A 144179-nucleotide genomic window follows, 5' to 3' on the forward strand; every position below is an offset into this window, starting at 1 on the left:
TATTTTGACTTTTATTTTTGCAAAAAAAATATTAAATTACATTTTTATATTTTTATTTTAAATTTATGTTTCATCAAATGTCTCAAAACCCGACTGTACAAACTTGATTTTTTTATTATTATTATTTTTTTATTTCAGTGTCCTTTTATAAAACATTTTTTCATTTGAATTAACAATATAATAATTAAATGACATTAGCATAATATAAATTCTAAACATAATGTAACAGTAGGCCTATTCATGTTTCCATCCAGTTGTTTTTATGCATAAATTCAAAATGTGCATTAAAACAAAATAGTATTAAGTAGAAAAAATCAATGGCTGATTCTTATAAGGGACGTCCAATACGTATACATCCAATACATATTATGCACACCTCACATCAAACCATTTTACTGCAGCATTTTGGAGATACGGGACATTATGACAATTTAAAGGGCTATAAAGACCACATTTCTGATAAGTCTTTTTTTTAAAGGAACATCAAATACTATATGCTCACTTCATATCAAACCATTTTACTGCAGCATTTTCCCATACATTATTACACTTTAACCTGTTAACCAGACCCCCCATTATGTGACTCACAGCTGAAAGTGCCCTTTTAAAATTGCAACAGTTCCTTACTTATGTTTGTTACACAGATAATTTTGGTGTCTTTGGAAAGAAGACTTTGGACTTTGGATTTTTTATTTTTTTATTTAATATAAAAATACATGAAATCAGTCCTGGAGCAATCTAAAAAAATTAATGGGTTGAAAGTCACATGTCTCTTGAGTCTCTATTTCAAATCTGAAGAAGATATCATGAAAAATGAGACTCCTGCAACCATTTTGTCCCCCCCCCCTCAAATATAACAAATATTTACTAACTGTATTGAAGGGTTTTACCAACTATTTTAGTTATTAAACATACCACTGCATTTTTTTTTCAATTATAAAACAATAGATAGAAACTTAGGCATCATGTAAGTGATTTATTTGAGCACTAGAAAAATACAATAAGAATAATTTGAGTAAGAAAAATAAATAAATAAAATAAAAAACTTTGTGTGCCAATTACAGTACATACTGAATGCAGCATTTACAATGATTTCTGCTCATATAGTAAATTATCACATGCTGATTTGCTGACGGCCAGTTATAGAGATGGTAATCATAGAGATGTGCCATAAAGTCAATAATCACACTCTATTGATTATGATAGTTGTGATTACACAGTAATAATGAGGTGATTTACTCAAACAGATGTTAAGCATGCAGATACAGTCACATTCAACATAAAACACACTCTCATATATGTGAAAGCTTTTGAAAAATAAAACAAATAAAGAAAAAGGCGAACGCTAAGTTCCGTCCTCCATCAGATGACAGGTGGGTCAGAGAATGCTTCACCAGAATTAACAATAAACAATCTTCAGCCTAACTTTCACTTTTTTTTCTTTTTTTTGTGGATCGTCTCATTCTGTTTGTGACACTGCACGCTACAAAACCATGCCGTTTTTTACTACCAAGACGCAGTTTCTGAGTGTGAGTTATTCCATAACAGACACAAATATTTATGTCCCCAAAGAACTGAAACATAAACAAATTAATTATCATTCATATTACAACATTATTGCTTCATTGAACTAAACATTCTCAATGAGATGTTGTTCAATGGACCCTTACCCTTCTTACTAAACCGGGATTTACAGCTGTGGATGTGTTTATGACTTAATGTGTACTGCTTAAGAGGTGTATAAGTCAATTCAAGTCAAGTCAAGTCACCTTTATTTATATAGCGCTTTAAACAAAATACATTGCGTCAAAGCAACTGAACAACATTCATTAGGAAAACAGTGTGTCAATAATGCAAATTACAGTTAAAGGCAGTTCATCATTGAATTCAGTGATGTCATCTCTGTTCAGTTAAATAGTGTATGTGCATTTATTTGCAATCAAGTCAACGATATCGCTGTAGATGAAGTGACCCCAACTAAGCAAGCCAGAGGCGACAGCGGCAAGGAACCGAAACTCCATCGGTGACAGAATGGAGAAAAAAACCTTGGGAGAAACCAGGCTCAGTTGGGGTCAGTTCTCCTCTGACCAGGCGAAACCAGTAGTTCAATTCCAGGCTGCAGCAAAGTCAGATTGTGCAGAAAAATCATCTGTCTACAAGTCAAGTCAAGTATTTGTTTATTGTTTGGATTTTGGATTACACTTGTAAATAAACTGCAATTGGGTTCATTTATGCTCGCCTCAGTGGACTACCCTTTACAGAGCCTCATCACGCCTCAGCTGAACGCCCATGGGCTGTACACTGCGCTCCAGTGATCTCTCCAGTCCATGAGTCTGCTCCTGAGGCCGCTCCTAACCATGAACTCACTCCAGTGGCCCCAGAGACAGCTGCGTCCACTGCAGACTCTCTAGTCTCTAGTCTGCCGCCCACCTTTGAATTCTCTGCCTGTCCTTTCATGGCCATGGAGGCAGTTCATGAAGTTATCGTCTGTCCCACTATAGCCAAGAAGGCCATTCATGAACTCACTGCTTGTCCTGTCATGGCCACCAAGGCTGCTCATGAACTCACTTTTTTTAAAAAACCCTTCGATTGGGAGTCCAACCCTCTAACCATTAGGCCACGACTTCCCCACTTCACTTCACTTCACTTCACTTCACTTCACTTCACTCACTTCACTTCACTTCACTTCACTTCACTTCATTTTTGTTAGTTTTCATTTTGATATGTCTTTTTAAAATTATTTTTACATTTTTTTAAATAACTTTTACATTTACATTTTTTTTAAAAGTTTATTTAGTTTTAGTAATTTTTATATTCAAAATTAAACTAAAATGATAAATTAGTTGCCAATTAGCAATTGGCAATTAGTTTAAATAAGGTTATGCTTTTTATATTTAATTTAATTTACTTTTTAAGTAATTAGTTTTAGTTATTAGTTTTTAATTGCAGTTTTAGTTTTAGGTCAATTTGACTACCCTGGTCATTTTACAATATTTCTATTTTATTCTACTGTTTTAGATTTTTTATATATATATAAATCAGTTGTATCCATTTGTATTAAGTTTGATATTTAGTTACTTTAGTAACTCAAGTTAAATTAAATAAAAATAAAAATGTTGCCATGGCAACTAGTTGAAATAAAATAAGTTAAAGCTGTTTTTAATAATTTTATTTTAAGTTAATGATAATAACCCTAGTTAATTGGCAATGATTCTATACTATAATGTCAATAACACTGGTCAATTGGCAAAATCTCATCCATAACTGTAACCACAGTTAATTCATTATAAATTAAGTGTTACATTATGCATTTTAAATTATGAATAATTATAATGCATTATAACTTATAATAACCCTCTATAATGCATTATACATAAAGGCTTTAAGGTAAAGTGTTAATGAAACTCTCATATAAATCTGGACATTGTGAAAACAATTACATTTATTTAGTAAAAAAGTATGAACATGTTTAAATATGTCTAGCTGTGGAACAAGCAATGAAATTTAAACAAATTGGATTTACTGATGATACATAGATAAAGCTGTTTACTACTGTATGTGTTTAGTACTATTGCAGAAATCTGACCTGTTGCATTTATGCATGACTGAGTTTATTTGTTTATGTTAAAGCTGTATAATCCAAATGGATGGAAATACTTATTTGCATAAACAGAAATGAGAATTGGAGGAGAGACAATTTGATATATTTCCAAAAAAAAAAAAACATGCTTCATTTTGTTTATGTATGCTATGATTGCATTTTTCTTTTGACATTTCTTTTGTACTGAATTATGACCTGGACTTCTTGATATTCACTCACATCGTGTGCATAAAACAGTAATCAAACTTCAAAGGTGAAGCCACCTACAGCATAAGCTCAGCTCTCCATGTGTGATCAGGATCCTGAACCTCCTCTAGAGCCTCGAGGACCTGCGTGAGAGAAGAAACCAGGAGCCGTCTTTGTCCAGGCCTCAGGAACCGTCTGACAGACTGCAGATACAGCAGCGAGGCGTTGAACACCAGGAAATGATATCTAATGAAGAAAGAACGAGACAGAGGAGAAGCAGAAAGAGACAGGAATTATATAAGTCAGATTAATTATTTAAAATATCTCTGTTGGGAAGATCAGAATCCGATTTCTCACTACATCTCAATTTATACTGCGAGCAACTTTAGATCTCAAAGCGTGTGAATGAGTAATGAGTGCATGATCCTTTCAAAGAGCCACAGGAAGCCTCCATGTCCATGAGATATAAAGCAGTTACTGCAGGACTGAGGACTCTATTCTGGAGTCACTAATTTATCCACCAGAGAACGGCGTGTTTTAGCAGCGAGTATCTGAACTGTATTCCCTCTGAAAAGCCTCTACAGAAGCAGTAAAGCAGGGACTACACATCCATCATCCAACAATTACAAGTTTACAGTAGATATAACATCATACATCCGAGCCCTGCGTGCTAGACATCCCTTGATAGTGTGTTACTTTCCTAGTGTTAATATTTCAAAGTTAACTCCACGAGGAGTTGCTTAGTGTTTATGACCGATGATCTGGCATCCTGCTTAAATATATAAAACCTCGACACTCGTGTTAAAGCCTCAAACTATTCAATTTCTTTCTGAGAGGCTGTTACAAGGTGTTACAGAGGGTGTAAAAGGTGTATATGTATATAGGAGAAGGAAAACTGCGTTTAAGAAAAAAATATTTCACAATTTTTTTTATTTTTTAGATTTTGTTGTTTCTAAAAGAAGTCTCTTCTGCTCACCAAGGCTGCATTTAATGAATCAAAAAATAGTGTAAATTTTTTTAAATATTATTAGTCTAAAACAGCTGCTTTCTGTGTGAATCTCTGTTAAAGTGTTAAAGATGTGCAGCTGTATTTTCAGCATCATTCCTCCAGTCTCACATGATCTTCAGAAATCAGAATAATATTGTGACGAGTGGGGCAGGGCCGAGAGATGTGGGAACGAGGAGTGAGGCCAGGTGTAGTGATTGGAGATGAGCTACACCTGCGACCCACCACCGGTCTTGAGTCCCACGTAGGAGATGGAAGGATATAAAACTGGAGCGACGACCGTGAAGGACGAGAGAGGACCAGGCCTGGGCTTTTAGTTGTGTTTTGGTTTTTATTTGAGCGCACCAGTCATCCGTGAGGGGCTGGTGCGCTGTTTTGTGTTTATTTTGTGATTATTAAAGCTTCAATTGATTGTGCGCCGGTTCCCGCCTCCTTCTTCCGGATGAATATGGAGTTTATATCATTACAAATATGATGATTTACTGCTCAAGAAACATTTCTGATTATTATCAATGTTGAACACAGTTGTGCTGCACAATATTTTTGTGGAAACTGTGAAACATTACCAAATTAAAATAATATTTTACAAAAGAAAGCAAACAAAATATACCCTTATTCAACAAGGATTGCATTCAATTGATCAAAGGTAAAGGTAAAAACATTTATAATGTTAAATAAGATTTCTATTTCAAATGCTGCTCTTTTGAACTTTTTATTAATCAAAAAATCCGGAAACATAAATTGTATCACGGTTTCCATAAAATACGTGTGTAAAAAAATCATTGTTATACTTCACAATAGTTTCTCCTTCTTCTCAGAGTCCTGTCATCTCCTCTAGAGTTTCAGACGAGATCGAAGTAATGTCTCAAAAAAAGTCTGCTCAGATTCGTCAAAGATGCAATCATCAAAAGACAGAGATCGCAAGCATTTCTTATAAATGCCGAGAACTTCAGTTATACTAACCTAAGCTATGAAAGAGTAACTCTTTCTCGATGAAGCGGGTCACTTCAGACTTCTTTTAATCAGGACAGGAGATAAGAGAGAAGAATCCGTTTCTATCATCTGTTCTCTGTTCTTTAGTTTACTCTACCTGGACTTGTCTTTGGCAATCTCAATGGCCTTCAGATAGTACATCACAGCCTTATTCAAGTCCTCCTGGAAATAAAACAACAACACAAATAGGAACACAATTAAAGATGTGAGGGACACATTTATTCAGCATTGAAGTATTTTGTGATTGTATCGAGAATGACTCAAGTGCATCAACCTCAGAACTCACAATATGTCTGTCTTTGAAAAGTTTATAAGTTATCGTTAAATATTAATTCCCTATGGAGAAAATGAATGGAATTTAACTTGGGAACCCAACTGTTGGAGTAAGTGTTTGTTTACTGTCTCCAGTGAAAAGAGTCTCTGTGAGATCCTGTGTTTCCAGAGTTTCCTCTCTTTATAAAGAACATGTTATATGTTCTCAGACTGACATGTTTAGAGTTCAGAGGTCAAAGACTGATGTTCTTTAATGAGTCCAGCAGACGGTTTGGACTTACCACTGTGTTTATGGAGCGTGAGGAGATGAGCTGACCCTGGCACAGATACGCTCGACACAGGAACTGATTGACTGGAGGTTTCCCTTCCAAGTACATCATCAAACAGTCCTGTGTGATCTCCCAACAGCCAAGCTGACAACACAACACACAAGAGACAACACACAACACAACACAACACACAACAGACGAAGAGTGTGTCAGACGTCCTGCATGCTGATCACAACCAGGTTTAGTATATTTAAATAAAACTAAAATCATTACAAATATGTTTGCTTGTAATAAAAAAAACATTAACGGAATAAGATAAAATAAAAAATAAAAATCTTATTTTACCTTAATTTAGTTTAACTTGCATTAAAATAAATAAAAATTAAATAAAAATTAATAAAAACTACATGTACTGTCTTTTTCGAACTATAAGTTGCCCCTAAGTATATGTCGCATCAGTCCAAAAATACGTCATGACGAGGAAAAAAAACGTATACAGGTCCTTCTCAAAAAATTTGCATATTGTGATAAAAGTTCATTATTTTCCATAATGTAATGATAAAAATTTAACTTTCATATATTTTAGATTCATTGCACACCAACTGAAATATTTCAGGTCTTTTATTGTTTTAATACTGATGATTTTGGCATACAGCTCCTGAAAACCCAAAATTCCTCAAAATTCCACTGTGAGCAGGTGTCAGGTCGTGCTGAAAAACGAAATCTTCATCTCCATAAAGCTTTTCAGCAGATGGAAGCATGAAGTGTTCCAAAATCCCCTGATAGCTAGCTGCATTGACCCTGCCCTTGATAAAACACAGTGGACCTACACCAGCAGCTGACATGGCACCCCAGACCATCACTGACTGTGGGTATTTGACACTGGACTTCAGGCATTTTGGCATTTCTTTCTCCCCCAGTCTTCCTCCAGACTCTGGCACCTTGATTTCCGAATGACATGCAAAATTTGCTTTCATCCGAAAAAAGTACTTTGGACCACTGAGCAACAGTCCAGTGCTGCTTCTCTGTAGCCCATTTCCTGCACACGCCTGTGCACGGTGGCTCTGGATGTTTCTAGTCCAGACTCAGTCCACTGCTTCCGCAGGTCCCCCAAGGTCTGGAATCGGTCCTTCTCCACAATCTTCCTCAGGGTCCGGTCACCTCTTCTCGTTGTGCAGCGTTATTTGCCACACTTTTTCCTTCCCACAGACTTCCCACTGAGGTGCCTTGATACAGCACTCTGGGAACAGCCTATTCGTTCAGAAATTTCTTTCTGTGTCTTACCCTCTCGCTTGAGGGTGTTAATGATGGCCTTCTGGACAGCAGTCAGGTCGGCAGTCTTACCCATAATTGCGGTTTTAAGTAATGAACCAGGCTGGGAGTTTTTAAAAGCCTCAGGAATCTTTTGCAGGTGTTTAGAGTTAATTAGTTGATTCAGATGATTAGGTTAATAGCTTGTTTAGAGAACCTTTTCATGATATGCTAATTTTTTGAGATAGGAATTTTGGGTTTTCGTGAGCTGTATGCCAAAATCATCAGTATTAAAACAATAAAAGACCTGAAATATTTCAGTTGGTGTGCAATGAATCTAAAATATATGAAAGTTAAATTTGTATCATTACATTATGGAAAATAATGAACTTTTATCACAATATACTAATTTTTTGACAAGGACCTGTATATGCCCTTTAACTAAAAAGCTATTACAAAAACACCGCGTACTGAGCTATAGCAAAAAACGAAGAAAGTTTGCACTTTCCCCACGGTCCCTAACTGAAGGCTCTGCTGAGAGCGTTCTCTCCCAGCTTTCTGCACATTGCGACGGCTTGCACGGGGCCGTGCTTATTGTATCGAGGGAAAATATAGAAAAAGAAGGATGTGAAACATGATCAGCTTTGCCCTTTTGGCGGTCACACTGCTTAGATTTTTTAGGGCAATTCGTTTTGGAGTTATCGGCGTCACGAATGTGTCAAGAATATCGTGTTTTTCTCTACCCTATATCACAATTTTAAAGAGCCACACAGATGGGAAATAAAAAATTACCTGTATTACACAACATTTCACTGATGACTGCTTTTCTAATCTCGGTGAGTACAAGGCTGGATTTTCAAAGCTTTTGGCCATAAAAGAGGGTTCATTACCAACTTTATTTAGACCAACAAGCATCTCCGAATTACAACGCGAAGTATGATTATGAAGTTATGTGTTTGTTTTCTCCCGAGCGCTTATCAGTATGTGTGCTGTCTGCAGCCTTTGTCTGCGCTGATCTTCATTTACAAACACGTCATTAAAATGAAGTGTAACAAGTGCTGCTAACAGATATTCTGTGATAAAGTAATCCATATGAAAACAACGCGATGTCCGTTTTTCACATCTCCCTTTGTTACATCCAGAGCCATGGCTCTGGTTATATCTAATGTGACCACGCCCCCGCGCTGAACGCGCTAATCAGATCCAAACTGAAGCACGCGGCTTGAATACGCAAACACAGAAGAAAAAGCAGCGAGACTGTTCAAGTTTTTTATTTTACTGTTTGCTTCGCGATGAGAGGAATAAGACATAATTCACCTCAAAAAGATGCTAACGCATTGTTTACCATGAAGTTGTGTGCGGAACAACCAATCAAAACTATGTTAGTTGACCAATCAGAACGCAGTATGCTACCGAAAGGTGGGGTTTAAGGAAACTGAATCTTTTGAACAGCTTCGTGCGAACCGTTTGGGGATCTCTGAGAATTGAGGTAATTTTAAAATGATATTTTGACAAAATGACAATGTTTTTAACCTTGGATGGATTTAAGCCTATTGTACAGGACTTATAAACAGTGATAGGAAGCTTAGAATTTTCATCTTACTGGCTCTTTAAGGCATTATTTTAACTAAATATGATATATAGTCAGATTAAAACTAACTACCAAGATATAAAGGTGCAAAACAGCATCTATGCTTATCTTTCTTTTTTTCTTCTTGTTTTTTTTTCAAATGTTTAATATTTAAAATAATAATAATAATGTTTTTAAATAATAAAATAAATAAAAATGCAACTTGTCTTCCTCAGTTCATCATCCATCTCTGGAATTTTTTTTACTAATAATCAGTCTTAATCTCAAATTTCCCTTGATGCTTGGTATCTTATTAACCGAAGCCTAATGAGATGCAGATATACAGGGTTTGTCTCATTAAATGAGTTTCAAAGACTTTGATTAACTGTGAGATTTACACTAGTGCATCCGAGGTGAAAGATAGACTGAGCTCTAAACATCTCTTGATTTATTAATTTGCAATACATGTTCTAACAGCAATCTGAATTTAGTCAATTACAGTGAGCTGTTTTGTTCCCAGCTGGTTGTACATTGGTTTGCAAATTCATGACAATGTTTTACATTAAGCTACCCATAAAGGTTAAAAACTTTTTTCTCCCCAAAGCTTTTTTTAAACATTTGCTGCATGGATAAAAATTACATTTAAAATATCTGCTGTACACATCATCAGTCAAAATTGTGTTGAGAGAAAAAAAAAAAATAATGTGCGAATCCTTTAAATTTTACGGTATTCAGAACAGAGTAAAACACAAAGCAGAAAATATAAGCAGCTATAAAATTATTTGTTATAAACAACATATAAACATTTAGAAATAAATGAAAAGTATTTAAAGAGAAATATATCAACATCTCATTCTGCATGAATACAAATGTTCCCCATGAGATCCGTGTGCAATCACTTGATTTTTCCTTATTACAGTGAAAATGAGTTTTGGTCATACAGATAATAATAAGACATTAATATAAACTGTAAAGGGTTCACTTTCAATGGGTCACATAAACATATTCATTCCAATTTAATTTAAATCTAATGTAACATTCTAATTTTGTCAACAGTCAATCATTGGTTAATGATTGTTAGGAGTCGGTCAGGAAAATGAACCGAAATGAACATCTCTAAATTCTTGTGTCCCCATCACACAGTCTGTGTTGATTGTGTGTCTGTGACGTCTCTGAAGCGGCTCCTTATTCACCATCAGCTGATCCTGAGGAAACTGAACTGACGTCTAAACACTGAGAGTCCTACAATAAAACACACAGACAGACACATATGAGTCTGAGACATTACTGCTGTCACATCACATCAGCAGATCCAGTTCAGAAAACACACAGTATATTCATATTACAGCCAGAGATTAATAACAGTAAATGATCAACAACTACTATCACCTAGAGACACTGTAAGACTTCAAAATGTTCATATATTAAAAATAAGTCACATCACAGAATTAAAAACAATTTAAAGTACAGAGATTAAAGTGGAGCTCAACTATTATCTTATATTCTCCAATCACACACACAGGAGTCTGTTACTCAATTTATAAACTTTATCTAAACAAACACTCACAATAGAGTAATGTCTCCAGTTTATAACGTGGATCCTTCTTCAGATCAGAGAGTAACTTCCTACTAAAATATCTTAGTTTATTCCCAGACAGATCCAGTTCTCTCAGGTGTGAGGGGTTTGATCTCAGAGCTGAAGTCAGAGCAAAAAAACCTTCATCTGTGACACCACAATCACTCAACCTGTAGAGAACAATGACACAGTGTTAATTTTAGTTGAAGTGTGTGTAGTTTGTTATTGACTCTGGTCTCAGAGCAGGAGAGGAGATATAATGACAAGCATTGTCACATACTGCTGCTGACAGAATGAGATTTCTGCATGTTGATGCTCAATGCTGCTGTTTGAAACTGTCATGTGCTTCAGGACTGAACAGACACACAGAGCTGAATGTGAGATATTGTTTCATAGTGATATAAGCACAGATCTGTCTGGAGAAACAGTCACTTGCTCCTCTAATAAACACCTACAGATGGACATCTGCCCAGACGAAATACTGCTTTCCCAGGAACATGATTTCAACCGAGGAGCACTTTAAATCGCTCCATGTCATGATCCGGCCCTGTGTTCAGCTGTGTTTAATTGGGGTTGGAGCTAAACTCTGCAGGACTGTGTCCCTCCAGGACCGAGTTTACCTCTCCCTGATATAAGAGGAACATGAACCTGCTGATAGAGCAGCAAATAAATATATAAAATAAAAAATACTGCTTGTGGTTTTACATGTCTTGAGGCTCTTTTATCAATGATAATGCTGAACACTGAAGTGATTATAACTTTCATTCAGTCATTGATCACTGTAATACTGAGTTAAAACTAAACACATTCAGACTCTTGTCTGTTCAACTCTAAACCTCTGAGATATTCATCCTGCAGTAAGTCACAGAGACTCTGGATTACTATTTTACACGTTATCTGAAAGTTCATTATTGATCAAACTAGCATAAGCAAAGCATGTGATGTAATGGAAATGAATGAAATTAACTTAATCAGAGTCAATTCTGCTGAAATATAGTGTGTTTGCTGAACATTGCTGATTTTATTCTTAAAACTGAAATTAAAGGGTGTTTTACTGACATATGACTATCAGAGAGATCTTACCACATTTTCTCCAGTTTACACTGAGGATCCTGTAGTACATCAGAAAGCAGCTTCACTGAATCTCTTAGTTTATTGTGAGACAGATCCAGTTCTCTCAGGTGTGAGGGGTTTGATCTCAGAGCTGAAGTCAGAGCAGAACAACCTTCATCTGTGACGCCACAATCACTCAACCTGTAGAGAACAATGACACACTCTTCACTCTCTCAGATCAGATCAGTTTAGCTGTGAATCAATTTTTAATTGAGGTCAGACACAAAACATGATCATATGACATCTAAATTTAACATGCAGTATTTAAAGACCCCTGTGTTGGGAATATTTTAACATTATTAACATTGTTTACAGTACTGAAGCAACAATTTTGATACTCATGCTGCCATTTTCTGCCGGATCAGGTATCGTAAATAAACTGTTGCACAACTATAATACACTACACACTTCACACCTTCACTTTCACAAAAACAAAAAAAAAGAAATAAAATAAAAAAAGAAAGAAAAGGGGGGAGGGGGGGGGGGCTGGCCTAGTGGTTAAAGATTTTGTCTCCTAAACCTAAGGTTGTGAGTTCGAGTCTTGGCCGGGCAATACTAAACTGAGATGCCTGCCCACTGCTCTGTGTGTGTGTGTGCGCGCGCGCACACTTTGGATGGTTTAAATGCAGAGCATGAATTCTGAGTATGGATCATGACTGTATGTCACTTCACTACACCTCAGTATCTCTTCCCTTTGTTCTCTGATCTGTTTAATGTGAAGTACTGTGTACATCAACTGCTTCAAGTGCATCATTCTGTAAGTGCTTTGTGATGCAATGTATTTGTTTGGTCCTATCCATCATATGTTGTTGAATATACGTATAATGCACTATACATTTAAAATAAATGTCTTTTCATTTTATAGCATGTTTATATATAAATATTTTGTTTTTTATGAATGGATTCTATAATAATACAAATAGCAACGTGCAACATTTTACCAGTTTCAGTGCTAAACTTTTATTTGTTCCAACTAAATAATGACTTTTCACTATATATTTATTTTTATAAAATTATTGTGCACTGAATTCTTTAACAAAATTAGCTGCTGAATTATCCACTAACCTAGTTTATGTTTTTTTTTATTTTATTTTATGTTTTTTATTAAATTTTTCTTTATAATTAATAATGCTGCGTTCCAGGCAGGTTTTTCAGCTGCAAGTCACGATTTAAAACCACTAATGACTTTGTACCGTTCAAGTCACGCCAAACTTCCTGAGCGCAAGGAATTGTAGCTAGATTATTATTTATTTTATTATATAATTTTAGTGCGATGTTACATTGTCCTAAAATAGTTTTTTCAACGTGTACCACTTGCATAAACACTGCATCCGTAGGCAATATTATTCATAGGGGCTGCCATTGGTGTTTCACGTGCTGTGATGTCAGAACTCGGAGTACATCGATCTAGTACGAGTTCACGAGTGGGAAGTCACGGGTTTGAATGCCGTTCCAGTGCACTTTCACAGGTTTAAGGTTGGAAAAACATGGGTTACTGGTTGCCTGCAATGCGGCATTAGTCTGTGAGACGAGTGGGAACGGAGGGAGCCGCAGGAGTAATTGGAAAGTGGTGAGTGGCGCAGGTGTCTCTCATTTCCAATGACTCCACCAGCCTCGCTCCATTCCCACGGCTCTCAGCCCTGCCCCACTAGTTACAGTCTGTATTTAGTTGATTGTGAAAGAGTGATTATCAGTTCCACACACAGAGATATATGAACTCTATATATGGATTTAAAAAACTGCACTGGTGTGAGATCAGGATCTGTATCAGATAATACTGAACCCCGGTGTCAGAATCAGTGTTGGAGACAAAAAAGACAGATTGGAGCATCTCTAATTCATTGTGCAGTGAATGAAGTTGACAGAAATTCATACAGACAGTTTCTGTTCGTGAGAACTTGAAACCGTTCTATGTTATTAAGTTGGCTTGAGAAAGCCAACTTACTGAAATCCTATTTAAACTTATTAGTGGTGCTTGCCGGAGGCAAAGCATCACTATTATTATCTCACATACTTATTATTATCTCACATACTTATTATTCTTCTAGATCCGTACAAATTTCGGCGCGTAACTTGTCCCGCAGTTTTTGTCACAGACCAACAAAACAGGCGTCAAATCGTGCGGCCTAATCGGGAATGGTGTGCTATGACTTTTATAAGCGATAAGCGAAAAAACAGGCGAAAAATCCCATAGACAATGCATTGTGGCCAACTTTGACGGATCGTAGCTCCGAGAGAGAATTTCACAGAAACACGTGAATCACTACATTTGGAGAGGCTATCAGGCTGTGGTTGTATAAGTTGGTATAAGTTGTACCCCTGGGGCGCAAGAGCCCCCCAAATTTGCCCCTAATACAAAGTATAGGGAGGGCTTTTCCAACGATGACAAATTACATAGGGATTTTGTATTAAATATAACTCTGGATCACAATATCATAGATACATGGGGTTGGGCTCATTTTAATCAGACAACCAATCAGACTCTCAGGATCGTTATGAGGCTATCAAGCAACGCCCTAGCAACCATATAGAGCACCCTAACAACAAATTCCATAGACTTCCATTGAAAAAGACCAAATTAATATCTTTGGATAGAAGTGTTATAGAAACATGAGGGTGGGCTCCTTTGACTCGGGCAGCAAACGACCAATCACAAATCACCTTCAAGACTTCCTAGCCACGCCCTAGCAATTATTTAGAGCACCCTAGCAACCCAAAGCATAGAGGGATATCTTAACACCTGAAAGACATAGAAGCATGGGGGTTGGTTTATATTAGCTTTGGATTATCATCATTGGCAGCTGCCAGGCCACTCCCTAGCAACCAAACAGAGTACCCTAGTGTAACGCATATGCAGGTCATCGATTCATCGGTTAAATTCAGGCATATAACATGAAACCTTTTTCCACTAAATGCCTGGCCTGGCGCCAGCCTGGCCGGACTTAAATTATTTACGATACCCGGGCGAGCCTCAAAGGAAACATGAAACCCCCAACCACATTCCAATACATACACAAAAAGAAACCTTTCTTAGAAGTTCCTTACCTTCATCATTTTATTAATAATATGTATTTTGAATGTTTGTGTATTGCATAAAAAATGGTTAATCCTGTGTAAATGGTTATAATTTTACTAGCTTATAAGTTGGAAATGTTTCTCCTCATTTTAACTTTCTCAAATAGAGTCATGTTTTCTGTAACCCCACTCCTGACCAGGTCGTAAAACTTTATGATCCCACTGGCAAACAGAACAGGAATGTAAAAAGAATGGTAAAATGTACTCAGACGTAGTCTAAAAGTATATAGTATTGTTTTTGTTGGTGCATTGAGATGTTTCCCATATAAATTGGGACTATCTGCAATTTATTAGCGTGTGTTAATCTTTAAATGTGTGTAATTCTGCATTTGAATGTAACTTCATGTTTTGATCATATATATATATATATATATATATATATATATTATTTTTGGTATCTGTTTAATCGTCATGCTTTGACAGACCCATTTATCTAAAGCAAAGTAATGAAAAATGTATTAATCTGGAATTACGAACTTGCTAGAATATCCCTGCAGAAATCTGATAAGCCCCAAAGTTAGTAGGGTGGGTGTTTCCACAGAGACAAAGGAACTTTTCCCCGCTTCAGATCGCGGACGTTCATTGGTTGTTCACGCGAACAGAGGCGTGAACCATCTCAAGGTTCACCATCTCTGTGTGATTTGTAGCTTGATGTATTATTAGTCAATTATTAAAAACCCATATATTCATGATTGCCTCATTTGCCTCCACCCCGCTCACATCACGAGTCACTGAGATGTCTGATCTAGCTACAAGCTTTAAATTTAGGAACTAAATTTATCATAATGATAGGATAATGTTTTCATGGCCAGAGAATATTTTTCCTTGAATTATAAGAAGTGATAACTTTATTGAAAATTGATAGGTTAATCTTACGGCCGTTTGCTGGACAAACCACTGTTTGATTTGCAGTAATTTACAGTAAGAGATATCACAATAATTGATATGAAGAATGGAATATTGACATATTAATGAGTAAATTACAGTGCCCTGTAATGAGTTATTGGTATAGACAATTGAGCTATTTTTCATCTTCAATAAAATTTAGTGTAACTGTCATATGAGATATATATTAATCATATTCCTGATTAATTATTCAAATACCCTATATATCATTTGAGTTAATTATTATGTACAACCCATTGTTGTTACACTAGCAACCATTTTTCAAGATCTATATCTCTGCATCAGAACATCCTAGAGACATGGGGGTTGGTTTATATTTACAAGCAGCCTTTGGAGTATCATCATTGGCAGCTGCCAAGCCACTCCCTACCAACCAAATGGAGTAGCCTAGCAACCATTTTGCAAGATCTATATCTCCGCATCAGTACATCGTAGAGGCATGGGGGTTGGTTTATATTGCCGAGCAGCCTATTGAGTATCATCATTGGCAGCTGCCAGGCCACTCCATAGCAACCAAATAGAGTAGCCTAGCAACCAATTAGTAAGTCTTATTTCTTTTTAACAGTAAATCGTATCGACATGGCGGTTGGCTCTTTTGACTCATGCTAGTAAACGGGGAATCCAGCATGCTAGTCATGCTAGCAGTTAATAGCTACATGCTAATAGTGATTAGCTAAGTGTTCAATTGGGCTAAGAACTCTATAATAACTACATAGTTACCATCTGTGACAACTACCAACCACCAAGTAACATCATAACAACCACCCCAGTTACCATAGCAACTGCCTAGCAACCACCTAGCAACCACCCAGAACACCCTATCAACACATTAGCAACCACCAAAATTAACCTAGCAACTGCCTAGCAACCGCCTAGCAACCACCCAGGTTACCCTAGCAACCACATAGCAACACCCTAGCAACCGCCCCAATTACCCTAGCAACCACCCTGGGTACCTTAGCAACGGCCCTAGCAACCATCATGGGGACCCTAGCAACCGCCCTAGCAACCACCCCGTGTACCCTAGCAACCACACAGCAACACCCTAGCAACCACCCCAATTAGCCTAGCAACCACCCTGGGAACCTTAGCAACGTCCCTAGCAACCATCATGGGGACCCTAGCAACCGCCCTAGCAACCACCCCGGGTACCCTAGCAACCGCACAGCAACACCCTAGCAACCACCTCGATTACCCTAGCAACCACCCTTGGTACCTTAGCAACGGCCCTAGCAACCATCATGGGGACCATAGCAACCTCCCTAGCAACCATCCCATGTACCCTAGCAACCACCCCGGATACCCTAGCAACCACATAGCAACACCCTAGCAACCACACTGGGTACCCTAGCGACTGCCCTAGCAACCATCATGGGGACCCTAGCAACCGCCCTAGCAACCACCCCAGGTACCCTAGCAACCACATAGCAACACCCTAGCAACCGCCCTTATTACCCTAGCAACAACCCTGGGTACCTCAGCAACGGCCCTAGCAACCATCATGGGGACCCTAGCAACCGCCCTAGCAACCACATAGCAAAACCCTATCAACCACCCCAATTACCCTAGCAACCAGCCTGGGTACCTTAGCAACGGCCCTAGCAACCATCATGGGGACCCTAGCAACTGCCCTAGCAACCACCCCAGGTTCCCTAGCAACCACATAGCAATACCCTAGCAACCACCCTGATTACCCTAGCAACCACCCTGGGTAACCTAGCAATGGCCCTATCAACCATCATGGGGACCCTAGCAACCACCCTAGCAACCACCCAGAAAACCCTAGCAATGGCCCTAGCAACTGTCCTGAGTACCATAGCAACCTCATTGCAACGCCCTAGCAACAGAGGGGCGAGTTTTTCCACTGCAAGCACCACTCACATTTTCTTCAGGAAATGTACATTCTAGTTATGTTGGCTTGGCAACAAGCCAACATACTGTTATGCTATTTAAACTTATTATGTTGGCTTGGCTATTTTCTTTATTATTATTCTTCTGAGAAAAATTCTAAACGCTACTCCTCCTAGGGCTTTAAAGCTACAAGCCCCAAACTCGGCAGACACCTGCGGGATAGAGTGGTGGTGTATGCTATATCTTTTAAGAGTGATCAGACTTAAAGTTTTTTTTATACATTTTTAAATGTAAAAATTCATTACCCATAGACTTACATTGTCTGAGAAAAATTGCGCCCCTACAGTTGCAATGAGATTTAGGGGAGGAGTCGGGTTTCGTTTCACTTTTAAACCGGTTAAAAATACAAATAATACAATTTCCTTCAAACTGACAAGCTAAACCAACATATCTGATTAGTACAGGGGTTAGGGCTCATTAATAATTTATTTCTTGGCAGAGAGCAGTCAGAAAGACGAGAGAAGAATCGCTGCTGCTCAGCTCAAGCACGGTCTCAACGGAGCTCACAACGAGCGAATTAATTCTTATTTAAGACCTTTTATAACGGCGATTGCACGCAATCCACACGTTAGAACACACCAAGAGCTAAATTCAGATGTTTCTGAACTGTTTAAAGTAATAACATGATATATTCGCGGCAGCCAAATGTCCGCGAGCTCGCGATGTATTTCTCTGAACACTTGAAGTCCACATGACAGCCGCGTTTCGGGGCGAGATCGGACAAATAAATAGGCTACACATTTCATTCACACTGACAAGCTAAACCAACATATGTTATTATTACCGGGTCAGATCTCATTTATAAATAATGTCTCTGGCCAAAGAACAGAGAGAAAGACGAGAGAGAAATGAGCGCTTCATCAGCATTTTTTAAGCGCTTCCAAAAATAATATCACAGCGAATTGCACTAATCCACCCATTAGAACACAACAAGAGCAGAATTCAGGTGTTTTTGAACTGTTTATGTGTGCAAAATGAAATATAATTTGACAGAGTGATACAGCTTATGAATACTGGAAGGAAAAAAAGTCACGACAGCCTTTTAACTCTGGAGTCGATTAACGCATATACGCGTTTTGAGTCATTTTCTCCTGATAACCCCGAAATTTACTTAAATTACACTTTCAGTTTTAATCATACAGATAAGAGCAATACATCAATCGAATCTGTAAAGGGTCTATTTTTTTTGGATACAAACATAATAACAACAAAACTTTGTGCACTTATAAAATAAAGATAACAAACAAGGTGCAGCCTTGGTCTGCGCTGATCTTCATTTACAAACACGTCATTAAAATGAACTGTAACTCCATGAATACTCAACGAAGAGACATGAGAGATATATCTATAGAAAGCTTGACATGTTTACTTTCAAACTAAACAAGTGCTCCCGAACAAATATTCTGTGATAAAGTAATCCATATCAAAACAACGCAATGTCCTTTTTTCACGTCTAATGTGTATGGAAGGCCAAGAGGGTCAAATACACGTGAATTTTAACGTGTCTCTGTAAAGGGTCTACTTTTCTTGGATACAAACATAATAACAACAAAACTTTGGGCACTTATAAAATAAAGATAACAAACAAGGTGTGCTGTCTGCAGCCTTGGTCTGCGCTGATCTTCATTTACAAACACGTCATTAAAATGAACTGTAACTCCATGAATACTCAACGAAGAGACATGAGAGATATATCTATAGAAAGCTTGACATGTCTACTTTCAAACTAAACAAGTGCTCCGGAACAAATATTCTGTGATAAAGTAATCCATATCAAAACAACGCGATGTCCTTTTTTCACGTCTAATGTGTATGGAAGGCCAAGAGGGTCAAATACACGTGAATTTTAACGCGTCAACAACACGTTAAATACGTGTATTTCATGCGTAGAAAACACGTATTTAATATTATTTATTTATCGGCGCTGCACAACATGGTAAAGTAATTTATATATTTTTTAAAAGCTTCTTAAAATACTATATTACTCCAATATTATATCCAATATTGTTTAACGCGTTAAATACGTGTTGTTTACACGTGGAAAATCAGCGGGTATTTAACGTGTATTTCACGTTGAAATACACGTGAAATACACGTGAAGTACACGTGAAGTACACGTTAAAAATCAGTTTGAAGAGGTCAATGTCATTGGCTGCTGAGGACTTGGGTCAAACCACTTCTGTGAGCTTAGAGGGGTGTACCATTCATAAGCAGGCAACCACCATTTAACATGCTATAGATCAGCTTATTCAGCCTTATTATTTAGTCTTTTCTCTTTTCTGTTTAGTATAGCCTATAGAAATAATATATTTAAGTTTCAGTTTTATGAAATATTTATTTTATAATAAATATGAATTAAAATTTTGTGGTGATAGTATAAAGTTTATAAAAGTTACAGTATTTTGTAATGAAACAGGACTTTTTGTTTAGCTCTTAACTCGCCGAAGTATACTATACATTGTGTCCTTTCTTTAATTTTTCAGTAATGTGTGATAACTTAAAATATGTTGTCAGTACTATTAAAATAAGATTAAATTTAATGGTATTTAGGAGATTATGGTTTTTGCATGACTTATTTCGCATTCTGCTAGACAACCCTGCCGTAGCTGTTATCATAGCCTAGGCTTTTTATTAAAAAAAGAAAACAGCAAGGGACTATGGAAAAAGACAGTTGCAGGTGTATTTTTTTATGGTACTATTATTTTTATTTTTTTGCAGCGGGGCAACTCAAGAATGTTGGGCACACAAGTACTGTGGCTCTTTTGCCCCATGGCCAAGATGGCCAAGCCAACATCAAAGTTAGTTTTAATTAATTTTTAAATGTAAAAATTCATTACCCATAGACTCACATTGTCTGAGAAAAATTGCGCCCCTACAGTTGCAATGAGATTTAGGGGAGGAGTCGGGTTTCGTTTCACTTTTAAAACGGTTAGAAATACAAGTAAATAATACAATTTCCTTCAAACTGACAAGCTAAACCAACATATCTGATTAGAACAGGGGTTAGGGCTCATTAATAATTTTTTTCTGGGCAGAGAGCAGTCAGAAAGACGAGAGAAGAATCACGGCTGATCAGCTCAGTCATTGTCTACACGGAGCTCACAACGAGCGAATTTATTCTTATTTAAGACCTTTAAAAATGGCGATTGCACGCAATCCACACGTTAGAACACACCAAGGGCTAAATTCAGATGTTTCTGAACTGTTTAAATTAATAACATGATATATTCGCGGCAGCCAAATGTCCGCGAGCTCGCGATGTATTTCTCTGAACACTTGAAGTCCACATGACAGCCACGTTTCGGGGCGAGATCGGACAAATAAATAGGCTACACATTTCATTCACACTGACAAGCTAAACCAACATATGTTATTATTACCGGGTCAGATCAAATTTATAAATTATGTCTCTGGCCAAAGAACAGAGAGAAAGACGAGAGAGAAAGGAGCGCTTCATCAGCATTTTTTAAGCGCTTCCAAAAATAATATCACAGCGAATTGCACTAATCCACCCATTAGAACACAACAAGAGCAGAATCCAGGTGTTTTTGAACTGTTTATGTGTGCAAAATGAAATATAATTTAACAGCGTGATACAGCTTATGAATACTGGAAGGAAAAAAAGTCACGACAGCCTTTTAACTCTGGAGTCGATTAACGCATATACGCGTTTTGAGTCATTTTCTCCTGATAACCCCGAAAATTACTTAAATTACACTTTCAGTTTTAATCGTACAGATAAGAGCAATACATCAATTGAATATGTAAAGGGTCTACTTTTTTTGGATACAAACATAATAACAACAAAACTTTGTGCACTTATAAAATAAAGATAACAAACAAGGTGTGCTGTCTGCAGCCTTGGTCTGCACTGATCTTCATTTACAAACACGTCATTAAAATGAACTGTAACTCCATGAATACTCAACGAAGAGACATGAGAGATATATCTATAGAAAGCTTGACATGTCTACTTTTAAACCAAACAAGTGCTGCTGAACAAATATTCTGTGATAAAGTAATCCATATCAAAACAACGTGATGTCCTTTTTTCACGTCTCCCTTCATTATATCTAATGTGTATGGAAGGCCAAGAGGGCCAAGAGGGCCTTTTCCAAGAGTGAATTTTAACGTGTCAACAACACGTTAAATACGTGTATTTCATTAAATACGTGACAACACGTATTTAATATTATTTATTTATCGGCGCTGCACAACATGGTAAAGTCGTTTATATATATATTTTAAGAGCTTCTTAAAATACTATATTACTCCGATATTATATCCAATATTATTTAACGCGTTAAATACGTGTTGTTTACACGTGAAAAATCAGCGCATATTTAACGTGTATTTCACGTGTTAAATACACGTGAAATACACGTGAAGTACACGTTAAAAATCAGTTTGAAGAGGTCAATGTCATTGGCTGCTGAGGACTTGGGTCAAACCACTTCTGTGAGCTTAGAGGGGTGTACCATTCATAGACAAGCAACCACCATTTAACATGCTATAGATCAGCTTATTCAGCCTTATTATTTAGTCTTTTTTCTTTTCTGTTTTGTATAGCCTATATACATAATATATTTAAGTTTCAGTTTTATGAAATATTTATTTTAATATAAATATTAATTAAAATTTTGTGGTGATAGTATAAAGTTTATAAAAGTTATAGTATTTTGTAATGAAACAGGACTTTTTGTTTAGCTCTTGACTCGCCGAAGCATACTATATATAGTGTCCCTTCTTTAATTTTTCAGTAATGTGTGATAACTTAAAATATGTTGTCAGTACTATTAAAATAAGATTAAAATGAATGGTATTTAGGAGATTATGGTTTTTGCATGACTTACTTCGCATTCAGCTAGACAACCCTGTCGTAGCTGTTATCATAGCCTAGGCTTTTTATTAAAAAAGAAAACAGCAAGGGACCATGGAAAAAGACTGTTGCATGTGTATTTTTTTATGGTATTTTTTTTTGCAGCGGGACAACTCAAGAATGTTGGGCACACAAGTACTGTGGCTCTTTTGCCCCATGGCCAAGATGGCCAAGCCAACATCTCTCTGACTATTTCTATCTATCTATCTATCTATCATAGATCATAAATCATGGTAAACTATGGTAAATCGTGGTAAATCGTGATAAACTATGATAAATCATGCTATAATCAGTAAATCATACTTGAACATGGTAAATGGTGGTATACTATAGTAAATCATGGTAAATCGTGGTAAATAATGGTAAACTATGGTAAATCATGCTAGAACCATAGTAAATCATACTTGAACATGGTAAATCATGGTATACTATAGTAAATAATGGTAAACTATGGTAAATCATGGTAAATCATGGTAAACTATGGTAAATCATGGTAAATCATGGTAAACTATGGTAAATCGCGGTAAATCATGGTAAACTATGCTAAATCATGCTAGAATCAGTAAATCATACTTGAACATGGTAAATCATGGTATACTATAGTAAATCATGGTAAACTATGGTAAATCATGGTAAACTATGGTAAATCATGGTAAATCATGGTAAACTATGATAAATCATACTACAATCAGTAAATCATACTTGAACATGGTAAATCGTGGTATACTATAGTAAATCATGGTAAACTACGGTAAATCGTGGTAAATCATGGTAAACTATGCTTAATCATGCTAGAATCAGTAAATCATACTTGAACATGGTAAATCATGGTATACTATAGTAAATCATGGTAAACTATGGTAAATCATGGTAAATCATGGTAAACTATGGTAAATCATGGTAAACTATGATAAATCATACTAGAATCAGTAAATCATACTTGAACATGGTAAATCGTGGTATACTATAGTAAATCATGGTAAACTACGGTAAATCGTGGTAAATCATGGTAAACTATGATAAATCATGCTAGAATCAGTAAATCATACTTGAACATGGTAAATTGTGGTATATTATAGTAAATCATGGTAAACTATGGTAAATAATGGTAAACTATGTTAAATCATGCTAGAATCAGTAAATCATACTTGAACATGGTAAATCGTGGTATATTATAGTAAATCATGGTAAACTATGGTAAATAATGGTAAACTATGTTAAATCATGCTAGAATCAGTAAATCATACTTGAACGTGGTAAATCATGGTATACTATAGTTAATCATGGTAAACTATGGTAAATCGTGGTAAATAATGGTAAACTATGGTAAATCATGGTAAACTATGGTAAATCGTGGTAAACTAGGGTAAATCATGCTAGAAACATGCTAATCATGCTAAAATCATGCTAGCAACATGCTAGTCGAATGCTAGTCATGCTAGAAACATCCTAGCAATTATGGTAAATCATGGTAAACTATGATAAATCATACTAGAATCAGTAAATCATACTTGAACATGGTAAATCGTGGTATACTATAGTAAATCATGGTAAACTACGGTAAATCGTGGTAAATCATGGTAAACTATGCTTAATCATGCTAGAATCAGTAAATCATACTTGAACATGGTAAATCATGGTATACTATAGTAAATCGTGGTAAACTATGGTAAATCATGGTAAATCATGGTAAACTATGGTAAATCATGGTAAACTATGGTAAATCATGGTAAACTATGATAAATCATACTAGAATCAGTAAATCATACTTGAACATGGTAAATCGTGGTATACTATAGTAAATCATGGTAAACTATGGTAAATCGTGGTAAATCATGGTAAACTATGATAAATCATGCTAGAATCAGTAAATCATACTTGAACATGGTAAATCGTGGTATATTATAGTAAATCATGGTAAACTATGGTAAATAATGGTAAACTATGTTAAATCATGCTAGAATCAGTAAATCATACTTGAACGTGGTAAATCATGGTATACTATAGTTAATCATGGTAAACTATGGTAAATTGTGGTAAATAATGGTAAACTATGGTAAATCATGGTAAACTATGGTAAATCGTGGTAAACTAGGGTAAATCATGCTAGAAACATGCTAATCATGCTAAAATCATGCTAGCAACATGCTAGTCGAATGCTAGTCATGCTAGAAACATCCTAGCAACATGCTAATCATGTTAGCAACATGCTAGTCGCATGCTAGTCATGCTAGAAACATGCTAATCATGCTAGAAACATGCTAGCGAAATGCTAACAATATGTTAATCATGCTAGAAAAATGCTAGCAACATGCTAATCATGGTAAAATCATGCTAGCAAAATGCTAGTCCCATGCTAATCATGTTAGAAACATGCTAACAACATGCTAATCATGATAGCAACATGCTAGTCGCATGCTAGTCATGCTAGCAACATGCTAATCATGCCCGAAACATGTTAGCGACATGCTAGCAATATGTTAATCATGCTAGAAATATGCTAGGAACAATGCTAATCATGGTAAAATCATGCTAGCAACATGCTAGTTGCATGTTATTTATGCTAGAAAAATGCTAGCGACATGCTAGCAACATGGTAATCACGTTAGCAACATGCTAGCAACATGCAAGTTGTATGCTAATCATGCTAGAAACATGTTAACAACATGCTAGCAACATGTTAATCATGCTAGAAACATGGTAACAACATGCTAGCAACATGGTAATCATGCTAGAAACATGCAAGCAACATGCTAATCATGCTAGAAACATGCTAGTCACATGTTAATCATGCTAGAAACATGATAGCATCATGCTAATCATGCTAAAATAACGCTAGCAACCTGTAAGTCGCATGCTAGAAACATGCTAGCAACATGCTAATCATGTTAAAATCATGCTGGCAACATGCTAGTCGCATGCTAGTAATGCTAACAACATGCTAATCATGCTAGCAACATGCTAGTCGCATGCTAGTCATGCTAGAAACATGCTAGCGACATGGTAGCAACATGTTAATCATGCTATAAACATGCTAACGACATGCTAATCATGCTAGAAAAATGCTAGCAGCATGTTAGAAACATGCTAGCAACATTCTAATCATGCTATGCTAATCATGCTAGAAACATGCTAGTGACATGCTAATCATGCTAGAAACATGCTATCTAAATTGCTAGTCGCATGCTAATCATGCTAGAAACATGCTAGCAACATGCTAGCAAAATGCTAGTCATGTTAGAAAAATGCGAACAAAATGCTAATCATGCTAATCATGCTAGAAACATGCTAGCAACATGCTAATCATGCTAGAGACATGCTAATCATGCTAAAATCATGCTAGCAACATGCTAGTCGAATGCTAATCATGCTAGAAACATGTTATCAAACGTGCTAGTCCAATGCTAATCATGCTAGAAATATACTAGCAACATGTTAGTCATGATAACAATATGCTAGCAACATGCTATTAACATGCTAATCATGCTAGAAACATGCTAGTCATGCTAGAAAAATGCTAGCAAAATGCTAGCAGCATGTTAATCATGATAGAACCATGCTAGAAACATGGTAGCGACATGCTAGTAATGCTAACAACATGCTATTCGCATGCTAATCATGCTAGAAACATGCTAGCAAAATGCTAGTCATGCTAGAAACATGGTAACGACATGCTAGTCATGCTAACAACATGCTAGTAACTTGTTAATCATGCTAGAAATGTTAGTCGCATGCATTCTTTCTGTCAAACTAATCTATCTATCATTTTTTCTTTTGAACTAATCTATCATTCTTTCTAACTAATCTATCTGTCATTCTTTCTAACTAATATATCTTTCTTTCTTTCAACTAATCTATCAATCTAACTAATCAAAAACTTTAAACTATAAACTTCTAACTTCTTTAAAACTTCTTCAAACTTTCTGGTCAGGCTTTCTCAAGCCAACTTAAAGTTTGTCTCATCAAACTTTTTTTTCTAGTTCTTCTTCTTATTATTATTTTTCTGACCGCAAATTTTTGGACACTAACTCCTCCTAGACCGTTCAAGCTACATACTCCAAACTCGGGTCAGACCTTCATACTGTTCTGACTTGGTGTGCTATATCTTTTCAGACTGGTTTGAGTTACGGTTTTCTTAAAAATTTATATTAAAAATCATAAAAATCCCATAGACTTTCATTGACAGGATGTTCAGATGACCCAAGCTCCAAATCCCATTAGACTCAATCAAGCTTTGATGCTAATCAATTTAAACTCATTCAAACTCATCTAATCTATCTATCTATCTATCTATCTATCTATCTATCTATCTATCTATCTATCTATCTTTCTGTCGTTCTGTCTGTCTATCCTAATAATATGTTAATCATGCTAAAATAATGCTAGCAACATGCTAGTCGCATGCTAGTCATGCTAGAAACATGCTAACAACATGCTAATCATGCTAGAAACATGCTAGCAACATGCTAGTCGCATGCTAGTCATGTTAGAAACATGCTAATCATGCTAGAAAAAATGCTAACAACATGCTAATCATACTAAAATCATGCTAGCAACATACTAGTCGCATGCTAGTTATGCTAGAAACATGTTAACATGTTAATCATGCTAAAATCATGCTAGCAACATGCTAATTAAACTAGCAACTTGGTAGTCGCATGCTAGTCATGCTAGATCATGCTAATCATGGTAAAAACATTCTAGCAACATGCTAGTCGCATGCTAGTCATGGTAGAAACATGCTAGAAAGATGCTAATCATGCTAGCAACATGCTAGTTGCATGCTAGTCATGCTAGAAAAATGCTAACAACATGTTAATCATGCTAACAACATGCTAATCAAACTAGCAACCTGTTAGTCGCTTGCTAGTCATCCTAGAACCATGCTAGCAACATGCTAATCATGCCAGAAACAATGCTAGCGACATGCTAGCAATATGCTAATCATGCTAGAAACATGCTAGCAACATGCTAATCATGGTAAAATCATGCTAGCAACATGCTAGTCACATGCTAGTCATGCTAATAACATTGCTAGAACATGATAATCATGCTAGAAACATGATAGCAACACGCTAATCATGCTAAAATCATGTTAGCAAAATGTTAACAACATGCTAATCATGCTAAAATCATGCTAGCAACTTGCAAGTCGCATGCTAGTCATGCTAGAAACAAGCTAGCAACATTCTAGCAACATGCTAATCATGCTAAAATCATACTAGCAACATGCTAGTCGCATGCTAATCATGCTAGAAACATGCTAACAACATGCTAATCATGCTTAAATCATGCTAGCAACATGCTTATCATTCTAGCAACATGCTAGTCGCATGCTAGTCATGCTAGAAACATGCTTACAACATGCTAGCAACATGCTAATCATGCTAGCGACATGGCTAGTCACTTGTTAATTATGCTAGCAACATGCTATATACCTTGCTAATCATGGTAAGTACATGCTAGTCACTTGCTAATCAAGCTAGCATAATGCTAGCAACTTTGCTAATCATGCTAATGACATGGTCACATAGTCAATTGTCACTTGCTTGTAATGCTAGCAATATGTTAATCACTGTTTTTTTAAACTTCTTAAACTTTTAAATCTTTTTAAACTTTTCAAAATTTTCACATTTTCAAACTTTTCAAACTTTCTGGTCAGGCTTTCTCAAGCCAACTTAAAGTTTGTCTTCACAAGCTTTTTTATCTAGTTAAGATTGTATTTTGTTTATCTTCAGTTGGATTTTTCACTCAATGGTATTCATGTAATTGTTTCTGTAAACAAATGCAGATATCCTTTAATGTACATATAAACTACAGTGAACATCAGAACCAATGACTTTTGAAATGCTGTTTATTTTAATACTAAAAAGCGGATGTTAAACACTTCATATTAACTTCATGAACATTCTTCATGTGAGAGTCATATGTGATCTTACCCCAGTTTCTCCAGTTTACAGTGAGGATCCTGTAGTACATCAGAAAGCAGCTTCACTGTATCTCTTAGTTTATTCCCAGACAGATCCAGTTCTCTCAGGTGTGAGGGGTTTGATCTCAGAGCTGAAGTCAGAGCAGCACAACCTTTATCTGTGACACCACAATTATACAACCTGTAGAGAACAATGACACAGTGTTAATTGTAGTTAAAGTGTGTGTAGTTTGTTATTGACTCTGGTCTCAGAGCAGGAGAGGAGATATAATGACAAGCATTGTCACATACTGCTGCTGACAGAATGAGATTTCTGCATGTTGATGCTCAATGCTGCTGTTTGAAACTGTCATGTGCTTCAGGACTGAACAGACACACAGAGCTGAATGTGAGATATTGTTTCATAGAGATATAACGATCGATCTGTCTGGATAAATTTGCTTCACAGGAGCCATGTGTAACCATTACATCTCATTTATTAACTCTTGTGATCAAACACAGAATTGTGTCATGTTTGGTCTCATCTGGCAGATTAAAACTGAATAGAAATGTGTTGAACTCAATAGAGATTCTCAAGGTCCAAAGTAAGAACTATTGCCTACACAAGATCATGTTAATTAACTTTTCATCTGACTCATCACCTGTTTACCTCCAGATTTATTGTCTTTGGAGTTTATTTTCTACTTTGATGAACTTTCTTTTCTTAAATAAGGCTTTTGTCTGGAAATAAGACAGTAATGGACAAGGGATGTGATCGGTCCCTGGGGATCACAGAGTTTAGCTTCAACCCTGATTAAACTCACCTGCTGTAACTTTCTAGAGATCCTGAAGACACTGATTATTGTGTTCAGAAAGACTGGATTAACACACAGGTGAACAGGACACTAGAGCAGAGGGAGACCCAGACGAAACACTGCTCTCCCCGGAACATGATTTCAACCGAGGAGGACTTTAAATCGGTCCGCGTCATGATCCGGCCCTGTGTTCAGCTGTGTTTAATTGGGGTTGGAGCTAAATCTGCAGGTGTGTCCCTCTAGGACTGTGTTTACCTCTCCCTGATATAAGAGGAACATGAACCTGCTGATAGAGCAGCAAATAAATATATAAAATAAAAATACTGTGTGTGGTTTTACAGGTCTTGAGGGTCTTTTATCAATGATAATGCTGAACACTGAAGTGATTATAACTTTCATTCAGTCATTGATTACTGTAATACTGAGTTAAAACTAAACACATTCAGACTCTTGTCTGTTCAACTCTAAACCTCTGAGATATTCATCCTACAGTAAGTCACAGAGACTCTGGATTACTCTTTTACATGTTATCTGAAAGTTCATTACAGTGTTAATTTCGTTGACGAAGACTATGACGAAAAATATTCGTCAACTAACCTTTTTCACGGACGAAAACTAAATAAAAACTAAATAAAAAGTCAGATATGATGACGAAAAACGTGTCGAAATATAACTGACACTTTAGTCAACGAATAAAAATGAGACGAAAATATATGGGCGGGACGAATGGAGAAGAGATCCAATCAGAGCGAATCTTTGAGGGTAGGTTGATCTATGCAGAAGCAGCCGAGCCTTTTAAAAAGCCGCGGCAAATGCAAGCGCAACAGCTAAACAAAGCAGCAGCAGTTACACAGAAAAGAGAACAAAGATGAGTTTGCAGAAATTCGCACAGTTTCGAGGACGTTTTCATAACAGTTAAGTTGTTTACACAGGGAACTAAACTGTGACCTTTTGAAATGCCATTGCGACCCAAATTTTTATGGGGTCGTAAATGTATCACTAATTATTTTTGTACCTACTTATGTGTAATGCTATGTTTTAATATGAGCATTTATTAAAACAGAAATGTGTATTTTAAGAATACGTTTTATAACGTGCTCCGAGCATTCAACACATCAAGTTGGCTTCAGCCCCGCGATGCGGGAAAGTTGAACTGAGCAGCTGGTTACTCGCGCAACACTGAACCGAGCTCTTAAAATCGCATTTTAAATAAACATAAGAAAAAGAGCGAAAAGTGAAAGAGCTCAATTCAACAGCGCGGTGTTCTGGTGTTCAGGGAGCAAGCAGAGACGCGTCTCAAAGTCTTCTTGCTTTTGTACCGACAACAAATACATACTAAATATGTCGAAATACCCGTCTTGGAAAGTGTGTTCGAAAAAGTCTGCAGTTATGTCTTCAGTGAAAGTAAAGAGTTGGGAAGAAATCGGATGCATATCTTTATAATGGATGCATTTGTCTCTTAAAGTGACCGCGCCTAATTTACTAGCTCTGCTGTCAGTGTCTTTAATGTATGAAAATGAAAGTAAATCACTCACTACTCTTGATTGAATTACTTTGTAGTTTTAACAAGAATTTATCCAAAGTCAATCCAAAAATCAGATAGAATAGATTATATTGTTTTACTAGTGACAAAAAAATACAAAAAAAACACAAAAAATTATTAGGGACCTAGCATGTTTTGCTTAAGTGTTTCTTTCTTTAATTGCTAATGCAACCTTTTCACACCACAGACTGAACCAAATTAAGCATTGCATCAGACATTATCAAGATGAATTTGTTGTTCTGACACAGTTTAACCCCGAGTTATTGTCATATTTTATTACCAATTTCTAAACTACAGCAAATAAACTGTGATATTGTAAGAAACGTTGAAGGGGTCTGAATACATTTTGGTTTGATTGTGTATTTTATTTTACAGTGAAGACTATGCAGTGCTATTTTAAATGAACAAAAACAAACTTAAAAAAATGTAAACTTTGTGTAAATAGCACAAATAAAGAAATAGAATGAACATACAATACAAATATAATATAGGTGGTTGTCTATTTCAATACTACTGTACTTCATCTTGAAAGAATGTCATATGCATTGCATATCATTCAGGACGAATGCATATCTTTTTCAGAGAGCATGTATATTTTTCAATGAGAACAGGCCTTATGTTTATTTTATAAATACCATTCCATAACAGACTGATGGAAACATTTAGTCAAGTCAACTAAGTTGACTTTGTTCTACTAAAAAAACTAGACTAGACTAAGACTAAAACTCTTATGATATTTAGTCGACTAAAACTAGACTAAGACTAAAACATTTCAGATGACTAAAATGTGACTAAAACTAAATGGTGTGTTATTCAAAAGACTAAGACTAAGACTAAATCCGAATTTGCTGTCAAAATTAACACTGGTTCATTATTGATTAAACTATCATAAGCAAAGCATGTGATGTAATGGAAATGAATGAAATTAACTTAATCAGAGTCAATTCTGCTGAAATATAGTGTGTTTGCTGAACATTGCTGATTTTATTCTTAAAACTGAAATTAAAGGGTGTTTTACTGACATGTGACTATCAGAGAGATCTTACCCCAGTATCTCCAGTTTACAGCGAGGATCCTGTAGTACATCAGAAAGCAGCTTCACTGAATCTCTTAGTTTATTGTGAGACAGATCCAGTTCTCTCAGGTGTGAGGGGTTTGATCTCAGAGCTGAAGCCAGAGCAGCACAACCTTCATCTGTGACACCACACTTACTCAACCTGTAGAGAACAATGACACACTCTTCACTCTCTCAGATCAGATCAGTTTAGCTGGGAATCCATTATTAATTGACGTCAGATACAAGACATGATCATAAAAATCTACATCTAACATGCAGTATTTAAAGACCCCTGTGTTAGAAATCTTTTAACAGGGCCTGTCCAAATCCGATATTGTTCATATACTATTCTGTGTTACTGTTAATCTGCACAATAAAGTTTTCATGCACTATATTCCAAGTGTTCTGAAGACATATGATAGCTTAATGTGAGATACAGTTTAATATAAGTCCTTAATTTTCACACAAACTCTTTTCTCCGCTGCGGCTGTCAGTCATCATTCATCATTCAAACCCTGATCACATTCAGTTACTACAGTCAGCTCGGTAAAACCCTCTCAAAGATCATTCAGTGTTCCCATTATTAGACTTGATTGTAGATAAATGTCTATGGTTTTGCATAAAATAACTTTATCTTGCTGGAGTTTATTGTTTTTTCTAAATCATGTTACTTGATACCGGATGTCTGTTAGAACAGAACATGGGAGAAGAAAATACTATAAATAGTTTGTAAGGTGCACAGTAATTGAAATTTAAATCTGTTAAAAGAAAATCAATTGTTGCTCAGATATAATACACTTCACATCAATATCTCTTTCCTTTGTGCTCTGATCTGTTTAATGTGAAGTGCTGCGTACATCGACTGCTTCAAGTGCATCATTCTGTAAGTGCTTTGTGCTGCAATGTATTTGTTCTGTCCTATCCATCATATGTTGTTGAATATACGTATAATGCGATAAAATGTCTTTACATTTTATGGTATGTGTTTATATATAAATATTTAGTTTTTCATAAATGGATTTTATATCAACACAAAAAGCAACGTGCAACATTTTACCAGATTTAGTGCTACACTTTTATTTGTTTTCCACTAAATAATGTTTTTTCACTATATATTTAGATTTATACAATTATTGTGCATTGATTTTTTAATAACATTAGCTGCTGAATTATCCACTAACCTAGTTTATCTTTTTTTCTCATTTATTTTTTTTATTTTATTTTTCTTTATAATGAATTATTAAAAATTCTACATGGATTTAAAAGAATAAAAACTGCACTGGTGTCAGATCAGGATCTGTATCAGATAATACTGAACCCCGGTGTCAGAATCAGTGTTGGAGACAAAAAAGACAGATTGAAGCATCTCTAGTTCATTGTGCAGTGAATGAAGTTGACAGAAATGCATACAGACAGTTTCTGTTCGTGACAACTTGAAACCGTTCTGTGTTATTAAGATTACATTTTGTTTATCTTCAGTTGGATTTTTCACTTGATGGTATTCATGTAATTGTTTCTGTAACAAATGCAGACATACTCTACTGTACATATAAACTACAGTGAACATCAGAACCAATGACTTTTACAATGCTTTAATACTAAAAACTGAGGCTGAACCCTTAATTTTTTACTTTAAATGTGTTTCATATGAGAGTCATATATGATCTTACCACAGTTTCTCCAGTTTACAGCATGGATCCTGTAGTACATCAGAAAGCAGCTTCACTGAGTCTCTTAGTTTATTCAGAGACAGATCTAGTTGTCTCAGGTGTGAGGGGTTTGATCTCAGAGCTGAAGTCAGAGCAGAACAACCTTCATCTGTGATGCAACAACCACTCAACCTGTAGAGAACAATGACACACTCTTCACTCTCTCAGATCAGATCAGATTAGCTGTGAATACATTATTAAAGATAAAGGACAAACTTAGAGCTCAAATCAATATGCTGTGCTGTGACATATTATCAGGTGTGTCATGGAAAATGATCACAAACTTAATAGCCTAACTCCATTACATATTTTAAATAAGTGCTATTAATCATCATCATTATGTCTGTTTGAGGGTTTTACAAATATGTAACCAATGAAAAGCATTCGAAAGAGCTTGTGACTAAACCTCATAACTCCATTCAGAATAAAGTGTTGTGAAACACAGTTTGAAGACAGACGTCTACTTCTTCACAATGCAACATTAATCAAGAACTGATGTTTGAATAAGTTCAGCGTTTCCTTTACTCAAGAAAAACGGTCTATAAAGACTAATGTATTTGTGTTTAAAGAGCAGAGAAGAGTCTTAGCATTTGTCGTCTAGTTGTAGCCAATACACTTTTGTAAGTTTTAAATATCCTGTGCATAGCACTTAATCTTTTAAAAAATGAGACTTTGGCCAAACTTAAACAACAGGAAAACCTGAGTGTCCATATAGTTACAATAAACTTTATAACCTGTAAATAGATGAAAATGTAATGCAATTAATTCACTGCCTTAGATTAACTGCTCATTCTAATGACAGACGATTACCTCCGACATTCACTCCTCAAAAACACTGCTGACACCATTTGAGCATGATTTATTCATTTATTTATTTTTTGAAAATGTTAAGTGCAAGTATCTGATTGTTTAATTATTGGGGGGAAACCTTTTTTTAGTGCTTAGTGGTGTGCACTGGGATTTTTTATTTATCAAATCTGTCACGGCCAAAAAAAAAAAAAAAAAACGCTGGAAAACACTGCACCACATAACATGTGCAAGTCATATACAGTATGATCTTACCCCAGTATCTCCAGTTTACAGTGAGGATCCTGTAGTACATCAGAAAGCAGCTTCACTGAATCTCTTAGTTTATTCAGAGACAGATCCAGTTCTCTCAGGTGTGAGGGGTTTGATCTCAGAGCTGAAGTCAGAGCAGAACAACCTTCATCTGTGACACCACAATCTCTCAACCTGTAGAGAACAATGACACTCTTCACTCTCTCAGATCAGATCAGTTTAGCTGGGAATCCATTATTAATTGACGTCAGAGACATGATCATAAAAAAATCTACATCTAACATGCAGTATTTAAAGACCCCTGTGTTAGAAATCTTTTAACAGGGCCTGTCCAAATCCAATATTGTTCATATATTCTGTGTTACTGTTAATCTGCACAATAAAGTTTTCATGCACTATATTCCAAGTGTTCTGAAGACATATGATAGCTTAATGTGAGGTACAGTTGAATATAAGTCCTTAATTTTCACACAAACTCTTTTCTCCGCTGCGGCTGTCAGTCATCATTCATCATTCAAACCCTGATCACATTCAGTTACTACAGTCAGCTCGGTAAAACTCTCTCAAAGATCATCCAGTGTTCCCATTATTAGACTTGATTGTAGATAAATGTCTATGGTTTTGCATAAAATAACTTTATCTTGCTGGAGTTTATTGTTGTTTCTAAATCATGTTACTTGATACCGGATGTCTGTTAGAACAAAACATGTGAGAAGAAAAGACTATAAATGTTTTTAAGCTGCACACTAACTGAAATTTAAATCTGTTAAAAGAAAATCAACTGTTGCACAGATATAATACACTTCAAATCAGTATCTCTTTCCTTTGTGATTTGAACTTTTTAATGTGAAGTGCTGTGTACATCGACTGCTTCAAGTGCATCATTCTGTGGTGGTGGTGTTGGCGCAGTGGATAAGACACATGCCTTTGGTGTGAGAGACCCGGGTTCGAATCCACTGTGAAACACCAATGCGATGTGAGCAAGATACTCAACCCCTAGTTGCTCCAGAGGAGTGCGACCTCTGACATGTGTAGCAATTGTAAGTCACTTAATGTAAGCAGGGGCATGTCTAGAACATTTTCAGTGGGGGGGGGCATGCTGGGTCACTGTCACTGTCACGAAATAAACTGATACAAAATATGAAAATCACCATGACTGTTTATTGTTTGATAGCGCCCAGCGTATTTTACTTTTATTGTGTTTTATTAAACCTTGACTGAACATTCTATTGAAATCAACCACGACCAACGCGGTTGATTTCTCGTTGATTGACGGGGTAAAAACATTGATCTGAGAAAACCATACAAACATATTAACCATACATAAAGGTTACCTTCCAGCTCTTTGTTTGGTGTCTTGTGATGTGTCGTTCTTGAACGAACAAATATTTAATGTGACTAGGGAAGAAGAGTATAGAGTCGTCTCTATTACGGCGACATCACTTTGAATGTTTTTTTTTTTTTTTTACAGTGGATTCTAATCTTCAAAAATTACCTTGTTGTATGATTTATGTCTTTTGAGTTCACCCTTCAGATTAGACTATAGAACTGTAGTGTTACTTGTTTAGAATTTAAAATGTTATTTGCTTTTAATTTATGTCATTAAGTCCTTTTCGAGCAAGCATCTTATACATATATTAGACCAATATGTCAAGTCTGCCTAGGAAAAGCAATCATTATACCAGCAAACTCAAAATTGGATTAAAAATTAAACTAGGCTATAAATACTTGGATTATTATATTATATAGCCTAGTGTTTATTTACTGATAGACAGTCAAAGACAAATTAATCAATATTTTATTTAAAACAAGGTTTTATTTATAAAATAATAGCAAACCACAGATCCTCAAGAAACAGTAAAAGAAATGTCAGAAATAGCGCATGGATCACGTGATTAAGGAATGATTTGAACCCGAAGACTTGTCAGACAAGAGGTGAGTTAATCACAGACTGAATACCCAGGTAAAGAATTAATTAATCTTTTCTGTATCTTATCGCATTTTAGTTTTGTATTGTTTGTAGTGTGATCAATTTTTGCGTAAGTACTAGATGTGTTGGGGAAGTAACACGTAACATTTTAATTACATTTAGCTAAAATGAACGAAATGACTCGAAAAAGGATAATAAGGTATAATGATCCGAACTTCCCATCACTAGTCTCGACTTCCCACACTTGATAAAGTAAAAGTCCAAGTCCGCGACGAGCGTTGAATCGCGAACTTCAGTAGAGTCTATAAAATGATTGGCCATAAAATGAACCAATCACAAGACATCTTATAGGGGGGCACCACGTAGACCCGCCCCTCTCTGTAAGTGCTTTGTGCTGCAATGTATTTATTCTGTCTTATGTTGTTGAATATACGTATAATGCGCTAAAATGTCTTTACGTTTTATAGTATGTGTTTATATATAAATATATTGTTTTTCATAAATGGATTTTATAACAACACAAAAAGCAACGTGCAACATTTTACCAGATTTAGTGCTACACTTTTATTTGTTTTCCACTAAATAATGTTTTTTCACTATATATTTAGATTTATAAAATTATTGTGCACTTTGAATAACATTAGCTGCTGAATTATCCACTAACCTAGTTTATCTTTTTTTTCTTATTTATTTTTTTATTTTAATTGAGCATCTCGTTAGTTCAGTCAGGCCACGTTAGTCACGCTTGCATCAGCAGACAGTCAGCTGTTCCTGACGTGTACCAATCCAGTCTTGACACCTATCACCTGCGGTCTATTTAAATTCCCATTCTTCAGCGTTTCTTCCATCGCATCGGTTCAGAACATGTGAAATCCGCGTCTAAGATAAGTGAATGTTCTTTTAATCCATATCGCGGTGTATGTTGCCTTGCGGTAACATGGTTTTGCATTGGTAGCAGGAACGAATATTAAGCATATTTGCAGCAGCATTTATACATCTGTGTTCATACACCTGGAGCAATAAGCAGCTAGAGCATGCAATTGCTCTGAATTATGTGTCCAGCTACAACGGATTCAAATACAGTATTATGAGTGGTGGTTTCAGACATTACAGTGCCACACTCACACTGACTCTTATTCTGCCTGAAAGAATGAAAAGATCAAGCTGAAGGTGGAGCGATTCAACCAATCAGATCAAAGCAGCATTTCAGCTCCGCCCACAAGTGCGAATGAAATATTGAAGCCATAAACCGAAATGATCAAAACGTACACGGACCAACTGTCTTGTCCATGTTCTCTCACTTGAATCCTCTTGAGTCTTGAGTCTCTTGACCTTCTGCAAGCCACGCCTTGTTCACGCAGTGAACGGAATGCATTTTTTATGTGCACATTGAATTTCGCTACAATCATTGCGGGATACTGAATGAAAATGCAATTGTTAGTGTCTTGGCTGAGTGTTAATGCAATTAAGAAAAATAGCATTTGAATGATAATTTTGCCACAGTTTTTGCTTGAACATGTTACACATATCTAATAATTTCTGTAATACATTTTCATTTTAATTTTGCAACTTATAAAGCGTTAAAATTAGTATTCATTTTACATATGAAAACTAGTGTATGAAATGGCAAATGAAAATTATGTAATTTAATTTTCATTTTCATTTTGAACCAAACGTTGCACAAATGTATTGGAAAATGTAAATGTAAATACAGAAATGCATTGCCATTTTACATATTGCATTGTCATTTTGCATATTACATTCCAAATTGAATATTGCTACCCATATGCTTCCATACTATCGTACCATACCAGTGGTGTAGTCGGGGCAATACGCAAGTATACCCACTTGTTTTGTTGCTTCGCAAAGTCTGTAATTTACCATCATGAATCGTTTCCTTTAATGATGTGCCCTACAGTTGTGAAACTGGTGATTATTTGTTGTAATTGGTGCATTATCAGTTCTGTCATTTCACATTTCCCCGCCCATCATCTACTGAGTGCGCGTGTCTGCTGCAGCTAGAGAACTCTGCTCAAATGCCATCGGGAGCACATCAGTGAGTTGAGCTGAGAGCTGATCGCCAAAGCGAGGGAAACCTCTCCCACATTAGGCACCGTTTCTAAATTACACCAAACTGCAAAAAAAAAGTGTGAAGCGGCGCTACACACTGCATCCGCCAGCTGCACGCAAGAGCAGAGTCTCCCGCACTGCGTTTGCGCAACAATGTAAAGTGATAAACCCAGTGTCCGAACTGAGGGGGGCTGGGGGGGTGCGGGACCCCCCATAAGGCCCCAAAAAATTACCTTGGGGGGGTCCCCTGGTTTTTCATTAAAACTAAAATAGAAACAATATTTTACATAGCCTTATCTATTGTTTATCAAAGTATTGTGCTGCCGCTCCCATAAAAAGCTACTTCAAATTAGATGTGCATCTGAAAATACGCTCAAATGTGCCACACGCTGTTTTCTGAAGGAATTTACAGACTGCGGGCGCGATGTCGCTGTGTGATTGGCTGACAGAGTGATCGTTCCTCATTATTTTACCTCACAATGACGGAAAGATAATATTTATTTGTTTTATGATTGTTTGGTACACCTCATTTACTTATACTGAATAAGTGTTTATCTTACAATCGGACAGTCACTTATTTTAATCTTGGTCTGTCAATAGTTGTTTTTTTTATCTTATGATGCTAGCTCACTATCGGATTGTTAGTTGTAAATTAGCCATCTAACGTAATTCTGAGAAAAAAAGATAGGATTGCACCCATTCTCAATTAAACAAATCATTTTAAATCTAGTAACCTTAAGGCCGCGTGTCCACCAAAGCGTTTTTCCCTACAGCTAGCGTATTTTTTCAGATGCTCTCAATGGGAGCGCCACGTTTTTTAAAATGCCAGGAGTGTGCCGAACGCTGAGCGTTTGGGAGCGTTTTTTCTCTCACGCCGAGAGTTGAAGAATGTTCAACTTTAAATAAAACACTGCGCTCATCACTGTCACTTTCTAGTCAGCTGACCAATCACAGTGCAGGAGCGGCGGGCCAAATTCCACACCGAACAACTGTCACAACTGTCATTTTGTTACAACGACGTGTCAACAAGTGCAACAACGAGAAAAATGGAATAGAAATTAATATTGCTGGTTTCTGAGCATCTAGATCATTTAAATCAGAAACAAATTATCTACCAAATCAAATACAATTAACAGTTTAGCGGTTGTTCTGTATCATAGCAACCAAAGCATCTCAACTGAAAAAACGCAGCTCTCAAGCGTTCACAGGTGGGCTTTTTCAGCTGGCTAAAAACGCTTTGGTGGACACAGGGCCTAACTGCTCAAAAACAGTGTCAATTTAATTAAGGACATTATTACTGGTGAACATGTTCTTCATGTGAAGGCTTTTTTGTGTCAACGATGACAAAGCAGGGTTGCTAGCTCTCACAAATTGTGCATGAGACACACATGCATTGATTATTACGCCGAAGACAAACATGCAGATCAACCATTTTTGTTATGAATTGTATCCTATTTTCCGTTATTATGTATCAAGGCTTGAAAACGAAAAAAAAAATTCAATCGGTTCACTCCGAGCAGAATCAATATTTTAACGTTTCTGTTATGCGTTCCTCTGATATTATTACCGTTCCGAAACCGGTTCGGGTGGAAGGAAAAACCGGTTAATAACGTTATTTTTTCAAAAAAAATAAATATTTGCCTATAATTTGCCTAATAATAATAATAATAATACAATAATAATAAAGTATAGTGTTTTCTTTACTCAAAAGGAAAAAAATAGAGATCTAACGCTTATTCACAGCCAATACAGCATCATCTTCTCTAGATTTTGGCCAAATGTAAGATACTTAAAAAAAAAAAAAAATCTATCAACACTTTAAAGACATCAAACTATTTTTAAGATATTTAAAAATGTTTGCTGCATTGTAAAAAAAAAAAAAAATACACTTGCGTAAGATTGCATTTTGAGAGTGAAAAAAAAAAAAAAAACTTAAGTCACGACTCACATCGCATTTTATTAGCCTTATTACTTCCGAAATAATGAAGGCTAAAATGCCTGTAACTAGTCTAAACTAAAATGTTTAAAACATTATAAAAACAGTTATTAGTTTATCTCCAAAGCAAATCCTCTAAAGTTATAGGCTATAAAAACGTCAATCCAAAAACAAATTAAAGGTATAGCTGATGCCTACAGCTCTCATTCGGCAAGAATCCAAATGTTTCCATGTTCCCGACATATCTGGATGCTAAAATGTTATTTATTTTTATAGCGTTTGTACTTTCAGTTATTATTATTTAAAATAATCTTGTCGGTTAACGGTTGTTGGTTAGGAAAAATAACGAAATTAACATCCCTAGTCAGTAATGTCACAGTGCAAAGAATATAGAATAATAGTTATTGTATAATAAGTAACGCTGTATTTGCGTCCAAAAGTCAGACTCCAAATTTTATTCTTAGAATTACTTTGAGGTTAATACAGCAAATAAAAAAATTTTCAGCTTACGGTAAATTTGAGAAGCTCCGCTAGGCTATTTTCCCCTCACTCCACAACAAATCATTTCAATTAACAGTATTTAGAAAAGAACAGGAATTAAAAATATAAGAAGCAATAGCATATTAACGACAAACCAAAACTAATTAATTTACGCCAAAACGAAACTCAAACCAACGTTGGGCATCATTCAACACAAAATCAGAATCAGAAGAATCAGAATGAGCTTTATTGCCAGGTATGTTTACACATACGATGAGTTTGTTTTCGTGACAGAAGCTCTGCAGTACAACAGAATGACAGCGACAGAACATAAAACACATAATAAAAGAATAAAAAATACAAATAAGTAGATAGTGAATGACAATATACAAATTGACAATTGTAGGCAGGTATATTACAAAATGCAGTTATGTATGTACATGTATATTATGTGCAAAATTTAAGTGTATCCTAAGTATGTGTGTTAGATAAATAAGTGTATGTGTATATAAATATAAAGTGTAGTGTGTTCGCAGTTATTATCAGCTGTTCATAAGATGGATTGCCTGAGGGAAGAAACTGGTCCTGTGTCTGGTCGTTCTAGTGCTCAGTGCTCTGTAGCGTCGACCAGATGGCAACAGTTCAAAGAGGGAGTGTGCTGGATGTGAGGGGTCCAGAGTGATTTTACCAGCCCTTTTTCTCACTCTGGACAAGTACAGTTCTTGAATAGAAGAGAGGGTTGTACCGATGATTCTCTCAGCAGTCCGGACCACCCTCTGTAGTCTTCTGAGGTCAGATTTAGAAGCTGAGCTGAACCAGACAGTTACTGAAGTGCAGAGGATGGATTCAATGATGGTGGAGTAGAACTGTTTCAGCAGCTCCTGTGGCAGGTTAAACTTCCTCAGCTGGCGAAGGAAGTACAACCTCTGCTGGGCCTTTTTCACAATGGAGTCAATGTGAATGTCCCACTTCAGGTCCTGAGAGATAGTGGTGCCCAGGAACCTGAATGACTCCACTGCAGTCACAGTGCTGTTCATGATGGTGAGTGGGGGGAGTGCAGGGGGGTTTCTCCTGAAGTCCACGATCATCTCCACTCTTTTGAGTGTGTTCAGCTCCAGGTTGTTGAGAGTGCACCAGACAGCCAGCTCTTTAACTTCCTGTCTGTAAGCAGACTCGTCATCGTCCTGAATGAGGCCGATGAGTGTGGTGTCGTCTGCAAACTTCAGGAGCTTGACAGAGGGGTCCTTAGATGCGCAATCATTAGTGTACAGGGAGAAGAGCAGTGGGGAGAGAACACAGCCCTGGGGAGCTCCGGTGCTGATTGTACGGGTGCTGGATGTGTATTTTCCCAACCTCACTAGCTGCTGCCTGTCTGTCAGGAAGCTGTTGATCCACTGACAGATGGAGGTCGGCACGGAGAGCTGATTTAGTTTGGGCAGGAGGAGGTTTGGGATGATCGTGTTAAAGGCCGAGCTGAAGTCCACAAACAGGATCCTCACATAAGTCCCCGGTCTGTCCAGGTGTTGCAGAACATAATGCATCGTCCACAGACCTGTTTGCTCTTCAGGCAAACTGAAGAGTATCCAGCAAGGGCCCTGTGATGTCCTTCAGGTGGGCCAGCACCAGTTTTTCAAATGACTTCATGACTACAGACGTTAGAGCCACAGGCCTGTAGTCATTTAGTCCTGTAATTTTGGGTTTCTTAGGGATGGGGATGATGGTGGAGCGTCTGAAGCATGAAGGGACTTCGCACAGCTCCAGCGATCTGTTGAAGATCTGTGTGAAGATGGGGGCCAGCTGGTCAGCACAGTATTTCAGACAGGCTGGTGTAACACAATCTGGGCCTGGTGCTTTTTTCCTTTTCTGCTTCCGGAAGACCTGGCACACCGCATCCTCGCTGATCTGAATTGCAGGTGTGGTGGAGAGGGGGGATGCAGGAGGTGTGAATGGTGAGAGTGCTTGATTGGAGAGGTGTTCAGGATGGTTTGCAGGAGCTGTTAATGGTGTGAACGGTTGTTTGGAGAGGCATTCAGGGCTGGTTGCAGGAGTTGTGAATAGTGTGAATGGTTGTGTGGGGAGGCGTTCAGGGCAGGTGATGGGTGTTCTTTCAAACCTGCAGTAAAACTCGTTCGGATCGTCTACAAGTCGTTGATTCTCCACAGTGCTGGGGGGTGGTGTCTTGTAGTTGGTAATCTCTTTCAGACTTTTCCACACTGATGCGGAGTCGTTGGAAGTGAACTGAGTCCTTATTTTTTCAGAATAATTCCTCTTTGCCACTTTGATCTCCTTTTCCAGTGTGTATTTAGCCTGTTTATACAAGACATTGTCCCCCTTCACGTAAGCATCTTTTTGGCATGACGGAGCTGTCTGAGTTTTGCAGAGAACCACGGTTTGTCATTGTTGTAATTTAGTTGAGTCTTTGTAGGAGGAATACACATATCCACACAGAAACTGATATATGATGTTACGGTCTCTGTGAGTTCATCCAGATCGGTGGCAGCAGCTTCAAAAACACTCCAATCAGTGAGGTCAAAACAAGATTGTAAATCCTGCTCTGCTTCATTAGTCCATCTTTTTACAGTCCTTGATACAGGTTTAGCTGATTTTAGTTTCTGCCTGTAGGACGGTATAAGATGAACCAGAAGGTGATCAGAACGTACCAAAGCCGCTCGTGGAACAGAGTGATATGTATCCTTTATTGTGGTGTAACAGTGATCCAATATATTACTGTCTTTGGTGGGACATGTAACATGCTTGGGATTGGCTTTATTAAAGTCCTCGAGAATTATTAAAACAGAGTCCGGGTGTTGTTGTTCTGTGTCTGTGATCTGATCAGCGAGTTTCTGTAAAGCCAGGCTTACTTGCGCTTGTGGAGGAATGTAAACACTCACCAGAATGATCGGGTGAAACTCCTGCGGCGAATAGAATGGCTTGCAGTTAATGAAGAGTGTTTCGAGATTTGAGCAGCACGTCTTCTTTAACACAGTTACATCTGTACACCACCGTTCATTAATGTAAAAGCATGTCCCGCCGCCACGCGATTTCCCCGTTGATTCTGCTTCGCGATCCGCTCTAAACGGCTGAAAGTCCGGCAGGTGGAGCGCGCTGTCCGTTATGGTGTCATTCAGCCAGGTTTCCGTGAAACACAGAGCAGCAGAGTGTGTGAAATCCTTATTTGTCCGAGAAAGCAGAAGGAGTTCGTCCGTTTTGTTAGGTAGAGAGCGGAGATTTGCCAGGTGGATGCTAGGCAACGGCGTTCGAAATCCGCGCTTCCTGAGTCTGACGAGCGCTCCCGCTCGCTTCCCCCGTCTGCGCGTCCTGAAGCGTTTGATCAGCGCCGCTGATCCTCCGATAACAACGTTCACTAAGACGTCTGAATAATTGAAATCCGGAAAAACATCTTGTGGTGCGTTCTGCCAAATGTTCAGCAGTTCATCCCTGGTGAAACTGATGGCAGGAATATAACTAAAGACAGGACAAACTAACAAAAACACAAAAACATATGCAGAGCACGTCATGGAGGCAGCCATCCTGTATCGGCTTATACTTTTTTAGAGAGAAAAAAAGATTATTTCATTCAGAAATAGACATATATAAATATATATATACACATGCTTAGCGTATATTAACCACACAGCAAACCTTTTTAAATATTTTGATAATTTACTGAAAATAAATAAATGACTTTTTAAACCGTTTAACTGATTATTAACCTGTCAAAATTAGCTGATACAGTTTGCTGCATTCATGCACTCAGAAACCGGTGACTGTGAACGAATCAGCAGAGCTTTTACAAGCTTTTGTCATCGTTAAATCTTTCTCGGACGTTTCAAAATGTTGAAATTGGGTTGCGCATCTATCTGTGCATGATGATGTCCAATGCCATCGACGAGCAGATCTTCTCAGAGTTGGGAATAATCAGAAGACAGCCGCGGTCCTCAGTTGGGCAGGAAAGGTTAAGCATGCTGGCGCTTGAGTGTCGAATGCACATGCACCAATGCTGAGAAAAAAATAGGCCATTTTTGTGCTGCGTCATCAGGCGTAATTTGGTCTTAATCCGGCCCTGAAGGTGGTGCATTACCATTGCGATTTACCTATGATGAGTTCACAGCTGAGCGGACATTTCACTCGTTGGCTTCAGCACATTTGCATATGCCGTACTGCTGGAATTCGTGAATTGGTTGACAGCAAATTTTTAATATTAAATGGAACTATAAAATAACGTTATTAACCGGTTAATGGCCATTTCAATTTTTCGATTCTGTTCGGAACTATAAAATTTGATTTCGTTTCTGTTTCTGGTCCTGTCAAAATTTTGTTCGTTTCCGGTTTTCGTTTTCGTTCCCCGAACCGGTTCAGAGCCCTGTTATGTATAGCCTAATAAAATTAGTGTTGTATTTAAGGTTAAATGGAGAAATAGGTTTTAAATTAAATGCAAAGAGGCAAATTAAAGTCATTTTGTGGCCATAAAATAATATTTTCCATTTGCAATGCCATTGTTTACCCACTCTAGTAAATATACATGTATCTAACGTTAGTCTAGTTGCTAAAAAGAGTATTGCAGGTCATAACTGCTTATTTATTAAGTTTTGCATTTGAATAAATATTTAGACATGATCAACACTAGATTTTCAAATTATACATTTTAAAAAGATACTCGTATAAGCACACACAAGTGAATATTAATTCATGCAAGAAAATACTGAATTTAACCCAAGAAAACTAAGTACAGTAGGCCTATTCATGTGAACTGATAGTGAATCAAGAGACTGAATAAATTGATTAATGGTCATCATCATCGTAATCGTATCAAATTCTTTCTATTTTTTCCCTCTTGTAAGAAACACTATTGTGACAAAACATATATTTAATGTAGTCTCTCATTCACCACTATAGAAGTTTACCCATCTATGACAACTTACGTAACTACATTCAAGATAAATTCATTTTTTTAATGAAATAAAATGCATACATGTGCACTGTCCAAAGTATATGGATTTTTATTTAATTGTACATATAGTAAATGCTCAGCTGCAAAAACATGTTCTCAAACATCTCAAAGTAAATGAAATTCACAAGTGGGCTAAAGTAAAGGAAATTATATTATTATATGAAATAAATAAATACAAATACAGTACAGACCAAAAGTTTGGACACACCTTCTCATTCAAAGAGTTTTCTTTATTTTCATGACTTCATCACTTTCCCAACAGCTTTGACACAATTCGAACACTGGATAAACCGCTTCATTCAGTCAGATGTGACGCAGAATTATTGATATTGTCATGTCGTGTGACACATGAGAACATTGAAGGTTCTGTAGTGATGCTGACTGAAAAACATCCAAAATGTTAACTGCATGAAAAGGTAAACTGGAAAACGCCAAAATAGGCATATCATTTCAGCAAGGGGAAATAGCCGTAGCCAAGACCTTCTGTAATGCAGCTCTTAAATGAATTGTATTCTGAAAAAAAAAAATATGATAAATGAATAATAATAATAATAACTAGAATTAAAAGTTAGTGAACTAACTTTGATGTTGGCTTGGCCATCTTGGCCATGGAGCAAAAGAGCCACAGTACTTGTGTGCCCAACATTGAGTTGCCCCGCTGCAAAATAAATACAAATAATAATGCCATAAAAAATACACCTGCAACAGTCTTTTTCCATGCTCCCTTGCTGTTTTCTTTTTTTAATAAAAAGCCTGGGCTATGATAACAGCTATGACAGGGTTGTCTAGCTGGATGTGAAATAAGTCATGCCTATTTTTCTTGTGTATGTATTTCACAGTCCTGCCACCGTTGCGTTGTGGGCAACGACACACAAGATAACTGAAACAATGCATTTTAAATCAAGGAGATCATAAGGGGTCCAAGCACAATGGTTTGTATAGATGATGCAATTACACACTGTTTAAAATTGTTTAATTTGTACTGTTTGTTCATTCTATTTATTTATTTGTGCTATTTACATAATGTTTACATTTTTTTAAGTTTGTTTTTGTTAATTTAAAATAGCACTGCATAGTCTTCACTGTAAGATAAAATACACAATCAAACCAAAATGTATTCAGACACCTTCAACATTTCTCACATGATCACAGTTTATTTGCTGTAGTTTAGAAACTGGTAATAAAATGTGACAATAACTCAGAACAAATTCATCTTGATAATTTCAGATAACTTTGATAAAAAGATATGTAATGGAATCAACCAAAACTTCAGACAGCTGTCAATATGACAATATTTACACAACTATCAATACTTTGTTGAACAGTTACCAAGCAAGCAATGCTTAATTTGGTTCAGTCTGTGGTGTGAAAAGGTTGCATTAGCAATTAAAGAAAGAAACATTTAAGCAAAACATGGGCAGGTCCTTAATTATTATTTTTTAAAATCAATTTCACTGGTAGCCTTCAGTATGAAGAATTTGTGGGTATAATATTTCACAGATCACTATTTTGCCATACTCACTTACATAAATGAACTAGTGGCCTGCACCCACTAGTAAAACAATTCTATCTGATTTTTGGATTGACTTTGGATAAATTCTTGTACTACAAGGTAATTCAGTCAAGAGCAGTGAGTGATTTACTTTAATTTTCATACATTAAAGACACTGACAGCAGTGCTAGTAAATTAGGCCCGGTCCCTTTAAGAGACAAACGCATCCATTATGATGATACACATCCGATTTTTTTTTGCTACTCTTTACTTTCACTTAAGACATAACCACATACTTATTCGAACACACTTTCCAACATGGGTATTTCGACATATTTTGTATGTATTTGTTGTCGGTACAAAAGCAAGAAGACTTTGAGACGCGTCTCTGCTTGCTCCCTGAACACCAGAACACCGCACTGCTGAATTGAGCTCTTTCGCTTTTCGCTCTTTTTTCTGTTTATTTAAACTGCGATTTGAAACACTCATTTTCATGTGTATAATATATTCTTCTAATTGTTTTGTGCCGTTTCGCTGCAGTGTTTTAATGTGAAAGGCTGTAAATGTGTACTTCAAGTCTTCAGAGAAATACATCGCGAGCTCACTGTGACGTTCAGCATGATGATTCAGTTAGAAACCAGCTAAGACCAGCGTGACAGTGGCCAAAACTACTTTAAAACCATATAATATATTATTCTAATTGTTTTGTGCAGTTTCGCTGCCGTGTTTTAATGTGAAAGGCTGTAATGTGGACTTCAAGTGTTCAGAGAAATACATCGCGAGCTCGCTGTGACATTCAGCCTGACAGAGAAAATCTCACAAGCACATATAAACACTCATTTTCATGTGTATAATATATTCTTCTAATTGTTTTGTGCCGTTTCGCTGCAGTGTTTTAATGTGAAAGGCTGTAAATTCTCTGTGGACTTCAAGTGTTCAGAGAAATACATCGCCAGCTCGCGAGCAGTTGGCTGCCGCGAATATATCATGTTATTACTTTAAACAGTTCAGAAACATCTCAGTTAAGCTCTTGGTGTGTTCTAACGTGTGGATTGCGTGCAATCGCGTTTTTAAAAGGTCTTAAATAAGAATGAATTAGCTTGTTGTGAACTCTGTGTAGACAGCCTGAGCTGAGCAGCAGCGATTCTTCTCTCATCTGACTGCTCTCCTCCCCTAAATCTCATTGCAACTGTAGGGGCGCAATTTTTCTCAGACAATGTAAGTCTATGGGTAATGAATTTTTACATTTAAAAAAAAAAAAAAAAAAAACTTTAAGTCTGATCACTCTGAAAAGATATAGCACACACCACCCCTCTATCCCGCAGGTGTCTGCCGAGTTTGGGGCTTGTGGCTTTAAAGCCCTAGGAGGATTAGCGTTCAGAATTTTTTTCCCAGAAGAATAATAATAAAGAAAATAAAAATAAGTTTAAATAGCATAACAGTATGTTGGCTTGTTGCCAAGCCAACATAATAATAAAATAATTCTGTACTTAAATTGAAAAATACAAGATTTCTCACCCAGTTTCGTTAAACAATGAATCATGAGGGGGCGGCTTATGAACGCAGTGCAAATTTAGGTCAAATGTTTTCATTGAGCTATTCACTATCATGGTGTTTTTTCTAAGCTGAAAAGCAGTAAATTGCGCTGCACTTATTACACCAGCTTTCTGCTCTGGTCCTGAGATTCCAGATTCCATTCTAATGTGTGTCATTGTATAATATTGTATAATTATTGTGAATTTTATCTTCTTCGTCCACTATTTCCCAATCTCTACTGTAATGTCAGTGTCTACTAATCACTGAATGCACATCATTGCTGACATCAGATTCCCATTCCCACCCCTCTCAACAGATTACCATTTCGGTTTGGGCAATTTTATTCAGACTGAGGTGTTTTATATGGAGCATTTTCATTCAGACTGGACGTCATCCTAAGTTTCCGAAGGGTGTATGCTTCCCCTGCTGGACTACCACCCTTCATTATGCAACTTACAGCATTAATGCATATTACATGCTCCTCATGCCGCAGCAAGGGGTTGTGGGTATCACACATTTGCGAAAAGGGGGGCTACAATGGTGATTCATGGATTCAGAGTCGTTCAGTGTTAAAGAGATAGATTTTCGTGTTAAACATGGTCAATTTGGATGAACGGAGAATTTCTGTGCCGAAAATCGTACTTTTGGGTGGTACAAGTTTCAGTAGTTTTTTCAATCATGGATCTAATGACGTAGATGATGGTGGGACTCCTTCTGAGCATTTCTCTCGAGAATGCACGCCTGCGCACATGTCAACCAGAGGAGAGCGAGACCTCGCCCATAAACACACTTCATCAGGAAATCGTTGGCAGCGCTGCATAGGATTTGTTCGAGAATGTCTCCAAATGAGCATGTTTTGGATGTGAGGGGAAAGTTTACCACCATGTTCAGCTTCTCAAAGAACCTAGCATTACACGAACCGTGGATGCAGTTTGCTTTTCCGGGGCAGCAATGGAGTGTAGCGAGTGTGTTTGTGTTCTCGTCATTTCAGTGATGTATGTTTTAGAAACAAGACCAGGTTGATGCTGGATTTGCACATTGTTTGCTATTAAAACATGATAAAAGACCCCATTCAGGTAAGTACAACTGCATCAGATTTCTGAATTTTGTCAGAAATCGGCACATAAGTGAATATGTTAATGGAAACAACACAAAACATCAGTATTATAGCTCCGCCCACAGCATGCCTCCAGGAGCTTGGTTTTTCCAGAGAGAATCGGAAGCTGTATTTTTGTTTTGCAGGTATGACCAGTCTTGGGACGTTTGGAGATAGGAATTCGGTACTGCTCTGTGGGTACTCGGGACTGGCATGAGATTTAAGCATTTTAAGGAACCTGCTTGTTGCACATCCTCAATTGCTTAACTTGGGGTGACACTTCCCCCTTTGTGATTTTTACAGCATGGTAGATACATAAAATTGGATAATATACAGCTGTCGTCGTATTACGCTGCTGCTGCTGTTGCTAGGGGTGTATATAGTATCAAGCAACATTCTCATTGGTGGCCATTCAAATTGCATCAGTTGTGTTGGGGAGTTTTGGCATATGGTTGTTTTGGGCGTTTGTCTTGCTGCTCTCCCCGCTCTGTCCACGCATGGCTGCATGGACCGGCCTGTGGATTGTTGCCCAGAACATAACCATACCGCCAACACTAACTGTATGCAATATAATTGTCATAAATATACTTGACGGAAGTGGTCCTGATTGAAATTGAGCATTGCGTTAGTTCAGTCAGGCCATGTTAGTCACGCTTGCATCAGCCGACAATCAGCTGTTCCTGACGTGTACCAATCCAGTCTTGACACCTATCACCTGCGGTCTATTTAAATTCCCATTCTTCAGCGTCTCTCCCATTACATCGCTGCTTGCAATTAACTCCCTCCTCCAATCCCAACTCCACCAACTGAACCTGTAATCTGATCTAACTTGTTCTTTCTTTACAGTCTCTTCATTGGAAGCAGTCTCTATCACATTTGTTTACAACTCATGTAATTAGGGCCCGAGCACCGATGGTGTGAGGACCCTATTGTATCTGCTCTGTTTCTTATTAGGGACCAAGCACCGATGGTTCAAGGACCCTCTTGGAATTGCTCTGTTTATTATTATTATTATTATTATTATTAGGGCCCGAGCACCGATGGTGCGAGGACCCTCTTGGAATTGCTCCGTTTATTAGGGCCCGAGCACCGAGGTGCGAGGACCCTCTTGCATCTGCTTTGTTTATTAGGGCCCGAGCACCGATGGTGTGAGGACCCTCTTGGAATTGCTCCGTTTATTAAGGCCCGAGCACCGAGGTGCGAGGACCCTCTTGTATCTGCTTTGTTTATTAGGGCCCGAGCACCGATGGTGCGAGGACCCTCTTGGAATTGCTCCGTTTATTAGGGCCCATGCACCGATGGTGTGAGGACCCTATTGTATCTGCTCTTTTTTTATTCTTCTTCTTCCGCTTCTCCAAAATGAATCGCATTTTTGAGGGCTTAAACATGCTCAAAAAGTCATGAAACTTTGCACACGCGTCAAACCTGGTGAAAATTTTCGTCTGATATAGGATTCAGAAGAGGGTGTGGCAAATTGGCTCGACAGCTATACTAAGAAAATCAACAGCCTTCCGGCTATGTTTCACGTACATGCACGAATATTGGCACACATATGTAACACACCAATACCTACAAAAAAGACTCTTGGAGCAAAATTCTAAACCCAATAGGAAGTCAGTTATTTTTTATATTATGAGCAAACTTTGTGTAATTTTGGTCATTTCCATGCGTTGTATTTTAACGAACACCTCCTAGACATTTCTTCAAATCAACACCAAATTTGGTATGCCTAATCTAAAGGCCTTTGCGATGGTAAATTGCGAAGATCTTGAGTTTTCGTTGAAGGGCGTGTCCGTGGCGGCATGGCGAATTTTGATGATTCGCCATGAAAAATGAAGTTGCTATAACTCAGACATACAATGTCCAATCTGCCCCAAACTTCACATGTTTGATGAGACTCCGAACCTGAACAGATTGACATGCCCATATTCAGTTATAGTCATAGCTCCACCTATTGGCAACAGGAAGTGACATATTTTAAGCTGTGACGGACCACTCCTTGAAATTTTTTGACATCAATGCCTTTTTTATGGTCAGTCTAATCTAAAGGCCCGTGCAATGTTAAATTATGAAGATCTTGGGTTTTCTTGAAAAGGCGTGTCCATGGCGCCGTGACAAAGTTCAAAGTCTCGCCATGGGAATAAAACTTGTTGTAACTCAGGCATTAAATGTCCGATCTTGCCAAAAGGCGTGTCCATGGTGCCGGGACAAAGTTCAAAGTCTCGCCATGGGAATAAAACTTGTTGTAACTCAGGCATTAAATGTCCGATCTTGCCAATAGTCTATCGGGTGTGGCAAAATGGCTCTATAGCGCCACCTATACAGATTCAACGGAGTGCGCCTCGAGCTATGTTCCACGTACATGCTCAAAAATTGGTACACACATGTAACACACCAATACGTACAAAAAAGTATCTTGGTACGAAATCCGAATCCCAACAGGAAATCGGTTATTTTGTATTTTCCCTGCAAAATTGGTGTTGTATTTGTCATTTCCATGAGTTGTATTTTAACAAACTCCTCCTAGAGACTTATTCAGATCAACACCAAATTTGGTATGCCTAATCTAAAGGCGTTTGCGATGTTAAATTGCAAAGATTTTGAGTTTTCGTTGAAGGGCGTGTCAGTGGCGGCCTGGCGAATTTCGATGATTCGCCATGAAAAATGAAGTTGCTATAACTCAGACATACAATATCCAATCTGCCCCAAACTTCACGTTTGATGAGACTCCGAACCTGAACAGATTGACATGCCCATGTTCAGTTATAGTCATCGCGCCACCTATTGGCAACAGGAAGTGACATATTTTACACTGCGACGAACTACTCCTAGAAATGTTATGACATCAATGACTTTTTTTTTGGTCAGTCTAATCTAAAGGCCTGTGCGATTTTAAGTTGTGAAGATCTTGAGTTTTCGTTAAAAGGCGTGTCCAAAGGGGTTTGTCTTGCTGCTCTCCCCGCTTGGTCCAAGCATGGCTGCATGGACAGGCGTGTGGAGTGTTGCCCAGAACATAACCTTACCGCCAAAAAGCTGAGGCTGAACCCTTCATATTTACTTTAAATGTGTGTCATGTGTGAGTCATACATGATCTTACCACAGTTTCTTCAGTTTACAGTGAGGATCCTGTTGTACATCAGAAAGCAGCTTCACTGAATCTCTTAGTTTATTCACAGACAAATACAGTTCTCTCAGGTGTGAGGGGTTTGATCTCAGAGCTGAAGTCAGAGCAGAACAACCTTCATCTGTGACACCACAATCCCACAACCTGTAGAGAACAATGACACGGTCTTCACTCTCTCAGATCAGATCGGATCAGTTTATCTGTGAATCAATTATTAAAGATAAAGGACAAACTTAGAGCTCAAATCAATATGCTGTGCTGTGACAGATTATCAGGTGTGTCATGGAAAATTATCACAAACTGAATAGCCTACCTCGATTACATTTCATTATTAATATTTTAAATATGTGCTATTGGTCATTGTTATGTTTGTGAGGGTTTTACAAAAATGTAACCAATGAAAAACATTCGAAAGAGCTTGTGACTAAACCTAATAACGCCAATGGATCCTCAAATTATCAGTCAAACCTCATAACTCCATTCAGAATAAAGTGCTGTGATGCACAGTTTGAAGACGGACGTCTACTTCTTCACAATGCAACATTAATCAAGAACTGATGTTTGAATAAGTTCAGCGTTTCCTTTACTCAAGAAAAGCGGTCTATAAAGACTAATGTATTTGTGTGTTTAAAGAGCAGAGAAGAGTCATTTTGCATTTGTCGTCTAGTTGTAGCCAATATACTTTTGTATGTTTTAAATATCCTGTGCATAGCACTTCATCTTTTAAATAATGAGAAAACCTGAGTCTCCGTAAAGCTACAATAAACTTTATAACCTGTAAATAGATGAAAATGTAATGCAATTAATTCACTGCCTTAGATTAACTGCTCATTCTAATGACGGACAAAACACAATTATTTTTTTTTTTTTAAATTTTAAGTGCAAGTGTCTGATTGTTTAATTATTGGGGGGGGGGGGGCCTTTTGTTTAGTGCTTAGCGGTGTGCAATGGGATTTTTTACTTATCAAATCTGTGTCACGGCAAAAAAAAAAAAAAAAAAACGGCTGGAAAACACTGCACCACATAACATGTGCGAGTTATATAGAGTATGATCTTACCACAGTATCTCCAGTTTACAGTGAGGATCCTCCAGTACAGCAGAGAGCAGCTTCATACTAGAACTTCTTAGTTTATTCCCAGACAGATCCAGTTCTCTCAGGTGTGAAGGGTTTGATCTCAGAGCTGAAGCCAGAGCAGCACAACCTTCATCTGTGACACCACAATCTCTCAACCTGTAGAGAGATTAAAATTATACATGTGAAACACTATCACACAGCTATAAAAAAAAAAAAAATTATAATAAAAAAAACAATCAAACAACTTGCTGCAATGAACAACTTGCAAATCCAATAAAATTAAATGGATTTAAACATGAGAAAAACAAACAAACAAAAAAACATGCATATTCATGTTTCATGGGCAAATTGACACAACATTTTTAAAGAGAGCATTAAAACAACATGTATCTATTAATTGTGAAAAAAAAATAATTGTATATAATTGTATTGCAATTGCATAAAAATGAAATTATTTTTAATTTTAACTTGTAACTGGTTTAACATTTTTTAAAATAATCCACATGCTGGACTGTAAACTGACAGATAGTTCTTGTGTTTTAATATAAGTTTGAGTCTAGAACTTGTCATTCCAGATAGCCTTCTGAAACATTTAAAAACTGAAAAAATATAAATAACAAACATGTATAATTAATAACTTCTTGTAGATGTCAAATGGTGTCTTCATAAGTGTGTGTTCAAGTAAGCTGCTGTTTTGCTCCAGTAACTGATTCATCAGATTTGAGGAGATTTGAGCTGCTGTATATAAGAGCTTCTTCTGCACTTGTTTGGTTGATTTCTTGATTTCTGCTTCGTCTTTTATGCCAGATGAGAAATATTTAAAACCTGATTTATTTATTTAAATGCCTGAAGAAATCTTGTACAGAGTCTCTGTATTGAAAACATCAAAATGCAGATCACTAAAATAATAGCTACATCACTGAAGATTTATGAGCTTTTAACCCTGATTTTCTTCATGTTTTAACAGTGAAGTTATTGTTCTCAGTGATACTTACTGAACTGATCTGGATTCTTTAATCACAGGCAGCAACTTCTGAAGAACTTTCATATTTTCAGGATTATTCTTTTCTTTAACAAATTTATCAAGACAAAATTCATTCAGTTCCTCTTCTGATGTCAACAACACAAAAACTAAAGCTGACCACTGAGATGAAGAGAGATTGGCTTCTTTTATTCCTCCAGATTTCAGATACTGTTGTATTTCCTCCACTAGTGAACGATCACCCAGTTCATTCAGACAGTGGAACAGATTGATGGATTTCTCTGGAGACTCAATGGTCCTGATCTTATTCTTGATGTACTCAACTGTTTCCTCATTGCTTTCAGAGCTGCTGCTTTTCAGCTTCATTATTCGTTGAAGGAGAATCTGATGAGACTCCACTGACAAACCTAGAAGGAACCGCAGGAAAAGATCCAGATGTCCATTTTTACTGTGTAGAGTCTCTTTCACAGCTCTCTGATGCAGCTCAGATAATGAAACATGTTCTGATGAACTGAGTTTAAACTGTTTCTTCACTTTAGACAGTAAACTCTGTTTGGTGAACTTGTCAATCACATTTCTGTTGTGGTTTGTCCAGGAGAGGTGCACATATAGAGCTGCTAGATGTTCCTGAATGCTCAGATGAACAAAGCAGAAGACTTTCCCCTGATACAAGCCCAGCTCCTCTCTGAAGATCTGAGTGCACAATCCTGAGTACACTGATGCTTCTGTCACATCAATACCACACTCTCTCAGGTCTTCCTCATAGAAGATCAGGTTTCCTTTCACAAGATGCTCAAAAGCCACTTTCCCCAGTTTGAGGATCATGTCTTCATCTGTCACCTTCTTCTCATAGTCCTTCTCATGTTTGATGTTGGTCTGAAGGATCAGGAAGTGTGTGTGCATCTGAGTGAGAGTCTTGGGAATCTCTCCACTCTCTGCTCGACTCAACATCTTCTCCAGAACAGCGGCTGAGATCCAGCAGAAGACTGGGATGTGGCACATGATGTAGAGGCTCCTTGAGGACTTCAGGTGTGAGATGATCCTGTCAGCCAGACTCTGATCACTGATTCTCTTCCTGAAGTATTCCTCCTTCTGTGGCTCAGTAAAGCCTCGTACCTCTGTCACTCGATGGACACACTCAGACGGGATGAGATCAGCTGCTGCTGGTCTGGAGGTGATCCAGATGAGAGCAGAGGGAAGCAGATTCCCCACAATGAGGTTCATCAGCAGCTCGTCCACTGAGGCTGATTCAGATATATTACACAGTTTCACTTCACTCTTAAAGTCCAGAGACAGACGACACTCATCCAGACCATCAAAGATGAACAACACTTTATATTCATCACTGGATATTTCCATTTCTTTAGTTTCAGGGAAAAACACATGAAGAAGATCTGAAAGACTGAGTGTTTTGTCCTTCATCAGATTGATTTCTCTGAAAGGAAGTGGAAATATGAGCTGGACGTCCTGATTCTCTTTCCCTTCAGCCCAGTCCAGGATCAACTTCTGCACAGAGACTGTTTTTCCAATGCCAGCGACTCCCTTTGTCAGCACAGTTCTGATGGCTTTGTCTTGTCCAGGTAAAGGTGAAAAGATGTCACTGCATTTGATGGCTGTGTCCTCTGTTGCTGGTCTCCTGGATTGTGTCTCAATCTGTCTCACCTCATGTTCATTACTGATCTCTCCACTCTCACTCTCTGTGATGTAGAGCTCTGTGTAGATCTCATTCAGGAGTGTTGAGTTTCTCTGTGTCGCTGTTCCCTCATACAGACGCTCAAACTTCTGCTGCAGATTTGATCTGAACGTCTTGAGGACTTCTTGCCTGGAAAATTAAAATACCCCATTACATGAGCTACAGAGATAAATGAACAGAGTAAAATGCATTTTTTTGTTTTCTGTGTTATGAAACACTGAATATATTATTGGGTTTATGAAATGTGTCAGTTATTAATGACGTATTTGAGTAATGTGTGATGATGCACTGCATTAAACATCTCCCAGTTTACCTCACACCAGGATACGTGTTGTGTTGTGGTTGATTCATCAAAAAATTCTGCAGGATTGAACTTGAATCAAGAATCAAACACTCTGTCATTGGTGACATTTTTTACATTACCTTATTATATGTGACATAATTAAAAAATTAACCTGCTCAAGATCACCATATAACCAATTTATCACCAATAAATGTAAATAAACAATTCTACTCTGTGCTCTTTATCTGCTTGTTGTCTTTGGATTTACTCCATTTCCAAGCCAGACTTCTGCTCATATTAATTTATTATAGTGCTGTATAATTATGACAGTTTAATTTAACATTTCATACTATAATCATATATTTTACAAAATGTAATACTTGAGGTTAAACCTTGTGTTACTGCTGTTAAAATTAAGTGGACAAGGCGAAGAATCATCACTCCTCAGAGACACACAGCTGGGCTCTGCTTCTGATCTCTTCTGATGAACTGAACTATAACAGAAGAGTGTGTGAGCAAATGATAAAATATCAGATGAAAGCATTAAAAATAATCACATGATGAAACAAAAACAATTATTTCTATTATGTCTTCTAATTAAATATTGTACCTGAGGTTTTGTGGATGATGTATAGACTCGTCAGTGTTCATAAAATTAACTGGTTGATGCAAAGAATCAGCACTCTTCATAGACACACAGCTGGGCTCTGCTTCTGATCTCTTCTGATCAACTGAACTATAACAGAGAATCCTTTGGATTACTGTATTAATAATAACTTTTGGTTTAAAAAAAAAATATATATATATATATTTTCAGCAATACTCTGTTAATACAGAAACCATCTAAAGTTATTTCAAGTGTTGGGGGTTAGGCATTACAAGTAACGTGAGTTACGTCATTAGATTACGTTTTTCAAGTAACTAGTCAAGTAACACATTACTTTTTGATTTAGAAAATATCAGAGTTACTTCTTCAAAAAAATAATGCCAGTTACTTTGTTTCCCATTTATTGACAGACAAGTCTCCTAAAAAAACAGCTTTATTTATTCACAAAAATGAATGCAATTCAAGAATATGATGCAAACCTGCAATAATTAAATGTTAAATAACTCAAATGTATCTAATCCCATTTTATTAACTATTGTCTTTGCTGCTGATCTTTGACGATACAGTTCAACCATACCAATAAGCTAAAATGACTTTATATAAATTAAAAATTGTTCTTTATATAAACTAGGGTGACCATATGAGCCATCTTCCAAGGACGCGTCCTTGCCAGGATTTCTATATTGCCTAAAACATCCAAAGTTGTTTGACCAATAACATGCAGGTATGTTAAATAAATCAACCAATCGTGGCGTGTGAGAAGGTGAGATCTACAGAGAACGATCAAAGCAATGCAAATACACGTACATGTAAAGTGTTTGTTCGTTCATTCAACTTGAAGCGTCGCTTCGCACCGATCATTGTATGACACCAAAGTGCCAAGAGAGAGATTTGAATGCATAAGGAGCCGTCTGCTCTGCTCTCTATAGCTCTTATGAATGTCATACAATGATCGGTCTGCACAGCACAAACAGCCAAAATCTGGCTATTTTAAACCACATGAAAATCCTGGCAAGGACGTGTCCTGGGAAAATGAGTTCAGGACGTGTCAGTAAGTAAACATGTCGCATGCAATGGACGCATTATTACTCAAATAATTGTTGAATTTTGTGGAGAAAAGTTGTTCCCATCAAAGTGACTTGAACACACCTGAGGGTAATTATGACTTCTCAACTCGTAAGTATGAATGTCCCCGGAGGACTTGAACACAGCACACCACAAACACACCATCTAGTTCTCAGATGAGCATGAAGAACCGGTTTAGCTGGATCAGGTGTGTTTAATTATAGTAAGAGCGAAACTCTGCAGGGTGTCATACTCCAGGAACTGTGTTTGACAACTATGTAACCCATTTCAGAAAATCAGTTTAATGTTTTTTTTTTTCTTCACTTTTCACATTTTTTTCTTTTTTTACTTCAAACTCTTAAATTGTGATTTGCTGTCAATCATTTAACCATTATTCATTTAGTTAGCAATAGTTTATTTAGTTTTATTTCAAAAAGACATTGATTAATTTTCAGGCATGTTTATATACACACACGTATACATATGCATATGTATCTATGAAATAAGCTACTCAGCAAAAACACATATGCAATCTTGTGTATAAAAATGTACAAAATATGTATAGTTAGCATCTGTTTTTGTTTAGCATTCAATTTCTTACATCAGCTTTTTATTGCTAATATATGCGACTCATTTCAATTCTGTAATTATTGAGAGAAAACAAAAACATACAAAATTATAAATGCATAATGAAGAAAACTCAAGCTGGTTCAGTCCAGTACATGTTCATCTTGAACAGGTTTATCAGCAAAGTTCTGATCATGCCAATACTTTATAGGCTTTGGAAACTTCTGTACCAAATATGATACTGTAGGCTAATATATTCATAAACAGACATTATTGTTAAACACAATTTTACAACTGTTTTAAAAACGTAGCTAAAATGTCATAACACATTGTCAAACAAACTTTCTGTTTTCAATCAGTTTATATCCGCAAAGGAGCGACGTGGATTACAAATATTAAATAAGTATTTTTAAACATAAATAAATAAAAATCACAATTTTTAAAATTGAAATCAAAATAGCAGTAAGTGAATTTTCTGTTTTGTCTTTGTGTCTTTTAATAAATAATTTATTTAAGGTCTTGCAGTTTATATGGTTAATATGTATTGAAAGTACCTGCATCCTGGAGAGAAATCCTGATGTCGGGGTGTTTGTGTGTGATTCATGATGAAGAGTGAGATCTCCAGCACTTACTCTGTCTCTGTGTGGAAATGACAAACTAATAATTCAGCTGAACGGATCCTGAGAGTCCAGAAACAGTGCTCACTCAAACACACAATCTTAGTCTTATCTGTACACAAATGTTAAAATCAACCACAGACAACATGAAACAGCAACCAAACCACTTAATTCGATTAAAATAAAAGACATCAATCACATATAAGAGAACACACGTCCTTCAGGAGAAAATGAACAGAAGTTACCTGCAGCGTCGAGTCACCTGCGCGTCAGTGACGTCACACGCATTCTCCACTGCGCGCCACACTGAACCTGGAACCCAGTATTATAATTTTCTGCACTGTTTTGCTGTACACATTAACCTCTGCTTGTTGTTGGGAAAGCAAGATTTTGGTAAATCAAAGGCATTTTTAGGCTGCTCTGCCTCTAAAAAAGTGTTGTTCACTAGAGCGCAAATTCCCGCAAATATGGCAATTTTGTATTTTCGATATAGGCCTATTAGGAATGAAAGAGCGTGTGAATATATTCTACAATATTATTTGCAAACAGCTACTTTCTGGCAAGCCTACTTTCCAACTAGAATATAGAATTATAGAGGAATATCACTAGAATATCGCACTGTTAATTCTCCATCATCAGTTAGCTACCTGTTTTTGATAGCAGTCTTTCCTCTGAAAGCATTTGTAAAACTGCATTTTTCCATTTTATAAATATATCTAAATTACAACCTATGCTCTCAATGTTAAATGCAGAAATATTAATGAATGCATTAATGACTTTAAGGTTAGATTACTATAATGCTTTATTGGGTGGTTTCTCTGAACACTTAATAAATAATCTCCAGTTCAGGTTTCTGAAGAAAGAAGAGGACCGGGATGAAAAAATGTCTTAAAAATATATGATTTCTTTTCTATCACCTGTTAAAAAAATGACAATAATCATAACACAACTTAAAACTTTACTTGCTACATTATTTAGTTTAACTTCTGTCAATGTTGATATGTGAGTGTGTTTGTGTGTGTGTGTTTTAAAACACCACATTTGAATATTTTAATATTTGCTACTTTTTTCTCAATTATTTATCTGCTCTCTATTTTTACTGTCACTTAAGTATCACGCTTGCTCAGAGACATGTGCCCCCTCAGATTTTTGAGCCATGTGGATTTTGAATGCAGCTTCCAAAAGACAAATTTTTTTTTTTGCAGAATTATATTTTTAATATTTGATACAATCACACTGTGTGATTAGAACATGTATTAGAACCAGGGCCGGCCCTGACCAATTTGCTGCCCTAGGCAAGATTTTACCTGGCGCCCCATGCATCACAGCCCATTTCACCCTGTCATTGTGTTCATGATTTAGCATATATATATATATATATATATATATATATATATATATATATATATATATATATACACACACACACACACACACACACACAATCACACACACACATTACAGCAGAACTGTTTCCAACACTCATAATAAATCATCATATTAGAATGATTTCTAAAGGATCATGTGATAGACTGGATGTCACATGTGACACTGAAGAATGGAGTAATGATGCTGAAAATTCAGCTTTGCATCACAGAAATAAATGATAATTTAAAGTATAATAAATTGAAAACAAATTATTTTAAATTGTAATAATATATCACAATATTAATTTTTTTCTGTATTTTTGATCAAATAAATGCAGGCTTGATGAGCAGAAGAAACTTCTTTCAAAAACATTAAAAATAGTAATGTTTCCAAACTTTTGGCCTGTACTGTATCCCCCCAAAACTGCACAACTGTAGAGTAAAACATTAATAAAAAAGTGATAATAAAAAATGTGTCTTAAAACTGACATGATTGTACAAAATCACAGTCTGGGGACTCAGAACAACTGCTAACATTAAGTTTAAGGTAAAAATAACTGCCATGAAATTATAGTATCTTACTCCTATGCAATAAATTGTTCTTTCACTACATCTCTTTACCTCTGTCTTTATCCTCTTCTCTTCTTTTTGGCACTGTATTTATCGCAGACTATGCTCATTTATAATGTGTCATGTAAATTTGGCCTTCCGTCACAATCAGGAAACTTTCACCGTGTCTAGAACTGGCGCGAGCTGCCAGGCCCGTTTCTACGAGCTGTGTGTTAACAAAAGCAGTGCTGTCTACATTGGATGCGGCTTCGGGCACGCTACACAACAAATTACCAACAACTGATCGTGCGCGCGCTCTGTTTCTGACGCACCTCAAGCACTCGATGGGCGGGGGAAGATTGAAGAGCCGGACTTTTTTTTTTTTTTTTTTGCTTTATTTGGTAGTATTTCGAATTAATGGTTTTTAAATAGTAGCCTATTATTTAAAAAATATATATGTAAAAAAAAAAAAAAAAAAATCACTCGTTCACTCATTCTGCCGCCCCTATGGATGAGTGGCCCCCTTATCATTTGCCTATACCGCCTATGCCGCGGGCCGGCCCTGATTAAAACATTAGAACAGCATCAGCTGCTACATTCACATTTGCTTGTGCTTTGGCTGGTGATTGTAACCAATCGATTCTGTTGAGCTTATGAATGCAATGACCAATCAGAGGCATTCAGATGAGTCATCGCTGAATTCTGCTCTCTAACGAGGCTCTCATCAGGAAAAACAAAGTGCAGATGTCTGTACGATGTAAGTACGATATTCATTTTACAGTGTAAACAGCTTCAGTGATTAAAGAGTATATCTGGAAAGTATTCACAGGGCTTCACTTTTTCATATTTTTTTATGTTACAGCCTTAATCCAAAATGAATTAAATTAATTATGTTCCTCAAAATTCAAAAGACAAAACCCTATAACGCCAACATGAAAGAAGTTTGTTTGAAATCTTTGCAAATTTATTCAAAATAAAAAATTAAGAAATAAAATCACATGTACATAAGTATTCATAAGTATTGCTCAATACTTTGTTGAAGCACCTTTTGCACCGATTACAGCCTCAAGCCTTTTTGAGCTCGGGACACCTATTTTTGGTCAGTTTCTCCCATTCTTCTTTGCAGTACCTCTCAAGCTCCATCAGGTTCACACAGCACAGCCACTTTCAGATTTCTCATGAGATGTTCAATCGGGTTCAAGTCTGGGCTCTCGTTGGGTCACTCAAGGACATTCACAGAGTTGCCCTGTAGCCACTCCTTTGTTATCTTAGCTGTGTTCTTAGGGTCGTCATCCTGTTGGAAGATGAACCATCGCCCCAGTCTGAGGTCCTTAGTGCTCTGGAGCAGGTTTTCACCAAGGATGTCTCTGTACATTACTACATTCATCTTTCCCTCAATCCTGACTAGTCTCCCGGTTCCTGCCGCTGAAAAACACTTGATTAGCAGTGCCTGGTTTCCTCCAATTCAATTCAATTCAATTCAAGTTCATTTGTATAGCGCTTTTTACAATACAAATCATTACAAAGCAGCTTTACAGAAAATTAAGTTTCTACAATATTTAGTAGTAGATTATAAATGGTGACTGTCAGTTTGTGCTACTGTAGCTGCTGCATTTTGGACTACCTGTAGATACTTTATTGAAGATGCAGGACATATGACAGGATTTTTCAGAAAAATTTATACAAGATGTAGTCAGCCAGACGATGAACATTATTAACAGCAATTATTATATGATGCAGTCACACTTGTAGCAATATTTGTTAGTTCTGTTTGTTGATTCTGGGTTAGAATCATCTGGGGTCCTCTGAGGGTCAGCATCATCTCTTCTCAGGTGTTCTGGATCCAGACTGGAGCTTGTGTAAATCCTAGTTCATCCCGTGGAAAAAAAAACAGAAAAACAAATAGAGACATCATTAGTGAAGCTGCTGTTCCAACAAAGTAAAATTAATTAGTTTAACCCAAGCTAAAGAATAAGAATGCACATTTGATCAGATGCAACTACACTCACAAATAAAAGATACATTATTCGTATGCTTGGTGAAAGAGATGTGTTTTTAATCTAGATTTAAACAGAGAGAGTGTGTCTGAACCCCGAACATTATCAGGAAGGCTATTCCAGAGTTTGGGAGCCAAATGTGAGAAAGCTCTACCTCCTTTAGTGGACTTTGCTATCCTAGGAACTACCAAAAGTTCAGCGTTTTGTGACCTTAGGGTGTGTGATGGGTTGTAGCGTGGTAGAAGGCTAGTTAGGTACGCAGGAGCTAAACCATTTAGGGCCTTATAGGTAAGTAATGATCATTTGTAACTGATACAGAACTTAATAGGTAGCCAGTGCAGAGACTGTAAAATTGGGGTAATATGATCATATTTTCTTGACCTGGTAAGGACTCTAGCTGCTGCATTTTGGACGACCTGTAGCTTGTTTATTGAAGAAGCAGGACAACCACCTAGAAGTGCATTACAATAGTCCAGTCTAGAGGTCATGAACGCATTAACTAGCTTTTCTGCATCAGGAACAGGTAACATGTTTTGTAGCTTGGCAATGTTTCTAAGATGGAAGAATGCAGTTTTTGTAACATGGGAAATATGATTTTCAAACGACAAGTTGCTGTCTAATATAACACCCAGATTTTTGACTGTAGAGGAAGTAACAGTGCATCCGTCTAGTTGCAAATTGTAATCTACAAGATTATGTGTACTGTTTTTTGGTCCAATAATTAATATCTCTGTCTTATCCAAATTTAATAGGAGAAAATTATTGGTCATCCAATATTTTACATTTTTAACACACTCTGTTAGCTTAGATAATTTAGAAGTTTCATCTGGTCTCGTTGAGATATATAGTTGAGAATCATCGGCATAATAGTGGAAACTAATCCCTGTCACGCTGTCTAGTCTCTGTTTCCCTGGGTGTCCACTAGTGGGCTCACTTCCCCTTAGGCACTTCACCGTAGGCACTAGAATTCCACTAGTCTTGTCCCTTCATCACAGTAATTGCACTCCTGTTAATTGCACCAGGTGCTTTCACTTAATTGTCATTAGCCTCCCTATATTTTCCATTCCTTTCCTGTTGTCTGTATGGAGCCCTTTCCTTACGTGATCCTGTCTTCTCGTCCTCCGAGACTCCTCATATTCTGAGTTCCCATTCCATTCCCTTCCTGTTCCTTTCTTGTTTGTTTGTTTTTTGGACTGCATTCTGGTTATGACCCTGGCTTGTTTTCACGATGATTTGGATTACCCTAAAATAAACCTACCTGCATTTGGATCTCTCTCTCCCTGTGTCTTACTGGGTCGCGATCGTCACAATCCCATATATTCTAATGATATTACCAAGGGGCAACATGTATATTGAAAATAGAAGGGGACCTAGGACGGATCCTTGTGGCATATTTAATTGGTAATAAATGAGATGACTCCCCATTTAAATAAACAAAATGGTAGAGATCGGGCAGGTAGGATCTAAACCATCTTAAAGCCTGGCCTTAAATACCTGTATAGTTTTGTAATCTATCTATGAGTATGTCATGATCTATGGTGTCGAATGCAGCACTAAGATCAAGTAAAACTAGCAATGAGATCATTTGTAATTTTAACAAGTGCAGTTTCTGTGCTATGGTGGGGCCTGAAACCTGAAATTCTTCATACAGATCATTTTTGTGCAGGAAGGAGCTCAGTTGAGCAGACACAACTTTTTCAAAAAAATTTGACATAAATGGAATATTTGAAATAGTCCTATAATTTGCCAGTTCACTAGGATCTAGATTTGGTTTCTTAATAAGAGGCTTAATAACCACCAGCTTAAAGGAACACTCCAACTTTTTGGGACTTTAGCTTATTCACAGTATCCCCCAGAGTTAGATAAGTCCATACATACCTTTTTCATTTCTGTTCGTTCTGTAAGTGTTATTTGACGCACCCACCGCTAGCCTAGCTTAGCACAAAGACTGGATGTAAATGGATAATGCTAGCATAGTAATCCCAATAAGTGACAAAATAATGCAAACATTTTCCTATTTACATGTTGTGATCTGTATAGTCATGGCGTGTACAAATAACAAGGCTATATGAGACAGAGACCATTTTTAATCGTATAAATACTGGGAACTATATTCTCACTAGGCGTAGGAGCACAGCTAACGTTACTTGGGCAGAGTGGCTACTTGGGCGGAGTGATTAGTGCAGCACCCGAGACGCGCCGTGGTGAGGAGCAGAGAGTTCGCTCAGAGTTGGAGTAATAGAGTCAGCAATTATTAGATAGTAAATTTATAGTTTACAATCATGGGTGTTCGCTGTATTGTAAAGAGCTGTGACAATAAACAGGGGAGACCAGGTAATACTATGATGTTTCATAGAATTCCAACCAAAAATGCTGACCTGATGAATCGATGGCTACTTGTTCCAAACACACCTGTAAACACCATCACGAAGTATTTTGTTTGTTCTGAACATTTTACTGTAGACGACTATTTTGAAAAATGCAAGTTGCCACACGGACCATGAAACGTGTGCTTAAGGATACAGCCATCACATTGATAATAAAGACTGGACAAATTGGATCACCTGTTGCTGTGGTAAGTGTTCCGTTATGCTTTGAGATGACTAACATTAGCCATACTGTAACAGTGTCATGCTAATGTAATATATCCTTAGTAGTGACACTATTACGTGAATAGGGGCTCCGTGTATCCCCTTTATTGTTATTATTATTATGTCAGTTGATGTGTGCATATTTTGTGTATTGACACACTGTATGCAATGGCTATACTACAATTTCATTGAACTATGAATGATCATTATAACAAAATCACTTACTTGGTGGACAGCTGACCATTAGGTTCACTCGGCATGGGGTGTTTCTTCCAGTTGATCTTGTCACAATGGGAAAAAATACGACAACTGCCGGGTGTATTAGGGCAGATAAATATTCCGTGGTAGTGACGCAAATATTTTGATTGTCATCAAGCCTCTACATTGATAGCAATACCCGGTCCAATTCATTACAACAAAGGCACTCGGTTTCTGTCTGCATAGGTTGGCATGTTCCACATTTACACCACCAGTCCGTGCTCGCTCTGATTCTCCCTTTGACATCAATCTGTTCGGCATCTTGTCTTACAGCTTCCAAAGTTTGTAACTCCTCGTCTGTGTATTCTGGCTCAAAAGTATATGGTTCTGGATCTTGGTTTGATACACAGTAAAATTCCTCTGAGTCTGACAATTCCTCAAAGTCAGCCATGATCACGAGTCACGTCTAGCTAGTTAATCACGTTAGTTTTGTTTACGGAACCATCAACAGGGCGTCTCGTGTGCTGCGCTAATCACTCCGCCCAAGTAGCCACTCTGCCCAAGTAACGTTAGCTTTGCTCCTATGCCTAGTGAGAATATAGTTCCCAGTATTTATACGATTAAAAATGGTCTCTGTCTCATATAGCCTTGTTATTTGTACACGCTATGCCTATATAGATCACAAGATGTAAATAGGAAAATGTTTGCATTATTTTGTAACTTATTGGGATTACTATGCTACCATTATCCATTTACATCCAGTCTTTGTGCTAAGCTAGGCTAGCGGTGGGTGCGTCAAATAACACTTACAGAACGGACAGAAATGAAAAAGGTATGTATGGACTTATCTAACTCTGGGGGATACTGAGGTGCTAGTGAGGCCAGCAGGGGGTGCTCACCCTGTGGTCTGTGTGGGTCCTAGCGCCCCAGTGTAGTGATGGGGACACTATACTGTCAACAAGCACTGTCCTTCGGATGAGACGTTAAACCAAGGTCCTGACTCTCTGTGGTCATTAAAAATCCCAGGATGTCTTTCGGAAAGAGTAGAGGTGTGACCTCGGCATCCTGGCTAAATTCGCCCATTGGCCTCTGACCATCATGGCCTTCTAACAATCCCCATGTCTACTGATCGGCTTCATCACTCTGTCTCCTCTCCACCAGTAAGCTGGTGTGTGGTGGGCGTTCTGGCGCAATATGGCTGCCGTCGCATCATCCAGGTGGATGCTGCACACTGGTGGTGGATGAGGAGATACCCCTGTCTATGTAAAGCGCTTTGAGTGTCTAGAAAAAGCGCTATATAAAATGTAAAGAATTACTGTGAATAAGCTAAAGTCCCAAAAAGTCGGAGTGCTCCTTTAAGCTTTTTTGGGACATGACCTAAAGATAACGATGAGTTAATAAAATTAAGAAGCGGTTCTTCGGCTACAGGTAACAACTCTTTCAGTAATTTAGTGGGTACAGGATCTAATAAACATGTTGTTGGTTTAGATACAGTGATAAGTTTATTTAGCTCTTCCTGTCCTATAGTAGTAAAGCACTGCAGTTTATCTTTGGCGTGATGGATGAAACTGAAGTGTTAGACGGTGTAGAATCTACATTCGCTATTTTATTTCTAATGTTATCTATTTTATCAATGAAGAGATTCATAAAGTCATTACTATTAAATGTTGGTGGAATATTTGAATCAGGTGGGGTCTGGTTATTTGTTAATTTAGCCACTGTGTTAAATAAAAACCTTGGATTGTTTTGGTTATTTTCAATGAGTTTGTGTATATGCTCTGCCCTAGCAGTTTTTAGAGCCTGTCTATAGCTGGACATACTGTTTTTCCACGCAATTCTAAAAACATCCAAGTCAGTTTTTCTCCATTTGCGTTCAAGACTACGAGTTACTTTCTTGAGAGAGTGAGTATTACTCTTATACCATGGCACAGTAAGTTTTTCTCTAACCTTTTTCAATTTGATGGGAGAAACAGCTTCTAAAGTATTAAAGAAAACAGTGCATATGTTGCCAGCATCTAATTCATGTGTATTTTTGGGTACAAATATCAGTTGAGATAGATCAGGCAGATTATTTGCGAATCTATCTTTGGTGGCTTGAACAATAGTTCTGCCCAGACTGTAACGCTGAGACATATAATTAATCAGTTATAAGCAGCATGCACGATACAAGGAAAAGGTATGTAATATCATCACTTTGAGGTACGATATCTATAGTAGTAAGATCGATTCCATGTGATATAATTAAATCTAGTGTATGATTAAAATGATGAGTGGGCCCAATGAAATTTAGCTTGACACCAAAAGAGTTTATTAGGTCAGTAAACACAAGTCCTAATGCATCATTTGTATTATCAACGTGAATATTAAAATCTCCCATGATTAGCGCTTTATCAACTGTAACCAGAAGGTCTGAGAGGAAATCTGCAAATTCTTTTAGGAATTCTGTATACGGCCCTGGTGGTCAATACACAGTAGCCAGAGCAAGAGATACATTAGATTTATTTTGCATATCTGACAGTGTAATATTAAGCAGAAGTATTTCAAAAGAGTTAAACCTGTATCCTGTTTTCTGAGTAACATTGAGAATATCACTATATATTGTTGCGACACCTCCTCCATGACCAGTCTGATGGGGCTCATGCAGTATAACAGTAATACAGTAATTTAATCACAATAAGATTTTTTCTAGATCCTACATTAAATTTATATTTTGACCTCACTCTTCGGGGAACAGACACAGTCTTAATAGATTGGACAGCGGAAGTACTTCTATCGTTTGAGCATATAGAACAAAAGTCATCATAATAGTTATTTGAGAATTGGCTTAGTAGTCATATGGAGCAAAGTGTCCTGGAGATGTTGTCCGAGAGCAGCTCTGCTCCAACTCTGCTGGGGTGTAGGCCATCAGCGCAAAAAAAATCCTAGGACGCTCCAAGAAAAGATTCCAATTATTAACAAATAGCAGTTTCTGTTCTTTACACCATGATAACAACCATTCATTTAAAGCAACAAGTCTACTGAACCTTTCTTGTCCTCATCGATACGTCTGCCACAGCGTGGTCTCGTTAACCCCGGCACGAAGCACGACCACTCTGAGCTCTCGTCAGCCTTCAGGATCGCGGGTATCTGCGCAGAAACATTGAGAACACGAACACCAGGGAAACAATGAGTGTGCACGTTACCTTCGGCTAACGTAGCATGGACATGTCGGACTATGGAGTCTCCAATGATCACAGCGTCGCGTCCCATCTCGCGGAGGGGAGCGAAGCGGTTCCGGATGGAGATCTCGAAGGCAGGAGGGGGAGAAGTCATCGCCCGGGGCCTGGCTCGCGTCCTCCGCTGTGGATGCACCCAGGGTCCGTGGTGTCCCGGCACCGGAGTGGGGACATCTGGGAAGATTGCGTCCTGGGTGCAACGGGCCTGTGCAGAGAAACACACGGAGTAGACATGGTGGGACTGTTAGCAGCACGCTGTATACTTACCCCGGACTTGTGAGCATCAGCCCGGGAGGTTTCCAGTGCTGCTCTCCGAGGGGCTCTGATTGTTTTTGTTGTAGAATACGATAGAGGATATATTCACACTTTATAGAAACGGAAATTATGATACGTCATCTAGTTAATGTTGTCATGATTATTTTTTATGAATTAAAATGTTTCAAAACACCCCCCCCCTGTTTTTTTTACAAATCACACCCTGATTGTAACTATATTGATAATAATTATGTAGAACTATTCACTATGAAGTACGCTGGTGATGTACCGGAGAGAAAACAGATTTCACAGTAAATTATCTACTTCTAGCAGTCAGAAAAAAAAGTGATTTAAAGCTTGTTGTTTTGTAGCAAGTCAGTTAGCAGCAGCTAATAAAATCTTATGTCAAATAGGCTATTATAATTTTGTAATTCATAATTATTGATTGTATTATTTTTAATTTTAAGCAAAAACGGTCTGTACTGATTTGGCAGTAAAGTAAATGTAAAGTAAATTGCTTTTTCAGACTGGGGGGTGTTTTACCTCAACTGTGGGGTAACAGCTTTTTTGTTAAAAATCTAATAACATGAAAACTGGAAAAATTTTCATATTTTGTTTAGAATTTTCTGAACACATTCAACTTTGTTTCACATAAAAAAAAAAAATTACACAGTCCTTGAAGGAAGTGTTTTTCCGGGCTCTGCCCTATATCACCATCTAAGGCATTATTTTAACTAAATATGATATATAGACAGATTAAAACTAACTACCAATATATAAAGGTGCAAAACAGCATGCTTATCTTTCTTTTTTCCCCTTTTTTTTCAAATGTTTAATATTGAAAATAATAATAATAATAATGTTTTTAAATAATAAAATAAATAAAAATGCAAGTTGTCTTCCTCAGTTCATCATCCATCTCTGGAAAAAAATGTTTTAATCACAGTCTTAGTCTCACATTTCCCTTGATGTTTGGTATCTTATTAACCGAAGCCTAATGAGATGCAGATATTATAGACCGGGTTTGTCTCATTAAATGAGTTTCGAAGACTTTGATTAACTGTGAGATTTAAGGTAGTGCATCTGTGCATCCCAGCTGGTTGTACATTGGTTTGCAAATTCATGACAATGTTTTACATTAAGCTACCCATAAAGGTTAAAAACTTTTTTTTCTCCCCAAAGTTTTTTTTTTTAAACATTTGCTGCATGGATAAAAAATACATTTAAAATATCTGCTGTACACATATCAGTCAAAATTGTGTTGAGGGAAAAAAAAATCATTTGCGAATCCTTTAAATTTTACGGTATTCAGAACAAAGGAAAATACAAAGCAGAAAATATAAGCAGCTATAAAATTATTTGTTATAAACAACATAAAAAGTATTTAAAGAGAAATATATCAACATCTAATTCTGCACGAATACAAATGTTCCCCATGAGATCCGTGTGCAATCACTTGATTTTTTGTTTTCCTTATTACAGTGAAAATGAGTTTTGGTCATACAGATAAGAATAAGACATTAATAGAAACTGTTAAGGGTCCACTTTCAGTGGGTCACAAACATATTAATTCCAATCTTATTTAAATCTAATTTCACATTATAATTTTGTCAACAGTCAATAATTAGATAACGAGCGTAGGGAGTCGGTCAGGAAAATGAACATCTCTAAATTCTTGTGTCCCCATCACACAGTCTGTGTTGATTGTGTGTCTGTGACGTCTCTGAAGCGGCTCCTTATTCACCATCAGCTGATCCTGAGGAAACTGAACTGACGTCTAAACACTGAGAGTCCTACAATAAAACACACAGACAGACACATATGAGCCTGAGACATTACTGCTGTCACATCACATCAGCAGATCCAGCTCAGAAAACACACAGTATATTCATATTACAGCCAGAGATTAATAACAGTAAATGATCAACAACTACTATCACCTAGAGACACTGTAAGACATTAAAATATTTATATATTCAAAATAAGTCACATCACAGAAAATAAACAAAACTTAAATAAACAAACACTCACAATAGAGTAATGTCTGCAGTTTATAATGTGGATCCATCTTCAGATCAGAGAGTAACTTCTTACTAGAATCTCTTAGTTTATTCCCAGACAGATACAGTTCTCTCAGGTGTGAGGGGTTTGATCTCAGAGCTGAAGTCAGAGCAGAACAACCTTCATCTGTGACACCACAATCACTCAACCTGTAGAGAACAATGACACAATGTTAATTGTAGTTGAAGTGTGTGTAGTTTGTTATTGACTCTGGTCTCAGAGCAGGAGAGGAGATATAATGACAAGCATTGTCACATACTGCTGCTGACAGAATGAGATTTCTGCATGTTGATGCTCAATGCTGCTGTTTGAAACTGTCATGTGCTTCAGGACTGAACAGACACACAGAGCTGAATGTGAGATATTGTTTCATAGTGATATAAGCACAGATCTGTCTGGAGAAACAGTCACTTGCTCCTCTAATAAACACCTACAGAAGGACATCTGTCCAGACGAAATACTGCTCTCCCCAGAACATGATTTCAACCGAGGAGCACTTTAAATCGCTCCGTGTCATGATCCGGCCCTGTGTTCAGCTGTGTTTAATTGGGGTTGGAGCTAAACTCTGCAGGTGTGTCCCTCCAGGACCGAGTTTACCTCTCCCTGATATAAGAGGAACATGAACCTGCTGATAGAGCAGCAAATAAATATATAAAATAAAAATACTGCTTGTGGTTTTACAGGTCTTGAGGGTCTTTTATCAATGATAATGCTGAACACTGAAGTGATTATAACTTTCATTCAGTCATTGATCACTGTAATACTGAGTTAAAACTAAACACATTCAGACTCTTGTCTGTTCAACTCTAAACCTCTGAGATATTCATCCTGCAGTAAGTCACAGAGACTCTGGATTACTCTTTTACATGTTATCTGAAAGTTTATTATTGATCAAACTATCATAAGCAAAGCATGTGATGTAATGGAAATGAATGAAATTAACTTCAGTTACTGTGTTAATTAACCCTCAGAGTCAATTCTGCTGAAATATAGTGTGTTTACCGAACATTGCTGATTTTATTCTTAAAACTGATATTAAAGGGTATTTTACTGACATGTGACTATCAGAGAGATCTTACCTCAGTTTCTCCAGTTTACAGCGAGGATCCTGTAGTACATCAGAAAGCAGCTTCACTGAATCTCTTAGTTTATTCCATGACAGATCCAGTTCTCTCAGGTGTGAGGGGTTTGATCTCAGAGCTGATGTCAGAGCAGCACAACCTTCATCTGTGACGTCACAATCACTCAACCTGTAGAGAACAATGACACACTCTTCAGTCTCTCAGATCAGATCAGTTTAGATGTGAATCCATTATTAAAGATAAAGGACAAACTTAGGCCCCGTCCACAAGGAGACGCGTTTATGTGAATACGCACAAATTTTTTATCGGATAGGTGTTTCATCCACACGGACCCGGCGTTTTCATCAGGTGAAACCGCTATTTTTTGAAACCGGGTCCCAGAGTGGATACATTTGAAAACGCCGTCTTTGCGTTTTCGTCTGGACGGCTAATCCGTATATTTTCTGAAACGATGACGTCATCAGCCACGTCTCCCCTCTACGTCACGTAACAGCAACAAAAACAGGAACAAACACTGAACAATTGTCTTTTTATTAACTAACATTAACATTGATTAATAAATGTATTGTTCCATGTTCGTTTGTGTACCACGCGCAAGGTTTATGAGCATAGTCCAAGTCTTCTTCTCTGTTTTTAGTGTATCTCTGTGGCAGAAGTACAGCGCCACATACTGGTTTGTCATGTATACTACATCATTATGCGGTTTCGTGTGGACGCGGATATTTCTTGAGACGAGGAAAAAAAGATCGGATTGGGGTAAGCTCCGTCTCCGTGTGGACGAGGCCTTAGAGCTCAAATCAATATGCTGTGACAGATTATCAGGTGTGTCATGGAAAATTATCACAAACTTAATAGCCCACCTCCATTACATTTCATTATTATTATTTTAAATACATGCTATTGGTCATCATCATTATGTCTGTTTGAGGGTTTTACAAATATGTAACCAATGAAAAGCATTCAAAAGAGCTTGTGTCTAAACCTCATAACTCCATTCAGAATAAAGTGCTGTGACGCACAGTTTGAAGACGGACGTCTACTTCTTCACAATGCAACATTAATCAAGAACTGATGTTTGAATAAGTACAGTGTTTCCTTTACTCAAGAAACACTGTCTATAAAGACAAATGTATTTGTGTTTAAAGAGCAGAGAAGAGTCTTATTTGTCATTTAGTTGTAGCCAATACACTTTTGTACATTTTAAATATCCTGTGGATAGCGCTTCATCATTTATATTGTGAGATTTTGGCCAAATTTAAACAACAGGAAAACCTGAGTGTCCATATAGCTACAATAAACTTTATAACCTGTAAATAGATGAAAATGTAATGCAATTAATTCACTGCCTTAGATTAACTGCTCATTCTAATGACGGACAAAACACACGACTACCTCCGACATTCACTCCTCAAAAACACTGTTAACACCATCTGAGTATGTTTTTTTTTTTTTTTGAAAATGTTAAGTGCAAGTGTCTGATTGTTTAATTATTGGGGGAAAACCTTTTTTTTAGTGCTTAGTGGTGTGGCATGGGATTTTTTACTTATCAAATCTGAAAAAAAAATGTCTGGAAAACACTGCACCACATAACATGTGCGAGTCATATACATTATGATCTTACCACAGTTTCTCCAGTTTACAGCGAGGATCCTGTAGTACATCAGAAAGCAGCTTCACTGAATCTCTTAGATTATTCTCAGACAGATTCAGTTCTCTCAGGTGTGAGGGGTTTGATCTCAGAGCTGAAGTCAGAGCAGAACAACCTTCATCTGTGACACCACAATCTCTCAACCTGTAGAGAACAATGACACACTCTTCAGTCTCTCAGATCAGATCAGTTTAGCTGTGAATCCATTATTAATTGACGTCAGAGACATGATCATAAAGCATCTACATCTTACGTGCAGTATTTAAAGACCCCTGTGTTAGAAATCTTTTAACAGGGCCTGTCCAAATCCAATATTGTTCATATATTCTGTGTTACTGTTAATCAGCACAATAACGTTTTCCTGCACTATATTCCAAGTGTTCTGAAGACATATGATAGTTTAATGTGAGGTAGAGTTGAATATAAGTCCTTAATTTTCACACAAACTCTTTTCTCCGCTGCGGCTGTCAGTCATCATTCATCATTCAAACCCTGATCACATTCAGTTACTACAGTCAGCTCGGTAAAACTCTCTCAAAGATCATTCAGTGTTCCCATTATTAGACTGGATTGTAGATAAATGTCTATGGTTTTGCATAAAATAACTTTATCTTGCTGGAGTTTATTGCTGTTTCTAAATCATGTAACTTGATACCGGATGTCTGTTAGAACAGAACATGGGAGAAGAAAAGACTATAAAATGTTTTAAAGGTGCACAGTAACTGAAATTAAAATCTGTTAAAAGAAAATCAACTGTTGCACAGATATACTGTATTTTCCGGACTATAAGTCGCACTTTTTTCATAGTTTGGCTGGTCCTGCGACTTACAGTCAGGTGCAACTTATTTATCAAAATTAATTTGACATGAACCAAGAGAAATGAACTAAGACAAATGAATGAACGTGAAAACATTACCGTCTACAGCGGCGAGATGGCGCTCTATGTTGCTCAGTTCTCCTGTAGTCTACACTGAACACATAGAGCGCCTCTCGCGGCTGGAGACGGTAATGTTTTCTCTTGGTTCTAAATAAATGCGACATATATTCCAGTGCGACTTATATATGTTTTTTTCCTCATCATGACGTATTTTTGGACTGATGCGACTTATACTCAGGTGTGACTTATAGTCCGAAAAATACGGTAATACACTACACCTCAGTATCTCTTCTCTTTGTTCTCTGATCTGTTTAATGTGAAGTGCTGCGTACATCGACTGCTTCAAGTGCATCATTCTTTAAGTGCTTTGTGCTGCAATGTATTTGTTCTGTCCTTTCCATCATATGTAGTTGTCTTTACGTATAATGTGCTAAAATGTCTTTACATTTTATAGTATGTGTTTATATATACTGTTTTTCATAAATTGATTTTATAACAACACAAAAAGCAACGTGCAACATTTTACCAGATTTAGTGCTACACTTTTATTTGTTTTCCACTAAATAATGTTTTTTCACTATATATTTAGATTTATAAAATTATGGTGCACTGATTTTTTAAATAACATTAGCTGCTGCATTTTTTTTTATTTATAATGAATTAGTCTGTATTTAGTTGATTGTGAAAGAGTGATTATCAGCTCCACACACAGAGAAATACAATTCTACATGGATTTAAAAGAATAAAAACTGCACAGGTATGAGATCAGGATCTGTATCAGATAATACTGAACCCCGGTGTCAGAATCAGTGTTGGAGACAAAAAAGACAGATTGGAGCATCTCAAGTTCATTGTGCAGTGAATGAAGTTGACAAATGCATACAGACCGTTTCTGTTCATGAGAACTTGAAACCGTTCGGTGTTATTAAGATTACATTTTGTTTATCTTCAGTTGGATTTTTCACTTGATGGTATTCATGTAATTGTTTCTGTAACAAATGCAGATATCCTCTACTGTACATATAAACTACAGTGAACATCACAACCAATGACTTTCGCAATGCTGTTTATTTTATTACTAAAAAGCTGAGGCTGAACATTTCATTTTTACTTTAAATGTGCTTCATGTGAGAGTTATACATGATCTTACCACAGTATCTCCAGTTTACAGCGAGGATCCTGTAGTACATCAGAAAGCAGCTTCACTGAATCTCTTAGTTTATTCTCAGACAGATTCAGTTCTCTCAGGTGTGAGGGGTTTGATCTCAGAGCTGAAGTCAGAGCAGCACAACCTTCATCTGTGACACCACAATAACTCAACCTGTAGAGAACAATGACACACTCTTCACTCTCTCAGATCAGATCAGTTTAGCTGTGAATCCATTATTAAAGATAAAGGACAAACTTAGAGCTCAAATCAATATGCCGTGACAGATTATCAGGTGTGTCATGGAAAATTATCACAAACTTAATAGCCTACCTCCATTACATTTCATTATTATTATTTTAAATAAATGCTATTAGTCATCATCATTATGTCTGTTTGAGGGTTTTACAAATATGTAACCAATGAAAAGCATTCGAAAGAGCTTGTGACTAAACCTCATAACTCCATTCAGAATAAAGTGCTGTGACGTACGGTTTGAAGACGGACGGCTACTTCTTCACAATGCAACATTAATCAAGAACTGATGTTTGAATAAGTACGGAGTTTCCTTTACTCAAGAAACACTGTCTGTAAAGACTAATGTATTTGTGTTTAAAGAGCAGAGAAGAGTCTTAGCATTTGTCGTCTAGTTGTAGCCAATACACTTTTGTACATTTTAAATATCCTGTGGTTCACGAGTTCACATCTATGTATATTAATACCGTAAGTTTATGCGTATTTGGCGTGCTGTCCGGGTGGAGGGCTCAGAGCTCGGGATGTGGCCCGAACCCAGAGTACTCCCCCCGGTTGTGGTAAGAGTAGATGGAACTATAAGTGAGGAGAAATGGGGTGGAGGAGGGATGCTGAAAACTGTCAATGAACAGAGATAGGTTCTGCTGTTATTTATACCTTGTCATGAGTTGATTACTGATTGGTCTCCACTTGTGTTAATCAGGTTAATGAACTGCGACTGTTCCTCCCGAACTTTGTTATAAAACAGCATTTCACGAGTTCACATCTACGTATATTAATACCGTAAGTTTATGCGTATTTGGCGTGCTGTCCGGGTGGAGGGCTCCGAGCTCGGGATGTGGCCCGAACCCAGAGTACTCCCCCCAAAAACAAGAGAGCAAAAGGACAGCCGCCAGACTACGAACCCCCCAAAACGCAGAGATTTGGCGGGCTGACGTTTTTAGAAGTATGGTCGTTTGACCAGGAGATCTCGCATTGCCTCTGGCAGAAGTAGAGGAGCAGGCAGGTCCTGTTGGTTAATAGTTGAGGAAGAAGCATTTACGATGTCGGGAAGACGGGCTCCACCGTCTGCCTGAGAGGTGTAATGATATATTGACTAGATGCGTAATGTATCCGCTGGGAGGCTGAGGCTCGCTGGACAGATAGAGGAAACAAATTATATTCCTGCATCCGCTGGAAGACTGGCTCGCTGGATGAAGAACAGAAAGAGATGGATGCATACTGCGTCCACTGGGAGACTGAGGCTCACTGGACGGGTAGAGGAATGAATAGGTATTTACTGCGTCCGCTGGGACACTAGTGCTCGTTGGACAGACAGAGGAAACCAATAGATATTACTGCGTCCGCTGGGAGACTGAGGCTCGCTGGACAGATATGGGAGACGAATTATGTCCCTACGTCCGCTGGAAGACTGGGCTTGCTGGACGAAGAACAGGAAGAGATGGATGCATACTGCGTCCGCTGAGAGACTAGTGCTCGCTGGACAGGCAGAGGAAAAAATATGTATTTACGGTGTCCCCTTGGAGACTGAGGCCCAATGGACAGGTAGAAGGAATTAGATAATTACTGCATCCGCTGAGAGACTAGCGCTCGCTGGACAAACAGTGGAAAAATAGATGTTATTGAGTCCGCTGTGAGACTAGTGCTCGCGGACTGATAGAGGAGACAAAAAGGTATTTTCTGTGTCCGCTGGGAGGCTGAGGCTCGCTGGACAGACAGAGGAAAGAAAAATAATAATGAAAAATAGATATTTACTGGGTCCGCTGGGAGACTGAGGCTCGCTGGACGGACAGTGGAATGAATAAATATTTACTGCGTCCGCTGAGAGACTGGTGCTCGCTGGACGGACAGTGGAAACGAATAAATATTTACTGCGTCCGCTGAGAGACTCATGCTCGCTGGACGGACAGTAGAAACGGATGAATATTTACTGCGTCCGCTGAGAGACTAGTGCTCGCTGGACGGACAGTGGAAACGGATAAATATTTACTGCGTCCTCTGAGAGACTGGTGCTCGCTGGACGGACAGTGGAAACGGATAAATATACTAGTGCTCGCTGGACGGACAGTGGAACGGATAAATATTTACTGCGTCCGCTGAGAGACTAGTGCTCGCTGGATGGACTTACTGCGTCCGCTGAGAGACTGGTGCTCGCTGGACGGGCAGTGGAAACGGATAAATATTTACTGCGTCCGCTGAGAGACTGGTGCTCGCTGGACGGACAGTGGAAACAAATAAATATTTACTGCGTCCGTTAAGAGACTCGTGCTCGCTGGACGGACAGTGGAAACGGATAAATATTTACTGCGTCCGCTGAGAGGCTGGTGCTCGCTGGACGGGCAGTGGAAACGAATAAATATTTACTGCGTCCGCTGAGAGACTCGTTCTCGCTGGACGGACAGTGGAAACGGATAAATATTTACTGCGTCCGCTGAGAGACTCGTGCTCGCTGGACGGACAGTGGAAACAAATAAATATTTACTGCGTCCGCTGAGAGACTGGTGCTCGCTGGACGGACAGTGGAAACAAATAAATATTTACTGCGTCCGCTGAGAGACTGGTGCTCGCTGGACGGACAGTGGAAACGGATAAATATTTACTGCGTCCTCTGAGAGACTGGTGCTCGCTGGACGGACAGTGGAAACAAATAAATATTTACTGCGTCCGCTGAGAGACTGGTGCTCGCTGGACGGACAGTGGAAACAAATAAATATTTACTGCGTCCGCTGAGAGACTGGTGCTCGCTGGACGGACAGTGGAAACAAATAAATATTTACTGCGTCCGTTGAGAGACTCGTGCTCGCTGGACGGACAGTGGAAACGGATAAATATTTACTGCGTCCGCTGAGAGACTGGTGCTCGCTGGACGGGCAGTGGAAACAAATAAATATTTACTGCGTCCGTTGAGAGACTGGTGCTCGCTGGACGGGCAGTGGAAACAAATAAATATTTACTGCGTCCGCTGAGAGACTGGTGCTCGCTGGACGGACAGTGGAAACAAATAAATATTTACTGCGTCCGTTGAGAGACTGGTGCTCGCTGGACGGGCAGTGGAAACAAATAAATATTTACTGCGTCCGCTGAGAGACTGGTGCTCGCTGGACGGACTGCGTCCGCTGAGAGACTGGTGCTCGCTGGACGGACTGCGTCCGCTGAGAGACTGGTGCTCGCTGGACGGGCAGTGGAAACGGATAAATATTTACTGCTTCCGCTGAGAGACTCGTGCTCGCTGGACGGGCAGTGGAAACAAATAAATATTTACTGCGTCCGCTGAGAGACTTTTAAATTAAAAATTTTTATTATGTTTGAAAATGGCGTATTGTGCAGAGGCTAAAGCGACTGGGAATGTGGGGCATCAAAGCTGATCATAAACCCTTGTTGAAATTCACGTCGCTTATTGTGAAAACTGAACAGCTTATTTCAGTGAAATGGCTTAACATGATGACTTTTTTTTTTTTTTATATATATATCTGGGGGAGGTACAGAAAAGGCTCCTGCGGGAGCAGACACTGCTGCGGCAGTGAGGAGATACGAAAGGGGCTCCTGCGGGAGCAGACACTGCTGCGGCAGTGAGGAGATACGAAAGGGGCTCCTGCGGGAGCAGACACTGCTGCGCCAGTGAGGAGATACGAAAGGGGCTCCTGCGGGAGCAGGCACTGCTGCGCCAGTGAGGAGATACGGAAAAGGCTCCTGCAGGAGCAGGCACTGCTGCGGCAATGGGGAGATATGGAAAAGGCTCCTGTGAAAGCAGCTCTGCATTTAACCCATCCAAGTGCACACACGGCAGTGAACGCACACCCGGAGCAGTGGGCAACCATTTATGCTGCGGTGCCCAGGGTGCAGCTGGGGGTTCGGTGCCCTGCTCAAGGACACCTCAGTCATGGCATGGCCGGGCCGTGACTCGAACCCACAACCCTAGGGTTAGGAGTCCACTCTCTAACCACTGGGCCATGAGTTCCCCCTCCTTGACTGTGGGAAGAGTAGGCAGGTTAGTAACATTTTCAACCTTTGTTCATTTTCAACCAATGTGGAGGAAGTTTTTTACAGTATAAAATAAGAGGCAAAAAATTATTTTACTATTGTAAATATGAGTTTATGACAGCATTTATAATTAAACCACGGTAGCCATAAATTTACCGTTGTCTGAGATGTCGTGAAATGTTCTTTAGCATCATGACCATAGAATATAGTTATGGTTCTGCAAGGTTTAGCATGGTTTCCAGAGATCTGGAGCTGATTCTGGGTAGCTCGGTGGTTTGTGACTGTTGTCTCGTGGCGCGCTGTCTTTTAAGGGGCCGTTCACCCATCACGTCTTTTTTTTTTTTTTTTTTTTTTTTTTCTTCTCAGGCGCGTCCGCACCGCATCGAGTTGAAAACATCTCAACTTTTCAGGATGCCGCAGCGCAAGAATATCAGACCTGAACCAGGAAGTTGGTCACCAGATCACAGGGTAACCAGTTAAATTGCATGGAGACACCGGAGAGCGCCTAGATGTTCCTCTGAGGTGCTCGCTCATCGCAGTTGTGCTGCCGTGGTACACCATATCGGTTTTGCAAAGGGAACAAAGAGACGTTTTATTTGTCCTCTGTTTAAAGTATTCTCATACTTTTAATAACAGTGGTCTCGGTTTGTGATAGAATGCAACTTCTTCATTCACTGTATGCCATTATGCGAGATGTAAACAGTGTGACGCGTCCACGCATTGCACGCACGTCGACGTATTTTTTTATTTTTTTTTTTTTCTTCTCGACGTAAGCGATGATGTCGACGCGTCGTTGCAGCACTAATTAGTGGTGGAAATTATGATTCTTTCTAGAGATTCGTTCATTTTCGGTTCATTCAACAAAATGATTAGTTCAGAGATAATTTCTTCATTTTACACAGAATATGCCAGCAGGTGGCAAAAGAGTGTATTATGTGTTATTACGTCAACGAACGCATTCACTTGTTACAAAAACTGATCTGGCTTTATTAAAATGTGTGTATAATCGCGTTCAATATATGAAGTCTAATTGAGTTGTTCAGATGAACAAAGCACAGGGTTTCTTGCCTAATTAGCATTTTAATTGTTTGGTCAGACAGTTTGTATATTATATATTCACATCCATAAATCGGGGATTAACCTTTCTTTTACGGTCTATGGATTAAACGTGGAGTTGCTAAATATCAAAACGAGCGTATGTGCACAGTACTGTACCTATAACTGCGCTTTGCATTTTCGAGATTGACATGCTAAGCTAGCAGATTAACCCAGTTTACTCTAATTCATTTTGTTCGCGAACAAGATAAGCTATGTGCCAGTTCATTTAATTCACAAACGACATGTATCCGTTCATTCAGTTCGTTCACGAATGACAAGTGTGCCAGTTCAGTCATTTCACTCACGAACGATAAGATCTCTAGATCTAGTTCAGACTCATATGAAACTCGTTCATTGAAGGGCGTATTCGTTACTACATTCAACAAATCACATACTCTGTCACATCTCATACTCGAAGGCTATCGGCTCGATGTTGAGTAATTCTTTGACAGGATGAAACGGTTGTTCTTTACTGAACGAGAAATATGAGTCCGTGGATAACATGAACGATTTGTTCGCCTAAAAGATTCGTTCACCTAAAAGATTCGTTCAAAAAGAACGATTCGTTTACGAACGACACATCACTAGCACTAATGGATACATCTGGAACACTGGTTTCACGTTGTAGTATAGACTGTGGAAACAGAGGCTTCTGAAAACTATGGGAATCATTATGCAATGAAAATCATTATGTCTGTAAAACATACCAACAGACATGATTATGGCAATAACGTTAATTGCAGTTATGTGCTATTCACTTACAAGCAGTTCTAACGATATTTACTTGCATGCTTTCATATTACGGTCCTAGAAAAACTCAGAATTTACTCACACTGCTGTCCTGCGGCAAAACAAGGGTATAATGATCACGCCAGTAGATGGTGAAATATGTCCCCAAGAAAATTGGTCCTGCCAGAATAATTGCATGAAACTTGTCTGTAAAACCTCAGTGAGGTTTAAACATGCACGGTAAGGCAGATGATATCTTTGGACATTTCAGTGTGGATGATGACTACCTCATGGCCTGATTTAACAAACTTTAAGCCTCCTTTCCACAGCACGCGACATTTGTACACGATTGTCGCATTTCTCCCTCTCGCGGCAGGCGTGCTTAACTTTCAAACTGGTCGTGCAGTAGCCCTAACTGTTACCTTGACATGTTCACCATGGTAAAGTTAATAATTTGAATGAATATAATGTATAATGTATGAATACATCGTCACAAATCAGATTACCCCCTAAATAAAAACAGTAGGTTTTATGGGGCTAATCACGTAAATAATGGTTTAATAATTATTTCTGCCATAATTATTATGAACCACCATTTTACATAAATGATGTTGAAGAATAATGTCAAGGTTAACAAAATGTAGGTAATTCTGACCTCGCACCGAAAGATCACATCCGGTCGGGCGTTTGCACACGGCCTGGTCGCAGAAGTTTAAATATTTGAACGCATCCGAGGCTCAATTTGGATCTGAATTTCCACATACATATGTGATCGGAACTCCACGCGGCTCTCGCACTACTTCTGGCCGCAAACCTGTATTTACCGTCTTCATCTGAAAATGTATTGATTTATGACGCAGGAGGCGGCCTCAAACTTCGCCTCGGCCGGAAAAAGCCGCGGTTAAAGGCTGAGCCGCTGCGGGAAGTGAAAGAGGCTTGCTGCAGTAAGAACTGAGGAGCGGGCTGGTTGAATGCCTGCTGGTGCTGCGATTCCAGCGCTCAAAGAGAGCCCGGTCTTGATCGGATCAATTGTGGTGTCAAGCGAGGCGAGCTTGGACTTTGCACGGTCTATTGGCCACGACGTGTGGCTTGGCACGAAGAGCAGCTGTCGCGATGACGTTTGATGGTGCTCAACGGCCGTGTTTAATGATCATGGTCAGCAAAGTAGCATATCTGAAAAATCACCGGTATGGATCTCCTTGTTGGAAGGAAGATTTCGTCTGTGATAAGATGACAGACAGCGCGAACCGGGATGCTGAAAACTGTCAATGAACAGAGATAGGTTCTGCTGTTATTTATACCTTGTCATGAGTTGATTACTGATTGGTCTCCACTTGTGTTAATCAGGTTAATGAACTGCGACTGTTCCTCCCGAACTTTGTTATAAAACAACATATAGTGGTTCATCATTTATATCATGAGATTTTGGCCAAATTTAAACAACAGGAAAACCTGAGTGTCAACATAGCTACAACCTGTAAATAGATTAAAATGTAATGCAATTAATTCACTGCCTTAGATTAACTGCTCATTCTAATGACGGACAAAACACACGACTACCTCCGACATTCACTCCTCAAAAACACTGCTAACACCATGAAACATTTTTGAAAATGTTAAGCACAAGTGTCTGATTGTTTAATTATTGGGGGGAAAACCTTTTTTTTGTGCTTAGTGATGTGCCATGGGATTTTTTTACTTAGCAAATCTGTGTCACGGCAAAAAAAAAAAAAAAAAAAAAAAAACGGCTGGAACAAACACTGCACTACATAACATGTGCGAGTTATATACAGTATGATCTTACCCGAGTGTCTCCAGTTTACAGCGAGGATCCTGTAGTACATCAGAAAGCAGCTTCACTGAATCTCTTAGTTTATTCTCAGACAGATCCAGTTGTCTCAGGTGTGAGGGGTTTGATCTCAGAGCTGAAGTCAGAGCAGAACAACCTTCATCTGTGACGTCACAATAACTCAACCTGTAGAGAACAATGACACAGTATTAATTGTATTGGAAGTGTGTGCAGTTTGTTATTGACTCTGGTCTCAGAGCAGGAGAGGAGATATAATGACAAGCATTGTCACATACTGCTGCTGACAGAATGAGATTTCTGCATGTTGATGCTCAATGAAACACCATTAAACAGCTATCAAAAAAAAAAAAAAAACATCAAACAACTTGCAATTCCAATACAATTAAATCGATTCAAACCATGAAAAAAAAAACAAAAAAAAAAACATGCACATGCATTTTATTGGCATACAAGTTTCATGGGCAAATTGGCACAACATTTTTAAAGACAGCATTAAAACAACATTTATCTATTAATTGCGTAAAAATGAAATTATTTTAATTCAACTTCTAACTGGTTTAACATGTTTAAAATAATCCAGATGCTGGACTGTGAACTGACAGATAGTTCTTGTGTTTTAATATAAGTTTGAGTCTAGATCTTGTCATTCCAGATGCCCTTCTGTAACATTTAAAAACTGAAAAAATATAAAAACAAACATGTATAATTAATAACTTCTTGTAGATATCAAATGCTGTCTTCATAAGTGTGTGTTCAAGTAAGCTGCTGTTTTGCTCCAGTAACGGATTCATCAGATTTGAGGAGATTTGAGCTGCTGTATATATGAGCTGCTTCTCCACTTGTTTGGTTGATTTCTTGATTTCTGCTTCGTCTTTTATGCAAGATGAGAAATATTTAAATTCCTTCATGTTAAATTTTACATTTTTAATTTGATAACCAGCATTATTTACGTGACTTTGTTTGAATGCATGAAAAAATCTTTTACAATGTCTCTGTACTGAAAATACATCAAAATGCCGACCACTAAAATAATAGTTAGATCACTGAAGATTAATGAGCTTTTAACTCTGATTTTCTTCATGTTTTAACAGTGAAGAGATTGTTCTCAGTGATACTTACTGAACTGATCTGGATTCTTTAATCACAGGCAGCAACTTCTGAAGAACTTTCATATTTTCAGGATTATTCTTTCCTTTAACAAATTTATCAAGACGAAACTCATTCAGTTCCTCTTCTGATGTCAACAACACAAAAACTAAAGCGGACCACTGAGATGAAGAGAGTTTGGTTTCCTTTATTCCTCCAGATTTCAGATACTGTTGTATTTCCTCCACTAGTGAACGATCACCCAGTTCATTCAGACAGTGGAACAGATTGATGGATTTCTCTGGAGACTCAATGGTCCTGATCTTATTCTTGATGTACTCAACTGTTTCCTCATTGCTTTCAGAGCTGCTGCTTTTCAGCTTCATTATTCGTTGAAGGAGAATCTGATGAGACTCCACTGACAAACCCAGAAGGAACCGCAGGAAAAGATCCAGATGTCCATTTTTACTCTGTAGAGCCTCTTTCACAGCTCTCTGATGCAGCTCAGATAATGAAACATCTTCTGATGAACTGAGTTTAAACTGTTTCTTCACTTTAGACAGTAAACTCTGTTTGGTGAACTGGTCAAACACATTTCTGTTGTGGTTTGTCCAGGAGAGGTGCACATATAGAGCAGCTAGATGTTCCTGAATGCTCAGATGAACAAAGCAGAAGACTTTCCCCTGATACAAGCCCAGCTCCTCTCTGAAGATCTGAGTGCACAATCCTGAGTACACTGATGCTTCTCTCACATCAATGCCACACTCTCTCAGGTCTTCCTCATAGAAGATCAGGTTTCCTTTCATGAGCTCCTCAAAAGCCACTTTCCCCAGTTTGAGGATCATGTCTTCATCTGTCACCTTCTTCTCATAGTCCTTCTCATGTTTGATGTTGGTCTGAAGGATCAGGAAGTGTGTGTACATCTGAGTGAGAGTCTTGGGAATCTCTCCTCTCTTTCCTCGACTCAACATCTTCTCCAGAACAGCGGCTGAGATCCAGCAGAACACTGGGATGTGGCACATGATGTAGAGGCTCCTTGATGACTTCAGGTGTGAGATGATCCTGTCGGCCAGACTCTGATCACTGATTCTCTTCCTGAAGTATTCCTCCTTCTGTGGCTGATTGAAGCCTCGTACCTCTGTCACTCGATGGACACACTCAGACGGGATGAGATCAGCTGCTGCTGGTCTGGAGGTGATCCAGATGAGAGCAGAGGGAAGCAGATTCCCCACAATGAGGTTCATCAGCAGCTCGTCCACTGAGGCTGATTCAGATATATTACACAGTTTCACTTCACTCTTAAAGTCCAGAGACAGACGACACTCATCCAGACCATCAAAGATGAACAACACTTTATATTCATCACTGGATATTTCCATTTCTTTAGTTTCAGGGAAAAACACATGAAGAAGATCTGAAAGACTGAGTGTTTTGTCCTTCATCAGATTGATTTCTCTGAAAGGAAGTGGAAATATGAGCTGGACGTCCTGATTCTCTTTCCCTTCAGCCCAATCCAGGATGAACTTCTGCACAGAGACTGTTTTTCCAATGCCAGCGACTCCCTTTGTCAGCACAGTTCTGATGGCTTTGTCTTGTCCAGGTAAAGGTGTAAAGATGTCACTACATTTGATGGCTGTGTCCTCGGTTGCTGGTCTCCTGGATTGTGTCTCAATCTGTCTCACCTCATGTTCATTACTGATCTCTCCACTCTCACTCTCTGTGATGTAGAGCTCTGTGTAGATCTCATTCAGGAGTGTTGAGTTTCTCTGTGTCGCTGTTCCCTCATACAGACGCTCAAACTTCTGCTTCAGATTTGATCTGAATGTGTTGAGGACCCCATGGCTGGAAAATTAAAATACCACATTATTACATGACTTACAGAGATAAATGTACAGAGCAAAATGTATTTTTTTTGTTTTGTTTTCTGTGTTATGAGACACTGAACATATCATAGGGTTCATGAAATGTGCCAGTTATTAATGATGTATTTCAGTAATGTGTGATGATGCACTGTATTAAATAAATCCCCCAGTTTACCTCACACCAGGATACGTGTTGTGTTGTGGTTGATTCATAGACTGGTCATATTTCTTACAGAAGGGTTTTGTTTCTGATCTGTGTTGCAGGATTGACCTTGAATCAAGAATCAAACACTCTGACATTAGTGACATTTTTTACATTACCTTAAAAGATGTGACTTAATTAAAAATTAACCTGCTCATGATCACCATCTAATCAATTTATCACCAATAAATGTAAATAAACAATTCTACTCTGTGCTCTTTATCTGCTCGTTGTCTTTGGATTTACTGCATTTCCAAGCCAGACTTCTGCTCAAATGAATTTATTATAGTGCTGTATAATTTTGACAGTTTAATTAAACATTTCATACTATAATCACATTTTACAAAATGTAATAATTGAGGTTAAACCTTGTGTCATTGTGGCTAAAATGAATTGGACGATCCAAAGAAGCATCACTCCTCAGAGACACACAGCTGGGCTCTGCTTCTGATCTCTTCTGAGGAACTGAACTATAACAGAGAGTGTGAGCAAATGATAAAATATCAGATGGAGTAATCAAATGATAATACAAAGAAACAAATATTTATATTATGTCTAATAAAGAAATATTGTACCTGAAACTTTGAGGAAGACATCTAGACTCATCAGTCTTCATAAAATGAATTGGGCGATGCAAAGAAGCATCACTCCTCAGAGACACACAGCTGGGCTCTGCTTCTGATCTCTTCTGATGAACTGAACTATAACAGAGAATCTTTTGAATTACTGTATTAATATTAACTTTTGATTTTTAAAATACACACACACACACACACTCACACATGCACAACACACACACACACACACACGTATACAAATTATGAGTAAAAAGGAATGGAATAATTTACATATCTCATAAACTTATTTTTATCCACAATAGAATGAAGATAACATGTCAAATGTTGAATTTGAGACATTTTAAAATTTCATGCCAAATATTCGCTCATTTTAGATTTCTTGAGAGCTACACATTCTAAAAAAGTTGGGACAGGTAGCAATAAGAGACTGGAAAAGTTTAATGTACATATAAGGAACAGCTGGAGGACCAATTTGCAACTTATTATGTCATTTGGGAACATGATTGGGTATAAAAAGAGCCTCTCAAAGTGGAAGTGTCTCTCAGAAGTCAAGATGAGCAGAGGATCACCAATTCCCCCAATGCTGTGGCGAAAAATAGTGGAGAAAGAGTTTCTCAGAGAAAAATTGCAAAGAGTTTGAAATTATCATCATCTACAGTGCATACTATCATCCAAAGATTCAGAAATTTTGAAACAATCTCTGTGTGTAAGGTAGAGTCCTGCATGGGTCCATTTTTGGAGACCTTGCACCTCTCTCAACATCACAACAGTGTCATTAATGTGATAATAAAACAGGCTAAAGTGCGCTTTGTTTTGTGACATTCAAGTAGCCTAACAACGGCACCTAAATAGGCTATGAAAGTTGATGTATTATCTCACATATTTGCAGCAGACTTCCATGTTTTAAAAATGTGTAAGCTTATTATATTTATGTTAATATGAATTAAATGTTTACATTTTTCATAATCTGTCAGTATATGTTTGTATCTCAGGGAATACATTGCCCCTTTAGGGGTATAAATCAAGATATTGTTTACATACAGCAGGGGTGTCAAACTCATTTAAGGTTGAGGGCCGGATCGGAGAAAATGTCCCCTTGTGTGGGCCAAATTACCTTTTTGTTCAACTGTAGTTTACTTAATTACATTAATATTAACCATACAGACTACAATATAATTTACAAAAATGTGTGTGTGTGTGTGTATGTATATATATATATACACACACACACACACACACATATAGGAAACCTTTTTTTGAAGATGATGCCAGGTTATTTTAGGGGTGTGCAATATTGACACAAAATGACATTGATATATATATTGCAGAGTGTGTTTTTGAGATGGTTTAAGCCTGACATGGATAAATAAATATGACACTTAAAGCAGCAAATCTCTGTCTTTATGAGTGATCTACTGTCTCATTCAAAATGGCTGATTCATTCAGAAACTAGATAAAAAAGTTTCTCAAGACAAACTTTAAGTTTGCTTGAGAAAGTCGTTTGTTGTTAACATGTTTCTAGCATGATTAGCATGCGACTAGCATGGTGTTAGCATTTTTCTAGCATGATTAGCATGTTGTTAGCATTTTTCTAGCATGATTAGCATGTTGATAACATGTCCCTAGCATGTTTCTAGCATGATTAACATGTTTCTAGCATAATTACCATACGACAAGCATGTTGCTAGCATGTTTCTAACATGATTAGCATGTTGCTAACATGCTTCTAGCATTATTAACATGCGACTAACATGTAGCTAGCATGTTTCTAGCATGATTAACATGTTTCTAGCATAATTACCATACGACAAGCATGTTGTTAGCATTTTTCTAGCATTGTTAGCATGTTGCTAGCATGTTGTTAACATGTTTCTAACATGATTAGCATGCGAGTACTATGTTGCTAGCATGTTTCTAGCATGATTAGTATGTTGCTAGCATGTTTCTAGCATGATTAGCATTCGACTAGCATATTGCTAGCATGTTTCTAGCATGATTAACATTTTGCTAGCATGTTTCTAGCATTACTAGCATGCGACTAGCATGTTGCTAGCATGATTTTACCATGATTAGCATGTTGCTAGCATGTTTCTAGCATGATTAGCATTTTGCTAGCATGTTTCTAGCATGATTAGCATGTTGCTAGCATGTTGCTAGCATTTTTCTAACTTGATTAACATGTTGCTAGCATGTTTCTAACATGATTAGCATTTTTCTAGCATGTCGCTAAAATGTCTCTAGCATGATTAACATGTTGCTGGCATGTTTCTAGCACGATTAGCATGTTGCTAGCATGTTTCTAACATTACTAGCATGTGACTAGCATGTTGCTAGCATGATTTTAGTATGATTAGCATGTTGCTAACATGTTTCTAGCATTACTAGCATGCGACTAGCATGTTGCTAGCATGATTTTAGTATTATTAGCATGTTGGTAGCATGTTTCTAGCATGATTAGCATTTTGCTAGCATTATTTTAGCATGATTGGCATGTTGTTAGGATAGATAGATAGATAGATAGATAGATAGATAGATAGATAGATAGATAGATAGATAGATAGATAGATAGATAGATAAGATGAGTTTGAATGAGTTTAAATTGATTAGCATCAAAGCTTGATTGAGTCTAATGGGATTTGGAGCTTGGGTCATCTGAACATCTTGTCAATGAAAGTCTATGGGTTTATTTACGATTTTTAATATTCATTTTTATGAAAATCATCAAGTCCAATCAGTTAGAAAAGATATTGCACACCTGGCGGGTATAGGCTGAAGAGCTGGGCTGAGTTTGGAGTCTGTAGAGTTAAAGCTCTAGGAGGAGTAGCAGTTGCAAAATTTTGGGTCAGAAGAAGAAGAAGAAGAAGAAGAAGAAGTTTAAATAGGATTTCGGTAAATTGGCTTTCTCAAGCCAACTTAATTAAGTTAGTGATTGTCTTTATGAATGGGCCACTGAATCATAGATTCAAATGCTTTGTTCAAAAATGAAGATTAATTCAGTAATAAAATACTCAGTGCTGCACGGAGACACACAATTGGTCTTACTTTGGCCTAGTTAAAAACGTTTCCTCGAAGAAACAGAGATAGACAGCATTGAGACTAATGTAACGCACTTAATACTAGCATCTTTTTATTTGAGCTATTGTATAAAAGCGATCGCGCTGACATTCGAGTAAGTGAATTTTCTGATGTCTTTGTGTCTTTTAATAAATGATTTCTTTAAGGTCTTGCCGTTTTTATTGTTAATATTTGTTGAAAGTACCTGCATCCTGGAGAGAAATCCTGATCTTGTGGTGTTTGTGTGTGATTCATGATGAAGAGTGAGATCTCCAGCACTTACTCTGTCTCTGTGTGGAAATGACAAACTAATCATTCAGCTGAACGGATCCTGAGAGTCCAGAAACAGCGGTCACTCAAACACACAATCTTAGTCTTATCTGAACACAAATGTTAAAATCAACCACAGACAACACGAAACAGCAACCAAACCACTTCATTCGCTTAAAAATAAAGATATCAAACACATATCAGAGAATACACGTCCTTCAGGAGAAAATGAAAGCAGAAGTTACCTGCAGCGTCGAGTCACCTGCGCGTCAGTGACGTCACACGCATTCTCCACTGCGCGCCACACTGAACCTGGATCCCAGGATTGTAATTTTCTGCACTGTTTTGCTGTACACATTACACTCTGATTGTTGTTGGGAAATCAAAATTTAGGTAAAATAGGAATTTTTAGGCTGCTCTGCCTCTAAAAAGTGTTGTTCACTAGAGCGCAAATTCCCGCAAATATGGCAATTTTGTATTACAAATATGGTATCATTTACACGATTGATGTAATTCCGAATCCTAACTGAATGTGATGAGACAAGAAACCTGCATTTTCGATATAGGCCTATTAGGAATAAAAGAGCGTGTGAATATATTCTACAATATTATTTGCAAACAGTTACTTTCTGGCAAGCCTTTGCAACTAGAATATAGAATTATAGAGGTATATCACTAGAATATCGCACTGTTAATTCTCCATCATCATCAGTTAGCTACCTGTGTTTGATAGCAGTCTTTCCTCTGAAAGCATTTGTAAAACTGCATTTTTCCATTTTATAAATATATCTAAATTACAACCTATGCTCTCAATGTTAAATGCAGAAATGTTAATGAATGCATTAATGACTTTAAGGTTAGATTACTATAATGCTTTATTAGGTGGTTTCTCTGAACGCTTAATAAACAAACTCCATTTCAGGTTTCTGAAGAGGACCGGGCTGAAAAATTTCTTAAAAATATATACACCTCTTCTGTTGTCGTCAGGCACCATCTTATTCAGTGTAAGGTGTTGAACAGATTGCCTTAATCAACTATTACTATTACTACTATTCCCCCAGAGACAGATTAGATTTTAGATTTTACTTTTTGTCATTGCACATGTAAGGTACAAGGCAATGAAATGCAGTTAGCATCTAACCAGAAGTGCAATAAGCAGTAAGTACAGGATATACAGTGTCTACAATATGTTACAAATGTTAAGTGTATATACACTCTAAGCAAAATCTACGAACATCATTTACACTAGTGCAATGGACAGTAAAAAGTGCATAGAAAAAATATTCCAGTGTGCAAATGGATAATGTAGTATTCTGGATAAACAGACAATAGTGTTAGCAATAAGTGTACAGTTTTGTTTGTTTGAGAGTCAGATGTAGTGTTGAGGAGGGGTGAAGAGTATGTGTGTTTGGTGTGTGTGGGGTGGTGGTGGTGGATGGGGGAGGATGTCAGAGGGCAGAATTCATGAAGGAGACAGCTGCAGGGAAAAAGCTGTTTCTGAGTCTGCTGGTCCTTGTCCGAAAGCTCCTGAAGCACCTCCCGGATCACAGGAGGTTAAACAGTCTGTGGTCAGAAGTCAAATCTAAGGATCTGTATTAATTTTTGTCTACCTTTGTAAGATTAAGACCATTACCAGTTGCACTGAGCCATTTTAAATGATACCAGACATGACTGTTCACTTGCATTGACACTTTCATGTAATCATTTTGAGCAGACTGAGTAGAAGGAAGCATGGGTGAAGGGATTTAAAATTAAACAAATGACCAGATGGGAAGGGGGTCTCCTGCTCCTCCAGTCTGTGGGGTGTCTCGAAGATGTCCGTTTATGTTTGTATTGTCTGTTTCTCAGGAGATCAAAGTATCTGAGGTTCTTTCATCCTTACACACCTTTCCATAGATCTGTTCCTAGATACAATCCTGTCTCTGAAGTCTAAAAATGGTTGGATGGATGGTCTAAATGCCCGGGCATTGTCCCTATTCTCTTAATGAGTAATGGGTGTTCTTTGGGCGTAAAGTGCAATAAACTAATCAGAGTGTCATCTTCCATTCCCTTTAAGAGCAAGTTGCGCTCATTCCGTAATGGATTTGCTATTTTCACAAAAATCAACTTTTTTCGCCTACTATTCCCCCAGAGACAGATTAGATTTTAGATTTTACTTTTTGTCATTGCACATGTAAGGTACAAGGCAATGAAATGCAGTTAGCATCTAACCGGAAGTGCAATAAGCAGTAAGTACAGGATATACAGTGTCTACAATATGTTACAAATGTACAATAAATATAATAAGTGTATGTACACTCCAAGCAAAATCTATGAACATCATTTACACTAGTGCAATGGACAGTAAAAAGTGCATAGAAAAAAATTACATTTTACAGTATTCAGAACAGAGTAAAATGCAAAGCAGAAAATATAAGCAGCTATAAAATTGCTATAAAGGTGCACTCAGGGCGTGTCCAAATCCACTTTTGCTATTTTAACGAAGGAAAAATGGTTGGATGGATGGTCTAAATGGTCTAGATGGATTGTCCCTATTCTCTTAATGAGTAATGGGTGTTCTTTGGGCGTAAAGTGCAATAAACTAATCAGAGTGTCATCTTCCATTCCCTTTAAGAGCAAGTTGCGCTCATTCCATAATGGATTTGCTATTTTCACAAGGCAGAATTTGGCAAGCGCAGAACGGGTCTCCGAGATGAAACGGAGTTGTCAATATTCGTGTGCGAGCAAATGCGAACGATGCCAGACTGAAACTAGCGAACACAGTTGCGCTGCACCTTGCATCGCATTGCGCCAGTTGTATTATATAGGGCCCAATAATAGAAACGGGAAAGGGTTAACTTTCAGTGGGTCACATGAATTCCAATTTAATTTAAATCTAATGTAACATTCTAATTTTGTTGGTGAACAGTCAATGATTGGTTAATGAGTGTTAGGAGTCTGTCTGGAAAATGAACCAAAAATAAAGATTGATTAATTCTGTGTACGCGCATTGCCTGGAGCGCTAATCTCAGCGCAAAATAACAAAATAAATTATTATTTTAAAAGACTGACTCAAAAGAATCACCGATTCAAAGATGATTTATTATGGAACATCTCGAATGAATAAAGACTTCAAGTTCATCTGTAAAGCACATAAAGCTATCGTTTGAGTTTAAAAACTTTTATTTCATGCATGATTCGTATGGATCTGTTAACTGAATGCAAAGTGTGAGTCCTAGGAGAATGTTTGTGTCGTGATGAGCATGTATTGCTCGCTAGGAGTCGCAGCAGCTGCGATTTGTGTGTAGTTTGGTAATTTTTTGTTTTGTTTTGTTTTTTTCCACGGAGGATCAGTTGCCCTCTTGGTTAAAATCCCCAAACTGTTTACTTAAATATTAACTTTATAAATGACATCAACACAGGGGCGGATACGTTATGATGTGGTGGGCTGCTGTGGGCCAGAAAGTCCAGGGCCACTTTTTGGTTCCAGTCCGCCCCTGAGTCTGAGACATTACTGCTGTCACATGACATCAGCAGATCCAGCTCAGAAAACACACAGTATATTCATATTACAGCCAGAGATCAATAACAGTAAATCATCAACAACTACTATCACTTAGAGATTAAAATATTCATTTATTCATATAACAGTCACAGAATTAAAACCGTTTAAAGTACAGATAAGGCCGATGGACATGGATGCGTGGCGTAAGCGTCTCAGCTGCGTGGCGTGTCTGTTTTTAATTCGGCTCCCATGTTAACAGGTTAGAATTTGCAGACTGCCTGCGTGAGACGACAAAAAAATATGCGTGAGACGACAAAATGACATATAAACATATTTTCCTAATAGATTTTGACTGGAAATGCTTCCAACACGCTTATGTAATGGGCATTTCACACAGGACGCGGTCTGCGCGTCGCTTGCCGCTGGGTTCAGCGTTGCCCTTCAGATACAACGCGATTTGCGCTGTGCTGTGCTATGGCGTAGGCGGAATTTTAAAAACTTTTAGCTCTTTTTAACTCTTTCATAGTCTGTTGTTCCTCCTTTCGGTCAGCAGCAAAAATGTATCTGTCCCGTTGTAAGAAGCGAGCGATAGAGCTAGTTCTGCTGATGAGAATTAAGAGAGAAGCAAGGAAGAAGAGGCTGTGGGTACGACCTCAAACTTGTATCGTACAGCTCAGGAAATTCTGACACACACACAGTACTAGTCGTTCATCCATTTTGATTTCCGTGCTTGTTTGGATCCCCTGATTTTATTGGTCGCGCTGGTAGGGGGGAGCGGGGTCGAAAGTAACGTGGGACGAAAGTAACAAAGCGATTTTCTCCGAGCTTATTACTACATTTGCATGCCAAGCTATGACAGCATGTTCAACATGCAACCCTTCACAGAGCTGAGAAATATCACGTGATTTCGTCATCATTTCCCGCAGTTAGGTCCAAAAAACTGTTTTCGACAACAAAAAGTAAATTATTGAAGCGGTAATTTTTTTTAATTAGTTGTGTTGTTGTTTTTCTTGTTTCATGTGTCACTGTAATGATCAATCTACAGGTTATTTAGTGCTTTAACACATCCTAAAGTTTGCATTATCAAAGTTTTTTAGTATAAAAGTAAATCAGGTTTAAATGTCAGGAGTTTCTGGAGGGACAAAAGTAACAGTTGTTACTTTTGTCCCGCTACAGTGACAATAAGTATTTATTTTGTTCCGGTACATGCTATTCTGTGAATTTATGTGTCTTGCATCATTTATTAAAATGTTAATGTCATATTATACCAAAATAATAGGTCTAAGTGAGGGTCTGAAAGACAAACAGAGGTATGGTTTTATCCAGATGTTTATGAGAGGGCGTTTCTGGACATAGAGGAACATCTGGGCAGCTCCTACCTCACATTTACCTTAGTTATGTTTAGATTTTAGCCATATCTTATCCTTTACACCTCCACCTATGAATTTGCAGTGTTTCCTGATGTTTTAATGCACATTTTCAATTTAGGCATAAAAACAACTGAATGGAAACATGAATAGGCCTACTGTTACATTATGTTTAGAATTTATATTATGCTAATATAATTAAATTATTATATTGATAATTCTAATGAAAAAATGTTTTATAAAAATACACTGAAAAAAATCAAGTTTGACTGTACAATTTCTGATTACAAATGTCTCATTACTGGGTGTTGAGACATTTGATGAAACTTAAATTTAAAATAAAAATATAAAAATGTCATTTAATATTTTTTTTGCAAAAATAAAGATCAAAATATGTTTGCAGTTACATATTAACAAGGCCATAGTCAGGTTTACTTAATAAAAATTAGAGTAACATAAAAAAAATCTAGCTTATATTGTTGTGTTACTTTTGACCCACCTGTGTGTTACCTTCGTCCCAACCGATGGGGTCGAAAGTAACAATGTGCAACTTATGTTCAAAGTGAAATTATACTGAAGTCTTTCTAGATTTCTACAAAATACCACCTGGTATTGTTAGACCACACTTATGAGTTACTGACCACAGCAGAAATATATCTCTGTCTACAACGTTATCTTTTAAAAATATGTTTTTCTGAAAAATGTTACTTTTGCCGCTGCGCTCTGTGACGATTAGGGGAGAGCAGGGGCGAAAGTAACATTGAACTATTTTGAACTTTGACCGCGGCGTGCGCGCAAGCACGCAAATGATGCGCACCGCTGCGCTTGCGCTTTGGTCGACGCAGCAACAAAACGTCCTTGCGCGGCGCAAGCCATTGAGATGAATGGGTTTTATAGCGCAGCGCCGCGCATACCGCGTCCTGTGCGAAAGGCCCATAAGCGACGCGACGCCTATTTTTCACGCTTACTCAAGCGTTTTGGAAGCATTTCCAGGCAAAATAGAATAGGAAAATATGTCATTTTGTACACAAATACATATTAAGGACATTTTTAAATTTGAAAGTCTATAGGTTGACATAAATTCAGATGTAAATGTAATTAAAAAAAAAAATATATATATATCGATTTTCAAATATTGCACCTGTCAAACATAGTCTATTTTGCCGCCAATACTCTTGACTGTGTCCTTTTTCAGTAGGCTTTATATTTATGCTCAACATGCTCTGTCCATCTATGATACTTATTGTAGATATTAACATTCATGTTGATAATTCTAGTTGTAATCATACCGCTAATTTTATGGAGATTCTGGATTGTTTAAACCTCAAACAACATGTCAACACTTGATTTGTTGTGTACAGCTGGTGCAGATATTAATAAACTTGAAGGCAAATATTTGTGTATTAGTGACTATAAGCTCTTGAGTTTTACTATTGAGCTTAGGACTCTTAAAGCAAAGAACAGGCAGTTGGAACTTGGAACGACAATATAAAAAATCAGGTGATCACTGTCCATAGACCTATATACTATGAGCATTTGATTCTGTACAGCGATGCCCTCAAAATAGGAAGAACTGAATAATACTTTCAAGTTATTAATGATGGTTCTGCAAAACCAAATAAGATGTTTAAAGTAATCAACAAACTGCTTAAACCTAACAATTCACTTATTTGTTCCTCTGTGAAGCAGTGCAAAAAGTTTTTGAAATTCTTTGCTGAAAATTTTTTAGAATATTTATCACCTTGTAGGAGCCATTTATATATTCACCTTCTCTGGATCGGTTAATATTGCTATTATTATTCTAACCACTGGGCTGGGAGTGTTGCACTATGTGTGACACGTTACTGGGAGCTAGATATATTTACAGGTGTTGTAATTAGTTAGGAAAGGGTGTGGATGGTGAGGAACACACGGTTCGTACGGTAGCCGTGAGCAGTCAATTTACCAACAGCATGACAGCACTTTAATATTCAGCACTGGGTGAAATATCATTTTATGTAAATTATCCCTTTTACCTTCATAATAAACGGGAACACCACCCAAAGAGAGCTAATGTTTGGACTCAGAATTTCCTGCTATGCTAAGCATGCCGAGAATCCCTCTGAAAACATCAAGAAATTCCTTTTAGCACCAACATCTGGAGCAGGATCAGGGAAGAGGACGCTGCAGGTCCTTCAGCCGTCCGCTGTCAATAAGAACCTTGGTCGTATCTTTGAGAATGGCAAAGCAGTTCCTAAAAGGAAGATGTGGATGAGTATGAAGAGGATAATGGAGAGGATGCCATGAATACCTATCTTCATGCTCATTTGAAATCACAAACATCAAGTTATGCGAACACAGTTCCTGTCTTGCAACTTCCTAAAACTGTCTCTTTCCAACAGGACCATTCTCTGCCATTGGCTGTACGGCCTAAGGAAAGGTCGCATATTCTACAAGCCCAGTCTTCTGACAGATCCAGACTCACCAACATTTCAACAGCAGGGTTTCAACCACTGACCTCACAAGGGAGTACACGTATGCAATCACAGTCGCACCATCATTCCTCTGTTGACCATGTTCAACAACCTACTTTGTATGACCTTATGCAACAGCAAACTAACATAATCGGTCAGCTGGTACTGAACCAAGCCTTAGCCTCTCTTCCGCCACGAGCTATCCTAGAGTTTGATGGTGATCCACTTAAGTATGCTGCCTTCATTAGAGCTTTCAAGCAAGCACTTGAAAGAAAAACTACAGATAAACAAGAATGTCTTTATTATCTTGAACAACATACCAGAGGGCAGCCCAGAGAACTGGTTCGGAGTTGCTATAACATGGCTCCTGGGCATGGCTATGAGAGAGCAAAGAATCTATTGAAAGAATTCTTCGGAAATGAAATAAAAATTGCTGTAGCTTATATGGACAAGGCTATGACGTTGCCTACGATGAGGGTTGATGACATTAATGCTCTGCAGTCCTTTTCAATCTTTTTAAGGGACTGTTGTAATGTTATGGAAGATTTACAGCATATGGAGGAGTTGTCTGTCGCTTGGGAGCTACAGGAGCGCCGTGGTTACAGAGCTATGTTCCCAGACTTGGTGGCCTTAATTGAGCGTCAGGTAAAGATTTTGTCTGATCCTCTCTTCTGTGACCTACAGGGTACGCCATCAGACTCTTCCTCTAAACAAAGGAGTAGACATACCGGAAGAGGTCAAGCTACTGTTGCTGCCATCAATACTGCCTTAGGATCAACCACATCAGCAGCTTGGTACCAACAGCACAGAGTGCCAGATTCACAAAGGAATGACGTAGGGTCATGCTGTGTTTATAAGAGTCAGCATTCAGTGGAGAAGTGTTCACAGCTTGATGACATGTCACACAGGGAGAAATTGGAGGTTTTGAAGGTGGGCAGAGTGTGTTTCAGCTGTCTGAGGAGAGATCATATGAGCAGGGACTGTGACAAGCCTTTGACTTGTGATATATGTAAACACAAGCATCCAACTGTCCTACACATTAAACTTAAAACTCATTAAGTGTCAGTCAATAATGCATCTGTGTCATTGGAGACATGTGGCCTTACTGGGGCCGGAAGTGATGAATGTGTTCTCTCTATTGTGCCTGTACAGGTGAAGGCCAAGTCCCGGAGCACGATTATGAACACCTATGCCTTTCTAGACCCTGGGAGTTCAGCTTCTTTCTGTACTCAACATCTCATGAGAAAACTGAATCTTTCAGGAGTCAAGAATAGCATTCTTCTTCTTACTCTTGGCCAAGAGAGGTCTGTAGACACATTCTTGCTTAGTGGTCTTGAGGTGTCTGGTTTGAATGAAGAAAACTTCCTTGACTTACCTGAAGTTTATACCCAGAAGACCATGCCTGTGAGCAGAAATAACATTCTCACTCAACAGGACCTTGAGGGATGGAAATACCTCAAAGGCATTACAGTTCCCAGTCTTGAGGCAGAGGTGGAATTGCTGATTGTCACCAATGCACCGAAGCTCATGGAACCATGGGAAATAATAAATAGCCAAGGCAAAGGACCTTATGCTGTCAGGACTCTACTGGGGTGGGTCGTGAATGGCCCGCTGAGAGGTGGTGAGCCGCGTAAAGGCAAGAAAGGCCTTCCTGAAGTCACTGTCAATAGGATCTCAGTCGCCAAGCTACAAGACTTATTGGTTTCCCAATACAATCAGGATTTCAATGAAAAATCAGACCATGTTTGCCTTTCTAGAGAGGATCAAAGATTTATTCAAATAATGGAGTCTTCAATTCAGCTTGATGAAGGACACTATTGCTTTGACTTTCCATTTAAGGCTAAAGATGTCATCTTGGCAAATAATTATAGCATCGCAGGAAGTTCAAGAGAAATAAAGATTATCATCAAGAGTACACAGCTTTCCTCTCCGAAATCATTGAAAAGGGTTATGCTGAGCTTGTACCACATCAGCAGTTGAAGCGAGATGAGGGCAAGGTGTGGTATATTCCCCAGCATGGGGTATACCTCCATACCTATATACCTACTCACCTGCAGTTGCATCACTTCTCCGATGCCAGTGAGTATGGCTACGGAACTGCGTCATATCTCAGGATGGAGAATAAGAGAAATCATGTCAGTATTACTTTTATCTTGGGCAAGGCCAGGGTTGCTCCTTTAAAACAAATAACAATTCCTCGCCTTGAGCTGACTGCTGCTGTTCTGGCTGTCCGGGTGGACAACATGCTGAAGAGGGAGTTGCAGCTGGATTTATACCCATCAGTATTCTGGACGGACAGTACAACTGTTTTAAAGTATATTGGAAACGAGATCAGGAGGTTTCATACATTTGTGGCCAATAGGGTGGCTGTGATTAGAAATGAAACGGATGTTGCACAGTGGAGACACATTGGCACAAAACTTAATCCAGCAGATGAGGCCTCCAGGGGTCTAAGTGCGGAAGAATTTCTTGCATGCAGGCGGTGGCTGAAGGGACCAGACTTTCTCTTGAGGGGGGAGGTGGAATGGCCTAAGAGCATCATGGAACAACCTCTAATCCAGTGGTTCCCAAAGTAGGGGTCGCGACCCCACGGTGGGTCGCGGGACCCCGGCGCAGGGGTCGCGAGATGATTTCGATATATGCTTTATATATTTTTGTATCAATTAATTTAACTCTTTCGCATCGCACGTACGATCATTAATTTAACTCTTTCGCATCGCACGTACGATCACAGTCTAGGCTAGTACCTGGAGTGTACGACCACACCGGTCAGTGCATGACGTGAAATTCAAATGTGCTCTCGCGAGTTGGCTGGCGCTGAGCCAGAGACAAGTGCGCTCAGAGCTGTCATCACACTTGTCATCACTTTTCAGTGTTTTCAACCACATAATATTTATTTTAGGTTTCAGACATATAAGTACTAGAAAAAACAATACATTTAGAGTTTGTAAAATACACACTGATGTCAAAGGAAGAGGCAATAATAATCTTTTTCATTATAATTAGACACATTTTATTCATATCAGATACACATTGTGTAAGTAACTTTAAAGTTTACTCCATTATTCTCCCAGTTCACCAGCCACTTACTTTTATGTATTTCGGGAGAAGTGGATGAATTCACGTGTTGTAAATCCAACAGATCTGATTCTCTGAACTGCGTCTGCGGCACAAACTAAGATAGCGGCGCCCATCGCGCATACAGCTCAACTAACGCGATCGTTATAAAGGTGTTTAAACAACAAAACACTTCCACTTGCATATATTTGACAATCGGAATATCAGCTATTTCATGCCATATCTAACAAATTTGTTAATATTTTGAATAAAAAAGGAAAAATGACAAAAGCAGATCATTCATTCAGCTCTGTTGTTGCTGCGGTATGTCACGTGACAAGCAATGACGCGTCACCATGGAAAGCGTAAAGTGACACATCTAGCGGATTAGCATGAGTGTGTGTGTGTGTGTGTGTGTGTGTGTGCGCGCGCACGGGTGTGAGCACGCGTGTGAGCAGCTCAGACTTACTCGACTGGTTCCTGATGGCAGAATAATGAACGAGTTCAACCCAACATAGCTGCACAGTTACTTTCCGAGAGAGAACAGGTGGATATCGAGCAGCTCATGCAGAATTGTAACACTGATTTTGCATGCAGAACAATAAAATATAACTTCGTGTGCTTTGACACTGGGCATAAAATCGATTTGCTGTACATTTCACGCGACGAGAGGTGTTTTTTTTTTGGGGGGGGGGGGTCGCAGGGCAGCAGCGCATTTATCATGGGGTCGCGGGCTAAAAAGTTTGGGAACCCCTGCTCTAATCCCTTTGGGTGACCCAGAGGTGAAGAAAGATCAACTGGTGAATGCCTTTGTATCCCATCGTCCACTGAATGCAACAAAGGTGTTTTTAAGCTACTTTTCAGATTTTAAGAAAATGAGAACGTCTGTGGCATGGATGTTCAGACTCAGAGATGTGCTTCTAACCCTGTCCAAAAGGAGAAAGGTTCTTGAAGCCTCTAAAGGCATTGGCCACGATAATGGAGGCCGAAGAAGCAACTACCTCTATGCCGAAATGCAAAGGGAAAAATTGGCACTTTGTGGACAGCCACTGACTGCAGGTGACCTTGAGAGGGCAGAAAGTGCCATCATCAGTTTTTCTCAGCAAGAAAGGTTTTCCAATGAGATTGCAGTTTTGAAAAATGGAGGATATGTCAAAAGAAACAGTGACCTCTACAAATTGGACCCAGTGTTGGAGGATGGATTGTTGCATGTGGGAGGAAGGCTTAGTAGGGCTGCTATGCCAGAAATTGAAAAACATCCTGTCATTCTTTCTAAAGAGCAGCATGTGTCCAAACTCATCTTAAAGTATATCCATCAAAGACTGGGTCACGCAGGTAGAAATCACATGCTCTCTTCTCTCAGAAAGCAATACTGGATTACTCATGCCAATTCTGCTTGCAGGAAGGTCATCTCTGAGTGTGTAGTTTGTCGCCGCCTCCAAGGAAAGATGGGGGAACAAAAAATGGCTGACCTACCAGTAGAGAGGATTGTGCCAGACTTACCTGCTTTCACAAGTGTGGGAGTCGACTACTTTGGGCCAATTGAGGTGAAGAAGGGCCGGGGCCGAGCAAAGCGCTACGGCGTTCTCTTTACCTGCATGGCGAGCAGGGCAGTTCATCTCGAAGTTGCTTATGCTTTAGACACTGACTCATGCATAAATGCCATTCGCCGTTTCATGTGTCGTAGAGGTCAAGTGACACACCTGACATCAGATAATGGCACCAACTTTATAGGAGCTGAGCGGGAGTTAAGGGAAGCCATTGCTGAGTTAAACCAACAGAAAGTTCAGCATGTCTTACTGCAGATTGGTCTGACATGGTCCTTTAACCCTCCAGCTGGGTCTCACCATGGAGGGGTTTGGGAGCGTCTTATTCGTCTTGTGAAAAGGGTCCTTTCTTCCACGCTCAGACTCCAAACACTGGATGATGAAGGGTTTCATACCATTCTTTGTGAAGTCGAAGCCATTCTCAATAGTCGTCCCATTACAAAGGCTTCTGATGATGCGAATGACCTCGAAGCACTTACACCCAACCACATCCTGCTCTTAAAGTCAAAGCCACACCTCCCTCTTGGGCTCTTTTGTAAGGATGACCTGTATCTGAAGAGAAGATGGAGGCAGGTGCAGTTCCTATCTGATCTTTTTTGGAAACGCTGGGTGAGGGAATACTTGCCACTACCCAGGAGAGACAGAAGTGGATGAGACCAAAAAGAAGCTTTTCTGTTGGAGACATTGTGGTCATAATGGATCCTGTCGCTCCACGAGGGTCCTGGCTTATGGGAAAAATTACACAGACATACCCTGACAAGAAAGGCTTTGTTCGCTCTGTGCTGCTGAAAACAAAAACGGGTCAGCTGGAACGGCCAATATCAAAGATCTGCCTATTGATGGAAGTCGAAGTGTCACAGATGAGGTCCTGATTAGCTGATCTGCCTACAGATGTCCTAAGCTCAAGAGAAGAAGATTGTACTTAAGATTATCATTGCACAAATGGCTCTTTTAGTTTAAAATTGGTAATTTGGGTAATTGTGGTTAAAGTAAACATTCACAATTATGGGGCCGGGGTGTAGGAGCCATTTATATAATCACCTTCTCTGGATCTGTTAATATTGCTATTATGCTATTACTGCTATTATTATTCTAGCCACTGTAGTCCTTAAATTTTCCATTAACTTTGTTTTCTAGTTTTAAAATGGTTAGCATTGATTACACTTCTAAATTAATTATTTATGACGATGAGTTCTACTACCTGTACTCTCGATCCTATTCAAACTCACGTTCTCTAAGAGTGTCTGTCATATATCAGTCCTCTCATTTTGAACATTGTTAATGCTTCCCTTACTACTGGACTTGTTCCCCAAGCTCTTAAGGTTGCTTCCATCACAACAGTTCTTAAAAAGCCTGGGTGAGATGTGTCTGATCTGTCAAACTACAGGCCTATATCTAATCTTCCTTTTTTGGCAAAGCTTCTGGAATGTGTTGTTGTGTCATAACTTCATACTCACTTGTCCATGAATGAGCTTTTAGAACCTTTTCAATCTGGTTTTCGATCAGTACTTACACTGCCTTGCCAGCTGCACGTGTTCTTACACATTCTCCTTCTTCTGGGGTGCTTAGGAACCTGCATTGGCTTCCATGCCCGTATTGATTTTAAAACTCTTATTTTAACATTATAAAGCTGTACATGGAACTGCACCATCATATATATGTGATTTAATTACGCTATATATGCCCTCTTGATATTTCCGCTCAGTCAACTCTTTACTCCTTAAACAACCTTCTTGCAGATTAAAAATGATAGTCTTCTCTGTGTCAGGCCCCAAGCTGTGGAATGCACTTCCCTTAACTGTTAGGAATGCCCCAACATTAAAAAGTTTTAAGAAACAGTTAAAAACCCATCTTTTTAAGATGGTGTTTGTGTCTTGATTGGTGACACTGGATGTCCATTGTATTCTACCTCTTTTTGCATTCTTTATTTTTTTTTATTAATCTTTTTTTATGTATTTAATTTTGTTCTGTGCTTGTAGTGCTTTGGGTATAAGAAAAGCGCAATATAAAAAAAATACAAAGCAGAAAATATAAGCAGCTATAAAATTATTAATTATAAACAACATAAACATCTAGATTTTTTTTTATGTATCAACCTCCCACAAGACGCTCCGGCACATTACTTTTTTATTTTTCACTTTATTAAAGTGGAAATTACTTAAAATATTCTGTAATTTTTGGTCATATAGATGAGAATAAGACATTAACAAACTGTAAAGGGTTCACTTCAATGGGTCACATCAAAATAGTCATTCCAATTTCATTTAAATCTAAATGTAACATTCTAGTTTTGTCAGCTAACAGTGAATAATTGGTTAATGAGTGTTAGGAGTCGGTCAGGAAAATGAACCAAAATGAACATCTCTAAATTCTTGTGTCCCCATCACACAGTCTGTGTTGATTGTGTCTGTGACGTCTCTGAAGCGGCTCCTTATTCACCATCAGCTGATCCTGAGGAAACTGAACTGACGTCTAAACACTGAGAGTCCTACAATAAAATACACAGACAGACACATATGAGCCTGAGACATTACTGCTGTCACATCACATCAGCAGATCCAGCTCAGAAAACACACAGTATATTCATATTACAGCCAGAGATTAATAACAGTAAATGATCAACAACTACTATCACCTAGAGACACTGTAAGACATTAAAATATTCATATATTCAAAATCAGTCACATCACAGAAAATAAACAAAACTTAAATAAACAAACACTCACAACAGGATAATGTCTCCAGTTTATAATGTGGATCCATCTCCATATCATTGAGTAAATTCCTACTAGAATCTCTTAGATTATTTCCAAACAGAATCAGTTCTCTCAGGTGTGAGGGGTTTGATCTCAGAGCTGAAGTCAGAGCAGAACAACCTTCATCTGTGACACCACAATCTTTCAACCTGTAGAGAACAATGAGACAGTGTTAATTGTAGTTGAAGTGTGTGTAGTTTGTTATTGACTCTGGTCTCAGAGCAGGAGAGGAGATATAATGACGAGCATTGCCACATACTATGGCAATGTTTGCACCTCTTGCCACATGTACATTTTATCTATCTCTGTCGCAGATGAGGGATTCACATGTGATAAATACAGGGAAAAAGTTAGGCTGACAGAGAAGATTTCAGAATTAGAGACACGCATCCAAACTTTAATTGAGGACAGTAAGAATGTTAGGGCTCCAGATACAGCTTTGGATGCGTCTAGCTCAGGGATTCCTGTACATTGTCCGGTTCCGACAGAGCCCCTGCAGCAGGGCAACTAGGTGACAGTGAGGCAGCGTAGTCGTGGGTCAAAACACCGCTCTTCTGTTCCGATCAAAACATTAAACAGATTCTTCCCAGTCAGTGATGCACCCACTGAGAAACCTGATGAAAGTGCTCTAGTTATTGGTGATTCTATTGTACGGAACGTGACTATAGAGACACCAGCCACCGTAGTCAAATGTTTACCGGGAGCCAGAGCACCTGACATCTTGGCAAATGTAAAAGTGCTGGCTAATGCTAAACGTAAATACAGTAAGATTGTTATTCATGCCAGCGCAAATGATGTTCGACTTCGCCAGTCGGAGGTCACTAAAAATAACATTAAAGAGGTGTGTGAACTTGCAAGCACTTGGTGGCGCCACTCTTCTCTCTAGAAATATGGCAAATAGTCTTAGTGTTTAAACTTGACTAACTGGGGCCCAGGTCAGGAAGCAGACAGACTGGCTAAACCGACCGTCTGCTAGCTGCCTCATGTCACAGAGGTCAGTTAATTCTCAGCACATAGAGACTCTTTCACCTAGATATCACACTATAGAGACTGTGTCTGTTCCCCGAACTAGAAAATACAAAAAACGTCCAAACCAAAGTTAAGATAAACAATTTAATTGAGGTTCAACAAATAGAAAAAACAGATGCAATATGGATAAACAAATGATAAACTTTGGCTTATTGAATATCAGATCCCTTTCTACAAAAACACTTTTGGTAAATAATATGATCACTGATCATAATCTAGCTGAGTTTGACAGAAACCTGGCTAAAACCTGATGATTAAATTATTTTAAATGAGTCCACCCCCCAAGATTACTGTTATAAACACGAGCCGCGTCTAAAAGGCAAAGGGGGACGTGTTGTTTCAATTTATAACCACATTTTCAGGATTTCTCAGAGGGCAGGCTTCAAGTATAACTCGTTTGAAGTAATGGTGCTTCATATAACATTATCCAGAGAAACAAATGTTAATGATAAATCCTGTCATGTTTGTACTGGCTACTGTATACAGGCAACCAGGGCACCATACAGACTTTATTAAGTTTGGTGATTTTACATCCGAGTTAGTTCAGGCTGCAGATAGTGATTTTAATATCCATGTTGATAATGAAAAAGATGCATTGGGATCAGCATTTATAGACATTCTGAACTCTATAGGGTTTAGACAACACGTTTCAGGACCTACTCATTGTCAAAATCATACTCTCGATTCAATACTGTCACATGGAATTGATGTTGATCGTGTTGAAATTATTCAGCCAAGTGATGATATCTCAGATCATTATTTAGTTTTGTGCAAACTTCATATAGCCAAAAAGCATTAAAAACTGCTAGATCTGATTACTTTTCTTCTGTTTTAGAAGAAAACAAACATAACCCCAGGTATTTATTTAATACAGTGGCTAAATTAACTAAAAATAAAGCCTCAACAAGTGTTGACATTTCCCAACACCACAGCAGTAATGGATTTATGAACTACTTTACTTCTACGATACTATCTGATAAAATTGCAACCATTCAGCCGTCAGCTACAGTATCGCATCTGACAGTGCACTATAGACACCCTGAGGAACAGTTCCAGTCTTTTTCTACTATAGGAGAGGAAGAATTGTATAAACTTGTTAAATCATCTAAACCAACAACGTATGTTGGACCCTATACCATCTAAGCTCCTAAAAGAGGTGCTTCCAGAAGTCATAGATCCTCTTCTGACTATTATTAATTCCTCATTGTCATTAGGATATGTCCTTGAAGATGTGAGTGAATGAAGATGTATCAAATCGATCACAAGTGCAGTATGGAGTACCTCAAGGCTGAGTATTAGGGCCGCTACTCTTCACGCTTTATAGGTTACCCTTGGGAGATATCATCAGGAAAGATGGTGTTGACTTTCACTGTTATGCTGATGATACTCAGCTCTATATTTCGTTGCGGCCCTGTGAAACACACCAATTTGAAAAACGAATGGAATGCATAGTCGATTTAAAAAACTGGATGACGAGTAATTTCTTACTGCTAAATTCTGAAAAAACAGAGGTGTTACTTATAGGACCTAAAAACTCTGCTTGTAATAACCTAGAACACTGTATAAGACTTGATGGTTGCTCTGTCAATTCTTCACCATCATTTAGGAACCTAGGTGTGCTATTTGATCTCAATCTTTCCTTAGAAAGCCACGTTTCTAGCATTTGAAAAACTGCATTTTTCCATCTCAAAAATATATCTTAATTACGGCCTATGCACTCAATGTCAAATGCACAAATGTTAATCCATGCATTTATGACCTCAAGGTTAGATTATTGTAATGCTTTATTGGGTGGTTGTTCTGCACGCTTGGTAAACAAACTACAGCTAGTCCAAAATGCAGCAGCAAGAGTTCTTACTAGAACCAGGAAGTATGACCATATTAGCCCAGTCCTGTTAACACTGCTCTGGCTCCCTATCAAACATCGTATAGATTTTAAAATATTGCTTATTACTTATAAAGCCCTGAAAGGTTTAGCACCTCAGTATTTGAATGAGATCCTTTTACATTATAATCCTCTACGACAGCTATATTCTCAAATCTCAGGCAATTTGATAATACCTAGAATATCAAAATCAACTGCGGGCAGCAGATCCTTTTCCAATTTGGCGCCTAAACTCTGGAATAATCTACCTAACATTGTTCAGGAGGCATACACACTCTTGCTGTTTAAATCTAGATTAAAGACCCATCTCTTTAACCTGGCTTAAACATAACGTACTAATATGCTTTTAATATCCAAATCCGTTAAAGGATTTTTAGGCTGCATTAATTAGGTAAACCAAAACCGGGAACACTTCCCATAACACCCTATGTACTTGCTACATCATTAGAAGAATGGCATCTACGCTAATATTAGTCTGTTTCTCTCTTATTTCCGAGGTCACCGTGGCCATCAGATCCAGTCTGTATCCAGATCAGAGGGTCACTGCAGTCACCCGGATCCAGTACATATCCAGACCAGATGGTGGATCAGCACCTAGAAAGGACCTCTACTGCCCTGAAAGACAGCGGAGACCAGGACAACTAGAGCCCCAGATACAGATCCACTGTAAAGACCTTGTCTCAGAGGACCACCAGGACAAGACCACAGGAAACAGATGATTCTTCTGCACAATCTGACTTTGCTGCCACCTGGAATTGAACTACTGGTTTCGTCTGGTCAGAGGAGAACTGGCCCCCCAACTGAGCCTGGTTTCTCCCAAGGTTTTCTTCTCCATTCTGTCACCAATGGAGTTTCGGTTCCTTGCCGCTGTCGCCTCTGGCTTGCTTAGTTGGGGTCACTTCATCTACAGCGATATCGTTGACTTGATTGCAAATATATGCACAGACACTATTTAACTGAACAGAGATGAAATCACTGAATTCAATGATGAACTGCCTTTAACTATCATTTTGCATTATTGACACACTGTTTTCCTAATGAATGTTGTTCAGTTGCTTTGATGCAATGTATTTTGTTTAAAGCACTATATAAAGCTGACTTGACTTGACTTGACATACTGCTGCTGACAGAATGAGATTTCTGCATGTTGATGCTCAATGCTGCTGTTTGAAACTGTCATGTGCTTCAGGACTGAACAGACACACAGAACTGAATGTGACATATTGTTTCATAGTGATATAAGGACGGATCTGTCTGGAGAAACAGTCACTTGCTCCTCCAATAAACACCTATAGAAGGACATCAGCTTCACAGGAGCCACATGTTCCTCATTACATCTCATTTATTAACTCTTGTGATCAAACACAGAATTGTGTCATGTTTGGTCTCATCTGGCAGATTAAAACTTAATAGAAATTTGTTGAACTCAATATAGATTCTCAAGGTCTTAATGTACAAAGTCAGATCTATTGCCTACACAAGCATTGAGATCATGTTAGCGAACTTTTCTTCTGGCTCGTCACCTTATTTTCCAGTTTAATTAACTTTTTCTTAAATAAGGCTTTTCTCAGGAAATGAGACAGGAATGGACAAGGGATGTAATCAGTCCTGGAGGATCACAGAGTTTAGCTTCAACCCTGATTAAACTCACCTGCTGTAACTTTCTAGTGATCATGAAGACACTGATTACTGTGTTCAGAAAGACTGGATTAACACACCGGTGAAAAGGACACTAGAGCAGAGGGAGACCCAGATGAAATACTGTTCTCCCTGGAACATGATTTCAAACAAGGATAGGCTTTAAATCAGCCCGCGTCAGCCCTGTGTTAAGCTGTGTTAAATTGGGACTGTGGCTCTCCAGGATTGAGTTTACCTCTCCCTGATATAAGAGGAACATGAAACTGCTGTTCCCTTTTGAGGGAACTTCGAACAGCATCCTCTAGGGGTCGCTTTGTGGAACACCTCATCGTGACCAGTGTCTGAAGCATACATTGAAAAAACATCAACTTATTGGCCAGCGACAGCCTCCGAAGTCACTACCGGTGCGACTATAAACAAGCACCAGGAGAGCACGTCATTCATCTTCTTCGTCTTCACTGACTGTTTTTTTTTTTAAGTGTATATCTGAAAGAACCGGTAAGGGGGATCTTTCTCTGTTTATCATGATGACAACTAGCAAGCGTTTAGACAATGTATGCATCCGTGCCTGCGTTATTTGACGCGCAATCTTTGGGTCATTTGTTTGGGTGAAGAGCACTGATGCAATGTCTTTGCGGAGGCAATCTGCGTGTATTGTGAGCGTTTTTTCAATAAAAAAAGGGGGAAAAAGGCAACCATCTGCTTCCCACGGTTCAGGACCTGTCCTTGCTGAGGCACGGAGGAGAATGAGCTCTTGAGAATACAGGTGGATCTGTCTGAATGGTTAAAAGAGGGACTTTCCCTTTCACGCTTGTAAATGCTGTCACATCTAGCAGGAAATGGAGGTGGCAGTTACAGAAGTCTTCTTGTATATGCTGCCTCAGGTGATGCTACCCTCGCCCGAGGTTTGTAAAAATTAACTTGCCTCTCCCGTCCGATTCAGCGCCTCTGCAATGCTTAGGAACCTTTAAGTTGCAGCTGCAGCTGTCTTCTAGCCATGTTTCATTTAGAAACATAAAATCCAGATTGTTTGTGGTTATAAAGTCATTGATTAGAAATGATTTATTTTTTAGTGAGCGAATGTTTAAAAGTGCTAACATGATGGCAGTACTTGGTGTCTTAACATCAATCTTAGTTTGATGCATAATAGGCCTCAGATTAGATGAGTCTGCCCTTTGACTTGAGATGGCCTTAGACTTTCTATCACGTGATAAAACTGAAATAGAGAAAGCTACAGGCACACTGGGTTCCCGCTTGTTCTGTAAGCATTTGTGAATGTTGCTGCTATTATAGCGGGGACCCGACACATATCACTGAGAGCTGCTATCAGTTGTTTTTGGTTCACCTTCAGCAGATAGAGGGTTTGGGCCCTGGCGTTGTGGCAGCGGTCGGAGAGCTCTCATAGGAACAGGGCCCACGCCGTTTTTTTGTTGATATCTGTGGGCTAGCAGCGAATGAGTGAGAGAGTTTAGTCTCAGCATACACCAATTCCTCCATTTTCTGTGAGAAGCACAGAAGTGGAGATGCTGGAGAGAGGGATAATGTGTCTGGTGAGATGGGCTGTGTCTCTGGTGTTTCCGGTGGCTGTGATGTGTTGTCCTGGCTTCCCTGGCTGTTTTCCAGAAAGTCGTCCTTGGGTGGTGAATCTTGTAGCTGTTTTGATACATCATAGTCATTCTGTGAGGAGCTCTGTGGGCATGGCTCAGCAGGGATAGTGTCTATCAGCAGTGATTGTTTTGGCTGCATGGTGTTATCATTGTCCTTGTGGGATATGTCAACCTTATGATGACTCGAACCCGGTGTGTGTGTGCTGAATGGATTGACACACTCTGCTGAAGGATGACGAAGGGAGAAGTAGATATTGTCCTTAAACACTCTTGCACCAAGTTTGTTTGGGTGGAGGCCATCCGGTTTAAACAATTGCCTATGGCCCCAGAAAGATTGAAGTTGTCGATAAAATTTACTCCTTTTATATTACAAGATCTTTGTAGCCATGTGTTCAGCCCAAGCAACCGTGAAAACATATTTGTTCCCCTTGCTGGGAGTGGTCCACTGATGAACGACTGAACTTTGAGTCTTTGAAGTGTTTCAAAGAGTTCAATGAAGTCCTTCTTAAGGAGTTCTGACTGCTCTTTCCGAATATCATTCTTCCCCACATGGATGATGATTCGATTTGCAGTCTTGTGCTTCATCAGAATGTTCTGAAGTTCCTTGTTTACATCAGAGACCGTTGCTTGAGGAAGGCAGCATGTTGTTGTAGTCCTGCTACGGATGTTTCTGATAACAGAGTCACCCACTATCAGAGTCCTGGGCTCGTCTTTCCTGATTCCAAGCCTTTAGCTCTACCCTGAGCCGAGGCCCTAACAATTAAGTTGGGTATGTAGCTAAGGGTAACTCCCATGGAAATGTTAGAGTTGGTACTTAGTGCTCACCATGATTCTGGCCTACACTCCCCTCAGCATGGCGGCGTGGGTATACTGTTCCCCAAAGCGACCCCTAGAGGACGCACTTCGAAGTTCCCTCAAAAGAGAACTGTCTCAGAATTTAACCCTAGTTCCCTGAGTAGGGAACAAGAAACTGCGTCCTCTAGCTCCCTACCATGCTGCGGACGTAAGCTTCAGACGAAGAAGTGAATGATGTGCTCTCCCTCAAAATTTGTGACTGCAGTTGTATCTGATCAAATGCGCATTGAAGACCTCAGATGATGATAACCCTGGAACAACATACAGAACTACCAAATATTGCTACAAGTGTGATCATAAAATAATTTTTTGCTTCCTCTTCAGTTCTCTCTTCACAGCAGTTTAGTCAGTGTACTGTTTGAGTAAATGAATTACTCCGGGATATTGGTTTGTTTGAACTCAGAGGGAGTGTCAGCCACATTAAAAAGTTAACAGCTTAAGTCATTTGTGGATTAATGTGTATTGGAGACTCGAACTGATTAAAACGATTCAATTTGATTTGTTGAACTAGTTCAAAAAGATTTGGTTACATCGAATGATTCATTCGCGAACCGGATATCTCAAACTGCTTTGTTTTGAACTCTCTCACAACAGACACGGAAGAGAAGACAATGCTGAATAAAGTTGTAGTTTTTGCTATTTTGGAGCAAAATGTAATTTCGATACTAGAACAAAAGAACAAAAAAAAAATAGAACAAAAAATTCTAACTGACCCTCTGATGTCACATGGACTACTTTGATGATGTTTTTCTTAACTTTCTGGACATGGACAGTATACCGTACACACGGCTTCAATGGAGGGACTGAGAGCTCTCGGACTAAATCTAAAATATCTTAAACTGTGTTCCGAAGATAAACGGAGGTCTCACGGGTTTGGAATGACATGAGGGTGAGTTATTAATGACATAATTTAGATTTTTGGGTGAACTATACCTTTAATCAGAGTAAATTCTGCTGAAATATAGTGTTTACGGAACATTGTTGATTTTATTCTTAGAATTGACATTAAATGATGGTTTACTGAGGACAAAGACATGTGACTATCAGAGAGATCTTACCTCAGTTTCTCCAGTTTACAGTGAGGATCCTGTAGTACATCAGAAAGCAGCTTCACTGAATCTCTTAGTTTATTCCACAACAGATTCAGTTCTCTCAGGTGTGAGGGGTTTGATCTCAGAGCTGAAGTCAGAGCAGCACAACCTTCATCTGTGACACCACAATAACTCAACCTGTAGAGAACAATAACACACTCTTCACTCTCTCAGATCAGATCAGATTAGCTCTGAATACATTATTAAAGGTAAAGTACAAACTTAAAGCACAAATCAATATGTTTGGTAAAAACATGTCTCATTCAAGCAGGATTAATAATATTTCTCATATGAACTACAGCAGGGGTGGTGAACGTTGATCCTGGAGGGCCTGTGTCCCTGCAGAGTTTAGCTCCAACCCTAATCAAACACACCTGAACAAGCTAATCAAGGTCTTCAGGATACAGGTAGGTTTTTTTTTTTGGAGCTAAACTCAGCAGGGACACAGGCCCTCCAGGATCAAGGTTCCCCACCCCTGCACTACAGTATATCTGCATTTCATGCAAATCTGCCTTAATTGATGACACTTTTTACTATGTCAGTGTTTCCCAAACACACTAGGACAGGGGTTTTCAACCTTTTTGGATAGGAGGATACTCGTCAAGACCGCCATTGTTGCACCTGTTGTGAGACAGCTTGGTTTGTATGCTTCAGTTGTGTGATAAAGCTTGAGATCTTATTTTAACCTGGTGAATTTTTTTTTTTTAAATGAACAGCGCACGAGACAAGAGACGTTTCTCAATGTCAAGGATACTTCCTTGGTAGGACTCATCCTTCCAAGTCACTTCCTTCAGAGGCTAGGTGAGACTCCTCTTTAGCATACGGAGAACACGTAAATGGAACAGGCTAGCAAGTGCACATAATTGCGTCATTATGTCAGTGAAAAGGTCCGTTTGAATAACGCTGTGAATGGTATCATTAAATTACTTTGGACAACTTAAAGGGGGGGTGGAATGCTCGTTTTCACTCAGTATCCTGTTAATATTGAGTACCTATAGAGTAGTACTGCATCCTTCATAACTCCAAAAAGTCTTTAGTTTTATTATATTTATAAGAGAAAGATAGTCTGTACCGTTTTTTCCCGGAAAAACATGAGCGGCTGGAGGTGTCACGTGTGGGCGGAGCTAAAGAATCACAAGCCCGAGTAGGCTTTTGCGTTGAGAGCGCTAGAAACTGTGACATTACTGTGAGGAAAAAAACATAATCCAAAACAAACCATGGCTAACAGTCAGATTCAGCCGTATATTTATGATCCAGAATCAGATCCCGAGGCTGAAATTGAACAAGAGCAGCAGCATCAACGACTACAGCAGGACATCTCTATGTGGTATGTATTGAAACTGTATATATTTGCTTAGCGGTTTTGGAAAATGACTAAGGTCCACTTTGTCGTCTTTTTTTTTTTTTTTTTTTAAGGTGTACATTCGGAAAGTGCAGTTTTATGCCAACATCGCATGTGCTTACAAGCCGATAGTTAAGTTAACAACACAGAGATATTTGAAGCAGTTTTACTCACTGCCTGTGGTTCCAACACACGATCGTGACCCTTTTTCGTTGGGACTGCATTATCCTTAAGAAATAAACGATATGCAAATCCGGTGTCAAACTGGGCCTTGTTTGTAAAACAAGCATCTTCGAAATGCAGGGAACAAACAAAACGCTTGCACAACTAGGGGTGTGACGGTTAGTATATAACCGTGAGACCGGCGCTTATAGTTGAACACCATCATTAGAACTCTATAACTGCCAAAACCGTGTCATTAAAATATTTTTTACAAACATTTTTTATCAAAAATTATTTTCATTTTTTAGATAGGATCATAAGATGCGCAATATATCGGGAGACATGGTTTTTACCACTTAATGAAGTTTTGTAAATCGTCAGACATGATATTTACCACTTCATTAAATTTTGTTTTGTAGAAAACCTTTCTTAAAAACGAATTTCATTTTGTACGAATTTTATCTTAATTTTAATAAATGTTTCATCAACCAATTGCATCTATTTTAATAAATAAAAAGCAAATATAGCAGACAATGATAACCGTGACGCGTTCACTTGCACTGCACTGTGAACTAGAGCGCATCTCATCGTAAATGAAACTCAGCTTAGGCCTATGCCTCATACATTAGCATTAAATATCTTTGCTGCATCCTTTCTAGAACAGACAATGGCTTTTTTTTTTGCGGCTCGCATCAGCAAAGCATAGACTGCAAGTCCATAGACTGCAAATCAACCAGCGGATGGCGGGCGGGTGCGGCTTTGAAATTTGCTCAAAAAACGTTGACGCGGATGATGAGTTTTGTGACACATCTCCTTAATAAACGGAGGTCTGAAATCTCTGCCCCTTTACCGATCAGAGCGCGCTGACACGGAGTTAACCCGCTATCTCCAAGAACAACCAATTGACTCTACGGCAGATCCGCATGGTGGCGAGACAATGAAACACTATCCGCATAATTTTTTAAAACCTTTGTCCATGTTTAGCATGGGAATCCAACTCTTTAACAGTGTAAAAAACTCAGTATGCATAAAATAGCATTTCACCCCACCTTTAACTAGTTATTTATAAAAGAAATGCCGATGACGCAACAAATTGTTAAATGAAAGGTCCGGTTCAGTTAACCATTTGTATTGTATAATTTACAATATCAATACGGTAGCAATTTGTACTGGCATTTAAACGTCAAACTTTACTTAATATTTACTACAGTTCTAACAAATGTTTGGTAATGTAAATAAAAGCCGTTAACGCTCCGACTACGTTAACGTTGAACATTTTTGCATTTTTGAACTAACGTTAGATAGCAAAACTGCGCGCATAGGATTGTGGGTGATTTGAGAGCGCGTAGAGCGCGAAGGATACACGTATGCATCCTTTCCTTTGTATGGGATATTCTTCGAATGAAGGACTCAGTCCTTGGTTGAAATTCCGAGGATCCTCGACATTGGAACAGTCCTTCGACGGATGTCGATGACATAGCATCCTCGAAATACTGGCTTCCGAGGATCCTTCCTTGACATTGAGAAACACCTTATATTATTTTATTATTATTTTTTTTTTTAATCCATCTAACCGGACCACATAACAGGACTCTCAAAGCCTTGACATCCGGGTATCCGGGAGATAAATTAGAGTAAAATCACAGACTTTGCTTATTCCGTGCAAATGCACAACACTGCAACTTGTAAAATAAGGAAAAGAAAAGTGTGAGCCAAAAAAAAGAAAAGAAAACAAAAGCGATTTCTCTCTCTCTGCCGTTAGAAGCAAAGCGCGCAGACTCAGAGTTAATGCAAGTGCACGCACGGTAATAATGGATACATTCATGAGCAATGTGTGAAAAAAGCTAAAAAAAAACCTTACCTTTCTAACTAAACCGGGATATACAGCTGTGGATGTGTTTATGACTCGTTATATATAACGACGGATTTGGTATGTACAGCGTTTCTAATGTTCATGTTTGTTATGTGTACTGCTTACACACATGTAGCAAATATTGTCTTGATAAGCTTTCTATTGAAAAACAGCGATTTGTCGTCGATGTTTGAGGCTTAGATCTTTAAAATGATACATAGTTTGTCAAGTTTAAATTTGTTCCGTTTCATTTAATCTATTCATAAACACTGACACGTGCGAGTTGAGAGGCTTTCAGGACGAGGGCGTTGGGGTTCTGGCTAAGAGGTTTACTGCTCCGTTCAGTGTGACCACCGCTTCATTGTGTTGATGTAGCCGATATGAAGGATGATGTCCTTGTGAAGCCCAAACCTGATTACATAATAAAAAATATTTTAGCATTTAGATATGTCATGAATATGGAAACATTTGGATTCATCTAGGTTATGATCAGTGATCATATATTTTACAAAAATTGCTTTTGTAGAGTGGTATTCAATAAGCCAAGCTTTATCATTTGTTTATCCGTATTGAATCTGTTTTTCATTTGTTGAACCTCAATTAAATTGGTGAAATCTAGGTGAAACAGCAGCACAGCAAGCAGGAAGCAGGAAACAGGAAGGAATAACATTGTCCAACAGCAAGTTAACCTGTTAGCCAGCATGCCCCATTATTGGACTCACAGCTGAAAGTGCCCTACCCAACTTAAAGTTTTAACCACGGCAAAATTTCCTATGGGGACAGGGGGGACATGTCCCCCCCACTTTTCAAAATCCCATTCGTGTCCCCCCCACTTTCAAATGTTTTTTTTTTAACCGCGCGCCGTCATCGTCACGGAGGAGCAGGACCGAGCAGAACAGACATCCTGCCTGTCTGTGTCGACGAGCGCGTCTGCGTACAGGCAGGACTCGTGCACACTCTAAATAGTGTAAGCGCACTGAAAGTTCTACTGAGCAGCCGGTATCGCAGTCAGTCATGAAACTGTTGATGAGCTAACGTTAACATACACTTCTGCTAGGTAACTTCAGACCGTTAGCTAGCTAACCTAAACATTTAATGTTGCCTAGAACATTCTGTGTCCGCTTTAAGGCGGGCGTACACGGTGCGATTTTTGCTGTCGTACGAGTTCGCATGCGATTTTTTTTCAATCGTGTGGAAATCGCGTATGCTCGTATGGTCGCGGCTCGTATCATTTGCGATGAATTACGAGCCGAGGAGAGTTGCTTACGAGAACTTCCCGACCTCCCGATCATTTTTAAACATGTCTAAAAAGTTTGTGAGCTATCGGTTTGAATTCGTGCCATTTGTGCAGTTGAACGAGCCGATTTGTTGATTTATCTGAAGTTGACCAATTACAAACTAGGAAAGCCACAGAAGAAGAAAGACGAAGACGGCAGCGCCACAGCTAATGTGGACTATTGACCAGGAGGATAAACTCGCTGAAGTCTGACAGGAACAGAGCGCTGTATGATGTTTCTAGCAACGTATTCCAATGCCTTTTTAGTTCTCTCTTGCTCTCTCTCTCACACACGCATGTGTAGTTTACAGGGACTCTCCATAAACGTAACGGTATTCTATACTGTATATCCCCATACACTACTTCTATCCATCACGGAAATACTATATGGTGTTTAATAGAAATTTTAAACATATGTTTAAAATTTCTATTAAACACCGTATAGATTTTTAAAAGTCATTTGGTTTATGAGGGCACAGGAATTGTCCTGTTTACATTGTAAAGATATTTTAAAGATATTTATAAACCATATACAAGAGCACACACAGGGTAACCAAACGTCCAGGTTTCCTATTGCTGAAAAATAACATGTACGTGTAGGAAACAGTCACGGCTCGTATCAATATGTAGTTATGTTTTCTAACCGGCATGCATCTCGCGCTGATCAACGGTGATCGGTTCTGCGCAGATGTTGCTCATCTCAAACAAGCCTAGTGTTTGCTCTCTTATCGCTCTCGCGGTACTTTAATGTGATCCTACTGTGCGTGCAGCGGTGCTTCAAGTCGAACGCTTCTGTCAACTTCGTACGATTTCTTCTGGAATTGGCAGGTTATAAAATCGTGTCGTATATCATCTCGTCCGTACGATTTTCAGATAAACTCACTCGTGCCGTGTGCGTGGACATACGATCTTCCGACCATCCGAATTCGCACCGTGTACGCCCGCCTTTAAACAGCAGCGTTTTCTGTCAGCAATGTATGACAAGCAGACTCTGGCTGCTGTTATAGGCTACTCAACTCATTATACTCAGATGCAGAAATAAAATAAGTCTTAATAATAAATGTTTTTTCTAAACTTGAGCTATTGTTGTTCACTTACAATATTTGTTCATTTAAAATGGAAGTTAATTTGTAAAAATTGATTTACTTGTTCAAAGAAAAGACTTAATGCCGAGCTAGCCTGGGTTAGCCTATATTTTATATAGTGTTATGGTTATGTGGTGAGCCTGAGTATAGTTTAACACATCAGCCCAGTCTAGTCTGTAAAGTTATTGATACGCAGTCAGGGTTGTTTTACACATTGATCTGAAAATGAATGTGGCACACCAAGTTTTTAAAAGGTACATCCAGAGACTCTTTTCTGGCTATGTGGACTCAATATGATCATAACTCAGTTGTTTTCATACCAGAGCACAGATGAGGTGGAGCTGCTTCAGAACAGAGAGGGTGAGATAGGGAAAAGCAGTAGCAGCACAACGTTACAGGTAGGTTATGTGCTGTATGAAAGGCCAGGTGATTTTGATTTGTTGGTGATAAAAGGGAAGAAGTGTACATGATAAATAGTGAATACAGTTTGAATATTATGAAGTTAAATGTTCTTCTTGTTGGAGCCAAATTACGTGATGTTGTTTGTTTAGAATATTTTTTTAACATGGTCACATCATCACATGGGTGGGGTTTCATATTATTTACCTGCTCACTTGTGTGGTGGGAGAGAAACAGAATCAAGCCCTGATATTTTTCTGTTGACTGTTATAATATAGTTTCAGTTGTGATGAACTTTTGTTTATTTTTTTATGCCATGCTTTCATATCAGAGAACAGATGAGGTGAAGCTGCTTAAAGACAGGGAGGGTGAGACAGGGAGAAGTAGCTCAGAGTTGCAGGTATGTGCTGTGTAAAGGGTCAGGTAATTAATTTTAATTATGTCATGTCAGAAACAGGCTAGCACATTTTCATATTTCATAGGTGAGACAGGGAAACATTTTAGTGAACATTTTTGACTTTATAAAATTATTCTCTCAAGTCTTGGGTATTCAACAATAAATAAAGTAAGACATCTTTTTCTTATACATAGTAGCCTATTATTCTTTTTGGCAGAATTTATCATTATAAACAACTTAATTATTTCCTGGATTTTGTATCACCATAGTCCCTAACTGTATGTAAATGGAGGAAATGGGATTCAAATCGAAAAAAAATTCCACATTTTGTGCCAGGGGCGGAGACGCGCTGCGGAGCGTCAGACGCGCGTGAGGACCAAACACAGCAGAATGGTAGGAAACTTCACTCCTCTTATTATTTCTCTTTTACTATAGCGATTTATTTTTAGATGCGGGATCTGAGTCTTTCATAGAGTTGTAGAGTTATTAGAGAAATAGAGTTATTTTTTACATTCTTTGGTTGAAGTTTTCAGATCGGGACTTCGGAGCCTGTTCGCGACTCGGTTGATTCAGATCGGCACTTCGGAGAAGGAAGTGTTTGTCAAACAGTTAATTTTTGATAAATGAATATTTGACCTGAGGCTTTTTTTTAACCTGTCGATGTGAATTTTAAATGATTTCAATGACTTTTGGATGTCAATACTTCTTGTACCTCAGTTGCGTGTTGTGTTTTATGAATTGTGGATGGATTAATCAACTGAGAAATAAAGTTGAACATTAGGCCTAATTATCATGAACTCTTAAATATGATGATGAAAAGAAAAGGTAATATTGAATATAAAGTTATATCTAAGTATGAACTAACTTGCGCAATACAGTAAATATTCTTATTCTACCCTAAATCAGTGAAAAAATGTTTGGCTCAGTTTACAGAAAAGTGTACGTCACACATCCTTTCACTATGATGCAACATAGTTTTCTCCTCAGAGGAGCACCAGGACAAGACCACAGGAAACAGATGATTCTTCTGCACAATCTGACTTTGCTGCAGTCTGGAATTGAACTACTGGTTTCGTCTGGTCAGAGGAGAACTGGCCCCCCAACTGAGCCTGGTTTCTCCCAAGGTTTTTTTCTCCATTCTGTCACCGATGGAGTTTCGGTTCCTTGCCGCTGTCGCCTCTGGCTTGCTTAGTTGGGGTCACTTCATCTACAGTGATATCATTGACTTGATTGCAAATAAACACAGACACTATTTCAACTGAACAGAGATGACATCACTGAATTCAATGATGAACTGCCTTTAACTATCATTTTGCATTATTGAGACACTGTTTTCCAAATGAATGTTGTTCAGTGCTTTGACGCAATGTATTTTGTTTAAAGCACTATATAAATAAAGGTGATTGATTGATTGATTGATTGATGAGTATTTAACATCTTTATTATTGTGGGGATTAGTGTGTAATTCAGAGTTTAGGATCAGAATGATTTTTTTGTTGTTGTTACTGGAGTTTACAAATCAAAACTGCATTTATTTGATCAAAAATACAGGAAAAAGTGAAATATTATTATGAAGTAAAACAACATTATTTTTATTTTAATATACATTAAAATCTATTTTATTTCTGAGAATTTCAGCATCATTCCTCTAGTGTTCAGTGTCACGTGATCTTCAAAAATCAGGGGCATGTTTAAGTTCAAAACGGTGCGCAAAGTTTTGCTACGTTTCTGTTCTGAACGTCATGTTTCCTGGAAACGGTGTGCACCGGTGTGCAACAGGGTTTGAGATGCGTTTTCTCTTGTTTGGTGGGTGTGTCAGAACTGCAGTTCAATCAGAAGCAACATGTATATAAAGCACCCGGTATTAAAATACGCAACAACTGAGGATATTAGAGGACATGTTTGTCGTAAGTTTTATTGTAAAAATATAGGATATCAACATAATGATGTAGTTGTTTATATTTTTAGCTTCATTGCAAGTGTATGACATTTGGTAAAGAAATAAACAATGGTAATTAAGTGCTTTTCCTCCAAATGAGAAAGAAAATGCAGGGTATTAAAACCGTTTGAACTACAAATAAAGTCAGAATGTGAGGCTAAATAGATGGCTCCGAAAATTCTTCACAAAGAATGGCCTTCTCAGCTGCCATAGTTGCAACCCTTGCGTCATCAAAACAGTGTGTTCAACGCACCACTGTTTCTGTTTACAAAACGTTGTGCAACGTTTTGTCGGGGCTGAACGCAGCCCAGAATAATATGATGATTTATTATCAGAGTTGTGCTGCTGAAACTGTGATACTTTTTTCCGGATTCTTTGGTAAATGAAAAGTTAAAAAGAAGAGCATTTATTTAAAATAGAAGACTTTTCTAACAATATTCACTACAGTTCAATAGTTTGGGTTCAGTCAATTTTTATCCTTTCTTTTTTTATAAGAAATTGTATTCTTTGTTAGATTTTAGAATCTTTTATTCAGGATGTGTTAAATTGATAAGAAGTGATATCAAAGATTAATATTGTTAGAAGAGATTTATATTTTGAATAAATGCTGTTCTTAAAAAATATATATACATCGAAGAATCCTTAAAGTATCGCAGTTTCCAAAATAATATTTGGTAGCACAACTATTAATAGTTCTAATAATAAATCATCATATTTTCATGATTTCTAAAGATCATGTGACACTGAAGACTGGAGGAATAAGGCTGAAAATACAGCTGCACATCACAGAAATAAATTATATTTTAAAGGATATTAAAATATAAACCATTATTTTATATATTTTATTTTGATAATTTTGAATTATTACTGAAATACAACCTTTTTTTGTTTCAAACAGTTCATTGAACAATAATAAATGAAGTACCTGAAGCTGACAATGAAGTAAATGTATAATAATTAGCAAAGATGATTAATTTAGCGCTGTAAACGCGCGTGTGAGGGGCGGAGACGCGACGCGGAGCGTCAGAAGCGCGAGAACGGTAGGAAACTTCTCCTCTTATTATTTCTCTTTTACTATAGCGATTTATTTTTAGATAGCTACGTGATCTGAGTCTGTCATAGAGTTGTAGAGTTATTAGAGAAATGCTCTCAGACAGCAAATGCAATGAGTTTGCATCCTTCTTTTCTGAGAAGATCATCAATATCAGGAAGGCGATTAGCACATCCTCAAGTAATGCAGATAGAAATACTAAGGGTTCACACAAAACAATGCTTTTAGTTTCTATGGCGCTCGCAGTTGGAATCAGCTTCCAGAAGAGATCAGATGTGCTAAAACACTAGTCAGATTTAAATCTAGACTTAAAACTCATCTGTTTATCTGTGCATTTATTGAATGAGCACTGTGCAATGTCCGAACTGATTGCACTATATTTTCACTGTTTTTTTTTTTTTAATGTAAAATAATTTTGTAACTGTTTTTAAATTCATTTTAAGTAAATTTTTTAATCATTATAAAAGTTTTAAAATTGCTTGTTTTATTTTTGTTTTAATTTTTCTTTATGATTATTTTACTTTCTTTTATGTAAAGCACTTTGAATTACCATTGTGTATGAAATGTGCTATATAAATAAACTTGCCTTGCCTCGTGTGTTAGTGGGCTTATATATATATATATATATATAACACACACACACACACGCAATAGAGTAAATATTCTTACTCTACCCTAAATCAGTGAAAAAAATGTTTGGCTCAGTTTACAAAAAAGTGTACGTCAAACATCCTTTCATTATGATGCAACATAGTTTTCTCCTCAGATGAGTATTTAACATCTTTATTATTGTGGGGATTAGTGTGTAAATGCTACACACACACACCGGTCAGAGTTTGGGATCAGAATGAATTTTTATGTTTTTTTTTTTTTTCTTACCGGAGTTTACTCATCAAAACTGCATTTATTTGATCAAAAATACAGGAAAAAAGTGAAATATTATTATGAGGTAAAACAACATTAATTTTATTTTAATATACATTAAAATATATTTTATTTCTGAGAATTTCAGCATCATTCCTTTAGTACCTGAAGCTGACAATGAAGTAAATGTATAATAATTAGCAAAGATGAATAATTTAGCGCTGTAAACGTGCGTCTGGGGGGCGGAGACGCGCCGCGGAGCGTCAGACGCGCGTGATGACCAAACACAGCAGAACGGTAGGAAACTTCTCTTATTATTTCTCTTTTAATATAGCGATTTATTTTAGATGCATGATCTGAGTCTTTCATAGAGTTGTAGAGTTATTAGAGAAATAGAGTTATTTTTTACATTCTTTGGTCAAAGTTTTCAGATCGGGACTTCGGAGCCCGTTCGCGACTCGGCTGATTCAGATCGGCACTTCGGAGCATGTTCACGACTCGGTTAATTCAGATCGGGACTTCGGAGACTGTTCGCGACTCGGTTGATTCAGATCGGCACTTCGGAGACTGTTCGCGACTCGGTTGATTCAGATCGGCACTTCGGAGACTGTTCGCGACTCGGTTGATTCAGATCGGCACTTCGGAGCCTGTTCGCGACTCGGTTGATTCAGATCGGCACTTCGGAGCCTGTTCGCGACTCGGTTGATTCAGAACGGCACTTCGGATCATGTTCGCGACTCGGTTGATTCAGATCGGCACTTCGGAGCCTGTTCGCGACTCGGTTGATTCAGATCGGCACTTAGGAGCATGTTCGTGACTCGGTTGATTTTAGATCGGCACTTCGGAGCATGTTTGAGATTTTTTTTATATTCAAATCTGGACATCGAAGCAGGAAGTGTTTGTCAAACAGTTGATGAATGAATATATGGACTTGAGGCTTTTTTTTTTGTATCTGTCGATTCAATATGTACATGGACCCACACACAAAAGTGGACACAATCTAGACTTAATCATCAGTAGGGCTCTAAAATTTTCATCCAGTGTTATTAAGGATGTAATGTCACGGATCGCAAGAGGCGAAGACTCAAGTGCAGGCAGATGGGAAGACTTTATTTATACGTCACCAAAATAAACAAAAACACAACTGAAACCAGAGGAGCGTTCAAAGTTACGAGACATAGACTGAAGTCAGATTCCCAGTGAAATGCTCTCAGACAGCAAATGCAATGAGTTTGCATCCTTCTTTTCTGAAAAGATCATCAATATCAGGAAGGCGATTAGCACATCCTCAAGTAATGCAGATAGAAATACTAAGGGTTCACACAAAACAAGGGGAATCTGCTTTTAGTGTCTATTCCGCTCGCCGTTGGAATCAGCTTTCAGAAGAGATCAGATGTGCTAAAACACTAGTCACATTTAAATCTAGACTTAAAACTCATCTGTTTAGCTGTGCATTTATTGAATGAGCACTGTGCAATGTCCGAACTGATTGCACTATATTTTCACTGTTTTTTTTTAATGTAAAATAATTTTGTAACTGTTTTTAAATTCATTTTAATTAAGTAAAATTTTTAATCATTCTAAAAGTTTTAAAACTGCTTGTTTTATTTTTGTTATAATTTTTCTTTATGATTATGATTAACAGTTCCTTATTTAATTGTGTTACACACAATTCCGGTGTCTTTGGAAAGAAGACCCTTTGGGCTTTACTTTTTATCAACTAGATTTGATAATGCTAAAAAATATAATTTTTTAACAATAAAAATACATGAAATCAGTAGAAAAGTAATGGGTTGAAAGTCACATTTCTCATGAGTTTATATTTCAAGATACCATGATAAATGATAAAATGAAAAAAACAATAGACAGAAACTTAGCCATGATATAAGTAATTTATTTGAGCACTAGAAAAATACAATAAGAGTAATTTGAATAAGAAAAATAAAATATATATTTAACTTTGTATGCCAATTACAGAACATATTTTGCTAGATTGCTAGAAATGCAGCATTAACAATGAAATACAATGAAAATATGTGCTGATGGCCAGTTATAGAGATGGTGATCAAATAAATGCACCATAAAGTCAATAAATAGCATCTATTCACATAGATGCATTCACATTGATAGCCATGATTACACAGTAATAGCGAGCTGATTTTCACTCAAACAGATGGTAATCATGCAGATCCAGGCACATTTTAACATACATACTTTAAACACTCACACATATATAAAAAATGTTGAAAAATAAAACAAATAAAGAAAAAGGTGACCTGTAATTTCCGCTGAATGTTGTTAAGTTGCTTTGACAATTCAATTCAATTTTCAATTCAAGTTTATTTGTATAGCGCTTTTTACAAAATAAATTGTTACTAAGCAACTTTACAGAAAATTATGTTTCTACAATATTTAGTAGTAGCTAGTAGTTTGTGCACATTTGACAGGATTTTAGAAAAAATCAAAATAATAATAATAATACAAGACGTAGTCAGCTAGACGATGAACTATCAATATTATTAATTAAGTTATTATATGATTCAGTCACACATTTAGCAATAATTGTTAGTTCTGTTTGTTGATTCAGGGTCAGCATCATCTGAGGTCCTCTGAGGGTCAGCATCATCTCTTCTCAGGTGTTCTGGATCCAGACTGGAGCTTGTTTAAATCCTAGTTACCACGGGATGTAAATCCCGTGGCGAAACATAGAAACAAAATACAGACATCATTAGCATAGCTGCTGATCCAACAAAGTAAAATTAGTTTAACCCAAGCTAATGAATAAAAATGCACCTTTGATCAGATGCAACTACACTCACAAATAAAAGATACATTATTCGAATGCTTGGCGAAAGAGATGTGTCTTTAATCTAGATTTAAACAGAGAGAGTGTTTCTGAACCCCGAACATTATCAGGAAGGCTATTCCAGAGTTTGGGAGCCAAATGTGAGAAAGCTCTACCTCCTTTAGTGGACTTTGCTATCCTAGGAACGACCAAAAGTCCAGCGTTTTGTGACCTTAGGGTGCGTGATGGGTTGTAGCGTGGTAGAAGGCTAGTTAGGTACGCAGGAGCTAAACCATTTAGGGGCTTATAGGTAAGTAATGATAATTTATAACTGATACAGATCTTAATAGGTAGCCAGTGCAGAGACTGTAAAATTGGGGTAATATGATCATATTTTCTTGACCTCGTAAGGACTCTAGCTGCTGCATTTTGGACGACCTGTAGCTTGTTTATTGACGAAGCAGGACAACCACCTAGAAGTGTATTACAATAGTCCAGTCTAGAGGACAATGTATTTTGTTTAAAGCGCTATATAAATAAAGATGACTTGACTTGACACTGTTCATCTGGTTTTCACTGTGCGCGCAAGTTCTGCTCAACGGGAATCCCGCATCTGTAAGATAGAACCAGATGTAGTAATTTGAGCGGGTGTATGCGGTTGCCTTGACAAGTCTGTTATAATTTTCATTCAGTTCAAAATCAGTATGGGTATAAGCTGGTAAAATCTATGTAGCTTACAGTATTTCCTCACCGTCAGTCGTTTTGTGCTTTATATGTATTAGTACATCCAACAAAAAGTCTCTTGGCTTCAGTCTCTCTGGAGCCAATTAAGTACTCATAAACTCCATCACCGAAGGGTCAGTCTGTTTCATTTCGATCCATTCACACTCCCAGAGGACCTCTGTTTTCTAAAATATCTATCTAAATGCATTTAGCAAAAATACAATATAAAATAAATTCAAGAAAAACTGTAACTATCTCTGATGTAGAAAGTTGTTTAGAGTACAAAGATGATTCACCATCAAGACTCTCTTACTCAATTGTTAGTGTGACGAGTGATGAATGAGTGCAAAACTTTCATTCACCCATTTGCTAATTGAGCAATTTCTCTGTCACTGAAGAAAGGGGTCTGCCTGTTAAGCAACTCTTTATGCAAAGTGTCCAATCAATCATTAACAAATTCAAGCAACAGATTTTCATTTTCATCCCAACGTTCTTCTGACGATGATTCTGTTTTTTCTTCACCGTCTTCTTCCTCAAACCAATTCTTGAAAGGCGAAAGGTTTCTACCTATCCCTTGACACTAAATTCATGTCTCTAATGCTGTTCCACAAAGAGTTCTCCCACGCATTTAATTGACTCTTGGTCCAGACATTATACAAACTCTCACAGTCACTATCTGTATAGAAAAGCAGTAAGAAACTGAAATTAAAGGCAGTTATTTACTGTATGGTTATAACCAACCTGTGTAAAAAATAAGAATGGAATTTAAGCTAAAAAAAATTTGATCGAATCAAACATAATATCCAAAATGAATACATAAAATGCTTGACGAGCTGGCCTATAATGGTCCAATAGACCTCTGGGATAATATAATGATGCTATGATCAAATATTACGAATAAATCACGATCCTTATTTAATGTTATGAGAAAAATTATGTTTTTAAATGGGAATGTTTATGATAGACTTTTTTAAAGAAAATTAAATTAACTTACCATTATCCATAATGTCAGCAGAACAATTCTCCAAAATACAACAGGTACCAAGATAGCTCATGATGTCCTGAGTTAGACTGTACACTCCTGAAATCCTTCATTGGTTTTAACTCACTGGAGTCTACGGTATCGCAAGCGTGACCAGCTTACTTTTTTTTAAGATCAGTGCGAAAGACACTATAAATAGTCTGTTGATATTTTTCACACAAATAAGTGTTATACATTATTTGAAACTGTTAGATGTCTAAACTTGAACACATTTACTAAATGGATTTTCCCCAAATTATGACTGTTTAACCCTGAATAAAACGTTTGAAATTGGGTGAAACATTTTGAATTCGACAGGCACTTAACTGTATATACATTTTTCTATTCTAAAGTGTAAACTACTCATGAGTTGTAAATGTTTCACTCATCATTCTTAGATCTTTCACCCCAGTGTGTATACTCACAAAACCTGGAACCGGCAGGTGTTAAAACATTTATAACTGATAGACAGTTAAGTGCCTTGAAAAAGCATCCTTATTTTATTGTGCAACAAATGAATTTGTCAGAAATTTTAACCGTTCTATGTTAAGATTGTATTTTGTTTATGTTCAGTTGGATTATTCACTTGATGGTATGTAATTGCTTCTGTAACAAATACATATATCATCTATATATAAACTACAGTGAACATAACAGCCAATGACTTTTGCAATGCTTTTTATTTCAATACTAAAAGCTGTGCAGAACACTTCATTTTTACTTTAAATGTGCTTCATAAGTGAATCATAAATGATCTTACCACAGTTTCTCCAGTTTACACTGAGGATCCTGTAGTACATCAGAAAGCAGCTTCATTGAATCTCTTAGTTTATTCAGAGACAGATTCAGTTCTCTCAGGTGTGAGGGGTTTGATCTCAGAGCTGAAGTCAGAGCAGCACAAGCTTCATCTGTGACGCCACAATCTCTCAACCTGTAGAGAACAATGACACACTCTTCACTCTCTCAGATCAGATCAGTTTAGCTGTGAATTAATTATTAAAGAAAATGTACAAAATTAAAGCACAAATCAATGTTTGATGGATCATTGGACTGTGGTCTAAAATGTCATAGTACAAAAATCATGGTCATAAACATCAAGTCAAGTCACCTTAATTTATATAGCGCTTTAAACAAATTACATTGTGTCAAAGCAACTGAACAACATTCATTAGGAAAACAGTGTGTCAATAATGCAAAATGACAGTTAAAGGCAGTTCATCATTGAATTCAGTGATGTCATCTCTGTTCAGTTAAATAGTGTCTGTGCATCCAAAGTCTCATTCAAATAATGTTCCTTTTCTGCACTATATCTCTATTTTTTTAATTAAAATTTGCTTTGATTGTTGACACTATTCACTAGCATGTGTGAGTCATATATGATCTTACCACAGTTTCTCCAGTTTACACTGAGGATTCTGTAGTACATCAAAAAGCATCTTCACTGAATCTCTTAGTTTATTCTCAGACAGACTCAGTTCTCTCAGGTGTGAGGGGTTTGATCTCAGAGCTGAAGTCAGAGCAGAACAACCTTCATCTGTGACACCACAATTATACAACCTGTAGAGAGATGAAAATTATACATGTGAAAAACTATCAAACAATTATCAAAAAAAGCAATCAAACAACAGCTTGCAATTCCAATGTATATATAAAAAAAATTACTCATACCATGAGAAAAAAAGTGCACGTCAAACTATCCAAGTTTCATGGCCAAATTTAAACACAAAAAAAGACTGGATTAAATCAACATTTATCTATTAATTGTGTAAAATGTTAATTGTATGTAACAGAGTAAACATGTTAATGTAAACAATAATGTAAACAATTAATGTGAAACAAGGAGTCAGAGGCATTCGGATCCATGTGCAGAATTTTATTAAGAGAATGGTCATGATTGGCTGATGAATGAGGTGCAGGTGTGGCAAAGTAATTGTGATGCAGTGACTCATGGGGAATGTAGTTCGGGTGTGGTGCAACAGTATGAGAGGTGCTAATGTCCAAGTGACATCTGGTGGTTGATGGGTGGAATGGTCCTGAGTGGAGTGCCCTCTACTGAAGTTCATAGGCACTCCATCTAATGATCGTGACATAATGTAAATCATCTTCTAACTGGTTTAACATGTTTTTTTTTATTTTTTTTATCCACACTCTGGACTGTGAACTGGCAGATATTTAATGTGTTTTAATATAACTTTAAATCTAGTTCTTGTCGATCCAGATGCCCTTCTGTAAAATGTCAAAACTAAATAAACAACAAATATATACAGTATATATATATAACAATCATAATTAGTAACTAACTTGTAGACTTCAATTGTTGTCTTCAAAAGTGTATTCAATTAAGCTGCTATTTTGCTCTATTAACTAATCCATCAGATTTGAGGAGATCTGAGCTGCTGTATATATGAGCTGCTTCTCCACTTGTTTGGTTGCTCGCAATTTACGCTTGGTCTTTTATGACAGATTATAATGATTATGATAATTTCTAAACCTGAATTATCTATGTGACTTTTCTGACTTTGTTTGAATGCCTGAATAATTTTTTACCGTGTCACTATATTGAAGACATCAAAATGTCAACAACTAAAATAATAGCTACAGCACTTAAGATTTATGAGCTTTTAAGTTTGATTTTCTTTATTTTTTTAAGTGAAGAAATTGTTCTCATTGATACTTACTGAACTGATCTGGATTCTTTAATCACAGGCAGCAACTTCTGAAGAACTTTCATATTTTCAGGATTATTATTTTCTTTAACAAATTTATCAAAACAAAACTCATTCTGTTCCTCTTCTGATGTCAACAACACAAAAACTAAAGCTGACCACTGAGATGAAGAGAGATTGGCTTCCTTTATTCCTCCAGATTTCAGATACTGTTGTATTTCCTCCACTAGTGAACGATCACCCAGTTCATTCAGACAGTGGAACAGATTGATGGATTTCTCTGGAGACTCAATGGTCCTGATCTTCTTCTTGATGTATTCGACTGTTTTCTCATTGCTGTCAAAGCTGCTTCTTTTCAGTTTCATTATTAGTTGAAGGAGAATCTGATGAGACTTAACTGACAAACCCAGAAGGAACCGCAGGAAAAGATCCAGATGTCCATTTTTACTCTGTAGAGCCTCATCCACAGCTCTCTGATGCAGCTCAGATAATGAAACAGAATGAAACCAGTCTTTCACTTTAGACAGTAAACTCTGTATAACAAAGAGTCCTTTTAATTTCTGTTTTAATATTAACTTTTGATTTATTAAAATAAAATATATTTTCATCAATACTCCGTTGATACAGAAAACATAAATTAAAGTTATTTCACAGACTCTCTGTCATAAAAACTAATACAAATACCACAGTAACATGAATACCTAATATGAAAAAGAAACACAATATACAGTTGTGGTCAGAATTATTGGCAACCTTGGAAAATATGATCAAAGATGACTGTAAAAATAAATCTGTATTGTTTTTCCTGTTGATCTTCAATTAATAAAATTAGCAAAAATCTAACCTTTCATTTAAGGAAAATAATTGAAAGTGTGTGTGTGTTGGGGGGGGGGGGGGGTTATATATCACATTATGAAATGAAAGTTTTTCTCCAAAACAAGCAGAACAAACAACAAAATAGAAAGTGGTTGTAAGAAAAGCGCTAAAGCATTGAAAATACCCATGTCCACCATCAGGCCAATAATTAAGAAGTTCCAATCAATTAAAGATGTTACAAATCTGCCTGGAAGAGGACGTGTCTATATCATCCTAATGCATGCAGAGGAGGAGAGTTTGAGTGACCAAATACTCTCCAAGGATCACAGCTGGAGAACTGCAGAGATTAGTTTAATCTTGAGTCTCAGAAAGCCCAAAAATGTATCAAATAGTATCTACATCCCCAAAAGTAGTTCAGGAGGGTTTTAAGAAAAATCCTCTGTTGTCATTCAGACACAATATGGAAGTCAGCGCGACCGCTCTCCTCACTAACAGCATCAACAAGTGCAATTGCCATTTACCCCAGCTCCCTCTACCTCGGAACTATCTCAGATAATTACATAATTTCTCTCATCTTTAGGTTCACAAACCGCCACAAATCCTAACACTCATTCATCCTCTCATTCCATCATTTATTCATCTACCCGTTCTTCAGCCATCAATACCAACACGGCTTCTTTTACTTCTGGTTCCAGATTCATTCCCACCAGTGGACCTTTTCAACCTCCCTCGGTACCTTCTCCTTTTCCAAATAACCTATCCTTTTTCCCCTCCCTCACCTACCCTTACTCATCCCTCACTTCCCCTAGCCCCTTCCTTTCTATATACCCTCATATCGTGCCATCTAAGAGCAGCACATATACCCTGGTCACAGCACTACCTCCTCCTCAGCCAGCTTCATCAGTTATTCTGCCTTCCCCCGTCTCCCAAGCCTTATGTCTTCAGATCCTATCTGGTAATTACACTGATCTAGCCCACCTTCTCTAGCCGTCCCTCATAAATTTTAGCCAGCCCAGAGAGCTTCACACCAGCCAAGGCATCATGCAGCTTAGCCATACCATAAATCCTAGTTCAAAAGACCTCACCCCTACCGAATTCGTTTTAGCCTTCTCGATCTTCAGATACATAATTTGTTCCGTTTACCCGGATCGAAGGTCCGAGCTAGACGATTATCTATCTATCATTCTAGATATGGCTGTTCGCTTTGGAGGGACATGCTTCTATAACTACCATGTTTTATTTGCTACTCAAACAGCAGGTCGGTTACAGCAGTTTAACCAAGGAACATACTGGGACACTCTCGATGCGGAGCTTTACTGTCACATTTTTTCTGTTGGAGGTCCTGGACATCTTGTTCCGATACATGACATCATGGCACATAGTCTTAGAGTTTATACCTGACAAACTGGGGTCCAGTTAAACCAACCATCTGCTAGCTGTCTCACGTCACAGAGGTCAGTTAATTCTCAGCACAATCAGTTTAAGTCTAGATTAAAGACCCATCTCTTTAACCTGTCTTACACATAAAAAAACGAATATGCTTCTAATTTCCAAATCCGTTAAAGGATTTTTAGGTTGCATTAATTAGGTAAACCGGAACCGGGAACACTTCCCATAAAACCTGATGTACTTGCTTCATCATTAGAAGAATGGCATCTACGCTAATATTAGTCTGTTTCTCTCTTATTCTGAGGTTTTTTTCTCCATTCTGTCACCGATGGAGTTTCGGTTCCTTGCCGCTGTCACCTCTGACTTGCTTAGTTGGGGTCACTTCATTTACAACAATATCATTGACTTGATTTCAAATGAACAGAGATGACATCACTGAATTCAATGATGAACTGCCTTAACTGTCATTTTGCATTATTGACACACTGTTTTCCAAATGAATGTTGTTCAGTGCTTTGACGCAATGTATTTTGTTTAAAGCGCTATATAAATAAAGGTGACTTGACTTGACTTGACATGGATTCTATTGAATACCAACAGATAAAAAAATCTAAACATGACCACTTCTGCTAGAAATTGGTTGGTCGGATCTTCCATCAGGACAATGAATGATCCAAAACAAACATCAAAAACAACATAATCTTTATCTGAAGGATCATATGTTGTCCAAACTCATCAGGCATTATAGGTGAAGACTCAGAGCTGTTATCTTGGCAAAAGGAGATTGCAATAGTGTTGAATAAAAGGGCGCCAATAATTGTGTCCAACGTGTTTTGGAGAAAAACATTTATTTCATAATGTGATTTTACCCCCTTTTTTGATTATTTTCCTTCAATAAAAGGTTAGATTTTTTGTTTTGTTTTTCATTAAAGATCAAAAGGTTAATCAATGCAGATTTATTTTTACAGTCATCTTTGATCATATTTGCCAAGGGTGCCAATAATTCTGACCACAACTGTAAATATGACACACAGCTCTGGCTGTGATCTCTTCTGCTGAACAGATTTAATGAAGACGTTCAGTTTATTAAAAGGAAGATTTTTTAACAAAAAAAAAAAAAAATACTTTGATAAGGAGGTTCTATGGTCTTACTGTTCTAAATAAAATTCAAATTTTAACTTAACTTAAAAAAAATGAAAGGGTGTTTGTTGTGAATATTTAGATCTGATGAATGTGTTCATTCATTCTTTGTTTTACTGACAAGCAGCATTTAAAAACATCATGAACGTCTGTTGTGGGAAAATACTCAGCCTCATATAAAAGTTGATGTATTATCTCACATATTTGCAGGAGACTTTTAAGTTTAAAAAGTTGTTAAGTGTTAGCGTATTATGTTTATTTTATTATGAATTTAATTCTCACGTAGCATAATCTGTCAGTAAATGTTTGTATCTCAGGGGATTCGTCACCCTTTTAGGGGTATAAATCAAGATCATTTTTACATACAGACTCTGTTATCCACAGACTTTAGATCAGGGCTGTCAAATTCAGGGCTGTCAGTAAGAAAACATGTCGGATGCAATGGACACAGCTAAAGACATGCATTATTGTATTATAGATATACAGTGTCTTTTTTTAATGTAGAAAAGTTGTTCCGATCAAAGTGACTTGAACACACCTGACATCATAATTATGACTTCTCAACTCGTAAGTATGAATGTCCCCGGAGGACTTGAACACAGCACAACACACACACACACCATCTAGTTCTCAGATGAGCCTGAAGAGCCTGTTTAGCTGGATCTGGTGTGTTTAATTATAGTAAGAATGAAACTCTATAGCGGTGTGGTGCCCCAGGAAGTTAGTTTGTCACCCTGCTTTAGACTTTGTAGCTTATTTCAGAAAATCAGTTCAATACTTCAAACTCTTACAGTAATGTATAGACAGAGGACAACACAAGAGTTACACATTCTGAAAACTTACTTATTTTCATCTTTGTGCCCATATTTCTTTTTCTATATCACAATGACATTGTAAAGGGTAATTCTTTTTTTCAGACCGCTAGTAAAAATTTAACTAAGAATTCTATCCGGTCTCTTTCAATCAATATCACACATACAGTAATGTGTAAATGTGTACTTTTGAAGGTTATATGGCATACATAAGCATATGGCATACTGTTCAATACAGTAACTGTCATCCAAAATTTTGCCATAGTTTGCATCAGAACATCCATCCAGAGTACACTGTTGTATTGACAACATGACGAAGCAATTTGATTGTCTTATCCGTAAACTATGACACAAAGACTTGTCATTCTGATGGCACTGACATGTTCATTGACAGTTATTTATTTTTTGGAGATGAAGGAAGGATTTTGAGCAAGAGACTGGTTTTGGCAGGTAATCCATGGTGTTTTGCTATTTGTATGGGTTGTTTTGAGAAATGCACTTACTGAAGCAATACTGAATTTACTTTTAGATCAACAAGACATGGATAATTTTTCCAGGCGTGTGTATATACACATATATACATATGCATACGTATCTAAGAAATAAGCTACTCAACAAAATATATAGTTTGCATGTGTTTTTGTTTAACATGATATTTCATACATGATGTTTTTATTGCCAATATGTGCAATTCATCGCAATTCTTTGATTACTGAGAGATAGACAAAATAAACCTTCCTCAAAAGCCTATTTTGTCATGTTCAACATATTTTTTTTAATTTAACATATAAAAAAAAAAATATATATATATATATATATATATATATATATATATATATATATATATATATATATATATAATGAATGTATAATGAAGAAAGCTCAAGCTGGTTCAGTCCAGTACACAGTACATGTTCTTGAACAGGTTTATCAGCAAAGTTCTGATCATGCTAATCCTTTACAGGCTCTAGAAACTTCTGTATCAAATATATGATACAGTAAGCTAACATTTTCATAAACAGACATTATTGTTCCACACAATTTTACAACAAATGTTTAAAAAACGTAGCTAAAATGTTGTAACACACTGTCAAAAAAGCTTTCTGTTTTCAATCAGTTTATACCTGCAAAGGGACTACATGGGTTACAAACAGTATGTCTTTTTTAAATATAAATAAATACAAATATCACTATTTTTTTATCATTTATGTTCTAAAAAAAAGAAAAAACTAGTGAATTTTGAGATATCTTTGTGTCTTTTAATAAATGATTTCTTTAAGGTCTTGTCGGTTTTATAGTAAAATGTGTTGAAAGTACCTGCATCCTGGAGAGAAATCCTGATCTCGGGGTGTTTGTGCGTGATTCATGATGAAGAGTGAGATCTCCAGCACTTACTCTGTCTCTGTGTGGAAATGCCAAACACATATCAGAGAACACACGTCCTTCAGAAGAAAAGGTAAGCAGAAGTGATCTGCAGCGTCGAGTCACCTTCGCGTCAGTGACGTCACACGCATTCACCACTGCGCGCGACCTGACCCTGGATCTAAAAAAAAAAAAAAAACCTGACCCTGGAGCTCAGTATTGTAATTTTCTCCACTGTTTTTCTGTACCCCATTAACCCATGTTTGTTGTTATGAAATCAAGATTTAGGTAAAAGTTAAATTTTTCAGGCTGCTCTGCCTCTAACAACACTTGTCAGTGTCAAAATGATTGAGATGGAGATCAAATGAAAGTGGGCGGGACTTGCGGTTCACTGGAGCGCAAATTCACATGGATTATTTTACCGATCTCCTTGCTAAGTTTCTGGACTTTGATCATGTAAGGACCCTTTTTGTCTATGGGAGGGTCAGAGAGCTGTCGCCCTGCATCAAAAATATCTTAATTTGTGTTCTAAAGATGAATCGGTTTGAAACAACATGAACTGTATGTGCACATCTGTTTTGCATGTGTATTATATGTGCACCTGTGTAGGTTTCGAATTGTTAAACCATATGTCCACATTTGTTTTGAATATTTGTACTGTATGTGCATATTTGTGTTTTGAATTTAACATGTATTTGAATTTGAATATATATATTCATACATGACCGGTGCTGACCCGAAACCCTCCTACAGCCGTCTGAGAACTGACTTCAATAATCTGCTTCTTCCTCACAGCTTCTTCTGACCTGAATAAAAGCAGGTTATGTGTGACCGCATAACACTTCTGACCAGCGCAAGACAAGCTGGATCCACAGAAATCCACAAAAGCACAACAAACATGTGTTTTCTTAAGATAAACAGCAAAACTACACTAACTTAATCGCATCATCTTTGCAAAATGTCAGCGTGTTCGATTGGATTGAGAATTGCAGATAATCTACGGAAGTAAAATTTTCTAGAATCTAATAACTTTTTTTATTTATTTGTATTTGTACAATGGATGTACTGTAAATCCATATTGTAAAAACTTGACAAATAAAAACCTTAATTTAAAAAATAAAGTTTTAACATTGACATCCACATACAGTGAAAGGCCAGGGTTATCATAATTAACTGAAACCTTAAAAATTGTTACTTAAAATTAATTATTTTAACTGAAATAAACAGTGGTGTAATGTAACGTATTAAAAATACTTTGTTACAGTACTTAGGTATTTTTTGGGAGTATCGGTATACTTTACTTAAGTTTTTATATTTCAGCCAACCTTTTCTTTTACTCCACTACATATCCTAAATAAAATGTATACTTTTCCTCTGTTACATTTCCCCCAAGCATATCTGATACATAATACAAATAGCCAGAAGAACACAGACTACAAGAGCAGGTTTGACGGATCAGTGGTCCAGCGTTTGCAAGATCAGACTCATAAAAACACCTTCGCTCACGTGCAAACAAGTGCGTGCAGTGGTCAACCGCAGATTATTTAATTTCCCACTCAAATCGAGTCAGGGGTATACAATACAGCATCCTCTACAATAATATGGTAAGTGTTGTTGTAATGATGTGCAACCGTTATTAAGTGGGCTACATCACCAAATCACACACTGAGTTCATGCACATTGATTTAGTCTATTAAAACAAAATATTCCAGGCATTTTAAATTGTAGATGTCAAAAATGCATCTATATGCTTTTAATATTAAAATAATTTCATGAAGGCATAGTTAACTTAATGTATAGTCATTAAGTTATAGTTTTTTGCAGATGCATGAACACATTTAATAGCACCTCAGGACTGTAATGTTGATTTCACAGCGGCTCTTAGGGGTGTTTCTGATGTACATAATTGCATGTGTGTGTTTGTATAGAGCCACTCTACAGCTTGTGGAGGAGATGAACACACTGAAAGGGATCAAAATTAAATGAATGGTGAGTGTTTAGGCGTTGGAGGTTTATTAAAGGAATAATGAAAAATCTGTCATCATTTACTCAGCCTCATGTTTCTTCACAGCCTTTATGAGTCTCTTTCTTATGTGAAACAAAAAAAATTTGATGTTTTTCATATAACAAAATCTGGTGCTGATTTACACCTCTAAGATCGAAAAACTAAAGACTAATCATAACAGTGCAAAAAGTGAGATAATATGTGTCCCTGGAGCACAAAAGCAGTTTAAGTCTCTGGGTTATATTTATAGCAATAGACAAAAAATAAAATACAAAATAAAATAAAAAAATAAACATAGTATGTGTCAAAATGATTGATTTTTCTTTTATGCCAAAAGTAAAGATCATGTTCCATGAAGATATTTTGTAAATGTCCTACTGTAAATATATCCAAACTTATTTTTTTGGGTGAAGTTGAAGGAGGAGCTGGAAACAAGTGTGAGTTAAACAGTATAATGAATATAAAACAAACAAACAAGAGTACAATACGATGCTGGGAAGACGACAATCCAAGATGGCGGTGAGACGGTGAGTAATCCGGATGGTGACGGTGAGAAAGCAGTAGGAGAGGATGGCACAGGAACTGCGGGGAATCGAGCCGAAGATAAGTCGTGATGCTTTTGGAAGTGCGAAGAGTGGATGAGGTTCAGCCAATATATAGGGAGTGTGTAATGAGTGACAGCTGCTGCTGATGACAATTAACGGAGACGCCCACAAACTAATCAGTGCAGATGCGAAACACACAGACTTCACCACAAAGTGCAAAACCCAGAGATCACGGTTTACCAACCGTGACAGTAAACCCCCCCCCAACAACTCCTCTTGGAGTTCCCAGAAGGGCCTACCTCCTGATTGTAATCATCAATAAGGGAGTGATCCAATATGTCCCTAGCAGTTACCCAACTCCTCTCCTCCGGACCGTAACCTTCCCAGTCCACCAGGTACTGGAATCCTCGTCCCCTCCGTCTCGAGTCCAGAATACGATTAACCGAATAAGTCGGTTCCCCATCTACGAGACGCGGCGGCGGGGGAACCGGAGTAGGTGGATTAATACGTGCATAAAACACGGGTTTAATTTTGGACACATGAAAGGCGGGGTGTATCCTCCTGTACGCTGGAGGTAGTTTGAGGTGGACTGTTACCGGACTAATGATCTTGGTGATAGTAAACGGGCCAATAAATTTAGGAGATAATTTATTAGATACGGATCGCAGAGGAATGTTACTGGTAGAAAGCCACACTTTTGGGGGAGGCTTTGACCGGTGGCGATCGGCCTTGGCCTTAGTGCGCTCCCTCATCCGGAACAGAGTCTCGCAAGCTCTGGTCCAGGTGTGGTGGCACCTCTGGACAGACGCGTGAGCGGAGGGGACCGTGTTTCAGATTCCAGACTGGGAAAAACTGGTGGCTAGTAACCTAAACTGCACTGGAACGGAGAAAGGCCCATAGCTGACACTGGTAACGAATTGTGGGCGTACTCCACCATAGAGAGTTGTTGACTCCAGGAAGAAGGATTCTTGGAGACCAAACATCGCAACGTCCTCTCTAAATCTTGGTTGGCTCGCTCAGACTGTCCATTACTCTGGGGATGATAACCTGAAGACAAGCTAACTGACGCTCCTAGCAATTTACAAAACTCTTTCCAAAATTTGGATATAAATTCAGATCCACTGTCAGAAACCACGTCTACCGGGAGGCCATGAAGCCGAGAGACGTGATCTAAGACAGTGACCACTGTCTCCTTGGCTGTCGGTAATTTGGGAAAGGGAATGAAATGTGCCGTCTTCGAGAACCGGTCCACTATGGTCAAAACGACCATCATGCCATTAGAGGGCGGGAGGGTGGTAACAAAATCTAGTAGATCTCAGGTAAAGATCACGGTCAGCCAGCCCATGCAGGAATCGATCCCACTGCGCCGCCTCGTTCCACTGGCACGCGGCCGCCAGGGTACGGAACTGAATGGAGTAATCCATGACTGAAGAGGTTCCCTGATGTAGGTCTGAGAGCTGGTGAGCGACTTCCCTGCCGGCCGCATGTTGATCGAATACCCTCCTCATTTCCTCCTAGAGGGTGTGGAACGAGGAGCAACACGGATGTTGATTTTCCCACACCGCCGTCCCCCGTAGGGTGGCGAAGGTGTGGGGCTGTAAGGCAAAGTGCATGGAACACTTATTGAGAAAAGTTCTGCAGAAAGCTGGCTCACCAGAGTAGTTTTCTGGCGCCGGAAGTTGCGGCTCTGGCCGGAAGTGATCCTGGGGGGTCTCCCGGGGGACGGGCGGCACAGGCGGTGTGACAGGCGCAGTGGGAGAAGTGAGCTGATGGATCTGCTGGGTGAGCTCGGACACCTGTGAACAACTTTGAATATGATTTTCTCAATATTTAGATTTTTTTGCTCCCTCAGATTTCCCTTCATGTAAAATAATTAAAACTGAAACCAAAAAATCTAAAATCTATAAAACAAACAAAACAAAACAAAAATCTATCATCCATTTATACATTATACATACATAAAAACTGTAGTAGTATAGTAATAGAAACAACTATTCATAAAAACTGTAATCGTATCTCATTGATACCAAACTAACACTGTTGGGTTTGGACCAAAAAAAAAAAAAAACAGTCATAAGGGTAAAAAAAAAAATTAATTGTGATTTAAACATCTTTCAATTGATATATGGTTTGTTAGGAGGACAATATTTGGCCAAGACACAACTATTTGAAAACCTGGAATCTAAAAGTGCAACAAAAAAATTTAAATAAAAAATCTTTAAAGTTGTCCAAATAAATATCTTAGCAATGCATATTACTAATCAAAAATTATGTTTGGTTGTATTTATGGTAGCAAATTTACAAAATATCTACATGGAACATGATATATCCTAATAACTGTTGGCATAAAATAAAAATGGATCATTTTGACCCATACAATGTATTGTTGTCTATTGCTACAAATATAGCACAGAGACTTAAGACTGCTTTTGTGACACAGGGACACAAATTAATATCAGTTTCAGTTATTTGCTCTCTTGCCCTTCTCCTCCTCTCTGTGACTCTCTCCCGTCACGCTGTTTTACATGCTTTGTGCTGATTTTCCATCTGTTGAAATGTTCCCTGAGTTATCTGGGAGCAAAGAAACCAATTACCCTACACTGAATGTCAGCTGCCCGCTGCAGCTTCATCTCTCTAATTAGAAGGGTGAAGCTCTCGTCCTGCTTACAGCATCAAATAAGAGTTCACCTAACGGTCACATTATCAAAGCTAATTTATGGACCTTACTTGCTTTGATGTTCCACAAGATACAAGATTATCATGATTCCTTCAGATGACAAATCTGTCAAAATATCTAGCTACCTATCCATCCATCATCTATCCATCATCCATCCATCATCATCTCTCCATCTTCCATCTATCATCATCTCTTCATCATCCATCCATCATCTATCCATCATCCATCCATCATCATCTCTCCATCTTCCATCTATCATCATCTCTTCATCATCCATCCATCATCTATCCATTATCTATCCAACCATCCATCCATCATCTATTCATCATTATCTCTCCATCATCCATTTATCATCTATCCATTATTTATCCATCCATCCATCTTTCTATTCATACATCCCTACACACATACAATTATTCATCCATCCATCCGTCCTTCCATTCATGGATCCATTCATCCATCCATCCTTCCATTCATGGATCCATTCATCCATCAATCCATCCATCATCTATCCATCCATCCATCCATCATTTATCCATCCATCCATGCAGCCATCCAATTCATATATCCACCTATGGTCTATGATCATCTATCCATTCTTTCATCCCCTATACATCCGTCTGTCCTTCAATTACACAAAGCTTGAGTGACATCATCAAACATCAGTTCGAACTGCAGTTATATGCTTTTATTAGTCATATTCAATGTATTCAGTGATTAGTATTTCAGGATCTTCACTGCATTAAATGGATTTGGTAACTTGCATTTCTCAAACACTCAAAGTTGTAAGTCAGATCAAACAGTGAAGCATTACATCAAGTACCGCTGCCTCATTTAATCACAACTGATGAATAAGTGACATTTATACCCGTGAATCAGAATTGATCCTCTGAGAAATGCTGTATAGCATCATACGACAATGACGTTGTACATTCATTTGATTTATTATTTATTGATACTGTATATTTCATTAGGATGCTGGGTTATT

General features: G+C 38.0%; 3 protein-coding genes and 1 long non-coding RNA gene across 5 annotated transcripts; 1 reads left to right on the forward strand and 3 right to left on the reverse strand.

Annotated features, from left to right (window-relative positions):
* Positions 1–9596: 9596 nt before the first annotated feature.
* Positions 9597–60476, reverse strand: LOC113077840 (NLR family CARD domain-containing protein 3-like). The gene is made up of 8 exons (XM_026250111.1): positions 60451–60476; positions 60143–60227; positions 57960–58085; positions 57742–57843; positions 55387–57195; positions 28549–28719; positions 11809–11979; positions 9597–10391 (listed from the first exon to the last, which is right to left on the reverse strand). The coding sequence occupies exons 2-8, from the start codon at positions 60190–60192 to the stop codon at positions 10376–10378; spliced, it is 2445 nt and encodes an 814-aa protein (XP_026105896.1). The 5' UTR covers positions 60193–60227; positions 60451–60476; the 3' UTR covers positions 9597–10375.
* Positions 60477–71285: 10809 nt separating this feature from the next.
* Positions 71286–92320, reverse strand: LOC113077839 (NLR family CARD domain-containing protein 3-like). The gene is made up of 8 exons (XM_026250110.1): positions 92050–92320; positions 88788–88913; positions 88581–88682; positions 88186–88281; positions 86182–87990; positions 77196–77366; positions 72409–72587; positions 71286–72170 (listed from the first exon to the last, which is right to left on the reverse strand). Coding segments are annotated over exons 1-8 (2535 nt in total). The 5' UTR covers positions 92100–92320; the 3' UTR covers positions 71286–72168.
* LOC113077845 (uncharacterized) lies at positions 77246–85195 on the forward strand. Its single transcript, XR_003281395.1, has 3 exons — positions 77246–77368; positions 82338–82340; positions 85062–85195. It is a non-coding gene; the product is annotated as an uncharacterized LOC113077845 (long non-coding RNA).
* Positions 92321–106212: 13892 nt separating the features above from the next.
* Positions 106213–138349, reverse strand: LOC113077848 (ribonuclease inhibitor-like). 2 transcript variants are annotated; one of them, XM_026250117.1, is made up of 4 exons: positions 137920–138349; positions 131166–131336; positions 130540–130710; positions 106213–106510 (listed from the first exon to the last, which is right to left on the reverse strand). In XM_026250117.1, exons 1-4 carry the CDS (start codon positions 137967–137969, stop codon positions 106495–106497), a joined length of 408 nt encoding a protein of 135 aa, XP_026105902.1. In that variant the 5' UTR covers positions 137970–138349; the 3' UTR covers positions 106213–106494. The 2 variants fall into 2 exon arrangements, 1 of the variants encoding a protein (XP_026105902.1); XR_003281396.1 differs by lacking the exons at positions 130540–130710; positions 131166–131336; positions 137920–138349 and adding an exon at positions 106749–106912.
* Between the last annotated feature and the right edge of the window lie 5830 nt (positions 138350–144179).

The sequence above is a fragment of the Carassius auratus genome, unplaced genomic scaffold, assembly GCF_003368295.1.
Source record: "Carassius auratus strain Wakin unplaced genomic scaffold, ASM336829v1 scaf_tig00023288, whole genome shotgun sequence".
Lineage (NCBI taxonomy): Eukaryota > Metazoa > Chordata > Actinopteri > Cypriniformes > Cyprinidae > Carassius > Carassius auratus.

Excerpts from the sequence above, each read along its gene's own strand:
- LOC113077848 (XM_026250117.1), bottom strand. The coding sequence starts at position 137,969 with ATGAATCACGCACAAACACCCCGAGATCAGGATTTCTCTCCAGGATGC. Across the intron at positions 131,337-137,919 it reads GATTTCTCTCCAGGATGCAG|GTTGTATAATTGTGGTGTCA; the intron begins GTACTTTCAACA and ends ATCTCTCTACAG. Across the intron at positions 130,711-131,165 it reads TGTAAACTGGAGAAACTGTG|GTTGAGAGATTGTGGCGTCA; the intron begins GTAAGATCATAT and ends TGTTCTCTACAG.
- LOC113077839 (XM_026250110.1), bottom strand. The coding sequence starts at position 92,099 with ATGAATCACACACAAACACCACAAGATCAGGATTTCTCTCCAGGATGC. Across the intron at positions 88,683-88,787 it reads TGTCTTCCTCAAAGTTTCAG|TTCAGTTCCTCAGAAGAGAT; the intron begins GTACAATATTTC and ends TCTCTGTTATAG. Across the intron at positions 88,282-88,580 it reads TTTAGCCACAATGACACAAG|GTCAATCCTGCAACACAGAT; the intron begins GTTTAACCTCAA and ends TCTTGATTCAAG.
- LOC113077840 (XM_026250111.1), bottom strand. The coding sequence starts at position 60,192 with ATGAATCACACACAAACACCCCGACATCAGGATTTCTCTCCAGGATGC. Across the intron at positions 57,844-57,959 it reads CATCATCCACAAAACCTCAG|TTCAGTTCATCAGAAGAGAT; the intron begins GTACAATATTTA and ends CTTCTGTTATAG. Across the intron at positions 11,980-28,548 it reads TGTAAACTGGAGAAACTGGG|GTTGAGTGATTGTGGCGTCA; the intron begins GTAAGATCACAT and ends TGTTCTCTACAG.